Below are 114,931 nucleotides of genomic sequence, written 5' to 3'. Positions count from 1 at the left end.
AAATCTCGTGGCATTCGAATTCACTTTATATTTGGCTCAAATCTATTTTACCATGGGTGAAAAATGGTAACTAAAAAATGAAGAAGAAGAAGAAAAAAATATATTTTTTTTAAAAAAAACGCTCTTCATGTACTCAAAATGGGTGCAGCACCGCAATGTACCAAGTCAGCACAAAGTGTCAAAATGACACATCGGGGCCTTACTTGAGGTGTCTAAAATGAACAAAGTCTAGCTGAGTTGTCTAAGTGAAAGTTGGTGTCAACTTTAGGGGTCCACCGATGAATTCCGCCTAGAAGAATCTTTGATGTTTTTCTTTATGGGTATTGGTGTTGTCTTGTGTGTGTGTTGTGTACACATAGGTATATTATAGCGTGTCGAGTCGTTTGGTAGCTGGATAAAAAATAAGTTATTCATGTATTATTTTTTATATAATTTATACGATGTTTAGTGGATAGATAGAAAATAAGTTATTCATGTATGAAACTAATACAATGTTTGATTGACAATTTAGAAATATGCATAACTATACTAATATAAGGTACGAAGAAACTGATGTATTATTTTATACAGGATAGAAGGTGAAATAACTAATCATTGCATACATAATACATACATAAATAATATAGAGATTCACTCATAACTAATCACTACATTATTAATACATGTATAACTCTAACCAGCTACCAAACTATTCCTATGTATATATAGTTTATAATTAATCAAAGAGATCGTTTGGTAGCTAGTAAAGAGACGTCTTATTTTTATATTAGTTTCTATGTAAGTTTTACAATGTTTGGTAGCTAGTTAAGAAGTAAGTTATTCATATATAAAATTAAAAATAAGATATTTGATTTGTAATTTAGCAACTTGCATAATTAATACATATATTAAGTTATGTAGAAATTTGTGTATTATTTTATAAGAATAAAAAAATGAAATAACTTATACTCACATAACCTATACTTGCATAATCCTCCTTTTACTGATCCGTTGAAACTATAATTGCAAATAAAAACCAAATTTAATTATAAAAAAAATAGTGAAGAGCGATAATTTGATCAAGTTATTAAAAAGAAATGGAGATTGTCACGTAAAATGAAATATAAGGGCCAAATGATATTAAATATTCTAAAATGTTACAGATAAAAGTAGTGTACATAAATTGAGATTTACAGAATATATACGTTAAATTATTATTGCAATTTTCATTTTGAATCAAATCAAAAGTCACACTACTATATAATATAAGATTTCAAGTAACTGTACAAAACCAAAGCACATGTTGTGAGATTATGGCCTTGTGGGTGGGGAACAATTCTTCTTTTATATTTCACATCTTTTTTTCTTTCTGCTACAAAATGATTTGTTAGCAGAGTTGTCTCTTTAATTATTAATGCAGTCAACCAGCCAATAGAAATCTGCCACGTAGGAAATAAATCTATTATTTGCTGAGGAAATCAATGTTTTTCTTTTTCAGTCAGATATATACATTTCACTTTTTAAAAAAAATTGAAATAAAACAAATAAAAATAAGAATATTTAAAAATTAAAATAATGTCGTTTCACATATCCAGTGTAGTCACAAGTAGGATCTGAAAAGAGAATAGTGTGGACACATACTTTACTCCTATAAGATAAAAAATTTGTTTCCGATAGACCCTCAGCTCAAGTAAAAACAATACAAAGACAATTTGAAGAAAGAAACAATGAGAGTGAAGAAGGCAAAATCAAAATGCTAAAGAAAGCATAACAATGCATATTAAAAATAGAACAGTTACTGCCATAAAATAATACGATAATTGACGCAAGATATAGCAAGTACATAAATGCAAATTGTACAAAACTTCATCCAAGCAGAGGTCTCTACACCTTCAACCTTTCTTGAATGAGTTGTTGCAAAGTTTACACTCTTTTATCATACAAAAAACTTTCTGCAGGTTTTAAGTTTTTACATATATCTAATCACATTTTGCACTCAATCTTTTTCACAATGACCACATGTAAAAATGGTTCTGCATCCAACTTTACAGACTTTTGAGAGCTCTCAACTTCCGGAGGAGAATCATCAACTAATCAATTCTCTATTCGAGACGTTACATGCAACGTTGGAAGAACGTTTGCCCTACATATCCTCCAGACATTGCCCTTCTGACATTGGACTCGAACATCTTCGGGTTGTCACTCAACACAGCAGCCGCTTCATGATTGAGGGGATCCTCGTGATTGGGTTCCTGCAGAATCGGAAGTTCTAAACTACCAACTACTAAAGTAGTTTAGTACATCAAACTAGAGGAAGTTAAAGTACCGTGAACAGATGATATAAGCCATAGATTATTGTGTTGATGTTGAGCACAGGTTTCCAGTCTTCGCGAAGAATGTTGAGACATACATTGCCTTCCAAGTCGATGTTCGGGTGGTAAACCTGCAAAATCCGAGTTACCAGAGCTAATGATAAACAATTGGAGTCTAAATTCATTCTTCAAGAAATTAAAAGAGAGTTGAAAAGAAAAGGCTATACCCACCTTCGTCTTGCACTTGACCTTTGGAGCCTCGTGAGGATAGATAGGAGAAATATGGAAAGAGAAGACAAAAGTTCCACCCCTGAATACGAACAAATAATACAATGTATGTTACAGCACCGAGGAAAGCTAACTTGAAGTGCACCAAACTTCCATACAAATAAAAGAGCAGAAAGGCACATCCAAGTTGAAGTAAACTTTTTTCAGGAATTTACTCCATTAAAAGAGAGAGAATAGTTCAGCAATACTACTTACATATAATATCCTTCATCGGGCCGAATGGTGACTTCAAAGTTCATGAGGTCATCTTTTCCATTAGGGAATGCTATGCTACATGTTTTAGGTAGATTTAGTTCACTGATATCTACAGGGAACAAGATAAACGTTACGGCCATCACAATTTCATTGTGTGGAAAAAAATAGAAGCCAAAGAAATAGTCGCCGGAGAAAAAGAACCACCCGGAACAAAGAGATATAAATAGATTCCTTTTTTAGATTCTTTTTAGTAAGGGGAAACATTCTATGATGAATCCGAGAATGGGGCAATGAAGGAAGAAACTGATACAATCATTCATGAACTTTCGTCAAAAAGTTTACCAATCAAAAGAAGGGGAAAAAAAGAAGTTTCATTAGAACGTGCTTTGCATCAAGCAACAACAATCTTCTCTTTTCACTCTTCCTCTATATGTGAGAGTCACATGCAGTTAGCTGTCACATACAGAGGTTCAAGCAACATCAATCTTCAACAGCGGGTGGTCAATTTTAACACAACTATCGCCTCTATACAAGTAAAAGGAGTCAAAATAGAAATGATAATGAATGACATCAAATCTCCAAAGCAATATACGGGAGATTTGGGAAACACTTGAATGATGAAATATGAAATTGGGGGAAACTCCAACTTTCACTGCCTTTTGGCCTCCATTTACACCAACCCTCCTCCAACACTCCAACCTCCCACTTCTTACCTTCACTGTCACAAAGAACAACCTTAAGAGGGTTCCACTTCGACACACATGCTGGATGCTAGAAATACAAAGCAAGGACCTGTTAACTAGTAGCCGAAGGACGCACTATTCGTGAAATACTGAGATCAATGACACCCACCACCTCCAGTGAAGTACTACATTTTCTATTTTTTGGTTCTTTTTTTATCAGGAAGTACTACATTCTCTCTTAACTTACCATTTTTTCAGCCTACCACAGTGTTATCGAAAGCAAAGAGCACAAAAAATCTCTAATGTCTGTTGGGGCTTTAAGCACAAAGCGCAAATAAAGTGTGAACTTTAATGAAAAAAGGCACAATGGAGAAAAGGGACAAACATATATGTTTAATCCAGACTAACAATAATAAGCATGAACAACAAAAATATGGACAAAGAAATTGAAAAAAGATAAATAACGATATAGTAAAATATCAATTGTTTAGTATCGCCTCTTCAAGAGAGGCTCATGGAAAGAAAAAGTATGTCTTAGAGCCTTGATGACGACACTAAAGCACACGTTAATCGAGGTGAAGTGATCAACATATTTCACGCCTCAATTTAGGGCTTAAGCGCCTTTGGCAGCACTGGCCTACCGAGATTACCGAAGACCTTTCTCAGGATCATCTTACATTTGGAAGATTCTATATTCACTACACACTGCCACGTGTTTCCATGGTACCAAAGAGGAGAAAACTGGTTCATGTTATGAGCCACAACTTCTCATGTCTCAAATTATAACCAGAGTACACTATTTCATCTTAAACTTGACATGGAAGATCTATAAGGAAGGTAAACACACAACTGAAATGAAACCCTTGCTAATCAAATCTTAATTGACCAATTTGGCATGCAGAAAGAAATAAGAAAAATACCTTCATGAAACGAAATGGTTAAAGTACTTATTTGATTTAAAAGATTTCATGAAGAAAGGGGAAAAGGGAATACCTTTATGAAGACGCAGCTCTCCTGCACTTTGTTTCTTAACCTGTGGCTTTCCATTTGCGTTTTCAGCAAGCTCTCTCTGTTTCTCCTTTACTTTAAATAACTTAATCATGGTCCCTACAAAAGCAAAATGCATCACATTGAACCATAATAAGAATTACGAGATAAAATACATGAAAAATGAGTCTTCTCCATCTTTACATTTATAAGTACAAATAACAACACGTACGTACGTAAAAAAAAAAACTAAAAAAAAAACTGCAGTTGTCAACTAAGCCTCCACCCCAAAGTATTTGGGTTCGAAAATATAAATCTTCGGTATCATTACATGTTATTCAAGTCCATTTCATATTGAATAATAACGCAAATTAGAAGTTCTCTAGAACTAAAGGTACTTCAAAACTCGCATTTATTCTTATAGCGATAAACAAGTCTTTAATCAATATAAAAGGATTCCTCATATACACTAATATTACAGGTTTAAATGTAACAACAAATAAACTTAATCTCAGCAAGTTGGTATCACTTGAATGGATCTTTTACTTCTAACATATTGTGCTGTGCTTGCTAAATCTGAGATTTAAAGATTGTAAGTCTTCTGAATCAACTACCCTCCTGTGCTAATATGAATAAAGAATAGAAAAATCATTTCTTTTTATAACTAGCCAATGTTTCAGCGAAATATTCCAATAACTCTTCCAAGCTTTAAAGCAGAAAACTAAAACTAAAACTTTTGTGTTTTTTATTTCACTACCATTTAAGCTTTGGAATTTTGTATCCTTTCGTTGCGGGCGTTGGAAATCTTTCGAAAAATACTTAATCACGAAATCTGTAGAGAACTCTTGAAAGCTTGAGGCGTGTCAAAGACACTATTCTTAAGGATAGTTCACCCTGTGTATGTGTATCCCCAGGGTTCAACAAACTCTTCTAGTATAAAACTAGGAGCATAAAAACTAACAAAGATTTATTTAAAAGAAAACCCAGCATTCAAGAAATGGAGAAGAAGAGATTTTGTTTCTTAGTACTGTCTATTGATTGTCTCACTAACCAAAGTGGAAAGACAGAGAGAATATATAGGATTAAATAAGGAAGAGATGCCAACATCTGAGAACAAAATATAATGGACAATGGCTCACTTTTGGAAAGTGTAACCCTTTGAATATTGCAAATGCCATTGAAGTCAATTGAAGGCTATTCAAGGAATTTAATAGATGGAATACGAGAGAGGATTAACTAGAAATATAATCTCATAATAATAGTTATTCAATGGCAAAAAAGCAATTTGCATAACAGAAATTCAAGTTGTTTTTTATGGACAGAGGTGAATCTGGGATTTCTAGAACATGGATGCACCAATAAAAAAAAAAGAACGAAACTTGTATTAAGTATGAATTGATCCCTAGTCCTCTAGGTAAATAACTCAACATTCAACCAAGTGCACCATTTAGCCTTCCTATAGCCTATAGAAAATATTTACATAAAATACGTAGTTCTACAGAAAGACCACAGATTCACATGCCCCAGTTTTAGGCTATAAATTCGCCGCTGGTTATGGACATTAAGAGTATATCAATAATGAATATTCCCTTTAGAGATAACACTATTTTTTCCAACAGCGGGTACTATCGCTGAACCTATTCGCGGCCAGAACTAAAGATAATGATCTTAAAAGAGATATACGTAGACAACCCTGCACTCAACTCTAGCTTGGGACAATTTCCCAAGTCAAAAGTAAAATTCAACATCAATCAAGCTTGCCCTTTTCTGTTTTATCATATAGCAGCATTATTTTGGAAAGACGCAAGGAAATACTTGAGCTTTAACAAAACTAGAGCAATTGAACTAGGAAACAACAATTGTAGCTTCAAACACGTATTCCCTCTCAAAAATAACAAACTGGCTATGTTGCTCAGGCTCTCCAAAAATAGTGCCGCAATTGTAGATTCCCACGGGTGTGCCATTCTTTTGGAAAGACACAAGAAAATACTTGAGCTTTAACAAAACTAGAGCAAATAAACTAGGAAACAACAATTGTAGTTTCAAACACTTATTCAGGCTCAAAAAATAAGATCACAAACTGGCTATATTGCTCAGGCTCTCCAAAAATAATGCTGCAATTGTAGCTTCCCAGGGGTGTGCCATTACTTTGGAAAGACGCAAGAAAATACTTGACCTTTAACAAAACTAGAGCAATTAATGCCACACCAGTGGCACGATCATCCAAAAATACACTACTTTGAGAATCCGACACACCAACTTTGAAAAGTCCAAACAACGTATCAACCAAGAACCAACATCTAATAATGCCAAAAAAAAGAACTTTTTTTGAGAGGTTCTCTAAACTAGCACTTTTTCCACTACCCACAACTTAAAAAGTTAACAACAACAACAAATTAAGTCAATTTCAACTATAACCAAATAAGAGAGACCATCAACTAAGATCAAACACGCCACCAATAAACATAATATCTGGACAAAATTCTTGAAAAATCACAAATTTATCAAAAGGGGTTCAAATTAAAGAGAAACCAATATAATTTAATCGATTTCACGATCTGGGTAAGAACAAAACTGGAAAACAAAAATTAAGAACACATACAAGAACCTTATATCACTGAATCTGGAAAAAGAGAAATAAAACTACAAGCAAATAGCTCAAGAAAATACCAAGATTATGTGAACCTCCTACTGCTGCTGAGATGAGAAAAGATTGAAGAAGGATGATGGGGTCTCTCTATTTATGGAGAGAAATAGTAGAAGAGAATCTGAGAAAGAAAGGACACTGAAAGCAAAGCTTTTTTATTATTATTATTAACTTTAATAGGAAGGTATCTTCTATTGGATGCACACTCTATTGTCTCCCCCTCCCCCTCTTCTCTTGTGTTTTTTTTTTTTTTTTCACGTGGTGTTCAGTATCAGAACAAAGACATTTCATATTTAGAACTTGAATATGAGATTTTTTTTCTTTATAGGTTTGATCAAATTTAAATTTATGTTGAAAAATTTAAAATGTTTCTTAATAAAGATATTTCGTACTAAAAGTTCGAATACGAGGTCATTTCTTTTGAGGTATGGTTACATCTAAATATTTTTTAATAAAGATAATTTCATAGTCAGAACTCAAATATGAGTGATCATTTTTTTTAAAATTTAACTAAATTTGAATTCACATCGAATAATATAAAATATTTCTTAATAAAGATATTTCGTTCTCGGAGCTCGAATACGAAATTATATCTCTTGAGGTCTGATTATATTTGAATTCGTATTGAAAATCTAAAACATTTCCTAATAAATATATTATTTGATATTTAGGGTTCGAACATGAGATCTATCTCTTGCTTTCTTTCTTTTTCTCTCTGATTGTTTAAGTAATTATTTTATTACATATGTATTTGAAGTTAATAGGAGTATTACAAAATGATGGTGAAGAATTCATATAGTTTAAACATAAATCATGAGCAATTTAGAATCAAAATGATATTGATTGTTTTCATATATAGAATGGTGAGCAGAAATGATTAAGCTAAGTTAATCGAGTAAGTCGATATGAATCTTACTATAGTCAAAAATAATTGAATTGATTTGTGAGTAAATTTAAGTTAAAGTCTTTTATTTTATATTAATTTAATCATTTTTTCTTAGGTGACTAAAAGGCTATTTATATTAATGGTAACAAAGTTGTCGAGTGATGAAAAATACTTTTAAGTGTTAAAATTTAATTCACAAATAAATAGTCATTTATGTATTATTATTTAAATATAAGCTTTAAAACAAGAGATAAAAACTTTAATATTAATATAAAAGAAGGGGCATTTTCACACTCTTGAGTACAAAATGCCTAATATATTGGGTGATTTTTTTATTTTTTTTTGTAACTAACTTTTTATTAATCACCAAAAGAGGGCATTACAAATCTATAGCAATTTAACTCACATTGCTATTTTTGTATGAAACTCCAATGTAGCAGCTACAACTCTAATTCTAGAACATTAATTGTTGAAGCTTTGCTTGGATGCTTAATTTGGCTCTCTCTCTTGCAAGTTCTTCCCATTGCCTTCTCTTGGCTTCAAAAGTTCTCATGTTTCTTTCAATTCAGATCATATAAGTCACTTCTGCATACACCATTTTAAATATTTTGAGCATTTATAGATCTACCTTTGGAGGATGCTAGTGCCCATTCAATATGATTATCCAGTTTGTTGTTGGTCTCCATTGTCACTTCAGCCACATCATAATTCTTCCCCATAATCTTTGAGTGAAAGGGCAATGTACATACAAGTGATCCCTTGATTCTAACTGTTGTTGGCAAAGCTTACATTGTTGATCAACTACTAGTCCCCAAGCATGCAGTCTTATTCCAGTACTTTAGCTGGAATAAGGAACAGCTGGGACCAATATGATTGAATGCCAAACAGAACAGCTTGAATTAGTTGTAATCTCCCAGCATAGGAAAGCTTTCTAGCCGTCCATAAAGTGATTCTTGCAACTATTTTCTCTGCAAGAGGAATCCATTGAATCAGTGAGAGTTTTTTAGTGGCTAATGGGATACCCCCAGTACTTGAAAGGAAGTTGTCCAAGAGATAGTCCAGTTCCTCCAAAATAAATGGAACTTTTCCCCAGATTTGCTTGCAGACCAGAAGCTTGTGTGAAAGTTTCAAAGCATTCCATCAAGGCTGAAACAGATTGTAAATCCCCTCTAGCAAATCGTCTGCAAAACATAAGTTTGGCACATGTAGGATGATATGCAAACCTTGTGTTGTCTGTCAAAGTGCTAATGATTCTACTTAGATACTCCATGGCCACAACAAACAGATAAGGAGATATGGGATCTCCCTCTCTCTAAGTCCTTTAGCAGCACTAAAACGGGTGGTAGGTTCTCCATTTATCACAATGGAATAGCTTACAGTTTGAACACACTGCATTTATCCACTTGTGAATTTGGAGGGAAAACAAAGCTCATTCATCAAGTGATGTGAATCATTACAATATTAACCCCAGAAAAAAGAATCATTACAATATAAGATTATTTACATTTCAAATGACAAATTTTATTTTTAATCTTGACTTCCCTTTACATAATATTTTTAAAGTATTTTTTTAATGACTAAAATAGCCAAATTCAGATATTTCTAAGTGCAACTTTTAGGATATTTGGATGAATTTATATGTTGGTCGGTGCTTTTTTGACTTTTGTACGTATTGATAGATATTAAAATTGCTTATCAGTGAAGTTGTAGATTTACTATTTGTTTTTTTAAATGGGTTGATTTTTAATTTTTTTTTTCCTTAGTAATTCAACATACAATGTTTGAAAGCACGGAACATAGATTTTCAAGACCAATTTACTTTCATAAATATAATCACAAATGATGTTCGTTATTTTATTCTTTTGATAGAAATTTAAATTTCATGAATCATTTATGAAATTTGAAACTTCAAGAAACATTCAAAATCTGACACAATAGATTGGAGTTTTACTTGTCAAATCTTCAAACTCTTGCACATGCTAGAGTTGTTTCCTGTTTCAGCTAAAAGTATTTTGTCTAAATATTATTTTCACATTAAAAATTTCTACATTCCAATAACCTTTGAGTTAATATTTGGTCTGAGGACAATAACTGACTCAAATTTAACGGATTTTTAGGTCATGTTTTCATAGTATAGTTTGCAATCTCTTAGAGCATGTTTGGAAAGCCATAATGTAATTGAGATTTGATATAATTGGGTGTAATTATATTTTTTGGCGTATTTGGTAGACCAAATAATTATTTGGTAAGAGAAGAATTGGGTGTAATTAAAGGGGAGTAATTACACTCTTCAATTTCCAAGGGAGGGTAAAGAATTGATGTAATTACATGAAACTTTTTATAATTCTTCTTTTATTTATATTTTTTTATTTTAATTTATTCTTTAATTCTACTAATTTTTTTTAAAAAAATATTTTTATTATTCTAATATTTTTCAAGTATATGTTTTTTTTATATATTCCATTTTATTCTCATTCTCAACCTTTACTTTTTCATTCCATGCAATTTTTCATATTATTTATTTATTTATTATTCTATTTCTTTTTAAAAATATTTTTGTTAGTATTCTAATTTTTAAAATCATATTTATGTACGTTGTGTTAAAATTTGATAGAAGATCATTATGTGAAATTATTTTTTTTGAATTTAGAATTTATGTCATATTTTCAATTTCATTTGTTTTAGTACTATTGACTTGATATTTCACATTGCAAAACATTTATTTTTTAGTTAAACTTGATAGATTATTTTTTGGTCAAATGTTTTAATAATTTTATGACATTATATTAATAATATTAACATTTTTTTCAAACATACATTTCATGATGTTCATAAAAATCTTATACTTTTAGTTTATTTGATTAAATTATTTAAAATATACTAATTTAAAAAATATAAATAAATTGTTTTTTTAATAATATTAGTTAAGAACATATGTTTATTAATTAATATTTAATTTAATATCATCTATAAAGATCCTTATTTGTTTAATATAAATTTTAAATTTAGAAAATTAACTTTTATTTTTAAAATTTAATATAACCTTGTAGTTATACTTGTGCAATCAAATAGAACAATTCTAATTACACTGAAATTATACGGTGGCAAACAAATAGGTCATCGTAATTACTAAATTGTGTAATTACTAGGCTAGTAATTACACCAATTTCAATTACCAGGTGGCTTTCCAAACAGACCCTTAAGGGGTCGTTTGGTACAAAAATGAATAATGCAGGGATTAATAATGTAGGAACTAGTAATACAGAGATTAGTAATGCATGAATTATTTTTTATCGAGTGTTTGGTTCATTGCTTCCCACCTAATCTTGTGTTTGACTTAAAACTCTATGAAAAAAGTTTCTTTCCAATAATAACCTTACAATATTATGGAATTTTTTATTTAATGTAATTGGATCAAGGTAGATAATTGTCGGGCAATATTTTTTTTTTTTGCGGCCTTCTAAGTTCTAACTAGCTAAGAGAAGAATAATTTTGTCGCCATGTTTTCTATTTTCTCACTTGAATTATTTGAGGGTAAATAATTGTCATCTTAATAAATTGATCACCCATAAAACGTCAATTTTCAATTTAATAAAGATAGATCATCTACTTTTAAAATCAAAAAGACGATAAATAATAGGAAAATCGAATAAACCATCTACGCTTACACATAAAAATTGCAAGTTGTGGTTTTTAATATGAAGTTAATATCTTAAAAAGGTCACTCAACTTTGAGAATTTTTCTACCAAAGTCATTAAACTTTGTTCTGTATCAGTAAAATCACTCAATTAAGCCTTTATATCAACAAAATCACCCAACTAAATTAATTATCAAAACAAATTGACATGGCAAAATATATTTTTTATATTATGTAAATGAACCCACAAATAAATAAAATTTAAAAATTTGACATGACAATTTTTTTTTGTATATATATTATGTAAATATGAACTCACAAATAAATAAAATTTGTAAGCTATTCAAATAAATTTACTAGTACAAAACTACAAATATAAAACATAAAATCAAGAAAATAAATAAAATTAATAAAAGAATTTGAGGGGTATTTTTGTCTTTCTATATTTAATCTCATGGTATTAAATCATATGAACTAAACAACTTTTGGTTGTTTAAACAACTTCTGTTGTTTGAACTAAACAACTTAGGGTTGTTTAAACAACATCTCTTGGTTGCTTGAACAACTCCTGTTTATATAAACAACATATCATCTCTTCTCTTCTCTTTTCATCAATTTTTTTTTTATAATTTTCACAATCAAATCGAAGTGAAGGAAAAAATGAGAATGACAACATCCGAAGAAGAAGAAGATGAAAACACAAAAGGTTTGAAAAGAAAGGGAAAAACGGAGAAGAAAAAAGGTAAAGAAGTTAAGGAAGAAGAAGATGAAAGGAAAAAGGAAGAACAACGTTTAAAAAAATGGAGAAAAGAAAAGAGAAGAGAAGAGAGGAGGGAAATGGAGAACAGAAGTTTAAAAAAATGGAGTAAATGAATGGAATTTAGGGTTTTATTAAAAGTTTTTGATCTTTTAATTTTTACCCTAAACTTTTAAATATTCTAATTCAACCCCATCTTTTCATAATTAACCTCTAATTAAATATTTATAACAAAAGAAAAGGAAAAAGAAATAAAAATCTCTTATCCTTCATTCCACTCTCAAAGATCTCTTTTACCTCATTTTCCCATTTAACACTTATTCATCGATTAGTTATACATAGGCCCAAAATCCTACCAAACATAGTACTTACCAAATATAGTACTAAATAATATCATACATAATATACATGGATTATTTCTTCTAATACATCCTACCAAACAACCCTAAGTGTCATATTAAATCCATGTGTACGCTTCATTATCTTATAAGTCCATGTGTACGCGTCATTACCTTACATTTATGTCATAATCTTTTTTTTCATGGCTTAAATCTATAATTTTTTAACCACTAGCATCAATTTTTACGTTACACCAGGATTCCCCTCCTAGAGATCTGATTAGCTTCAAAGTTTTGCAATTGAGTCGTATCCAGTCAAGAATGGGAATGTAGTATTTTAAAATTGAAGGCAATCTATATGCAGATTTTGGGTTACTTCATACTGCACTAGCAAACAAATCACTCATCAACTTCTTCTTTTTGTTTTTTGTTTTTATGTATATGGCTTATAGGTTGATTTAGAGTCACTGACAGTGAGTTCAGCATAATTAGCTTCTTTTTTTACTCAATAGTCAAGATATGTTTTTACTTTTTAGCTACAAAAGATTAAATCTCAGTAGATCATAGCAGCAGAACCACTCAACCACTTACAAATTACAATACCTTATCACATATTTAAATAAATAGTCTGCAAGAGATTTTACTTGTCACTCGATGGAAATCTCTATCTACCATCTTAAAATTTCTAAGATGTCCCTTGAATGGGAACATAAATTTTTCTTAAGAATTAATAGACTATGGACAGTTGAGTCAAGAATTATTGTCACATCTGCATTGATTTCTTTAATAATCCCACTTGACTTGGTAGTCTTCTGATAGGATGACACATTCCTCTTAGCTTAAAATAAATTACTAAAGCAAATTAAGTCTGAATGAGACATAATATTTAACAATATTTAATAATGTTTCACGCGTTTATACTTGTACATAATACAGCAAAATATGTTCACAAAGACCAATTCCTCCATGTTCATATACTTAATCAAGAAAACAACAGCCATGAATTGGCTTCTGAATATTCTTTGCATACTAAACTTTCTAATTTCATGTACTAAAGCTCAACAAGAATACTCAGGTAATTCAGTATTGAATTGCAACAACGAATATGAAACGAATTACTCTTGCAATGGCAGAAATTCCACTTGTCAAGCATTTCTCATATTCAGGGCTAGGAATCCTTACAATTCAGTACCTGGAATTGCTGCTCTCCTGTCTTCAAACATATCTGAGATTGCACGTATCAACAATGTCACGAGGCTCACTGTTTTCGCACCAGAAAAGGAGGTTATAATTCCAGTGGACTGCTCTTGTTCAGGTTTGTATTATCAAGCCAAAACCATGTACTATATCCCAGCTCTTATTGCAACATACTTTATGATAGCAAATAATACTTATCAAGGATTATCAACCTGTAATGCACTAATACGTCGAAATAAATATGATGAGTTCAGCTTGAGACCTGGTCTTGAGTTGCAAGTTCCTCTCAGGTGTGCCTGTCCAACAGCAAAACAAGCTGCAAAAGGCTCAAAGTTTTTGATGACTTATTCGATTGATGTTGGCGATGACATTCTTAAAGTTAGCAAAAGATTTAATGTAAGTGTAAGGAACATAGTCGAAGCAAATGGATTCTTGGATGAAAAATCTACTGTATATCCTTTTACAACCATTCTAATTCCCCTGTCTTCTGAACCATCAAATTTAGATACCGGAAATGAGAATTATAGAAAACCAATTAGGTCCTTTTCACCCCCACCTGCAGCTAATGTTTCAAAGGGAAAATCAAAGAGAAATCTTTACATAGGTAGTGGAGTTGCAACAGGCTTTATTCTGTTACTGCTTGTGGTTTCTTGGGTCATCCTTCTTTCTTTCTTTAAGAAGGGGGCTAGAAAATTTCCACGGATGTCTTCAAGTCATGAAGACATCCTCGTGGAGATCGCGAACATTGATCATGTCCCTAAAGTTTTCAAGTTCAAAGATTTGAAGCATGCTACGAGTAACTTTGGCTCCAAGAACCGGATAAAAGGATCTGTATACTGGGGAGGGTTTAAAGGGGAAATCTTAGCAGTCAAAATGGCAATCACAGACGTATCTAAAGAAGTGAACATGCTGCATAAGATCAATCACTTCAATCTAATAAAGCTGTGTGGCTATTGTGAACATAAAGGCTGCTTCTTTCTTGTCTTTGAATACATGAAAAATGGCTCTCTCAGGGAATGGCTGACCAGAACCAAGTCTCGAGATGCCATAAGCTGGAAAAAAAGGATTCAGATTGCGTTGGATGTAGCTAATGGACTTCATTATCTTCACAGCTTTACCAAACCAGGCTACATCCACAAGAACGTCAACAGTAGAAACATTCTCCTCGACAGCAACATGCGAGCAAAGATTGCAAATTTCAGTCTTGCTAAAGAAATGGATACATCAGGCACAACTTGGGAGCTTGTGGGAACAACAGGATACATGGCACCTGAGTACGTTGAGAGAGGTTCAGTGACTTCAAATATGGACATTTATGCCTTTGGAGTTGTACTGTTGGAATTAGTCACCGGACAAGATGCTGTAATTGTAGAGGAAAGTGGAGAAATTCTGCTTTCTGCAGCAGTAGCTGCAATAATGGAAGGAGAAAATGCAGCAACTGAACTGAATGGATTCATCAAAGCACATATGAGGGAAGATGATGATTTGAAAATAGCATTTCCGGTAGCAAATTTAAGCTTAAGATGCCTGACTCGAGAACCATCAAATCGTCCAAGCATGGAAGAGATAGTATCATGTTTACTGAAGATTCAAGTTAATGTACATAAGGCAGAACAAACCAGTAAGAATTGAGAATATGGACATAGGAGGGGTTTAACTAACTCCAGCCTTGTTTATTTTGCATTTGTTCTAGAACCTAGTCTAAGGCCTCATTTGTGTTTATTTAGATTCATACGTCTAAATTCTGAATACACACCTTAATATTAAGTTCTATTGACTGTTGAATGAGCCCTCGGCCACTTGTGGTGCCTAATATTGAACAAGTGACGCTCATCTTGATTATGCAAAATCAAAAGCATCAACTTTTTATGATTGATGCCATGACGTTCGTCGATGCCTCGTTCAGAGTGTACATCAATATTTGCTTCCCCTCCAATACATTGTTCAAACATGTATCAAAAGTACATTAAATACGTGTAAGGCTAAACATTGATATAATGCAATCAGGGTAGTCAAAAGAAAACGGCAAAAACAGAAAACTAAAAAAGCTACCATCATATCCAGATTTTCAGTCTGTCCCCAGACAACAACTTAATTTCATCTAATACTTTCCCAAAATATACAGTCATAGAATTCTTCATAGCTAAAAACTAATCAACGACCTAAACAAAAGCTCAGAAGAAACAGGTTAACAATTGCTTTGTTTACACTATGGACAAACGTCCAAGCTATAATTATTAAACATGGTCTGTACCTTTATTAAACGACACAAATTCATTGTCGAAATGTTTAACGATGCATCATCTAGTGTTATATTTTTGGAATGATCTTTTTCTAATATTCATCAAGTGGTAAAAAATATCCTAAACAACAACAAATCACATGCAGATTTCTAAAGAAGTTAACATATACTATCCAAAACATCTTTCTATTTCTTTTTATGTTCTGGAATTAACGCATCAAAATCTTACACGGAGAAAAACATTGGCCCCAGCTCTGCCAACCAGTGAGGCTCCACAGCTGTCACACACTGCATGTACTCCTTTGTCGTCATGACCACCTCATGATAAACCACGTAATCGGGAGTGTAACCCAATCCATACAGAGCACTTGTGGGATGCAGGTTACAAGGCATTCTATTCCTGCAATTAACATATTCCCCAATCCCCTTCAGCATAGCTGCATTATAAAAGTATGTAGAACAAATTGTTTTCCGCACGACATCCCAATCAGGACCACTGTAGGTGAGTGAATTTTGAGTGTCTTGAGGATGTATGTAATGACCCGTTTAGTCATTTTGAGAATGAGTCATCTCTCTTCATAAAATACTCTCTTCGAAAGAAAAAAAAAATAAATTATAAATTTGGACTTTTCGGTGACTTCGGTTAATTAGTTGAGGGATAATTTTAGAGAATTAATTTAATTGATGGGCTAAATGATTAATTTAATTAAAATTCTATACCACTTAACCCATATAATAGAATGAGTAGTGAAATTTAGGACTGTTAATTCATAATCATCTTTTTAAAAAAAAAAAAGGGAAGAGACTTGCCCTAGAACGTGACTTCGTGCGGCGTCGGCAACGAAAGACAACATTCTGGTAAGTGAACCTCTTTTTCTTGATTCAAAATTTGTCATGCATACATTAAAACTTGATAGATACTCAAATCAACGATATATTAATGTGATTGGATATTGAAATTGAGGTGCAAGCTGTCACGTTCCTATGGTTTGAAGTTTTGAGGGGACAACATTTTTTGTTTTCCATAATTAACTAAAGCATTAAAAAAAAAAAGAAATGTGAGGTAATGATTAGTTAATTTGTATGGCAGGTTGGGATTGGAAAGAACTAAAGACAAAAAAATATATATATATTTATATATATTTGGGGTTCTTGGTTGCTGCTGCAACATGGGTGTAATTCTTTGGAATTATTGGATGACTAAATATTTGGCTACATTAGTGACTAATTAGGAGTAAAAATTATACGAATATTATTAATTGTTAATTGGAGGAATTAAGCCATAACCTTAGGCTTGAAATTTTAAAAAAAAATATAATATTTGATTTATTAATTGGCATCAAGATTTAGGAACTTGATTATAGACTTGTGTAAGTTTGGGGTCTAGGCTAGACATGGGTGTTGTTAGTTTTGAAATCTTATTGTGGTTAATTATTTGTTTAGATCATACTTATTTGGAAACCCAACGAAAAGGGAAGGCTCAGGTCTCGGAGTAATTGCGTGATTATTTAAGGCAAGTGAATTTCTAAACCTCAATTTAAGCTTATAGATGCTTGTATTTCCGTGTCATATATACTAGGGAGTAATGAAAATTGGACTGGGTTATTGACGGTATGATTGACCAAAAAAAAATGGAGATGAGGGTATAAAATGGTGATCTAATGACATGTATTGGTGGAATTGATATGTTGTGATTTTGGACACGTGAAATGACTATGTTGATGTGAGATATGAAAAATTATTGTGGTTGTCATGTTATTATCGTGAATTATATGAACATGAATTGATTGCACTGGTTCTGACATATTGTGTTGATACTGAAAATGACATGAAACAAAAGGGGTCGGGCCACACGCTCCGTGGCAGGTAATATGAACAAAGGGGTCGGGCCACACGCTCCGTGGCAGGTATTATGAAATAAAGGGGTTGGGCCACACGCTCCGTGGCAAGATATATATATTGAGGGGACGGGCCACACGTTCCGTGGCAGGTTACATGGACAGAAATGTCCCCCATGGGTTCCGGACTGTGATTCAGCGGATGTGTACCGATAGGACAGACATGCATCATTTCATTGCATTGCATTGCACCTTTCTGACATTTGTGAATTTGTGTTTACCCATATATTGCTCTGTGTATGTTGAACTTGACTTGGTATGATTCATTGATGAGAATTTGTGGACTGTATTACTGTTGTCATTGTACAAGTGTAGAGTTGGGCTGATTTTATGCAGGTTGTAGTTAAGGAGGTTCGGTTGGGAGGACAGGAGTACTTGTATCTATTAAGCTTTGCTTAGTTTTAGCTATCCACTTGCTGAGTACCGTGTTGTTTGGTACTCACCCCTTGCTTCCACACTTGTGTAGGTTGTGAGCCCGGACCGGCTTGATCTTCTAGCATTTTCTACTACATCCGAGGCTATCATTCCGAGTGTCGAGGTAGCTGTCACATCTATCTAGCGGACACCTCTTGCTCTTTTATTATGTTTTAGTCCTATTCTAGAGACAAAGACATTGTGACTGTATTTCTTTTCGTACTTCGATAATAAATTAGTGGCTTGTACACGTGACAACCAGTCTTGGGGGATTTTGAGATTATTTATTTATTTTTGACTAAGTTAAACCTTGCTTCATCTCAATTACTTCCGCATTTACTTTTCGTTGAGTTTAGGCTGACTTATCTCGGTGGGTTGAGATGAGTGCCATCACACCTGGATTCGGGTCGTGATAATGTACAGCAATTGGGATCTTATTTCCCTAGCCTTGCGCAAACCTTTGACTTGTAAAAAGTGATCGCTACACCAGTCTTCCCTGTATTCATTAGCCTTCCATTGCTGGTAAACATTAAGCAATGTAAGGTGATCGGATTCTGGCACAAAAAACTTTTCCCTAGCAGCATCACTTTCCTCTTCCCTATCCTTAGGTCGAAAGAAAACTGAAGGCACTGAAAGCATAGAAACAATTGTCAGAACCTCATTTAAGCATTCTAGTTGTTCCCCCATCAAGAGCAATTTGGCAAGGGGAGGATCCAATGGGAACTCCACCATTTTTCGTCCAAGGTCCGTTAAATCTCCAGCATTGTTCAGTGCACCTAGTACCCATAACTGATACATGGAGTTAAGTATATTATCTTGAGGAGGTGGATCCATAAAATCAAAATCCAACAAGTTCTGAATTTTGAGAGACTTGAGCAGCAAAACCACATGCCCAAGATTTGTCCGTTGAATCTCAGGCATGGGGCTTCGCAGCATTTCATTCTCATAAGCATTCTCTGTGTAAAGTCGGTAACAAGTCCCAGGGCCAGTTCTACCAGCTCGACCAGCACGTTGGTCTGCAGAAGCTCGACTAATGGGGAACACTTGCAAAGCATCCATACCCATACGTGGATTGTACACCTTCATTTTACCATAGCCTGTATCAATGACGTAGAAAATACCATCAATGGTCAAGGATGTCTCAGCAATATTAGTAGCAACAATGCATTTGCGAGCCCCATATTCAGCTTTCTGGAAAATTTTTGCTTGCAGATCAGAAGGCAGTTGAGAGTATATAGGAAGAATTAATAGCTTGGGAACTGATTGTTTTATTGATGAGGTAAGTTGTTCCATCCGCTCTGAAAGTGCATAACAGGTTGCTTCAATCTCATCCTGACCAGTCAAGAAGATGAGTATGTCACCAGGTGCACCAGCAATATGGATGGTCATGGCTTGCTTAACTGCAGCTTCGACATAGTCTTCACATGGGGTTTTACTATAAGATATTTGAACTCGAAAGGTCCTTCCAGGGATGTCAAATATTGGTACGCCCCCAAAGAAGTCTGAGAACTTCTGGCCATTCAGAGTGGCAGAAGTGACAATAAGCTTAAAATCACGCCGTCTAACCACAACTTTCTTGAGAATGCCAAAAAGGACATCAGTGTCAAGTGATCTCTCGTGGGCTTCATATTAAAATTATACTATATTTTTCAAGATCAGGATCTTTAAGTGTTTCCCTTAAGAGCACACCATCAGTCATATACTTGATAACAGTACTTGGCCCAGTGGCATCTTCAAAACGAATAGCATATCCAACTTTATCACCAAGCTCAGTTTCCATTTCCTCACTTACTCTTTTGGCAACACTCATCTCCGCCACACGTCTGGGTTGGGTGCAACCTATGATCCCATTAATTGTATAGCCATATTCATATAGGTACTGAGTTAGCTGTGTTGTTTTTCCAGAACCAGTTTCTCCAATAATAACCACCACCTGATTTTCGCAAACCACCTGCAATAAGTCATCTCGCACAGAGAATATGGGCAAATTCTGTCGTTGCTGTGAAATTGTTTTCGATTTTGTAAAATCACTTACAGCTAAGTGATGCGAGAATCTGGCTTCTTCCTTAAAATCAACCTCACCATCCTCACCCACTACAACAGTATCCGCATCAATTTCATCAACACTCTTCTCCACTCCAAGGATATCTCCGAGTTTCGAGCCAGCTAGTTCCCAAAATCTTTGACGGGACTTATCCATCTTTTGTTTTTCGTGTATTTCCCGAACAAGAGCTGACCCTTTTCGTGAAATTAGTGCCATATCAGACTTCGGATCCTTAATTGGCAATATCGGCTCAGTTTGCTCAGTGAAAATAACTCTCCCATCCAAAAATGGTGGCAGCTTTATATCATGAACATGAAGAATCACCTTCCTTTCCTGCTCCTCATCATCAAACTCCGTCTGCACCTTGGTACCTCTAACAGCTCCAGATCTCAAAAGCTGATGATCATCCCAGTTTTTGCCAACGAATGTGGAGGCAAATACTGAGTAACTATTTGTACAACCTATTTCAGAGATACAATTTCTTTTAGCACTAAAATTGTAATTTTTTGGATAGGTGGAAGATGAAGATCTTACCGATGCCCTAATTGGAGTTGGAGAAGGAGCCACAATGTCCCACGGAGAAGCAGCAGAATTAGATCCAGTTGTTTTTATTCCATCATATGAATATTGTTCGCCGCTGATTCTTTTTCTCCTTCTTACTTCCATGAAATTATCCCTGTTTTTGCTTCTTCTATAACTCTCCGCCATAGCAACTCCTGTTACACAGAATTACAAGGAAGATGGAATATTGGTGTGTAGTATTCAAAATTCAGATACAACTCCTCCATATTTATAATGGTTATACACATATTATGTATGATCATAATTTATTAATATATAAATGTGCTCTTTCAATTTCACTTTAACTTATATTTATATCGTCTGAGCAAACACATAGTATAATACACATAAAATGATTGTAGAACATGAATTGTCATTATCATGCAGAATGACACATATTATATAAATCTCTATTTATTTAATTTTATATAATTATAAATAATTATTTATATACACTTAAATTAGAAGATATATTAATTAATACCGATATATTTATATATTATATCTTTTATATATATATTATTATTGTTTGAGTTTATCATTCGATGTTCAATGTCACATTAAAATTATATTAAATTTAAATTTGCATCGAAAAGTCTCGCGCAAATCTCCACAACATATTATATCCTTAGTAAGGAATGATCAAATTTATCCACAGTATCTTCGTGTGCAAATACAATAAGCACATGCTCACATGTTTTGGTCAAATAGTATGGCCCACAGTATTCGCAATCCTTGGCCAGCAAGTAATTAAATTTCAACAACTTTCTACTCCTTCCAATTTTAGGAGTCCATTTTATGTTTATTGGATTAATTTTTGCGATAAATATAGTAGATGCTCATTCGATTATTTTTATTATTAAAAAAATTGTTATTTGATGTATATTTATATATATTCGATATATATTTATGTATATTTCACGTATAGAATATATCATAAGTATATTCAGTGTATAAATAATCTATATTATATAGTCAGTGTATACTTTATATGAATTTTACAAGTTATATTATATAGTTACTGTATATTTTTTATGATTTATGGCTTTTTTTATGTAAATAAAAGATGCCTTTTTTATATATTCACATTGGAATGTTGGAAAATACTTGTGTGAATCCTTTATTTGAAGTGATTTTATGAGGTTATTCTCGTGGGGTATTTGAATTTAATTAAAGTATTTACTCTAATTTTGTACTCTCTTTTGTACTCTTGTTGATATGGTGAAATTACTCCTATCCACCTATGGACTAGGTTACACCGATAAAACCACGTTAAATTTGTATCTTCTTTATTTGCTTTACTTTCATTATTATCAACTTACTATTGTCTTTGTTATTGTCATTATAACATTGTTTGGCCTGGCTAAATTCTGCACCATTCGAGTTCTCGATCCTAACATATCTCAATTTGTATTTATGTCATTCAATTTTGAGTGTGCACAAATTGACACTTAAACTTGTATAAAATTGAACAAGTAGACACACACATTCTATGTGCATAATTCACATAGGACGTCACGTGGCATAATACTTGTAGGATGCGTATATCTACTTGTTCAACTGTATATAAGAGGAGACAACTCACACCATAACTCGCTATCAATCCAAGAGATAGAGCAGCAGAACTTCCTAGTTGACATTGTACCAACAATTGGTGTAAATTTCCGAGACATATTCAGAATCTGAAATTTACAATTTTTTTACCGTGAACTCAAATAATAATAAAATATTTATATATATATATATATATATATATATATATGCTAGAGGGTTCGAACTACTAGTGCATGCATACGTGACATTCAAGTCAAGCCATTTACTTGAATGGTCGATTGAATTAATTAGGTAAAGTAGAATAAAAATTTTAAAAGACAAAAATATGACCCGAATGACCGATTGCCAGAGTTCAATACCCAACCATTCAACTTTTAAATTATTTAAAATGTAATTATAGATAGTTATATTAATATTAGTATATTAGTGATTTTATCTATTTTTAATTGTCACTTTTAATATATCAAGAAAGAGAAAACAATTCTTCATATTTGATCTTTAATATTAACTATTTATTCTCCAAACTATTTTTAAGTTTCTAAAACTAAACATCAATTAATATAGATATTATGATAAAATACTTATATTATTAATTATTTTTTCTTAAAAGATATGCGAAATTCAAACCAAATATGTAAAAATAAACGGACGGAGTAATTGTTATTGTTAACTTATAATAAATGTTAAACATGTTAAAACTACTCTCATAATATAATGCCCTTTTCCTTTTAATTTTTCATCCCGTGTTTGATATTCATGTTGAAACTAGACTAATTTGAATTCGTGCATGCATTACATATGGCCAGATATTATTTTTTCCAAGGCTCTAACTCGAAACATCACTAATTCGAATTCGCGCATTTCACGACTCATTTCTAAGAACGCGCTCCCAATCTAATTTTTTTTGGGAAAACTACATAAAATGGACCCTTTAAACAAATTATTTACCATCCCATACCCTGGCCCTAAATAATTCCTTTATGTACCCTTTCGCCCAAACTAATTACCCCTTGTAACCCCCTTTAGTCTAGGCCCAATTCGCGTTTATGATATCATCACAGTATACGTACATACATACATACATACATACATACATACATACATACATACATATATATATATATATATATATATATCCTATAATAGTATCATTCAGTATTTGTGCAATTTTCCTTAATGTTTGATTCCTTAATGATCCCATAACATATGCAACATATTGTTATGGTATCATTGAGGATTTTAAAAGTGTCTCATTAAGGATTTTCAATATCATGATAATATACGAATATATTGTGGTAATATAATTCATGTAATATCGAATGACTGAGGAAAAGCTTTATGATACCATCACTGTATATACATGCTATGATGGTATCATTCAACATTTGTGATGGTATCAAGTCAGTATATGATACATACTTGAAGGACTGCCCGTTGGTGAATAATACCATGCTAGTATATGAATATATTGTTATGATATCATTAATGAATGAGTAGTTTTAATATGTGAATGAATGAACAAAAGGAAACCTTAGTGCTACAACAACAATATATTCACATACTTCGATGGTATTATACATGATCTGAGGAGTGTTACTAATCATGTGAAATAATCATTAATGATACCATGCCAGTATATGATGGTATCATGGAGATGTCGCTGAAAGATTGAAGTAGATATCAATGATATCATGACAGTATATAGATATATTATGGTGATATCATTATAGACTGAAGCAATCTTAATGATACCATGTCAATATATAAATATCGTAATGGTATCATGGTCGCGAGTCACATGCTTTGGGGGATATGAATTGTAATAGAGTATTTGTTTGTAATTATTTTACTTGTATGGGATATGTGCTTAGTTTTCCCATTTTTTTCAAGACTCTAACTCGAAACTCGACTAACTCAAATTCACTCATTAAAATCTATTTTTAATGTCGCCTCTCTCAACGTAATTTTTATTGAGGCTCAAACTTGAAACATCATATCTAACCTATTTCTAATGGGGCTGCTTCCAACTAGGTCTGTTCAAATCCGAACCGAAATCGAAAATTCTAACTGGATTTTTTTATATTAATTTATCGATAATGGATTATTGATTTAGCAGTTTCGGTAACGGTTTAATCTTTTATTATTATTGGATTATCAATTCTTAACGATTTTAGATTTTTTTAGTGGGTTAATTGATAACCCGATAGTAAATTAAATCACTATATGTGTACCATTTGGTATATAAAGTTCTTGAGAGTTTCATACTTTTATTTTTTACTATGTCAAACTCTTAGTTTTTCTACAATGTGAAAATATTAGCTTTTGAGCAAGATGCAATATGTCAACTCATGTATATGATTTTGTCATTTTGTTACTAAGTAATTTTTAATGAAGAAAATTGTGCGTCAAATCTTAACGGTTAAATCAATAATCGAACCGATATCGATCAATAACTGATAAACCAATATCTTAATAATAATGCTTTAGCATATCTATAAATCAATAAATTTTAAAACTAAATCGAACCAATCGATACACAATCATACTTCCAACATAATTTTCTTCCGAGGCTCAAACTCGAAACATCATTAATTACTCCAAAAGGGTGTGACTATTGTTGACCATAATTTAGTACAGTGAACCTATATTTGGCAGAATTTCACTCCGATCAAAACGCTCCAAAAAATCTTCCTTCCACACGAAGGAAATCAAGAATCGACAAACAAACCTCGGGATCATCAAAACGTAAAATTTCTGATTTTCTGTAGGGTTTTAGTGTATGTGAAAAAAAAATTAATACTCTCAATGGAGGACTATATCTATGTGAGCAGCGATGGTGATGAATGGGAGAATCAACAGTACAATAATGACGATGAAGATGGTGAATTTGTTGATGGGTTTATGGAAATTGAACAAGAGAGAAATGGAATCTGCGAAAAGGGTTCTTCATGCAAGGTAATATGATTAAGTGAAGATTACCGGTTCAGACGTATTCAGTAGCTTTATGGTTTGAAACCCAATAATTTAAATGAGTTTTATCATAGTTTAAATCTTGAATTCGCTCCGTAATACTCTTTTCATGCAAAATGTTTAATTTTCTTCTTCTCGAAAGAAGGCGGTGCAAATTAAATGTCCCTTTTGAGTCTTGATTAGGTTTTCTTAGACTAAAATGGAAAGCTATTATTATATCATGTTTTATTTCCTTATCATTTTGTTATATAGTCTTGATTAATTTTTTCTTCTGGTTTTGGTTGTAGCTTCTTTCATACACACACAACATATGCTCTGTATCAGAAATGTTCAATTCTAGTACATCACAACTCTAGAATAACTGTTCAATAATGTTTCAGTTGAAAAATTTGTACTTGTAGTGTTTAACTTCTTATGCATTTCCAGTGATTTAAATATGGGAAAAGACACTGGATGGTGTAGTGGGTTATCTCTCTATCTGACCGTACTAGTAGTCGTCTTTGTTGCTCGGACTCTTCAAAATTGATGCTGCACCCATGTTCGATTGTCCAAAATGCACTACTTTTGAAGTGTCCAACACGCACCCCTCAACATTGTCGTAGTACTGTTCACGTAGTTTCTTGCCTCCAATTTCTGTTGTTTTATGCCATTTCTTGTATGTCGATTATTGCGTTTTTTTGTTGTAGTTACTTCCTAAGCATGCTTTGTTATGCTTTCACTTCTGTTATTTCTTTAGTGTGCTTTGTTATGCTTTCACTTCTGTTATTTCTTTTGGACTGTTTTTTTTTGTGCCGAGGGTCTATCGGAAACTACTTCTCTACCTCTAAGGTAAAGGTAAGGTCTGGCTACACTCTACCCTCCCTAGACCACACTTTGTGGGACTATACTGGGTATGTTGTTGTTGTACCCTGGATGGTATTCTCTTTTAACAAAAAAAGAGGAGTTTTAATGAGCTTAAACTCTATGATGTTATGTTGGAAATTCTGTAAATGAGACTAGCTTCTGTATAAGTCTTGTGAAGCAATGAATACTGTGTGCAAAGTGAGTGGATGAGGCACAGGACAGGATATATAATTACTTATCAGGGAAACATAGGAAGCAAAATCACCCTGAATTGTGAAGTTGTCTGATGTTTCTTTTTTTATGATTTATGAATTTCTTGAATTCTTCATGCCTACTATTGGGTTTTGCAGGTAATCAGGAAAGAGTCCCTTTTAGCTGCACAGGTGAGCAACTTATTCCCAAAATTTCGACTTTGCCATATGGATAAATGTTAATTAATGACTGACATGTGAAATATTGGTATTTAACTTGCAGAAAGAAGACTTGCAAAGAGTGATGGACTTGCTATCTCTGAAGGAACATCATGCACGAAGCTTGCTTATTCATTACCGATGGGAAGTTGAAAAGGTCTTTGCGGTTCTTGTTGAGAGAGGGAGAGAAAAGTTATATGCTGAAGCGGGTGTGACACTGGAAGGGAAAGATGAACATACTTCCACTCTGTCGACAACTGAAGTGACATGTCAAATTTGCTTCGAAGATGCCTCTGTTGAGAAGACTACTGTAATGGACTGCAACCATATATTTTGCAATGACTGTGAGCATCTCCCATCCCTTCCCCGAGCCTCTATCTCTGTATGACTACCAGTGTTTCTCTTATATCTTGACCCCATTAATCATTATACTAGTGACACGTCACTTTTGTCGCATGGTCTGGAGTTTGTTGTCCCAACATTTGAAGTTTCTGTTTGTATGCCTCACATAAGTAGGAAAGCTGTTAGGGTCCTTTTCGTAACTACATAACTTCGAAATGACTGATGATATCACTTCATCTTTAATGGCATCAATAACATTTAGAATCTGTTTCTGTAGCAAACCTATGGCTTTGTTGATTTTCTTTATTGTGATAGTGATTAGCGCATCTTGAAAAGTTGAAGAGCTAGATTCACTTATTGTATTTATTGTTGGTGCTTTCACTTTTCTGGTCACTCGAATAAACAATGGTGTAGACTAAAAGTTGCCAATAATTGTTTTATGTAGGTTGGACAACTCATTTCATTGTAAAAATAAATGAGGGTCAGAGTAAACGAGTAACTTGCATGGCCCAAAAGTGCAATGTGATCTGTGATGAAGGAAAGATTAGGGATCTCGTCACTGCAAAAGATCCTACTTTGGCAGAGAAATTTGATCGTTTTCTGTTAGAGTCATATATTGATGATAACAAGAGGGTTAAATGGTGCCCTAGTGTTCCTCATTGTGGAAATGCAATTCGTATTGAGGATGATGAATACTGCTGTGAGGTTGAATGTGCATGCGGTGTACAGTTCTGTTTTAATTGTTTATCAGAAGCACACTCACCTTGTTCATGTCTGATGTGGGAACTTTGGATGAGAAAGTGCAAGAACGATGGGAAGACGGTAATGTGGATAAGTGAAAATGCCAAACATTGCCCAAAATGTCATAATGCTGTGGAGAAGAATGGGGGATGCAACCTTGTAAGATGTAGATGTGGACAGCCGTTTTGGTGAGACTTTATTTATATCTGCAGTCTTATGTTCTTCCAATTTACTGTTTTACATGTTCTATTCATGAAATACCATTTTCATTTTGATATATTCATCTATTGAAGTCTTTCAACTGTTTATTCTGTTCCTTTTCTTTCCTTGGTCTCCCGGAAGCTTTTTTTTTGGGTGTGTGTGTGTGTGATAATTAGTCTGATGATTGCATGAATTGCATCTGATGCAGTCAAGGACTTCCGAGGAGTAGGAATTGATGACTTTTAAAGCAAGAAACTGTGGAAAAAAAAGAGGAGGGGGAAAGGAGAGGGAAATGCTAAGAGAGTTGATGAACAGATAAGACGGATAATCCGTCCAGATTCCAAGAAAGAAAATTTGACCAGAATTAGGAGGACAAAGAGAAGCAGCAATATTTGTGCTGTAGTATAAGTGGGTAAGGAAGAGGAAGTATAACTTCAATTGTGGAGAGCGGGAAGAGAGAGAGAGAGAAAAAAAAAGAGCATTTTTTCAAGGTATTAAAGTTGAGATCCTAAGGTTATCCATCCCTTGCTAGAGATGTAGCTTGATATCCTTTGAGTGTAGGGTAACAGTTAAAATACACCAAGAAAGACAACACGATCCTTTCTTGGACCAAATTCATCTCCCTCCCTAGTCCCTAGGTAATGAATCTTATTTGTGGGGAAAAAAAGGAGGAGGAAAACTCATGCATATTATATCATAAGTGGGTTACAAGTGTTCACTACTAAGATCACTGGTCCACTCTTAATGTGTTAGACAAGTGAATAGAGGAAGATAAACCTACAAGCTCAAAATATGGCATAGTAATTTCTCCCTTTTTCATATTTTTTTCGCTCATATTAGTTAATTCATTGAAGGAATGTTGGCCAAGCCAAATTATACCAGTACTTTCTCTTTCTCCATTGCTTTCATTTGTGTGTTCAAAATTTATTTTATACTTTGTAGTTGGTTGTGTGGTGGAGCTACTGGCTTAGAACACACATGGAGTAGCATTCGAGGTCACACTTGTGGCAGTTATAAGGAAGGGGAAAAGGAAAGGACTACGACTGCCAGAAATGATCTCTTGCGCTATACTCATTATTACGAGCGCTATATGGTTCATAGTGATTCATTGAAGGCTGAAGCAAATATGAAGCAAAAACTACATTTTGAAGTGTTGAAACTTGAAGCAGGGGAATTGCAATCAAAGGACTTCAGCTGGGCAGAAAATGGATTTAATAGACTCCTTCAATCAAGGCGAATTCTCTCCTGTTCCTATCCAGTTTCATTTTGCTTGTTTGGTCAGGCGCTGTTCAAGAACGAAATGACATCAAAAGAAAGGGAAATAAAGCAGAACCTTTTTGAGAATCTGCAGCAGCAACTTGAAATAAATGTTGAGAGACTTTCCATGTTCCTGGAAGAACCATTTGCCAACTACCCCGAAGATAAGCTTTTGGAGACTAGATTGAAGATCATCACACTCTCTGTACTAATAGACAACCTTTGCAAAAAGTTGTAAGTGTGCATCACATCTAATAAATTAGTTTTGCATTAGTTATATTTCCGTTAGGTTCTTCAAGTACATGGATATGCTAAAGAAGTCTTTTTACGCAGGATAGAAATTCTTGGAACTGAATTTAGTTAGGGGAACATTTTTATTCTATGATAAATGGCAGGGAATCATAGGGAACTCTCCAGAGTCATCAACCAAAATGCACTTTGGTTAGAATCACAAGAGAGGCAAAGACAGTGATCTTTACTTATATACTGTAGAAACAAACTGATCCGGATATTGCTACTATGTCTACCAAGTGAGGCTTCATTCCTGGATTTTTTTCTTTTTGCAGGTACGATTGCATTGACAACGAATTACTGCTTCCTCTACAGCGGGCGACTTATACCATAGCTCATTATAGTCCTGAGGGAGTGGCTAAAGCATCAGAACTTCCTCATTGATGTTCCACCAACACTTGATATGTGAGTACTCTCAATCAGAGGCAGGAAAACGATGCGCGTTGCTTTGCTAGAGCGTTCAAAGTACTACTGCATCCAATATTCTTTTGTTGACACTTGATATGAATTTAGTCTAGATTCTTAACTACATATAGTTCGAGTTGAAGACAATGTGTGCACATTGGTTTTCGTTTGTCCACATATACTAATAACTGACTGAAGAATGATGTGACAAAATGGTCCAAACTTGATAACACCATGCAGAGCATTGAACAATTTAGAAAATTTTAGCATTTGGATTTGGTTCACTTTTGTGAGGATTCATCCTTCAATATGCAGCATCTGTTAAGAAGAAGTGTAGTGTCCTGTCTATCTTGCTTCATTACTCTCTCTACAGTAACAAACTCTGCATAAAGTTGTGGTTAGGTAGTCATGCAGTAGAAACGACCTCTCTATCCTAAAATGGTAGGGTAAGGTCTGCGTATATCTTATCCTCTTCATATCTGGGATTACACTGGGTACGTTGTAGTGGAATGAGATTGGCTTAAATGAAGCAACATGGACCGTGTTGGGTAAATTTCACAAATGGTAACACAATTATAGTTTTTGGTGGACTTCTTTTTATATTTTCACTTTTTTTAAAAGAAAAAATGAAAACCATTGAACAAAAATGAACAAATGATTGAACAATAAGCTCTTGGCTTGTACTTTCTCCTTGATTTAGTTTGAGAAAACAAACGAATATCACAAATTAAAGCATCCAGGTTGCATTGAAGAATATAAATAACCATTAAGATTAACAAAGGAAAATTGAAATACTCTTTTAAATGAGAAACTATTGCACAATGAGTGAGTCTAACTAATAAAATGAGATATAATATAGTCAAATCTCTTTATAACGATGATATTTGTTTCAATATTAACTTTTTTTGGTTATGACAAAATGTTAAGTTGTATGGCAAAATGTTGTTATAAGAACATACAATATAACAATTATAATAAAATATTGTTATAGAAAATAGATGTTATAAAAGGTTATACGTTGTTAATAAATTGATCGGAAATAAATTTATCGAAAGCTATGTAAGTTTTTTTTTTAAAAATAAAATATCAATAATCTTGTTTCGTAAATCATTCGCTAACAAGTAAAAACTCAATTATAGCATTTGAGACAAAAAAAAGAAACAAAATATTATAGTTAGAGATTAAATAGATAAATAAATAAATACAAAAGCACATATACTGATTACACATGTTTTGTTCGATAAAATAATATGTCAGACAATTAGATCATGCCATATACATTAATTTAATCCAAATATTTGACATGCGTTCAATAATGTCAAATAACAAAAAAATTTAAAATAAAAAACAAGAAAATATTGGACAATTACCCCGAACAAAAAATGTACCCTATAAATTTTATTTTATTATATAACAAAATGATTTCTTATTAACTCATAAAATTAGAAATTAAAAACCAAATTGATTTTTATTTTTGAATTAGGTGGACTGGACCATAGCCATCTTGATCAAGTAATTCTTTTTTCTTCATATACTGTATTCTAAAATCTATGTTTAACGATATTTTTTACCTCGTTTAAATTTAACCTAATACGTTCTTTTCAATAATAAAATACTTATCACTTGCAACTATACATCATCTTGATAGGTTATAAATTTTTTAAAAAATATGAAATATTTTATAAAAAACAATATATTATCCATTACTCATTTTCTCAAATTTATTGATAATTCGATTAGTGAGTATTCATCAATTATAACATTTTAAAAAAGATAAAAAAAATATTTAAATAAATAATTAATTTAATTAACATTATACAAAAATCGTATAAAACATCATCAAAAACAAAAACAGTAACTAATTTTCTTCCATTTGATTAATTTTTGATAAACAAAGTTACTGGTTACTAGCATTAAAAAATAATAACCCGTTTAAATTTGAGTCAATTTGTTTTCCGATAATAGGAAAAGAAAAAGAAGAAGAAAAGTTTGGACTATTATTTACATTTGATTAGAAAAAAGGGAGGAAAAGACAGCCCCCTACAACTTTTCTAAGCTGTAAAACTGCTCTTACAAGTAAAACAGAGAAGGAGAAATAGGAAATCTGAAATACAAAGGACCTTCAAATTCAGAGAGAAGAGCGAGAAAAAAAATGGCGAAGTCGAGTGCGGATGATGAGGAGTTGAGAAGAGCTTGTGATGCGGCTTTAGAGAGCACTAAGCAGAAGATCGTCATGTCTATCAGAGTCGCTAAGAGCCGTGGGATCTGGGCGAAAACTGGAAAATTGGGTCGTAGTCATACTGCTAAACCCAGAGTTATCGCAATTTCCAGTAAGTAAACTATGTTATTTGTATAGATTTAGTTTACTTGCAGTTTTAATTAGACAGTTTATTTTAGTTATAATGAAATGTAAAGTAAAATTAGGTGATTCTGTTGTTTATAATTGTGTTACTGTGTCATCTGTTTTAATTTTGATGAAAATTGGAGTTTGTTGAGTTGCTTCAATGGCTGGAAATGAGTTTAATAAGACCTTAGCTAGTTCAGGTCTTTTAAGGATATCTGATAAAATTGGAATGATATAGAGAAGATTTGTAAGGTAGTGCTCGAGGTTGATATGTGCAGAGGCCTTAGCTAGCTTAGGGAAACTATAGATGTTCCTTTTTAGAGGAAGGAGAAGAGTAAGCAACTATTTGGCTTTTGGGTTTGAGGGTTTACCTTTTCAAAAAAAGAAAAAGGGAAAAAAGAGTGGATAATGCTAACTTCTAGTTTTATATGGACAGTTTATTTAGTAATAATGAAATGTGTCAGGATAGAATGGAATGGATAAGGAAACTTACTAGGCTGATTTATTAAAGTTAAGCTGGGTGATTCTGTTTCTACTTGTATTACTGAGTGATCTGTTTCAATTTGATGAAATATCTGATAAAATTGGAACAATACAGAGAAAGCTAATGTGCAAGGATGAGATATGCGAAGGCCTTAGAGTTTAGGGAAGCTGAACTTGTAGAGATGGTTAAGAGTTTAGAGGAAGGAGAAGAGTAATCATGAGGTTGTGGACTTTGAGTCACTAAGGAAACAAAGTCCGAAAAAACCCTTTTGACTCCTGTTAGGTGGTTTTGGGGGTAGTTCGGAGTTTGGTTTTCCATTAAAGAAGAAAAAGAAAAAGGAGAGGAATAACCATGAGGTTTGGTGTTTGAATTTCTAAGGGAGCAAAGTGGAATAGACTATTGAATTTCTAAGAGCTGATTCCTGATGCAACCCCGTCATGAATGGGAAGTGCTTCGAGTTCCTTCCACTATCCTCACGCTGGTCTTGGTTCTATCTTACATGTTCTTAATCGCCCTAGTGTAAGCCACCTATACACCTCTAGCCTCTAGCATCTCCATGTCATAAGCCTTCTTTAGGTCAATGAACACCATATGTAAGTCCCTCTTCCTCTCCTTATACTACTCCACCAGTCTCCTCACAAGGTAGATAACTTCTGTAATAGATTGCCTCGGCATGAATTCAAACTGATTCCTAGAAAAACTGGCCCGAACATCACCTTGTGACAAACAAGAGAAGGGTTGAGGGAGAAATGAGTCGTTAGTAAATTTATTATCACTAAATGGAACTATGCCATGGATTCTTTTACTATGGTCCAGAGTACTGGTTGGGTAGGTACCACATTGACCTAAAGAGGGGGGAAAACCTTATGCTATATTTGATGGGTACAGGAAGTGGATAAACCAGTAGAGTGGAATCCCAAAAAAGGAAAAAAAGAAGGAAGAATTGGCCATTGGGTACCCGAATATTTTCAGGAGTTGGACGAAAGGAGGAATCTATCTCTTTCACATTCTGCCCGGCCAGTCCAAACTATTTGAAGGAAATGATCAGTATTCAGCTAAGGGAATTAAGAGTGAAGTTATATTTATTTTTATTTACTCTTTCGGGTAAGAGGTTGTTGATGAAAGATGAGCTTATTTTGACTAACACCTTCAAATTTCTCAAGTAATGGTCAAATTTAGTGAGAAGCTCTTCCTTCATCCAAGATTTTTGAAGTTAAATATTGTCAGTGAAGTCCTCTAATGATTTTGCCATTTTAACAGATAATGTTTACCTCACAAAATGGAATGGGGTTGTATGTACTTTCAGTTTTTCCTTTTCTTTTTAAATTGTCGATCAGAGTTGGTCATTCTGGTAGTTCCCTCTATCATGATGTGTGGTTTGTGCAGCAAAAGCAAAAGGCCAACGAACTAAAGCTTTTCTTCATGTGTTAAAATATTCCACTGGAGGAGTTCTTGAGGTAAATACTTCTGATTTATTCTCTTTTACTAATTTTTTTGTCTTCTGTTCAGACACTAATCTTAGAACTTAAAACCAGATAATGTAGTGTAGTTGTCCACCCACGTGAATACGAACCTCAGACTTCATTATGGGTTATCAAACGGGCAAAAAATGAAGCTATGACTTCATTGTTATGAAAATGCCACAGAATTTAACATGACAGTTTCTTACTCAATTTTTATAATGTGCATGATGAAGCTATAATGATTTATAATACTGGTCAGAAGTATTTATGTTTACTAAATTGTCCTAGTTATAACCAATCTTATGAAAGGCAAAACTGAAGAATAACCAAGATGCTTGGAGGCAGCCAAGGTTGAACATTACCCCTGATGCTTTGCTTTCAGGCAATCAGTTCGTTGTTTTATCTTTGAAGTTACTACTAATTGGGGAAGGATAACTCCGTCTTGTTAAGAATAGTCACCCTAATTTGAAGCAAATGATTAGCTGAATTTTCCCTTCCATCTTGTTTTACTCCTGTTCCTCCACCCTTTTCTTAACCGTAAACATACATAATTATGTACAAGAAATTTGGATAAGTAGCTACTGAAACCTTGAGCAATTTGCTTGCTGAACATTGTTTGAGCACCTTACCCTGTGCTTTCACATTTTAAAACATTGGAAAGAACCAAATTGGATCTCCCAAAATCAACATATTAGACTAGTGAGTTTCATTTAAAGCAAATTGGGTCGAAATGTCATGTTTTCGCTAACAATTGTGTTGTACTCTCACATGCAGCCTGCAAAATTATACAAGCTTAAGCATCTGTCGAAGGTGGAGGTTGTAACTAATGATCCAAGTGGTTGTACATTTATGCTGGTAATATCATTGAAGAACTATATTTTCCTTACTCCTATAATAAAAGATATTTGGAACTTATTCTGAAGGATTTTTTCATATAGGGCTTTGATAATCTCAGAAGTCAAAGTGTCGCTCCCCCTCAGTGGACAATGCGTAATGTTGATGATAGGTTTGTTGCAAAAAAATATGTGCCATTCCTCTTTTTTCCTTTCCTTTAAACTGGAACCATTGAATTCATTAGATACCGATTCCTATCTATTTATCTGAATTTTATGCTAACATGATTTCTTTTCCTTTGCTGATGAACTTTTATCTTAATTGTTGTAGGAACCGCGTATTGCTTTGCATTCTAAACATATGTAAAGATGTTTTGGGTCGTCTCCCCAAGGTTGTTGGCATTGATGTGGTGGAGATGGCTCTTTGGGCAAAGGTGCATATAATAGTTCTTCAATTTGGTTTGAACCTCTTAACAGCACATCTGTAGGCCCCTTCTCTGTAAAAGTTAACTTGCTTCATTCTGTTTCTTATTCAAGATGAATTTTTCTGCCCATGAACTTGTTTGTCATTTCTGTTATCTTATAAAATTTGCAATTGTACTCTCTTGTTGTGAGGTCAGTGACCTATATTGGTAAAGCTGCCAGTAACATATATTGGTAAAGCTACTGACCTTGCTTCTCGTGTCGTGTATCAGATGTTGTGTGAATCTTTAAAGAAAGATCTCAAATATGCCTAACAAAGTTGAAATGGTTGATAAAGTTTAAATGCTTGCTAAATCATGTCACCTTGGCTGGTGTCGTGCCACTTGTGCGGTGCCCCCTAAAGTTCCTAACTTTTAAGTTTTTATCCATTAGTGTCATCTCCTGGTACTTTGATTTAGGACATTTAACAAAATTCCTAGCTATGTGTAAGTGAACAGATGCTTTCCTGTTGTCTTTTTAGATATGCACATTTACTTTCTATAAGCTGAAGATGGACACACTATCAGCAACACATGATGTTAAAGCAAACAGTCATCAGAATTAAATTGATCACCTACATTTCCTTTTTTCTTTAGTTAAATTTTCTTTGAAAAGGATATGGTCTATTTTCTGTGTGTGGATAAAACAATACTTTTATTAATATTGGAAATACTTCCAAATACAAGCTGTATGACAAATTCCTTTTAATTAATATGGGAATACTCTCACATATAAATATGTATAACAAAAAAGTAGAGAATCTACACAAAACTTTGGTTCTCTACCAAAGATACCAATCATCTATTATGAAAGGGAACCCATGGTCGCACCGAAAAAAAAGAGGCTATCCTCAAAAGCCTTCGAAGAGCATAACTTTTCAGAGAAAAAAAGGCCCTTCGAAGAGCAAATTATACACACTGACTGCTTACATCCACAGTGAACACATGCTTTCGTTAATTTGAAATACATATTCGTTCACAACTAGTTGCTTTTATATGTTTCTTTAATCCCCAGCACCCAACCCAATAGGAACTAAAATGAAACTTGGTGCTTGATGAGTTTAATGCAATTCTAATCTATATAAATCTATTTGTAGGAAAATACTCCAACATTTACCAAACAACATACTGATCTCCAAGATGGGCCGTTCAGTGCTGCTGTGGAAGAACGTGAGATGAAAGTAACTGTTGAAAGGGAACTTGTGTCTCAAGCAGAGGAAGAAGACATGGAGGCTCTTTTAGGCACGTATGTGGCCTCTTTTTCTCTCTTGTTTTGACATTTGATTATCTCATCTTTGGCTTGAAATGTAAGCTGCTTATGTCTGCATCGACAAGCCATCCCTTGGCACAATTGTGAGAGCAATTGTATAATAATGGCTAGTATGTCTCCTACAGTAATGATTAGGTGCTTTAGGAGGGTTAACAACGGTAAGAATGACATTCATGTGGACTCGGGTATAAGCAGTGTTTTAGAGAGCTAAAAGCATAAAAAGAACGTTTCTGAGGCTTAAATAATAATCGAGAAGCTAAGGGTGTGCCTCTTCAATTGAAGCGTGCAACTTAATGAAAATAAAAATTTCTTCGCTCAAAAGAAAAAAGAAAAAACTTGAACCAAATCCAGATATTACCTAAAAATATATTACATATAACATGAGAACTTCAACGGACATTATTAATATCCATTAGATTATGACGACTATGTTAATCCCTACTAGAATTCAACATTACATCCTTTGTTCCAATTTATGTGTCTTATTTCCTTTTTAGTATGCCTAGAAAAGCACGCCACTTCCTATATTTAGTAATTCCTTAAATCAAACATTTTTTCCTTCCTTCAAAATATCCCACACGGCATGTTTAGGACGACAAGATTCAAAGAGCATTTTGGTACATTATACACATCTTCAGTTTAAGAGCAGAAGATTTAAAAGTCTTCTTTATTGAACCTCTTTGTCCAGTCAAACTACGACACACAAAATAAAATAGAGGGAGTAAAAAATAATTTTAAACAAACCTTCATAAAGATATCTTCAATTGCAAAGTTGATTTTCAGTTTTCGATAAATCAACCAAAAAAAAGAATTAATCTTTTACCACCTTATAATTTCTCATTTGATTGCCGTTGCAACTGTACTGATAATTAGTTTCAATCAAGTTAATTTACCGAACAATTAGCTTAAATCAAGAGTTGGATAAGAAAAAGAAGCAGAAATTACCAAGAAGTAAAAAGATCCTTGACAACAAGAGAGAACAACGCACATGTGAAAAAGAAAAAGTCAGTGCGAGGAACAAAAAGAAAAAGAAAGAAGCAATTCAAGAAAAAATGGAGAGATAGAAGTAACAAAAGAAGAGTCACTATAAACATTGTTGCACAGTCGAAGCTTTTCCCAACTACAAAATCTTTCATATTATCATAAATTGCAAAAAAAAAAAAGTAGTGGGAAGGGTTGCTACAAACTGGAGACGCAAAAGAAGTCAAAGAGAACATTAATGTCTCCCTAGAGGAACCTTGTTATTCTTCTCTTTTTTCCATCATTCAAAGATCAAGTTCAATAATTAGTAGCTTTATCCTTGGATTACTTTGTTCCTCATAATCCAAACTCTAAAGTGTGCTTTTTTAAAGTCGAGCCTGTTATCTATTTGCATAACTTCGTTGCAAACACAACATTTTGTACTCGAAGATTATGATGACTGATAAGACATGTTTGATCAAGTAGATGGACTTGTGACCTAGTGGTCAATGAAGTGGATCAAGAATCATGAGGTCTCACGTTCAAATCCTAACAGAGACTAAAAACACTGGGGGATTTCTTCCTATCTGTCCTATCCTCCATGGACAGAATTATCTAGTACGTATGTTGGTGGGAGGTAACAAGTACCCAGTGGAATAGTCAAAGTGTGCATTAGTTGCACAGACACCACCATCATAAAGGATTTTGCAACTTCAGGTGTCACTGGAAGGAGAAAGGGTCCAATATCATGGCACAAAAAGGCTGTGGGTTGTTAAGATGGTTGAAGGGCAAACTACTCTATGCTATAATCCAAAAGGTTTACTGCAAACTGCAAATTAAATTCTTTCATGTGAGCAAGTTGTTGATCCAAAGCCCTCCCAATACCTTTGTGCTGTCCATGCTGTAGGGAATGAAGATTTATCCATAATTAAATGTATAAGAGGTTTTTCTTCATCGTTATGCTTGGGTAGGGTGTTTCCAATCTTAATTAGTCATTGAAAACTTGGGTTGGTTATTTGTGTCGGAGAACACCAAGCAGTTGGTAGCAGCAGTGATAGGCCTTTGCTTTTTTCCCCTCGTTAGCTGTTCTCTGGTTCGAGGTTTACTCGTTAGTTTAGTTGTAGCTGTTCTTCGTTTTCAAGTCCCTGATTTATCTGGGTAATATTTTGGTTCCTTGTCCTGATTTTGTTTTTCCAACTTCCTACAGTTATGTAATGGGTATTGGTGAAGCTGAGGCATTCTCAGAGCGGTTAAAGCGAGAGGTTCAAGCTCTGGAAGCTGCAAATGTGCATGCCATTTTGGAGAACGAGCCATTAATTGATGAGGTGACTAGTCAATATTTTGGTAAAAAGTTCCTATTATTTTGATACCTGTGTCTGTGGAGCTTTTGGTTTCATTTTCTTCCATGAGCTGCTGCTGATGTTGTTTTTGTAACAACCAATAGACTTCTACATGAATATGCTATGCAGCTCTTGCATTGTCAAACCTTTTTTCTGCCAAGTGTAGTTAACAGCAAACTTTGCCTGTCCCCTTATTTTCAGCTTTTCTTCCAAATCCTCCAATTATCTATATGTATGTTCTTAGATATACACACAACACTTAATTTGTTGCCTTCTTAGATGAGGGGAGAATTCCATGTTTTCCATGAAGGAGCAATATGTTTCTGCCTCTGAAATAATTGTCCTGCAGGTCTTGCAGGGGCTTGAAGCAGCCACCAGCTGTGTTGAAGATATGGATGAATGGTTGGGCATCTTCAACTTAAAGCTAAGACACATGAGAGAAGACATTGAATCAGTAGGAATCTCGCATTTCACCTATGTAGTTTATTATATAGTATTATCAGCAAGGAGATAAATTTTGCCTTTCTTAGTCTACTGATTTTGTATATGTATTTCTGTTATAATATAACTTGTGAATCTCTTGAATGTGAAAATTAGTTTTGTGTCATAGTCCTTGGTGCATCTATCTGATATGTAGTTTTGTAGTTTTTGTATTCAACGCAATGACCAATGTATAAACTTGGATAATATCATTTCCTTCCCAAATTTGGTTATCTAGAAGTCTGATCTTTCTGTATATATGCTTCCAGGGAAAAGGGACCATAGTTCTATGTTTGTGTTAGAATAGGAATAGGTGTACACAATCCTACTTAGTATTGAATAGAAATAGGAATAGATTATAGTATTCTACTTAGAATAGGAATAGAAATATGAATAGTTTATAGTATTCTTCTTGAAAAAGGATTGTTTTATAGTGTCTATAAATAGGGTCTTTGTGTAATATTGTTCTTACACAATTTAAAAATATTTTTCTCCTATATTTCTCACATGGTATCAGAGCCTCTACGATCTTGGTAGAGAATTAAAGAGCTTCCGTTGCCGGCGGGTGGCTATTACTCATATATGCCGCCCGTTTGGCCAATGAATATGTTAGCAAAAGTCTGGGTCACCGTATATCTTTTCGGTGACTATTTCCTCATAACTAATTTGCGCAGCACCGTGCATCTTTCCGGTGACTACTTTTTCATATTTAATTTGCGTAGTACCGTGCATTTTTTCGGACTACTTTCTCATATCTATTTGTGTAGCACCGTGCATCATTCCGGTGACTACTTTCTCATATCCGATTTGTGTAGCACCGTGCTATCTTTTCGGTGACTACTTTTTCATATTCTATTTGCGTAGGACCATGCCATCTTTCTGGTGACTACTTTCTTATTTGTGTTGGGTCGTGCCATCATTCCGACTCTACCCAGATAATTTTTATTTTCCAGTATGGTCGTGCCATCATTCCGACCCTACTCATATCATTCTCTTTCTCAGTAGGGTCATGCCATTCCGACCCTACCCATCTAATTTCTGTTTTCCAGTAGGGTCGTGCCATCATTCCGACCCCACTCATATCATTCTCTTTCTTAGTAGGGTCATGCCATCATTCTGACCCTACTCATATAGTTTTATTTCTTAGATTGTGACGATTTTTAGCCATCAAATCTAATAATCTAGGGCATGAGCATGTTTCAGCCAGTTTTACGGTAACTTTCTTGTTTAAGATCTACTCATCTCTTGATTTCGAGACGTTTCATATATTTTATACCAGATTTCGAGCATTTTTAAGCAGCTATTGCATTGTTTCTGAGAGATTTGAGTTTTCCTGCAGTGTTTTCTTTCTATTTCAGATTTACTTTCGCCAAAAAAAGGAAGAAGAAGGCATCCTCAGACATTTGGACTAGATTACAGTGATATTTTCTCTCTCGTGGCTAAAATCGCATATGTTAGCCTTTTTCTATCTATAGTTGTCGTTCTCCATTGGCCTTTTATTCAGTTGGACATTAAGAATGTTTTTCTCCACGGTGATCTCTAGAAAAAAGTCTATATGGAGCAATCACCTGATTTTGTTGCTCATGGGGAGTCTGGTAGCCTTTGTATGTTGATTGTGTAAGTCACTCTATGGTCTGAAACAGTCTTCTCAAGTCAATTTATGGTCTGAAACAGTCTTCTCAATCTTCTCAAGCTTGGTTTGGGAAGTTCAACATTGCAATTCAGGAATTTATCACTCTGTGTTTTATCGATATATCACATCAAATTCAGTGTTTCATGAGAGGAGTAAACACATTGAGATTGATTGTCACTTTGTCAGGAGATATTGTTACAAAGTTTGTGAAGTCAAGTGATCAATTTGCAGATATCTTCATCAAGTCCCTCATTGGTCCTCGTATTAATTATATTTGTAACAAGCTAGGTACATATGATTTGTATGCACCAGCTTGAGGGGGAGTGTTAGAATAGGAATAGGTGTACACAATCCTACTTAGAATTGGAATAGATTATAGTATCCTACTTAGAATAGGAATAGAAATATGAATAGCTTATAGTATTCTTCTTGGAAAATGATTGTTTTATAGTGTCTATAAATAGGGTCTTTGTGTAATATTGTTCTTACTCAATTCAGAAATATTTTTCTCCTATATTTCTCACAGTTTGCATGGTTCTAGTTGCTGTAAGACTGGGTTTTCTACATTACATATACATATCCAAAGCTGGGTCCGGACACCAGACTCATATATATATACACACACACACATATTCAGATATTTAATTGCATTAGAATGTTGACAGCCTATTATTTGAATGGATCTCCTTTGCTAGTGCACTGCTGATCCTTTATCTATGCAGATAGAGAGCCGCAACAACAAGCTAGAAATGCAGTCAGTTAACAACAAAGCATTGATTGAGGAACTTGATAAGCTTCTTGAGAGATTGCGTATACCCTCTGAGGTCTCTCTCTCTCTCTCTCTCTCTCTCTCTGTCTATCTGTCTCCGACCTTGTTAATGGACGCTAATAAACTAATGTTTTTACTCGATCATTCTTGTTTTGTAGTATGCAGCATCTTTAACAGGTGGTTCATTTGATGAGACAAGAATGCTTCAAAACATTGAGGCATGCGAGTGGTTAACTAATGCTTTACGTGGTCTTGAAGCTCCTAATTTGGATCCTAGCTATGCAAACATGAGAGCTGTATGTCCACTTGCTCATTTCTTTCTTTCTGATTCTTTTGGTTATTTCTTCATCAGTGTTGTGCTTCATCATATGGGGTCGAAAAGGTTAATATATATAGACAAGCATACATATTAAAGCATAGCACAATTTTTGGCCTGATCAGGTCTTGGATAACTGTTGTTTCTCAGGTGATTGGGGAAATATAAAATGGTTGAATTATTGCAAATATATGGTATTTGTTGTATCATGTGACGTGAATGGCCTTGATGAACCTTGGGTTTGTAAACTGGATAGGGAACTCGTCCTTTCTCTTTTTCAATCAACTGGCTAATTCTTATTGATAAACTTCTTGTGATTTAATGGGGCTTATGATCTATTACTGTATATGGATGAGAAGTATGGAAATTGTATTGTTACATCTTATGTGCTTGTCTGCCAGTGTAATTGAAACCTAAGTAGTCCTGCCTTTCAGATAAACTATTTCACATTGGCAGTGAATGTTTCTCTAATTTGTGTGTGAAAGTGTGAACTCACTTTTACTTGCGGAAATGTTCTTGAATCTCTTGTAGGTAAAGGAGAAACGAGCAGAGCTTGACAAGTTAAAAACAACATTTGTTCGAAGAGCATCTGAATTCTTGAGAAACTATTTTACCAGTTTGGTGGATTTTATGATAAGTGATAAGAGTTATTTTTCTCAGGTATTCTTCTGCTGTCACTTTTACTTTTTACTCAATTGTCATCTTTTTTTTGTAAGTAGTTACTATTGACAGCTGATAACATGAATTAAACAGCGTGGACAATTGAAGAGGCCTGATCATGCTGATCTGAGATACAAGTGCAGGACATATGCTCGTCTTTTGCAGCATCTGCAGGTCAGACTGATTCAATTTCTTGGTTAACTTACTATTGTTTATTTCAATAGTTTCTGATGTCTTTTTCGCTATCCTGTATTTACAGAGTCTTGACAAGAATTGCTTGGGCTCCTTAAGAAAAGCTTATTGTACATCCCTTAATTTGCTTTTGCGCCGGGAGGTCAGAAAGTTATTGTTATTAATCCAATTGTCTTTTCATGTCTTTCGATAACTACTTTTACTTCCTTCTTCTTTCTGAGTAGGTTGCTTAGATCTCCTTATATGTTCACTACAGCATTGGTGCACTTCTAAACTATTTGAATATCCGTTATCTTCATCTCAAACCTTCAGTGTCCTTTGCATCAAAGAGTTGCCAAGTTAACCTGCTTTTGAACAAGTTTAATCTACTTGTAATCTATGATCATAGCTAGACAGTTCCCGGGCTAAATTGTAAATGAGGTTCAGACTTCTCTAAAAATGAGACCGAAGTGCATGCTGTTCACAATAAGCAATAACAAGCTGTATAAAAAATGAAGTGGCAGCAGTAGAAAACCAGATGAGAAGAAAATGAGAAAGATGGGAAGTGCCTGGAGGGGAATCCAAATTAACACTAGTCACTCAAAGACATTGATTTATAATTTGACTCAGAACTTTTAGTATACATACAAACTGGATGAGTAAGGAAAAATGAATTAGGACTTTGGGAGATCAATTTTGGAGAAAAAGAATTATTTCACGTCCAAGTAACTTGGAACCCTGTCTAGAGGACTTCGACCAAGTGGACTTTCAGCACTATGGAATTAATGGCAATTGGACTGCAATCCTCTTGAAAAGGTCCTGAAATTATCTGAAGCTAGCTAATTTCTGGGCTACTTAGACCTATGAACGCACTTAAAAAGATAAATCTATTAACAGCTGCCTTCTCACTCAAAAGAGTCATAGCACAAAAAAGCTACCAAGGACATTGCTTGGTGGACCAAACAATGTTCTTGCATGTTCTGGGGTCATAATCTTCACAATTGGCAAGCTGGCCCAGAAACCACCATCATTAAAAAATTCTTCACATTGGGCAGCCAGAACTGAGAGTGTGCATTCTGCTAACAGTTTCCTTCTTTTGCTGCCAGTGAGAAGAAATCAAGAGGTGAAACAGGCTTAATTGTCTAAGAGTGACCCAACATGTAAAGATTTGAAAAACATATTTGCATTATGCATTGATGGCTGTCTATTTTTTTTATTTTTTTTCAATTTGTGTGTTAACTCTAGATGCCTTGATACCCGTCTCATAGAAATTTCAGTTAACCTATAAGAAAAAGCTGAATCTGTTGGTTTTTATCTGCATCGATGTACCCCCTAAATATTTTTTGGAGTTCTGATGAAATATTCCTATTTATTGGCCATGCCTTGTGATTCTCCTTAGACCAAACTTCAGAGTTGAAAATGGATAAAGTTTTGGGATCATAATAGATCCTTGATAAAGGACATTTCAAGTTGAAAGTAATGATTCCTTAAGTATGCCATACTTTGCAGGCTCGTGAGTTTGCAAATGAGCTTCGTGCCAGTACAAAGGCGTCGAGAAATCCAACTGTATGGCTTGAAGGTTCAATGGGTTCGAATCAAAATGTGAATAGTGCAGACACTTCAACAGTTTCAGATGCATATGCTAAAATGCTGACAATATTTATCCCTCTACTTGTGGATGAGGTGCTCCTCTACTTTCTTCGCTCTCTGGGATATATTTATATATATAATTGGTTAATGTTGTTTTCACTCCCAATATAAGTTTTTTGTTTCTTTTTCCTAAATGCAGAGTTCATTCTTTGCTCACTTCATGTGCTTTGAAGTTCCTGCACTCGTTCCACCAGGAGGTCTTGCTAATGGCAATAAAAGTGCTCATGATGAGGATGATGCATACTATGATGATTTGGGCATTATGGATATTGATGAGAATGACAAGAAAGCTGGTAATGCTTTGTCCTTTTTCCTTCTCTTGCCTAGCCTGAGTTATGGTCAATTAAGGACTACTTTTTATTATCTTGCAGGTAAAAACACTGGTGAGCTAGAGGCACTGAACGAATCGCTTCATGATTTACTTGATGGAATACAAGTAATGCCACATTTCATTCTTACAATAGCCTTGTTATTTGATTATAATCACAATAGTCTGTTTACTTGAAGTGAAAATATGGCCCTGCGGGGATTCAGCTAACTTGAGTTAGTATCAGGTTGAGATGGTGAATAAAAATTACGGATCTTAGTTGTAGGTGTGTTTTCTAATTTGGTGATTCTTCTACTGTAAGCTATGTGTTATCTACCCGATCAATGTTCACACCTTCATGCTTGGTTGTTTATCCGGTACAATGTTTACTTTTCAACAATTGCCTGCTATAACCGTACTCATCCTGATAGAGTTCAAACTTTTACTCAGAAAGAACAAGAAAATTGGTTTTGCATTGTTCAGCAGACGGCTTATTTCTTTTCTGTAATAAAAATGCCTATTATCCTCTGCTGTTATGTACAAATTGGCGAACCTTTATGATGGTTGATGCGCCACCATCTCTAGTTGTGTTCTGTAGAACCAGCCCTTGATAAACCAAGTTATTGCATTCTGGACATATTTTATTTTTCCTTGTCATGAGGAGCTAGTGCTGAATGTTTGCCAGCAAGTTTTACCTAGTCTTCATGGTGCTTATAGCTTAGTTTCTCTATTAGTATTTTTTCTCTTTTGTGGATCAATTTTCTTTGTAGTTTCGAAGTATTTTTGTCTCAATATTCTGGTTGTTGATGGGCGTAATTGTTAGTTGGATGGTTACAGATTCTGTTCGAAACACCTGACAAAACTCTCTTCTTTTCACGTGTTTTAGGAAGACTTCTATGCGGTGGTGGATTGGGCATACAAGATTGATCCTTTGCGCTGCATATCAATGCATGGAATAACAGAACGTTATATTTCAGGTCAGAAGGCTGATGCTGCAGGATTTGTGCGCATCTTGCTTGATGACTTGGAATCTAGAATTTCAGTGCAGTTCAGTCGGGTGAGTTCTTGTCATAATATATGCTTTTGGAACTCATAAGTGATGATGTTTACTTTCTTTTCTGTTTGCTTCAATTGCAGTTTGTTGATGAAGCGTGTCATCAAATTGAAAGAAATGAGCGAAATGTTCGACAGTTGGGAGTCTTGTCATATATACCAAGGTGGACTGAGTTATATATGTCCTTACTTTTGTATACTTGCCTTAGCTTTGGGCTCAAATATGTAGTTAAATGGTTCAACTTGGGGGCATCTGAATAGTGCTTGACATATCTAGGGTGTAAAGTTATTGGTTAAGCATGTAAATTTGGTGTCAGAAGAATGTGTTTTAACTAGTGGCATTGCAGTTAAAGCTTTTGTCTTTTTATCTTACCCTCCTAGTTTATGTGGTCTGATATTCTGATTAGTAGCGCATTTAGACATGCTAGAATATAGGCTCTTATATTATATTTTCTTTACTGAAGGATTGGCCTTTATTAACACTGACAACAGTATGGGTTTGTTTCTTTGGGAACAATTTTTCCCCAGTTTGAAGGAAAAAGAGAGTGATTTCACATTTTGCATACTATAATTGTTACTACCAAGAAAATTCATACTTTGCTTGAAGAAATCAATCCCTCCAACTTTTTAGCTTACAGTTTGCTCAGCTATTTTTATTTCTATTATTTACCCAATAATTTTCTTTTCAAGTAAAGTTAGACAGTGTCAATTTTATATTGGATATTCCAGCTTGATTTCGTCGACTTAATCACTTAGTGTATCTGAGAGTAGGGCTTTTTTCCTTCCACTTGTGCACTTTCACACTCTTTTCATCTCTGTATTACCTCTTTTATGATTAATTATCTTGCTTTTTACCTTTTGCTGTGAGCTTCCTCTAACAACTTTTCGATTGAAGTTATTAATAACTGTTGGGCTGTGTGGTGCTTGTTGTAATTAAAATATGATTTGCTACTTATTTTCCTTTCAGACTACCGCCAATTGATCTTTTTGTCTTGAATTATCAACCATTTCATTTGATATTGTAGATTTGCCATGCTTGCAACCCGTATGGAGCAGTATATCCAAGGACAATCAAGGGATTTGGTTGACCAGGCGTATGCAAAGTTTGTGAGTGCTTTCATCTCTGACTTGTTTCTTAATAAGCGAGTGTGAAGAGCTATTAATATGTGAGATTACGACTGCTGAAGATTTTTAAATGGCTTAATATGTAGTTGATTGCTTTTGTTTTCCATTTTTTTGGTGTTAGTATAGCAGTTGATAATTCTATAATTTACCTTTTTAAAATTCTATTATAGAAAAATCACATATTGCTAAAGTGGGAATTAAGGGAAAAAAGCAAAATAGAAATTAGGAAATATGTATATTGTTCTTTTCTCCTCTCTGTGATGATTTTAATTTTTACACTTTGTTGTCGTCAGATAATACTTTTTCCCTTACGTATTGTTGTGGCATGGCTGTTTTGGAAATTGTTTGGCAGGTCACTACAATGTTCCTTACTTTGGATAAAATTGCTAAAGCAGACCCAAAATATGAGGACATTATGCTTTTAGAAAACTATGCAGCATTTCAGAATAGGTATTGTTCTAATGTTGCTTTCAGAACTCTATTCCATATTCTATTCCGTCAAATCAGTTAGTGTGCTGATGGGAAGCAGTTGTGCAGTCTTTATGACCTGGCTAATATGGTGCCGACATTAGCGAAATTCTATCATGAAGCTAGTGAATCTTATGAACAAGCTTGCACACGCCATATCAACGTGATTATATTCTATGTAAGCTTCCCTATTTCTTGCTTCTTGATTTTGTAATGTTTTCTTTGCTACTTTTATTGTTACTAGTAACTTCTTTAGGTTCAAGTCTTTCTGATGATATACCTTAAACCTATACTTTCCGACAGCAATTTGAGCGACTTTTTCAGTTCGTTCGAAGAATTGAGGATTTGATGTACACAATCCCGCCTGAAGAGGTTAGATTACTTTCTCTTTTTGTTACAGCATTTATCGTCTTCCCTCCTCTTAAGGGTATCTTAATTTTTCTTGCATGAGGACAATATTGCTTGTTAATTAGTTTCCTTCTTTGTTATTAAGTTGATACGAATTTGAGCCAGTACATGATATTAAATTACTAATACGGGAATAAAATTGTATTCTTTCTTCGGCAGATGGAACTTTAGGTTTGCATTGCTGACATTGTTAAAGTTTAAGCTGACACTGAGCTAAAATTTGGTTCCCGTATTTGTAGCTGGGTTATTCCCTTTCCTCCTTTTGAAGTAACAAAGAACTGTTTTGTTCCATATTTGCACTTGCGTGATGTTTATATTGACTTTAAATGCAAATGCTTCTTATTTGACTGCGTCAATAGATCATCTGTTGCTAATGATCTATGCTTTTATATATTTTAGATTCCATTCCAACTTGGGCTGTCAAAGATGGATCTTCGGAAGGTGGTAAAATCTAGTTTATCTGGGGTAAGTCTGTCAATGTCCTCAATTGATGTTCTATCTTTTCTAACCTAAAAAATGTCACTTATATGCCTTACATTTCGGGGTCTTTGATATATGTTCAAACTTTGGTTCTATAGGTGGATAAGTCCATCAGTGCAATGTATAAGAGATTGCAGAAGAACTTAACCTCAGAGGAGTTGCTGCCTTCATTATGGGATAAATGCAAGGTATATCTATCAAAATTGGGTATTGAAATTAATCACTTGAAAATCTCGATGAGAAATAAATTATACGGTGCCTTGTGTGACTCACGCCACAAAACTGGTGAGACAATCCAGGGGAATCCTCTGGCCATTGGCTTGTCCGAGTTCTCTTATTAAAGAACTTAATCCTCGCTTTATGACGAGATGGACAGTGAACTGGAGAAGTGATAAAAATAGTGCCATTTTTAAAGCTGGAGTTACACTAGTGATTATATAAACATAAATCATAATTAATGGACCTGTGGTACAATGGAGACATATTTAAGTCCTTTTTCAATTGCATTGTCCTGTAACATTGAAATCTTGCGTCCAATTTTTGAGTTACTTTTAAAGTTTACTTTGTGCCTAGGCTTTTGTTGATCTCTATCTTCCTTTGGTTCATTTTTCGTATAGCAAATTTATCTACAACATTCGTATTCTTGCAGAAGGAGTTCTTGGACAAGTACGAAAGTTTTGCTCAGCTTGTAGCCAAGATATACCCCAGTGAGAATGTCCCATCTGTCTCAGAAATGCGCGATCTTTTGGCATCCATGTAAAGAAGCTTTTTGTGAGTTCGATTCTAGTTTTAGTTGTTAGGAAAAGAAGGTTGTAGAGTTTGTATTTTGTTGTCTATTTGTATTCTGTAGAGCATTTGCGTGTATCGCCCTTGCCGGTTTTGTTCTGTAATGTTTTCTTTTAAGCTACTGTGTGGGTTATCTGAGTTTTTTTATTCTAAGTTTAACTACTGTGGAGGAAGAAATGTTTTATCGTACTCTGTATCAATTAATCCATTAGTTATTATTGAAGAAGTGTTTTCACTAGTGATGCCTTGAAGTCCACTCCCCTTTACTAGTGTCTCTTGCACTGCATGGCATCAATCAATGGTGAGGCCCACATTTATACTTTTGCTATAACATTACACTGTATGTATAATTTGGTTATGCATACATATTGATTGTTAAATTTAGAACTGCGAATATGTTGGATTAGTTTGGTTTTGAAGGTTATCGGTTAATAGACATATTAAATTGTTAAAGAACCGTTAAGATATTGATTATTGGTTAATCGGTATTGATTGTTATTGAGTTAACTGTTAAAATTATACATGAAAAGTTTTCCTTATCCAAAATCACTTGCAAACAATGTGATAATTGAATCTAATAGGGTATTTCAATAATTATCAAGTAATTTGCGCCTAAAAATTTAGTTTCATTAAATTGAATATGATAATACTTGTTTAGAATAAGTATTAACAATATTATGAAGATCAATTGCAAGAAGAAAATAATGAGCATAATGTTTGATCCAAAAGGAACCAATTGATTTAGTATTATTTGCACTACTTGAGTAATAAAACATAATGAACCTACAAGAGTTATCCTCAACTATTATCGAGTTATAGGTTAATCTGCTAAGAAAAAATTATCATAATTCGATAAAAAATAAAATCAAAATCATTGTCAAACTATTAAATCAATAATTCAATATTGATATATCAATAGCATTTTTTTGATTCGGATTATCGGGTTCAATTCGATTTTAAACAGCTCTAGTTAAATTCTTAAAATGGGAAAGTTACATAGATATGTTATATTAAGAATATATTTACCATTTATAGCAATAACATTTTTTTCACTACACTTATAATACAATTCTAATAGATATTACAGAGAACAATTTATAAAATACATATAATACAAGTTTTATTTATGGATAATACATTTACCACATTTTTAATACACTTATAATACATTATATGGATTTTGTTTTACCAAACAAACATACTATATTTTAAAACACTTATAATATATTTATATTGTATGCATAATTTACTTTTAACATACGAAAAAGGGCCGCCTACAATACCCCTCAACTATGCGAATTGGTACAAAAATACCTTTCATCTACATATCGGACCTAAAATGCCCCTCACGTTAACCTTTAGGCTCTGTTTTACCATTATCTCTAACAGTCTAAATATTAAAGATAATTAGCAATTTTATTAATGACATGTCACTATCCTATTGGATAACCTAATATTTAATTAAATCAATTTTTTAAAACCCCAAAATCCATACCCACCCGCTCCACCCAAAAGCCCCACCCGTAAATGGTGAACGTGTGGGACTTTTGGGTGGAGCGGGTGGGTATGGATTTTGGGGTTTTAAAAAATTGATTTAATTAAATATTAGGTTATCCAATAGGATAGTGACATGTCATTAATAAAATTGCTAATTATCTTTAATATTTAGACTGTTAGAGATAATGGTAAAACAGAGCCTAAAGGTTAACGTGAGGGGCATTTTAGGTCCGATAGGTAGATGAAGAATAATTTTGTACCAATTCACATAGTTGAGGAGTATTTTAGGTCCTTTTCCGTTTAATATATAATACTATATATTGCTAGAGATGATAATAAATAAAAAAATATCGCTAAAAATAATAATAATTTGTTAAAAAGTATTCCGTAAACTCCAGTTATAACTTTGTATATTTTGGGGTTTTTCGAATTCCTAAAAGTGTTCTCTAGAATAGAAATTTTTTGAATTCAAGTCTTAGAGCCACTCATTATTTTTGTTATCATTTTTATTTATATGTTTTGTCATAGTCTTTCCAACGACTTATATTTTTCAAGGAGAATAGGGGGCGTGAATGACAAACTATATATAGGTTATGTAGATTGACAAGTCATCGTTCATTCTTATCGACAAAGATTGTAATGGAGTATAACATACAAATACGTTTTTATCCTTGAGATTTTGAATTCGAATTTGAGTATGGAATCGCCTTTGATATGAAATATTTTATCCTTCAAAGTCAGACTTCTCAATGTGAATCTGGATTAATGGGGCCTCAAAAAAGATATCTAACATCGGTATCACCAATATTGTGGTGGGTTGGTAAGTACTTCCATCTTGAATCAGATATCTCGGATTCGAGTCTTGGGTATCGAGTCGTAGAAAGTGCTTTAATTATCCTTCAAAGTAAGATTCTTCTATGCAAATTTAGATTAATTGAGCATCAAAAAGGATACAAAACACCGGTGATTGCGGGGGAGTGATAAGTAATCTTTATCCTTAATTAGATATCTCAAATTCAAGTCTTAGGTATCGAGTCATCTTTGATAAGAAGTGTTTTATCCTTCAAAATAAAGATATTCCGGCACGAATTCAAATTAATCAGGCCTCCAAAAAGATATTGAACACCAATATATTTAATTGTCGTGTGGAGTGGTAGCTACTCCTTCATCCTTAATCAGATATTTCAGATTTGAGTCTTGAATATCAAGTCGACTTTGATAGGGAGTGTTTTATCCTTCAACGTAAGATTTTTCTCCACAAATTCAAATTAATCGAACCTCAAAATAAATACCGAATATCGAATGGACAAGAGAGAAAAAAAAGTCATAGTTCACGGATAGAAATGCAATGATTGGATTAATTTTTTCTTACTTTTTGCAGCTTGTTATGCTTTATTGCCTCTTGTGTTTCACCTTAAAAAGGTAATCGTATGATTCTCCAACTCCTCACCTGGCAGCTCATGAATGGTATGGAGGTTCCATTGCAACTCATTTCATCCTTAAAAAATAAAAAATTATTCACACACAATTATAGTTTTTCGTCGCAGTTTACATGAAGGTGTTTGATAGTGCACACGAAGTTTTAAAATGAAAAAAATATATATTAAAATTTGTGGTCTAAATAAAGTCTTTGAATATTTGTATGACTATAAATTATTTCGTTAAAGATTAAATAAAGAGTTTAAAGTTAAGTTGTTATAAAATAATAGAGTGATATCATTCTTTTTGGGTATGAATCGACTGACTAAAAAAGAAAAGAATGCCACATAAATTGAGATAAATGAAGTTAAACAAATGATATAACAAGTTTAATACTATAAATTTCAAACAATTTATAATGGTACAAATATCATGAAATATTTAAGAACACTGCATATTTCAAAAGACTTCATTTGTTAATAAGATTTTGCGCCAAATTAAAATTATGAGATAAATAAAATAAAACAAAGAGAATATTAATTTATTATGAACAACGCTTAATAGAGGAGAGAGTACAAATTAATTAACTATGATTGACGTTTTAAAAATTTTTGTGCAACGAATGTAAACGTTCAATTTATTTTATTCATGCAATTCAAGTCGAACGTGATATTTGTGTATGTGTTATATTATCTTACACAATTTCTACTCTTCTGAAACCTATTGATGTGAACACTCTTCCAAAGATATATAAGTGCAATATTTTCAAGCGAGCCTCTCAGATCTCCGATAAATTTACATGATATTGTAAAGGAAAGATATGAGGTTTTAATCCACTTTAAAAGAGTCCTCAAGGTAATGTCATAAGAGACCTTCAAAATGAGTTTTCTAAAAGTTAATTCTTTTTTTCATAGTTAATATTTCTTGCTTTAATTGCCCAATGTAACAAGCTCTTACAAAAACTTATAGGATTGGCCAACTGGTAAAGTTGCTGCCATGTGACCAGGAGGTCACGGGTTCAAGCCTTGGAAACAGCCTCTGGCAGAAATGCAAGGTAAGGCTGCGTACAATAGACCCTTGTGGTCAGGCCCTTCCCCGGACCCTGCGCATAGCAGGAGCCTTAGTGCACCGGGCTGCCCTTTTTTTATATATAGAGGCGGAGCAAAAGCAAAATAAGGAGGGATCTAGTTTTGATGGATAGAGTTATCTGGTATCTATTGTTGGTGGGAGGAGACATGTACTCCGTGAAACTAATCGAGGTGCATAAAAGATGGCTGGGATTCAATCACATACTCTCTACCGAAATATCATACTCCTTTTCTAGAAATAGGGTAAAATTAAAGAGGTTTTTCTAAAAAAACTATATATGAAGACTTGAATTCCTTGATATAAAGAAAGATTCTAATGTATGTAAGTATTATGAAGGTGGTTCGATAATTAACTTACTTCATAACTCATAAGTTCAAATTCTAACTAGTTGTTGAGGCTAGCTCGTTCGATGAGCTTTATGCACTTTAGTATTTATTTTTGAATTACATTATATGAGTATCGCTACCTATATATTTATGTGTGTCAAGATCTTATAAACCCTTCATATCCATTCCCATATTATTATAAATTCATAATAATATCCTCTTCAATTCCCCTCCTTTCATATTCCCTACAAAACTTCTCATCCATTCTCTCCAAATTCCTTAATTTTCCTTTCCATCATTTTCTCTTCTTTTCTTCTCATATTTTAAACGTCAAAAAAAATTCTCTTCTTTTTTCTTTTATGGTGGAAAAACAACTAGAATGTCAAATACAACAAACCAAATAAATCCATAATCCACCATAATTTAATTCCCTCTATACAAAATAAAAATTAAAAAAATCCCTTTGATTTAATTAAACATGTCCTCTACGATGAATGACGATGATTTTAATCGAAAAAACAAATTTTCTGGTTATGATCGTCTTAGTTATGAATATTCTCCTATGAATATGTCACCATGGAACCAAAGTTGTAATTTAAATGCTACAAATTTGTGTGATAATGACGATGACGACGATGACGATGTTTCGAAAAATAACCACAAAATTTGTCTAATTGGTTCACTTGTTCGTGAAGAAGGACATATTTATTCTTTGGCTACAAAAAATGATCTTCTTTATACAGGTTCTGATAGCAAAAATATACGTGTGTGGAAGGATATGAAGGAATTTTCAGCTTTTAAATCAAATAGTGGTCTTGTTAAAGCCATTATTATTTCTGGAGACAAGATTTTCACCGGTCATCAAGATGGAAAAGTTCGTGTTTGGAAGGTACTGTTGAATTCTGTGACCATCTCGTCTAATTTGTTAGATAGAACACACATTATTTTTTTTACGCCAATTTCCGATGGGAAATGTGAGATATCTATTGAAATTCGAGTTTTTTTTTTATAAAAAAAATAGTGATACTATTATTTGTTTAATCATGTTATATTTCAACATGTTTCTTCATGTGTTGGTTTGATTTTTTAAGGGCAAGCATGTGGAAATTTATTTTGATAATGGTTGGCGGTGAGAATTGTACCAAGACCACTTGTCTTGTGTGCAACGATGGAGATGCATGTAATGAATTTGGGGTTCAATTGAAACCCTCTCTTAGAAAAATTATACCGCATGAATAGGGTAAAAATAATTAATGTTTTCTTTGCGTATATGTCCTAATTTATGTGTTATATTGTTTGACTCTGTATAAAATTTAAGGAAGAAAAGTAGATTTTGAATTTTTTGTCTATAATAAAACTTAGACATTTGTATAGCTATAAATGTCTCATTAAAAGTGAAATGAAAATAAAAAATGATATTGTTTCTAAATATTAAAAGGTGACATTCTTTCTATGATAAATTAAAAAAAAATATGTCACATAAATTGGGACGGAGGAAATATATAAATTTTTGAATGTCCTTGTTATGAGAGAATTTTAAGGGTTATTCGCCTTTTGAATAGAAGAAAGTGGGAGAGCAGAGGTTACCCTTGTTCCTACATGACCTGATCAATTCAATCAGTCACTCACTATCTATTTCATTTTTAAATCTTTGATAACACGAAAAAAACCTTCTCCGAAAAGAATCACACGTGAAAATTTCCCTACATGTGACTCGTCTATGCTTTTTGAGGCGCTGCTTGTGACTCAGCATGGAAGAAGGGAGTGAAACTTCCTAAAGTTTCTATTGCATATTTGAATTTACTCTGGTAGTCTTGCATTTTTTGGATTTCCTCCCTCACAAACTCATATGACTATCTCATCTGAAAATTTGAACTATTACGAGTTACAAGAGCATACTTTTATTTACGTAATTGTATTATACATCTCAATAGGTACAACCTAACAATCCTAGTAGTTTCAAGCCTGCTGGAACTCTACCAACATTCTTTGACATTTTCAAGGCTTCAATTAGGCCAAGCAATTATTTCATGTCAGCAAAACACAACAAAGCTTCTATTTGGATTAAACATTGGGATGCAATTTCTTGTTTAAGCATGGACCATAACCATGGCCTATTATACTCTGCTTCATGGGACAGAACATTCAAAGTATGGAGAGCTGACAGTTCAAAATGTCTTGAATCTGTTAAAGCACACGACGATGCTGTTAATTCAGTAGTAGCTAGTGCTGATGGTGTCGTGTACACGGGTTCAGCTGATGGTACTGTCAAAATATGGCAAAGGGAATTTACACCAAAAACAATAAGACATGTTTTGGTTCAAACACTTTTGAATCAAGAATGTGCTGTTACTGCTTTAGCAGTTAACAAGTCTGGTTCTGTTGTGTATTGTGGATCATCAGATGGTGTTGTGAATTTTTGGGAAAAAGATAAGAAAATTTGGACACATGGGGGTGTACTAAAAGGTCATAAATTGGCTGTGTTATGTCTTGAATCAGCAGGGAATCTTGTTTTTAGTGGATCAGCTGACAAGAACATTTGTGTTTGGAGGAAAGAAGGTTGTGTTTATATATGTTTGTCTATGTTGACAGGACATAATGGACCAGTGAAATGTTTGGCTGTTGAAGAGGATAAAGAATCAACAAGAAGTGATAAAAAATGGGTGCTTTATAGTGGGAGTCTTGATAAATCTGTGAAAGTTTGGAGTGTTTCAGAAATGGCACCAATTATGAAGAATGGGGATGTTCAATAGGGGTTCTATTTGTTAAAAAAAAAGTGTTTGATGTGTGTTCTGTTTTTACACTCCTTTGGAAACAGAGAAGAATTTGTTGGGGGGTTATTATTGTAATTGTAAGATATGTACAATTAAATGGTGTGTAAATTTGTTGGCCATTGATTTCTTATGTTATATAATTTTTTGGTATATAATGGATGATTAAAGCAATTGTTTTTCTTTTTCATATGTTGAACAAGGGGTAGTACAAGAATATTCATTTGTTCCATGGACTATGCCTTTTAGCTTGATTTTAGGGTCTGACTCAGTCTCCATGGACGAACCTTGTGAAGGAACCCTTGGGTTTTCGAGGGATTGGATTCTGAGCAATGTTTGTGTTCCTGAAAAAATATAACTAGTTTTGGGTTCGATTCAAGAAAGAAGAGTTGTAGTGGTTTGACGTCTAGCATAGAAATACTTTTAGTAATGAATCGTCTAAATGATATAGAATAAAGAGGAATAGATAAAGAAATTGTATATATTATCCAAGAGTCATAGGTTGCAACAATCTTGATAATAGACATTTCCAATATCTTATTTATATGAAATAAAGGCACAAACTTGTATTTTTATTCAATAGAAAGAAGGGATTAATCGACCCAACTTGAACAAGAAAATTTAGGCAGGTACAACCGACTTGAATTGGTTGATTCTACGATAACAAACGCATCAACAACCATAAAGGTTGGCACTGAGGCGCGGAGCAATGAGAACATCCAATGGTGTCGCTTTAGGTATAGTTAACCCCGGGCTCTCGGTCAAATCAATTGGTTGATCATCCATAGGCTTAGAAAACTCAAAAGCATGAAGAATACGCGCCAATGTCAAATGAAGAACTTGTAGAGCCAGAGACGCACCAGGACAAGATCGTCTACCAGAACCAAATGGAATGAGCTCGAAATCTTTGCCTTTCACATCAACATTACTCATCAAAAATCTATCTGGTATAAAAGAATCAGGATCTTCCCAAACTCTTGAATCCCTTTGTATTTTCCATACATTTACTATTAATCTAGTACCAGGGGTAATTTTATAGCCACCAACTTCACAATTATCCATTGCTTCTCTTGGTCCTAATAGTGGACCAGCAGGGTATAATCGTAATGTTTCTTTAATAATAGCTTGAACATAAACTAAATTTTGTATGTCTGATTCATCAACTTGTCTATTTTTTCCAACATGAAGATCAATTTCTTCTTGTGCCTTTTTTAAAATTTTAGGATTGTTTAGGAGTAATGAAATGGCCCATGTTAGTGTCCCTGCTGTTGTGTCACTCCCTCCAAGAATAAGTGCCTACACCACAAAGAATATATAAATACACGTGCAGATCTAGGATATTGGGTTGTGAATTTTTGAAAAACTAAGTAATTTTTGTATAAATTCTGTATTATATTGAGAAATCTATTAAATATTTGAAAACAATTTATTGGGAACAATAATAACAAAGTAAGGTCTTGTTCCAGCGACAAACATGGAACTGGCGTAAACCTTTGTTGCTGAGGGTGTAATTCCCTATATATAATAAGATAAATACATTTTACACAACAAATTGTTTAAAAGGTAACTATTCATTTACAATGTCACACGAGTAAAATGATATCCATGTTTAAAAAAGGAAAAAGGTCAAAATTGCTCCTTAACTATTGAAAATAGGACAATTATACCCTTACGTTTTGATTTTGGTCCAAAGAACTCCTCAAGTTGGCAACTTGCAAATTGTTCTTGCAACATTACTTAACTGCAATAACTAATATAGCACTACAACAACTATTATACTTATAGCGATTGTTCAAAAAATTGTTCTAAGTTAGAATTATATACAACATATACTCGATAAATATATTGTGTATAATTAAAATTAGACTTTTTCGAACTCGAGAACGTACCAGGCAAGTGGACTTGATACTTGTATCAGCATCATATGGAAAATTAGAGAGTCTCCCTTCTTCTTGAAGTGACAACATGACATCGATAAAATCCTGTGCCGCGGGATCAGTAATACTCTTATCTCCAATACTTGTATATTTTCTTTTTTCACGATGTTCCTTTAGCCATCCTTCAAGTATAAAATCAAGTTCTTTAGCTGTTTCTTTCATGGCCTTTTCATGTCCATTTATATCAAACCAACTCAAAATTGGAAATGCATCTGATGGCACAAAAATTCCAATCAAACGGAAAAATTGATTTATTGCTTTTTGGCATCTCCTAGCTTCATCATCATTATCACAAGCTGCTCCAACGCCAAAATAACGTTTTCCAGCTACCATTCTGACGATAACGTTTAGTGTTAAGTCCTCGAACCACCTTTTGAGCTCAACAAGCATTGGCCTGAAAGTTTAGAGGTGTTAAAGTTAGCTCATGATATAATAAGTGTAATAGCCCATCCAATCAGTTCAAACGTGAACGGATTGGATTGGGAGTAAAATCATTTAATGTGTGAGTCATGTAAAAGGAAGGACAGTTCTTTGTCAAAAATAGAAAGAAAAGTTTCTCTATATATAAATACTAAAGAAACAAATTGAATTTAACGATAGATAAAATTTAAGATAATGTGCACGTACCTTTAACTTTGATTCATAAAAAAACTAAAGTATGCATGTTATATCATACGATCTATTTACCGACTTTGACTCATTTTAACTTATTCAAATTCGACCCATCCAATCTATTTGACACCAACTTTACCTGCCAGAATTGTTATCAACCCACAATTTGTACAACTCTTGGATCCCAATATCCACTTCAGACACTTGAACATGCTTGAGAGTATCAAGTCTCCGATTTGATAAAAGTTCAAACATCGCAATTTTTCTCATCTCACGCCAAAAAGGACTATAAGGTGCAAACCCAAAAACCGCATAACCATAGCCCATATGCTTTGCAGCCACAGTTGTGGGCCGGCTGGCTAAGGCTTTGTCATTCAAAGTAAAGCATTCTTTTGCCATTTCCCAATTGCTAACCACAAAGGCTCGGCGAGTTCCGAGCCTTAGATTAAATGCTGGCCCATAATTGTCGGCCAGAGCGCCGAGCGTTCGATATAAAAGCTGCTCGGCGCCACCTAGTAAATGGAGATGGCCGATTATGGGCCAAGAACCGACTGGCTCAGGAGCTTGTTTAGAAGCGGAATAATTTTTATTTTTGAAAATAAAATATAAGAAAATGAGTAGTACTCCGGTGAGTGGTAAGTAAGAAGAGGTATCCATGTTTTGTAAATAAAAGAAATTAAAGGGTGTTAAGTTAATTTTTAAGGAAAATTTTGAATCAATTTATAGGTTTGTTTCAATAACTTTTTTTGAGTCATAGAGCATGAAACTTTCTCTAAAACTTGGTGGCATGGTGCATGTTAGTCCTCTTCGTTGACCAAATGGAAAATATTTGTTTATGACTTTCTATAGAATTATGTGCTTTTATATATATATATATATATATGCACACTTGGTATTCATGGGAGGACGTATTCCTTCGGGTACGGGTTCATCAAAATTCATAAATTATGATATGAAGTATAAATTTATATATAAAGTTTATTAAAAGTTTAATAAATATTAAATATACACTAAATATTGAATCCACCTCGATTAATATTAGGTATAGAAAGTACTTTGTGTTGGACCAGCGTTAGACTAGTTTATGTATAAAGTTTATTAAAAGTTTAATAAATATTAAATATAAATTAAATATTGAATCCACCTCGATTAATATTAGGTATAGAAACTGTTTTTTAGTGCAAACTTAAAAATCTTTGTGTTTGATCAGTGTTGGACTAGTTTCTAGCTAGGAATTGCTATGTATAAAGTGGTCTTACCTCTTACCTATTGTATATCTGTAACACCCCAAAAATTTCTACGCCAAGACTCGTAGCATTTTTCATGTACGTATGGGATCGTACTCTACGACTTTGAAGTGCATTCATGAGTTAGGATCAATTCCTAAGTAATTTAAGGGTATTAGATGTGATTTAGGGTCATAAGGGATCCCTAAAATCAAGTCAAGTCCAAAGAATTCGTCTTGGCTAATTTTCCGAATGAGTTCGTATAAGGGTCAACTTCAAACGATCATATCTCCTAGAATATAGTGAATTGGGTGGACCTAACCTATCAAATTAAAGGTATTTGAGTCTTCTTTCCAACGCCACCAAGATTGCAATTTTTGGAGTTCGGAGTCAAAAGTTATGACCATTTTACCACAAACTATCTCTGCAGAATTTCAGGCAAACTAGCCTCAGTAGTTTGGGTGCTGGCGCGTCGTGCCAGCTATAGCGCCAGCAGTTTTTTTGCCTATTTTCCAGATTTTTTGATGAAGGGCAACTTGGGCATTTTCTCTAAATGTATATACACGAACTTGGGCATGTTTGAGAGTCATTTTTCAGCCTTTCACCTCTCTAAAGAACCCTAAACTTCATCCTCTTCTCTCTCAAATAATCCCCTCCAATTTTTCTATCAAACTCAAGGATTCAAGGCTCCTCATTGAAGACCAAGACTTCTCCAAATCTTCTTCAAGTTCCTCCCTAAGGTATGTGGGTTTTCATCCATGGGTTCTTCCACCCATGGAGCCCAAAAGTTTTCTCAATCTAGTATTTCCATTTTAAATGATGAAATCTTATGTTATTTTACATAATGGTTCCAAATGCATAGATTATGGTATATTTAAATTTATTTACTCCTATTGGTATATATATGTGTATTGACTCTTAATTTCAAGTGATGAGAAATTTTAGGAATTTTCATACTACAATTCCAAATGTATAGATTCATGAATATTTGAAGTTTATTACCTATATTGACTTATGTTGATTCTTATTTACATGAATTAGATGATTTATTAAGGTACTTATATGAAGGCTTGAAAGTAGTTTTAAAGTGCATATGGTGGGTTATTTTTAAGATGTTTGATTTGATGCAATCATAGCACTCTCATGCATACATGTATTTTTTAAAATGTATTTGAAAGTTATATGAAATGAACCCACCTAGTCTTCTTATGTTGAAATGAAGTTGGATTGAAAGTTTGACTCTAAATGAAAGTTTATGAAGCAAATGCCTATATTTAAGGGAGTCTTGTGAAATGATTGAATGATTGATTGATAAAAAAGGCTTCTTAGCCAAATTAAGGTTTCAATGTGAAAGGACAATTCTCACATTGAATCAAATGAAATGTCTTTATGAAATGCTTGATTGATAAAAGGGCTTCTTAGCCAAATTAAGGTTTCAATGTGAAAGGACAATTATCACATTGAATCAAATGAAATGTTTAAGGTTATGATATGGCATGTTTTACCTCCCTATAAGCCGTCAATGCTTTTGAACATTTTCCCAAAATGGAAGGTCCGATTAGCATGGTACCCGGAATGCCATCACTGATTGTAGACCTAATTTTCTTATAAAACAAGGTTCATTAGTAGAACGGTAAATAGGACATGGTAGTCATGATGATATTATAAACCAAAAGTTTTAATGAGCTATTCCACCGATGATGATTTGATGTCTAAAGTCATACAATGCTTATGTTATTATGATATATAAATGTTATTCCGTGGGATTTGACCTACCACCGAATGTAGCATGTAGATGGGGACTCGACCTAAGGGGTCCTTAAGTAAAGTCTCATGTTGCATTAACTATGTGCCATCATAGGAGCCCTTGTCGGCTAGGCCTTTGTAGCCACCAAATGTTAAATAATTAAATGTAATCTGAATGGAGTTCTACCTGGCAAGTAGTCTCTCCGTGCCAACGTAGGAGCTTATGTTGGATTCCATGTAATAGCTCGCATGGTCTTAAATGTCGGTTATGGTCATTTCCCCATAAAAATAAATATTTTAAGGTTTCCTATGATGATGTCTAACACATTCATTCACTTATGCATATTGATTTCTCATGTCCCTTTTATGTTCTTCATTTCATAGCATACTCACATACTTAGTACATTCAAAGTACTAACGCATACTTTTGCCTACATGATATCACCATGTAGGAACCGACGTCGCTCCTCAATCTACTCCACATGGCTAACTCGTATTAGTTTGAAGATTTGCTTGTGGTGAGTTCCCATGTTTCGGGAACAACATCCTTTTTATTCTAAGCTTATGTTATGTAGAATAGTAAGACTTTTATTAAGGCATTTCTTGACACTTAAATTGAGGGTGAGCTAGGGACATGTCTTAGCCCCCTCCAAGTCTATTAGTAGAGGTATGTTTGGACACAAATGGAAAAATGTTTTTTTTATTTCCGCTTATTATTGTTTACCATTACCAATGAAATGCTTAATGAATGCTAAGAAGCTTGGATGAGGTACCTCCGGGTGTCTCATTCGCCGTGTCACGTCTAGGCCCTAGGCTTGGGTCGTGACAATATCGTATTGTTACAATGTTTATTTTGATTGTTATTTACTTTTTATTGTATTATAGCGTTAAATACGTTGTTAGGTAACAATGACGAAAAATGTCATTTTATATAATAACCAATTTGATGCGCTCGCGCAGTTATCTTATTTTTTTCCCCTAATCTAATATCGCGCTTAATTATTGCGTAATAATTCAATTTTATCCTTTATCTTACCTTTTTTCTTCTTATTTTATAAATTTTCTACCGCGTACCCTACTCTCTTTTTTTGGTTGTAATAGTGTTAGCTTATTCTCAGATTATTGGTACGTGACATTATGAAACAACAAAAATTAATATAATTTATCTAAATGTCATACTCATTAAGACAATACAGTACAATCAATATATTCCCTCCATTCCTTTTTACTTGTTAAATTTTGATTTGACACACATATTAAGAAAACAATGATTGGTATAGCGAGTTTACTATTTTACCCCTATTAATTGATATAGTTTTAAACATATTTACTTACTACATTTTTCAAATACATTAATTCAATGTTAATAAATTGAGAGTAGAATAAGAAGAAAAAAATTATCTTTTCTTGATTTGTCAAAATTGATAAGTGAAAAAAAAAATCAAATTAAAAAATATTTGACAAGTAAATAAAAACGGAGGGAGCAATATACATTATGAAACGAAATATAATAATTGTCCAACCAATCTATTAGTACATAAAAACGACGATCCTAGAAATAGCCCTTACTTGCCTTTAGTATCACCCAATGACCACAGACTAGGGGTGTACATGGACCGGGTTGGTTCAGATTTTTTACAAACCAAACCAAACCATTTGTGTCGGGTTATTAAATCTATAAACCAAACCAAACCAATAAAAGTCGGGTTTTTCGATATCAATTTTTCTCGGGTTTTTCGGATTTTATCGGGTTTTTCGGGTTTCTCGGGTTTTTTGGGTTTTTTCGGATTTTTTCGGGTTTTTCATAGTATCTAATAAAAAGCACAGAGCAGTGCTTCTTAAAAAGAGTTCTAGTACAAAATATCAACATATAAGATGGAGGCACAACACTGTTTGAAGTTTTAACTTTATAAGATAAGTTTTTTTTGTATATTATTTAGATGGTCTACTCAAGTCCAAATCTAAATGTAAGAAAGAAAACAAAAATTATGAAAAAATTTTAAAAAATATTTATAAATTACATTTTAATAAATATTTTTATGTATAACATAATTTAAAAGTAGTATATCTACAATCGGGTCGGTTTGGGTTCGGTTTGACTTTTTTTAATTAAAACCAAACCAACCCTATAATGGTCGGTTTTTTTTTTCAAACACCAAACCAAGTCAAACCAAACCACTAGTCGGGTTTTTTTTCCGGTTTGGTTCGGTTTGTCGGTTTGGTGCGGTTTATCGGTTTGTCCTGTACAGCCCTACCACAGACCATGGCAGTGCGATCAAACGTTCAAAACAATCCACCTCCAAGGTCATTCGAAAAGTCGCTATTTGCAATACATTATGAAATGATATGTAACATCAATCCAAACAAACTATTACCTAGTACATAAAAGCGACGATGCTAGAAATAACCATGCTTGCCTTTGGCACCACTTAATGAAATCAAAAGTTCAAAACAACCCACCTCCAACGTCTTCAAAAAGTGGTTACCCCCTACCTCAAAATCTAAATTTAAAAGCCCACCTAACCAGTTCAGAGCCCATATAAAAACAACAAGTAGCCCAATAAAGTGGATCAAAGAGCCCAAGTTTAAGCCGAAATCCACCTGAAGACAAAAAAAAAACACACAAAAAAAGTAGAAGCAGCTTTGGTTTTTGAGATCTCCTCTACTGATCTAAAGAAGAAGAAGATGACGGTTTTCCATTTCTTCAACTGTGCAATCCTTACATTCGGACCTCATGCTGTCTATTACTCAGCAACCCCTTTGTACGTTTTTTGCTCAAAACTTAGTTTTTTTTTTCAAGAATCGTTTCCATCTTTTTATATGCAATTTTGGTGTTTTTTTTGTTTGTTTTCAATTTCCATGTTTTTTGATTGAATAATTTTTATCTGGGGTCTCATATTTAGTGTTAGAAGGCAATTTAATGACCTGTATTAGCTCTTATATGATTTACTGGCTTCTGGGTATGCACTGAATTTAGTATTTTTTTTAGTTCTAGGAGTCAATTTTTTCAAGAATCGTTTTGATCTCCTTATATGAAATTTGGTTTTGTTTTCAATTCCCATGTTTTTGATTGAGTAAAATTTTTTTGGGGTCTCATGTTTAGTGTTAATAGTCAATTTAATGACCTGTATTAACTCTTATATGATTTATTGACAGATGAGTATGCACTGAATTTAGTATTCCATCCGTTTCGATTTGTTTTTCTGGTTATGGTGTGATACGAAATTTAAGAAAGTAAAACAAACTTTTGAATCTTGTGGTTTTAAAGTACTAAGATATGCAGAATGTATCAACATGTGCTTTAATCTTGTGGCCTTGAATATTTCACGTGAAAAGATAGAATTAAAGAGTTGTCAAAAAAAGGAAAAAGACATTCTTTTAAAGCAAGACAAATAAATTGGAGTAATTTTTTTTATCTCTAGGAGTTAAAGTTAAACAGTTAGAAGTGTTTGATTGGTAGTATTAGTCAAATTATTTAAAAGATGTTATCTTTATAGGTTATGATTAAACATTGTTATTGGTTATGGCTTAAAGTTCATTTTTTTTCTTTAATCATGAGCTGATGTTATTGATTCTCAAGTGTTTTATCATGATACTGAAGTTTTAAGTGTATTTTTTATCGGAGGCGGATGCGGGGCTTTGGGTGGTGGTTCCCGGGAACCCAGTAATTTTTATGTAGATTCAGTGTTTTTATTGAAAAATCTATTAAATATATAAGAAATTTGTGTTGGAAACCCAATAACAAATTTGCCTCTTGGTCCAATGGTAGAAATGGAACCCACTTAAGCTTTGCTGTCCTCCTTATTGAGGGTTCGAATCCCTTTGGGCATTTATTAAAATTTTAGATGTCAGGAACCCATAAACTTTAAATCCTAGATCTGCCTTTTTTTTAATCATGTTTAAGTAGCTAAAGTTTGTGCAAAAAATGATGCATTTATTTGTTGAGTGCATAATCTAGTTAAGGTTTTTTGATATGATTTTGTCGGTTAGGAATGATTTTTTTTTGAAAGGTAAGTAGCAGTGATAACAAATCTAGCACTAAGAAAGTGCGGTGACTATATCAAAAAAGAGTAAACCCTGGCTATCTACACAAATGATTCTTTGAATTGTAACAGGGTATCTGCATCTTCAACTAAATCCATTTTACACCAAAAAGAGACCAAAAGAATACAGCTAAACTTGATTTTCCCGATTGAGTTGCTCTGTCCATCGAAACATCTTCTATTTCTCTCCTTCCAAATGCTCCACCATATTGCAGCAGTTGTAGAATTCCAGGCTCAACTCAAATATTTAGGCAATCCTTTTCTATTCCAGCACAGGAGAGTCTGTTATGAACGATATCGTAGTGGATCAGCTTTGTCTGATTAATGTTTAGTCAAGCATATATATATATGTACATCTATGTTGCTCGAACTCTTTAGAAATGTCAACGGGTTCGTGTGGGATTCTCCAAAAGTCGTAAAGCGGCAACATTTTTGGAGAATCCAAGCAAACATAGATCTACCAATATTCTTATAGTGCTAAGCGTGTTTAATCTTCTTTCCTATTTAATCTTGTTTAGACTTAAATATCTGAAACTGATGCTTGATATATTATGTTTCCTCATTGTTTTCATGTTCTGCATTCAAAAGTTAGTCAAATTGGATTATTGTTATGTATGATATAATTCTCCGTCCTCCATGAGTGAGTTGTTATAGTATGTTCCTTTTTCTCTTTAATCTACGATTTTAGAATCAAGTCAACATTTTTATCACCTTATCATTTGTGACACGTTCCATGACATGGAAGGGAGGCCTCTATAAACCAATACTGTAATTTTTAACAGAAGTTTTCCGTTTTTGTAAAGGAAATTTGAACGGAAGTTGAAACTATCGCCTTTTTATGCAGGTCTGAGTATGACACACTGTGGACTTCAATAAAGGCTGCTGTTGTTTACCTTGTTACCGCACTAGTTAAGGTAAATAATTACTGCTCGATTATGCCATGAGTCCATGACCATGGATTCATACTATTTTTACTTAATGGAATTAGCTCTTCCCAACAAGAATATGAAGAAAAAGAAGCTGAGAGATGAATTAAGTTTTACTCTGTGTACCAATTTAACCAGAAAAAATGTCAAAGAATATGAATTTAATTTCCTGGACGTTACTTTTGTTGTTTTATTCCTTTTTGTATCCCATCGAGCTCATTTAGATTCTTTTCCTTTTCAGCTAGTTTGTCTAGCAACATTTCTTAATGTATCTGAAAGCGAAAGCGACAATTTTGATCCATATCAGGTATTTCATTATCCCTCTTTTAATATGTTTCTTATCATGATGAACATCACAACCACTGTCATCTTATTTTTGGCATTTTAGCTATTGTCTTGCTGTCAAGGACGATTTTTTTCCCGAAATTGGTAGTGTTTGTCAAGGATCAATTTTTATATTTGATGTTTCATCTATAGTAGCTGTAGCTTCAATAAATTAGGATTGCTGGCCTAGCATGGTGAAAGTTTCCTGTCAGAATGAGAGCCTGCAGCTTATAAACGTCTGCTCTCGTCTAAACGCAATTTATTTATTTTTTGAAACTGCTCTCGTCTAAACACAATTGAATTTAATTGTCTATAGACGACACATATTTCAGGGCTTGTTGAAGTGTAGGTCTTGCTGGATATGGACTGAGCTTGAAGTACTTTTGAGTCTTCTTTTTCTTAAACCATCCCTTTTCCCAACCATTTGATTTTATCCATCTAGGCTCTACCAGTCTCTCCTTTTTTTGATTCCTTCGAAGACTAAATCTATGTCTGTCGAGCAATCGCTTGAAAACCCCTCAGAGTTGGATGACATAAGAAATTGGAACTTGGTGAGAAACACTCAACTGGAACCCACAAACCTACCCCTTCCAATTCTCCTTTCGTTGTTTCAACATGATAGGAGGAATGCCTCTTTTGGTTTGTTTGCCTAGGAATTGAATCAGTGCTGATCACAATGATAAACCAAAACTAACAGGAACTCAAAGCATTAAAGCTGATTCAGTTGAAACTAATGAGATGTCACGATCCAAAATGGGCCATGAGTGGCACCCTCACTTAACCTCCTAGGTGGGAGAACCAACGATACAAACCCAACTTATAAAATATGCCAATAACGCGGAAGTTCAATTTATGAGAGTAAGAAATAACAAAACCACTAAAGTCTATTAGATAAGTTTTCCCAAAACCTGAAAGTCATCACTTCAAGGACATCTAATTCTAAAATACTAAGTCTGAAAATATCAAACGCCAGAATAAATAAATAACTTAATGTGTCCGAAAACTAAGGACATCATGCCATGCCCGAGAGAATCCAACACGAGCTAGAATGAATAGCTCACCCTGATACCTGATGTGTTGGACACTGGCTAGAACTGAGGTCGAGTCGAAGTCGATGGAACACTCACTGCACTCCACAAAATAAAACAAAGAAAAATATAAGTAGGGGTCAGTACAGGACAACATGTACTGCGTAGGTATCATCGGCCGACTCAAAATAGAAATCAATATGCATAAAATAATAGCGAAAAGTCAACCATAGCACTTAACATGTGGCAACCAACAAGATCAAGATCAAGTAACAACACAAAAAAAATAACCATTACATAACCAGTTAACAATATCAAAAGTATACATGAGGGTTCAGGCCTCCACATTACGCTCTTTTGGGAAATGAGTTATTTGAGATTGGGTAACATTAAGTCATTTTAATATGTTTTCCTTTAATATTACCGTGCCGGAACGTGGCACCCGATCCAATAATATCGTATCGGCTTGTGACATCCGATCCAAATATATCGTGTCAGAACGTGACACCCGATCCAATAATATAATTAGTTTATCATTCTTTCTTATCACTTTTCACTTTATTCAAGGCATCACTTTTGATAGGGCAAGTTTAAGATTATTGATTTCACGGTTTTGGGATTGCAGACCAATCACAACATCATATCAATCATCCAAACCACAATAATCAAATGCATAGTAAACTTCACACATTACTCAATGACTATCAATTGCTATTAAGAGTCTATCTATGATATAGAATAAACCATAACCTACCTCAACCGAAGAACTGAAGTCAAGCAAGCTAATTCTCCAATGCTTTTGCTTTCCTCAATGCCTCAAAATGTTTTCAATCTATCAAGTATAAAATATTCGTAAGCAACCCAATCTTTAGACACCAATATTACTATAACCAATTTTCTAAATCTCAAACTTAGGATTAAACCTCAATTTATCCAAATAACATAAATCTAATGATATTCATGTAATACAATACACCTAATATTTAATTACCTAGAATTATGCCAAAATTTGCAGTATAATGTGATAAACAATGCGAAATTTCTCTTAACTAAACTATACGCCCAATACCTTAGCTTCAAAGAGGCATTCTAGACCCTCAACTTTCTGCAATCATATTCATATATGATAATAGATATAATATCCAATAACTAATTCCTAAGGGTCGTTGTCATCATTAACTTCTAAATGCACTATAGATAATAATAATAGGATGTCTTATATTCTATATACATAATTAGCTATATAAAATAATGTAATAGTAGTGGCAAATTTTCATTTGTTTACCTGCAGAAAGTGCAATGTTTGCTTCGACCGTTAGTCCGCCAGGGTTTGTCTCCTTTTTCTTTTCTTAATTAATTATGTACTAAAAAGTCACAAACCCTACTAACTTATTTTAATAAATAAAGTGGTATAGGGTATTAAATAAATTATCAATTTAACCTACCAACTAAATAAATTATCTAAAGTTTTACCCCTCAACTAAATAACCATAGTTACCGAATAGTCCAAATACCCATTAAAAATTTACGGAATGAGTCTTTTATAAAATAAAAAATTCTAGTTTTCAAAACGACCTAATGGGTCGTTACATGAGAGGACAATGTTACATTGTACCATGTTACAAAAACTCGGCTCAATGATGAATCAAATGGTCAATGTATGTTCTCTTATGTGATCCATACACTAATAGCTTTTCAATGGAGGTTGATCTTTGGTGTCATTTCTTGATGTCTAGCAAAAAAAGTTCAAACATTTTTTCAATTTAATATGGTTTTGTGTTAGTATTTTATTCAGAGAAAATTTGCTAATAGCTGATCATAAACTGCTCCTTCCCTTTTTGTAGGAATTGTTGAAGGCTTTATTTGGGTTTATCGAAGTTGCAGGCCTATATATTGCATTGACACAGTTAACACACAGAAATATTTCACAGAATCATAAGTTTCAAGCTGTTGGACTAGGTGAGTATGATTTATTTCTTCCTGAAATAACATGACTTAGTTAAATTTTGATTACTGGGTGAGTAAACCTATTTAGCATGACAAGTCAGCCGGAAATCCAGCAATTGAGAATTAGGAATTGTTTCAAAATGCTGGCCTACACGATTTGGCGAATACCTGTTTTAATTGGTTTACTGGATTGTTCAGAAGGTAAAGAGTATTTATAAAATGGAAGGCAGATAATGGGGTATCATTCGCTGAATTAACACCTTATCTACGCTAACTTCTTCTGCAATGGTTTGCGTGCTTGAAGCTTTTAGCTACATGAGAAGATAGTATGTTGTTAAGTCATGGTTGGTGTGACGACCTGAATCATGAACTATACTTTTGTTTCAACTTCCAAGACATGAGTTGTTTAACCTGAGACCATGGGAAAATGAGTATCTTGTCTGGTACCGTTGTTAGGATTAGCAATGCCCACCGAACAGCTTCCCTACATGTTCTGCAAGTGAGACTGAAAACCATGTCATGATTGTTTAGCAAAGTTGTGGATTGTGAATCTGAACTGAGTTGCTAGCAAAAATATCCAACTTAATAGAAATTGGATTAGTGTCTTTCTCATTGACACCATTTCTTCTTGTGAAAGTTTGTTAAAGCACAAACTTGAATAGGTAAAGTCATATTGCGTCATTTCAAATAATTCTAAAGATGCAGGCACAAGTGGTCAAAGGAGTCGTATGATTGAGAATGAGAGTTCCAATGACAGTATTGCATCTTAAGAAGGGGACACATGGCAATAGTATTTTCTCGTTTGTTGGACATAATTCTTAGTTCCATCATGTTGATCTTATTGTGACCCTTTAGAATTTTCTTTTGGTGAAGTTAAACCAAGGAGTAGCAATTGAAACAAATGTATGTATCAAAAAGGAAAAGAAAGAATATTTGCCTTTAAAACTGCTACAACTTTCTTTATTCTAATGCCATTGTTTTTGTGTTCACAGGGTGGGCTTTTGCTGATTCTGTTCTGCATAGACTGGTACCTCTTTGGGTGGGTGCTAGAGGATTGGAGTTCACATGGGACTACATCTTGCAAGGCCTAGAAGCAAATGCGAATTTGGTAGAATTTTATTCTTAATGGTCAATTTATTAGCCTTTGCAGTGTAGCACCTCCTTCCCCCAAAATACCCGACCCTGTAAATCCCATCTCCACACCCAAAAGAATAAGCAAAAAGAAAAGAAGGAAGAGGGAAGAGAGAACATCACCTTCGTTATTTAGTATAATTTATCACTACGCAGCATGGAGTTGAGATGAAGTCTATCACGTCTTTCCTATCATTTATTCTTTTTGACTTAAACATTTGGTCTTATTTCTTTCTTCAGGTTTTCAGTATATCACTAGCAGCATTGGGTTCTCTTATGTGGCTTCGGAAAAACAAACCCAAGACTTTGATACCTATCATATATGCATGTGCTGGGATTGTGGCAACAATGCCATCCATAACCAGGTTTGTTTTTCTTACTATAGTAAATTAATCCAGAATGAATGCAAATATCAATTAGCTGCTTCATGGAGTGGAAAGGGTAGAGGGGTGGGTCCATTATCCCCGAGTTTGAAATGAGCAATGCTGCAGTCGGTCCTAAGGGGTGACCCAGAATGATCTCTCTAAAAATTTAAAAAATAAATATAAGTAGCTGTTTCACATGAATGAAGCAGTAAAACTTTTGGATTGTAATAGTAAATACTTCTACTGCCTGGAGAAAATTCTTTGGAACTTGAATTTTTTGTGTACAATGATAGTGGATATGGCTGGAAACTAAGTTGCTCGGATTTTTCACTTTTGGTGCCACACCCATGTCGACACGTTGTAGGTGTGGGATCCATACCGGATCTGGTTAACCGATTTTGGGTACTTCAACCAAAATCGATGGAGAAATTTGGGACTGATAAAAACTAAAGCTAAAGTGAAATTGAAGAAAATGGAATACCTTGTATATAAAAATTTCTATGTCGGCCCTTTTCCTTTTATCTCCGTCTGGGATTCTCCTCTTGATCAATATTTTCTCCTTAGAAAACCTTGTAAGATTTCCATATAATGTCTCTTAATTTAGACATGTTTTTATAACTCTGATTTTAGAATTTTTTTTAGCCGAATCCCCACACCCGTATCTGAACCTGGATCCGTAACCCCGAATCTTAGAGTTTGGATCATGAAGGATCCGACCTCTAGATCTGCACTCATATCAGACACTCACATCCGAATCAGAGCAACTTAGGCTGTATATAAGGGGATAACAATTATCAAAATGCATTATGCATACATCAAGTAAAAAGAATGTCCATTTTGATCTACATTAGTTCTCTGTCTTTTATAACACAAACCAACTCTAGTTTGGGAAATTTCTTGTTGTCTTTTTGAACCGTATAAACTTTTTAATATTCTCCTGTATCTAGTAAGTGCTCCAGCAGCATATTTTTCAATTTTTTACATCATATACTAAATTGCCTCACTCTCTTTCGTCCCATTTAATTGAAATCTCCTGTTTAACAGTCCAAATGGACCACCATCACATTTAGTTGCCCACACTTTGGATAGTCCTTCACCCTATGTGGCCCTTTGCACATAAATTGTAAAATTATGGCAATTTTAAAGTCTAGAACATCAGGAAGTGCCCAGGAAGTTTGTGGATAAACTTTTTTTGTGCTTGAGAAATTAAAAAAATAAACTAAATGACATAAAGCTCCCAGGGTTTGGCAAAGGTTGAGGGACTTGTATCTTAGGTCACAAGTTTGAGCCATGCACCAAAGCAAACTGATGAAGGGTAGAAGGGCTGACCCATCATCCCCGAGTTTCAAAGGTTGCGGTTGGCCCAAAAGGTTCGCTCCAGACGGGTTTCTCAGTCACTAAAAAAAACTAAATAACATAAAATGGGTTGGACACGGGGTCAGTTTGCATTGCTAATGAGCAATAATTTGTCCAGTATTAATTTGACATGAATTTGTAAGCTGAGAACCTGATCTGGAAGCAATAGCTTCTCTTGCCAAGAAAATAATTGCTTGTGTTTTAATTGTCTTTTTCATTACTGATTCAGAAAAAAAAGACTTGCTAAGCTACTGCTGTGGTGTTTGCAGTTATCTGAGGCGAGGCTTGGGTTGGCACCTTCCAAAAGTGGTTGGCTTTGAGCTATTCAGCTCATTGCTGATTGCTTTTATCAGTTGGCAGTTGTTTGTTGCATGCCAGAGACCGTCTAACTGAGTTGATTATTCATTGGCTTTTCCTCATGGAAGTTGGCGTACGTTCTTCAGGGATGAGTATGTTCTACCCAGTAACTTTCTTTGTCAAGAAATTTTGAGGGTATTTGGACTAAAAGCTTTTCATTGAATAACTTTATGTCCTACTTTACCATTCACTCTGCAAGTCAGGCTTCATAACCTTGGAATATCTTACGACCAAATTCGACGTGGAGGGAATTCATTGGTTAGCAATTTTGACATGTACCGGTTTATGAAAGATTAGAATATATTGAATCATTTGACATTTACATGTCTGAATATTTAGTACATTTCTGAGTTCCACCAATGATCCGTGAGTGTTCCTGCACAAAAAGTGCTTTGTATGGATAGAGTTGTTGATTCATTTTTTCGCAATGTGTAGTTTTTTGTGGCATGGATAGCTACAGCCTACGTGCGTTTGATTGACACAAATTCCATGGGATTATGTTTCACAGGTGTTTTAGAAAGGCAGAATTGGGTTTCAAATCCCTCTATGTCTATCAAATTTCAAAAGTTAATGATATTACGGGTAATTTAAATTTTCATGGGCCTTACGCCTCACCAAGACCTATGTAAAACGCCTCTGCCTTTTAAAGCACTGATGTTCCATACGAACATATAAGAGTAAATATGTGGAAAGCATAGGATGTACTGATTGCTAATTATCGTCAATGCATCTATAAAAATGTATATAAAATTAATAAATTTATTTATTAAATAGCAGCCCAAGAAAAAATCATGTTAAGCTAAAGTAAATCTCCTTACTTCTTTGTAAAATGATACATTCATTTTTTTTTTTGTTGTTTATATTTTGAGAAATGTAAACCAATGACTTAGAGCAATTTAAGGTTTACCTTTGTTTCTTCTATTATTCTGTGGTGAAATTCATTGCATGATTCATCACCATTGGCCTAATTACCCATTTCAAACTCTGGATTGACATAATTTGACCTCATCCTGCAACTATATCTCCCACAAAAAAAGGGGAAAAAATCAATCTTCATTTCTCATATGATGAACATTTTTTATCTCAAGTAATTCTTATTGTGTTTAACCAATAGTTCTTTTGTATATCATCTTCCATAGGGGCAGCCTTGGGGGTTGGTTCTTCTGAGGCAGCTTGTTAGTCGGAAATTCCCCTTCGAAAATGCAGGTGTATCGATGTTTTTTCAGTCTCTTGCTGATCTCTTCTGTTCTGTTTTCTTTATCTTGTGCACTCAATGACCATGAGGCATCATTGCTTGCACGACGACAACTTTCAACACTTGCTGAAAATGGTAATTTACCCGGGATAACTATGAATTCGAGGTGAATGTAGAGTACACATTTCCTAATTCTAGTATTGCGTTAAAGGCATGGAAAGAATCTGTATATTCTGACCCTTCTGAATTCACTAGCAATTGGAAAGGTCCGGATGTTTGTAACTATGAAGGCGTGTTCTGTTCGCCTGCCTTAGATGATCCTAATGTCACTGTTGTTGCTGGGATTGATCTGAATCATGCATATATAGCAGGTTATTTTCCTGTAGAATTAGGATTATTGACAGATGTAGCTTTGTTTCACCTAAATTCCAATAGATTTTGTGGAATTATTCCAGAGAGTTTTTCAAAGCTTACATTGATGCATGAGTTTGATGTTAGTAATAATCGTCTTGTTGGCCCTTTCCCTAGGTTTGTTTTAAACATGTCTAGCCTCAAGTAGTTGGATTTAAGGTTTAACAACTTTGAGGGAGAGTTGTTTGACAAAGATGTTGATTCTTTGTTCTGGAATGACAATTGATTCGTGTCTAACATCCCTGAGACTCTTGGAAATTCTTTGGCTTCTGTCATTGTGTTTGCTAATAACAAGTTCCATGGTTGTATTCCCAATAGCACCACCCGTCCTCCACCTCTAGTACATTCTCCACCACCACCCATCCACTCCCCCCCACCGCCTTTCGAACATGTTGTCCTTCCATCAAATATTGTTTCAATTTACGCATCACCACCTCCACCAATCTTCCAAGGATATTAATTAATTAAACAATGAATTAGGCTTTGTCTCGTTTCCACCTTTTTAGTACATGCACAATTACATCATATCTTATAATATATGGTGATCTTTTTCTCTCTTCTTTGATTTGAAACGATATAATCTTGGAAGATTTTGTATATGAAATTGTTGCAAGTGTTTGCTTTATACAATTTTAACTTTGTCTTGTTTCAAAAGCAAAACTCCAAACAAACTCACATGTTTGCTCAACAACTTAAAATTTAAAAATATCACACAACAAATTGAGATAAAGAAAGTAACTTGTTAAACATACAGATGTTTCTAGATATGATAAAAATATAATCAATTTCAAAGCGTCAACAAAAGGTTAGGAAACGTGGCTGCAAAAAATACTACAGAAAAGGCAGCTATATGACTATTCAAACTTTTGGAACATGCCTGCTTGTATGCCAAGGGTATTTTCAATATTTTTCATGTATGTTCTTTTAAACAATTTGTATGTTGCTGCTTAACGCATGTTCTAGAATATTTATACTTTTAGTTTAAAGCTTATGGGCGTCATTTAAAATGTTTAGTACTTTCTTCGGAGTATTATTAGCACAACTTTTTAGAAATATTTATGTCATTCTGCTTTTATTAATATTTATTAGTACTCTATTCGTATCAATTTAATTATTTTATTATTTAAAAATTATATAAAAGTAAAAAATATTATAAATCATAATAATTAATAACTTAAAATATTTTTAAATCATATAAAAAATTCAATTGACTTTGCATTTCATCTGTGCCATATAGATTGTGATCAAGGGAGTAATATATATTATTTAACAACGACGTAAAAAAATAATAGATTATACTTTAAAATATTTTTAAATTATTTTAGAAAAATAACTAACTCTCTGAATTGCATCAGTATCATATAAATTGAGAAATAAATAGTAACATATATTGGGAGGTAGGTGTTTGTCAACATGCCTGCTTCCTAGATAGGGATAATTTAGTCATTTTTTGTTGTTTTTTGTTTCAATTTTTTTGTATTATTTTCTTTTTTTAGTATGTTATATATTTAAAAACTACATAAAAAAATATTATAAATTACAATAATTAATAACTTAAAATATTTAAAAAATATATAAAAGGCTCGATTAACTTTCGAAATTCTATCGATGCTACATAAATTTTGGAACAAAGGAAGTAGCATATATTATTTGAAATGACTAAACAGTACTATAAATCATAATAATTAACAACTTAAAAATTTAAATGACATAAATTATTCGGTTGTCTCTCAAAATTTATCAAGGTCATATAAATTGAGATAGAAAAAAATAACATATTTTATTTGAAAATAACGTGTAATTTGTATCGCATAAATTAGGACAAAATGAATAACATCAGCACGCGCTCCAATGTCTAGTCTATTTATAAAGTGTTGAAAGTTTATTATTTAATTTACATAATATTAATTATATTTAAAATAATAAAGTTATAATTAAAGAGTATAAATTTAAAATCTAAATGACACATTTGGTATCACAGATAAAAAAATAATAATTTTGAGATTTATTTCTAAAAAACAAAAAATCAATTGATTTAAATACAATGAGTGATTCATGAGATTTTTTTCTTGATTCGTTGAATTATGCATGATTCTTGGGATTTTTTTAAAAATTATTGCGTTTATCATTAAGTAAATTGAGAGTCTTATTTATATAAATATTTAATAGTAACACGAAGTATACAAATCGTAACCTGAATAGCTATTCAAGCTGTAGCCACGTACGTTATGTAAGTAACAAACATTACCTATAGTTTGAAATCTTTGCTATTTTTGAAAGTTTCTAATCTTAATTAAACAATGAATTAAGCTTTGTCTTGTTTTCACCTTTTTAGTACATAATAATATTTAGTACGTGCAAAATTACATCATCGTATCTTTTTTTGTCAGATTGTAACGATCCATTAGGTCATTTTGAGTATGAGAGATTTTTATTTAATAAAAGATCTTTTCCATAAATTATAAATGGGAATTGTAAATTACTCGCTTAACTACGGTTATTTAATTAGCGGATAAATTTTAAAATTTTAATTTTAAAAAGTGATTAATGGGCCAAGTCCATAATTTATTTAATACCTTATGTCACTTGGCCCATCTATTAGAATTAGTTAGTGAGGTTTAATAAAAAAAAAATTGACATTGCACAAATTACTGCGGAATCTTCATCCAAATTACAAGTAGAACGACGTCTATGCCGACAAGAAAAACAAAATTTTTCCAGGTAAAAGATACTCCAATTTATGTGGTGATTTCTAATATGTATAAACTATTATTTTATGTTGGTGGGGGGAGTAGAGATTTTTAAATTTGCTGCAATATTAGCCTTACAAATTGAAGGGGCACGTATCGTTTCTGTTTGTATTGTTTTTACAAAACTTAGTGGTTAATTAGGGCTAATGATTGGTCCAATCATTTGAAGGAGTTTTATATTATGGAATAGACATACAATTGACATTCTGCATAAAATAAATTAATTCGCCAGTAAATATTTATTGTTGTGTTTAAGTACTGATTTGCGTAAATTAATTTTGATTTTGAAATCTTCCTATAATAAATATAACTATCATATTATGATTCAAGTTATGATACTATCATTATATATATATATATATATATATATATATATAAAATTAAATATTAGGGTATTGTGTTGTATGAATACCATTAGAATTATATTAATTGTAGAAGTTAAGACTTAACCCTACGCTTGAGATTTAAGAAATTGATTATAGAAATTGGTAAGTTTTGGATCTACGGACTCGTTTGCTTACGACTATTGTATACTTGATAGATTGAAAACGTGAGGCATTGAAGAAAGAAAAAGCTTTGGTGGATTAGCTTGCTTTACTTCAGTTTTTCGATTGAGGTAGGTTATGGTTTATTCTATATCATATATAGACTCTTAATAGTGATTGATATTCATTGAGTAATGTGTGAAGTTTACTACACATTTAATTGTTGTGGTTTGGATGGTTGATATGCTGTTGTGATTGATCTGAAATCCCGAGGCCATGAAATCCATAATCTTGAACTTGCCCTATCAAAAATGGTGTAATCATGAAGAATGATAAATTAATTATATTTGGATCGGGTGTCACGTGCCGACAGGGTATATTTGGATCGGGTGTCACGTTCCAACACTATATATTTGGATCGGAAATCACATTTCGACACAGTATTATTAAAGAAAAACAAATTAAAATGACTTAATGCTACCCAATCTTCAATAACTCATTTTCCAAAAGAGTGTGATGTGGAGGCTTGAGTCCTCATGTGTGATCTTAATATTGTTGATTGGTTATGAAATTGTTCATTATGTTGTCACTTGATCTTGATCTTGATCTTGTTGGTTGCTACCTGTTAAGTGCTACGGTTGATTTTCCGCTATTACTTATTGCATATTGATTTCTATTTTGAGTCGGACGATGATACCTACTCAATACATGTTGTCCTGTACTGCCCCCTACTTGTATCTTTTCTTATTTTATTTTATGGAGTGCAGCGAGTGTTTCACCAACTTTGACTCGACCTCATCTCTAGTCAGTCTCCAGTTCATCGGATTGCAGGTTGAGTTATCCATCTAGCTAGCTGTCACGCCCCGAGAGGGTACCCTAGACGTGGACGGCATTCGAAAGTCATTTTTGGCCTTCAAGCGAACCACTTGGTTCAGTCACACTTTCATTCAGTCACATTCTATCAGTGGAAGACTCAATCATAAGGATACTATTCATAATTTAGGGCCAAAGGCCAAACATATAACCAATCAACTACTAGCGAGAATAAAACTAGTCAAAATGAACAATTTAACATTTTCACATTCTAGTCTATGAAGCCTCTATCAACAATTCAAAGGGTGCCAATGACAAGTCCATGGCTACCAAAATTTAAAATAAGAGAAACAAATTAAAGCTATAAAAATAATCTCGGTATCCTCCGGAAATAGGGAGGACTCACCGACTAGCTGAAAGTGAATAGATCTTCAACAGTGCGCCGGTTAATGATCTCTAGTACTTGTCTCTGCATCATGAAATGATGCAGGCCAAATGGCGTCAGTACATAGAATGTACGAGTATATAAAATGACCGAATGAAACAAACATCAAGGAAGAATCAAATCAACTCGGAATCTCAACTCAGGAGAAAGAACAACTCAATCAAGTGTCCTAAGTCTAAACAAGAATATGGTTTAGACGGGGCCAGTCACATACAATTCAACCTAAACCGACTCAGAGTACTATCAAGACCTATATGGGAGTTTCTCTTATCCGACAACCATCACTTGTGAGCCAGTGATAGTACAACAAGCCGACATTGTTGCCACATCCGTTCATACTTTGCCAGGGTATGAACGAATCAACCAATCATGGATCTAATCCAACCAAGTCCTATCATATCAGGACAATAATTTTTGGGGAAGCATCCAACTTTAATGGTTCAATCCCCTTCTACATTTGGCGACGTAGTTATTAGATTCGAGTTATTACTTACTCTTACCCAATTCGGTGCTCGATACTCCTTCCAAGACTCAATGCTCATAAAACTCCATCCAATCAACTCAATCAAATCATATCGACAAGTCTCATTTGGGACCTTATCAAATCATCAATTCTATCACAATCAAACCTCTCCCAATCATACTATCCAATCAATCTCAATCATATCTTTCAAGAGTAGTTTAAATATGCATTTATAACAACATACAAACCTATCCACTCGTTCCTCTATTCATTTAACAAATCTTTTTGGGACTCATCAAGACTTCAAGGTTCTAACTCAACAATTTAAGATAAACAACATATTTACGGAAATTAACAAAACTTGTTTAACAACTTATATCAACATGTAGCACATCACTTTCTTGACTCAACAACATCAACATAATAAACATTTAGTTAATAGATGAAAAAGACCCATTTGGACATAAATCTATCAATAAACTCCATTCTTAAGAACATTCAATCTCAAAAGAAGATATAGGGCATATGGGTGGACTCAACCCATGCTTTGAGTAGCCTTACATACCTTGGTGAAGACTTTGAAGGAACCTTAATGTTAGGTCTTCAATGGAAGGCTTGAATCCTTGAAATTCTTGAAGGAAATCCTTGTTAGAGATGGATTGAGAGAGAAGAGGGTGGATTTTAGGGCTTTTAGAGAGAGGCAAAAGATTGAAAATATGGTCAAAATCGTCCAAGGCTATAGTATATATAATTGGGGGGAAAGTCCAATTTGCCCTTCCTCAAAAATCTGGAAAAATGGACTAAAACTCTCCTGGCACTATAGTGGCACGCCGCACCACTGCAGCGCCAAGTCAATTTTAGGCTTAAAAACCCTGCAACCTAATAGTGGCGCATCGCGCCAAGGACCAAACTACTGAGGCTGTTTTCTGGCGCTATAGTGGCGCGTCGTGCCCTTGCAGCGCCAAGCCTAAATTTTCTGGATTTTGGAAAATGGGCTTAAAAACCCTGCACACCTAATAGTGGTGCGTCGCGCCAAGGACCAAACTACTGAGGCTTGTTCCTGGCGCTATAGTGGCGCATCGCGCCACTGCGGCACCAAGCCCAGGTTTTCCGCAGTTATAGCCCAGGCCTGAAATTTCTGCAGTACTAGTCCATCGTAATATAGTCATAACTTTTGACTCCAAACTCAAACAATTGCAATTTTGGTGGGTTGGAAAGAAGACTCAAAGACCTTTAATTTGATAGGTCATGGGCCACCCAGTTCGTTATATTCAAAAAGATATGGTCATTGGAAGTCGACCATTATACGGACTCATTCGAAAACTTAGCTAATACCAATTATTTGGACTTAGCTTGGTTTTAGGGATCCCTTATGACCCTAAATCATATCCAACACTCTCTAATTTCTTAGGAATTGATCCTAGCTCATGCATGCACCTTACAATCGTCTAATACGATCCTATACATACACGAAGAACGGTCCGAATCTTAGTGAAAAATTTTGGGGTGTTACACTGGCGATGCAATCTCTTGTCATAGCATGGTGTCCTTAGTTTTTGGACACGCTATGTTATTTATTTATTTGGTGTTTGATAATTTGAGACTTAGTTTTAGAATTTAGATGTCCTTCATGTGATGACTTTCAAGTTTTGGCAAAAATATATTGTTTGAGCTTCCGCGTTATTGTCATATTTATTAGTTGGGGTTTGTATCGTTGGTTCTCCCACCTAAGAGGTTAAGTGTGGGTACCGATTTTCCACATTTTAATTTCCCTCCCTCATTTCGTCTACTCCTACCTCCAACTTTTATTAAAAAATCATAATAAACTTTTTTAATATAATCATTTAGTTTGAGGAGATATATTTTGACCAATAATTACATAGAGAATCTTCGTGAATCATTTTTCACGGGATGATTTTTTTTTTAGCTATTGTCCAATTAAAAAAATTGCAAAAGGTGAAAATGTCAGACATTTTAGTAAAGGAATCTATTTAGGTCAGCATTATTTGGTCATATTGATTTATGATAGTCAGATAAAAGATTTTCAACCATTATTTGTATTAAATATTTTTTAAAATTTATAATGCAATTTGTGAAATAAATTGTGAAGCATTTTTTATTTTTATTTTTTGCAAAAAATATTGTTAGATGAAGACACGAAGGATTCCTAGAAATTCAGATGGTAAATTTTGAGATTGTAAAGTGTAGAAAATAGGATTTTGTGCTGCTATTTATGTAAAAATATGTATATTACATGTTTAAATTTCAAATACAGATATTTTGTAAAATAAAAATTAAAATGATGAATGTAATTTTTTTCAGCGGGCAAATAATATTCTCACAAATAAAACTAACACGGTTTTATTACGGTTGGAAGGCCCCAAATTGACGGTGATAGTTTCTTAATAACTATCCAAAATTTGTAATGAACAAATATTGTTGAACGGAGGAAGTAACAAAAATATTAATCAATTTCAAAGTGTCAACAAAAAGTACTACATTATTGATTTGTATCGACGAGGTGCACTTGCTTCTATTTTAAGCAATTATTTCGTCCAAATTGACTGTTATTAAAAATAATAATTTGTGGTTTCAAGATCTTGAAAATTGTGGAGTTACAGCTTGCAGAAAAAATTACAAAGGAGAATATACCTACTCTCTCCATTTTAAAATAAGTAATAGTTTACCAACCCTGTGATTTGATTGGATCGGACAGATAATTATACTTAATAATTTGACTAATTAGATATCGACTTTTGAATATACTAATTCGTTAATCAACTAATAAGATATTGATCTGGCAGTGTATTGGCTCAATCATTTCATGCTTTCTTTTTTCATTTTCACTCACCAATATATTGATCTTTCATCAAACAAAATAATTTTTCTACCCCTACTTAAGCTGATAATTCTATAATTGTAAACCATAATAAGAATTATATGAAAGTCTATATTTTGAGGATGCATGCATTTATTTAACAAATATACTTATGGTAAAAATGTAACTACGATAATTCTTAACGGATTAACGTTTACCCAATAAAAAAATTGGGCAACCCCGCATCGATACAATAATAATTATAATTTTTTAATCTGTTCACCAATCGTTAATTCGATAATTCAATTCCATTAAGCCAATAAACTAATTTTGTGATTGATTTATCAGTTACGGTTTGATTTTAAATAGCCCTACTCCCTTTTGTTTCAATTTATTTGTCATAGTTTTCTTTTCAAATTTGTTTAAAAAATATCTCTTTCAATTTTGGTAACTCTTTAATTTTATTTTTTCACATGATATATTTAAGTTCACAAGATTAAAAGGCATTTTCGTACATTTGGTATATCATTGATTTAAGATCACAAAATTCAAAAGTCTTCCTTTTTAAAATTTCGTATCAAGTGAAAACATAACAAATAAATTAAAACGGAGAGAGTATAATTTTTTAGGTGTAATTTTAACTATTTTAATAAATCTTTTTAGTGTGATCTAGTGCTTTTTTTTTTTAATTAGTGTGATCTAGTGCAATTTTTATGTTATATATTTAAGTTTTGATAGAACCTTTTTTATATATATTTATGAAAAGTTTTTTCTCAATATTTCCATCAAATTTAATAGATAAAATTTGGTAAACATTTGACGAAGAATAAAATTATTATTTTTGACAATCTTAAATAACAAAATCTTTCCTACATAAGAAATCATTTTTGTCATTTTCTCTTAACAAAATCTGTCCTGCATAAGGAATCATTTTTGTCTTTTTCTCTTAATTAGTACTTGAGCAACTTAATATGTGATTTCAAGATCTTGAAAATGTACAAAGTTGCAATAAATAAATAAATGGCAATATATGGTGAGATGTCAATTGACATAAGTAACGGGGAAACTAATGTAAGAGGTAAAATGGTAATTTTGTCGAAAATACTTTTACTTAGAGACTAGAGAGGAAAATAATAAAATTTTGAGTAAAAATGGAGAGTGATAATATGGGTTGCATAGTTCTCACAACATTGATGGTTGGTGTTTTGGCCATTTATGGGTTGCTAAAGAAGGCAAATCAATGGTTTTTTATGAGGAATTTAGATTTAAAACAATGCACTAATCTCCCTCCTGGTAACCTTGGTTGGCCTTTCATTGGAAATATGATGCATTTTGTCAAATGTTCCAAATATGGTGATCCTAATTCATTCATCTCTTCCTTTGCCAAGAGGTCTAGTATTTTGCTTCCTAATTTCATATTACCGTTAGTTTTTTTTTTCTTCAAATTTGAAGCTTTTGGTTAATATAACAGTGTTTTCAAAGGTGTTTTTGAGGCAAGTTTCGGGGTGGGAGCAAATAAAAGACGTAGATTTATTGAGTGTACGTCCTAAAATTTGAGGCATAAGTTGTGTGCGTAGAAGCGTAAGTCCCGAATGTAAAAGCGTACGCTATATATAATGTTAAATTTGATTTTATTGTTTAAAAAGTATTTTTGTTGTAAATCTATATTTTTTATTATTGGTGAAATGATATTTATATTTTATGTTATTATATTTTTATATTATAGTGATTTTTTCTAAAATACATAAATTAAATAAAGAAATCTTCGTAGAAAATGAAATTGACATAATTAATTTTGTTAGATGGTTATGACGAAATTGATATATTTTCTAAAATATATAAATAAAGAAAGCAACTCTCATTGAAAACGACACTATCATAATAGTTTTGTTAGATGATTATGCTTGAAATTATTAAGATAAATATTTTATAGCACTATGTTCTTGAGTTACCTATATCCATTTTGTCATTGCTTATTACACATTTTATCCGTCTCGTTATTTGAAATATATAAACAATAATCAGTACAAATATTAGTTCATGAGGGTGGAAAGGACTAGTAAATGTGAATATCGATGATGATTTTATTTTAAATAATATTTTGATTATTATCATTTTTGTGTTGTTACCTTTGTCAAATGATAATTATAATAAATTTTTCTATATTATTGGTTATTTATTTGCAAAATTATTTTTTAAAAAAATTATGTTTACTTATTTTTTTAGTAATAAATTTAAAAATACATGAGACTTACGTCCCATAGATCCATGAAACTTATTCCATGTGTTCCTTGGCTTACGCTTCGCTACATTCCCTCGTCTTTTGAAACATTAATTACTAGTTCTTTAGTGAACATTATATTACTCTCTCCATTTTATATTAAGTGAATTTGTGAGGTAATGCACACATATTAAGAAAAATATTCAAGGACATAATTTGAATCATACTTTCCACTATTGCCCTTTTTAAAATCATAAATATAATTTTGCAAGTAGTGTGATTTATCTCCTAGAAAATATAAAACTTCAATAAATGAAAGGGCAAATATGAAAAAAAGTTTCAAACATCTATCTTGAACTTTGAACAATTCAATTATTTTGAACAATGAAAAATCTCTCAAAAGTTCACTTAATGTGGAATGGAGGAAGTATAATTTTAACAATCTTGTTTGAAGATATAACACTTTTGGTCTAGGTGATCGATAAATTCTATTTTTAGTCTTTGTGATATATGATTCAATATTTTTAAATTTTAATTAATTAAAAATATTTTTTATCCCTATTTTTGACTCTTTGTTTTATATATAGGTATGTTATTTTTATTCTAATTTTACTTTACTATTATGATATAGGTATGGTGATGAAGGTATGTACAAATCACACTTGTTTGGATATCCAAGCATTGTTGTCACAACAGCAGAAACATGCAAGAAAGTGTTGATGGATGAGGAACATTTCATGTTGACTTTCCTAAAATCAGTGACAGATTTAATAGCAAAGAAAATATATATTGGACTTTCAATTGAACAACTAAAAATTCTAAGAAAGATAACAGTTGGTTCAATTGCTAGTCATGAGGCATTGTCACATTATGTTGACACTATAAAGGATGTTGCTATTACTACATTGGATAAATTGTCTACCAACAATACTAATAGTGAACCAATTGAGTTGTTGGCTGAGATGAGGAAATATTCATTACAAGTCATTATGTCTATAATTTTGGGTGATGATGAAATTGATCAGAATTGGTTTGATATGTTACAAAAAGAGTTTTCTGTTCTTTGTGATGTAGTTTTTGTTCTGCCTATCAATCTCCCTGGATTTGCTTTCCACAAGGAAGCAAAGGTCAGAATTTTCCTCTAGCTCGAAATCTATGTTACTTGGATTCTCTAAAAATAATGTCACGTTAGTGTTTGATTCTCAGGAAAAAAAAATATAGTCCTAGTTTTAGAGGATCTAACGCATACGTGACAATATTTTTATAGTGTCTGAGCAACATATATAGTTCAAGATATTCCAATGTTTTTCTTGGAGTTAATTGCCTAGATGGCCACTCAATTTTTGGATAATTGACCATCAAAGTCAAAAAAAAATTATTGGATGATTTACAAAAATGATTTTAAAAATGAGTGGTATTGAACTTTTGACCCCGCTTTACTCATGGACACAGCTTCATGTTTTGTCCTATGACAACTATTTTGACTTCTGACCTTGAAATTTTACCCATGGGGCAAGCCGGAGTCAAAAGTTCAAAACTACCTATTTTCAAGGTCATTAGATATAATTTTTAATTTTTAATTTTTCAAAAATCATTTAACTTTACCTAATTAGCATCAATGATCATCTTCACCGAATTTCATATTTTTCGGTGAGATTTGATAATGTGATAAATGTAATTTTAAAAAAAAAAGCAATAAAGAATCTGAACTAATTCAGAACCCAACCCTGAATAGAGCCAATACCTAACTTGATCGACTCATTACTCTAAAAAACATGTTGGCACACCAGTATCGAATTCTTTTAAAATACACTATTTTTAGCGCGATGCTTGTAATGTTTCAATTTTCTTTTGTGGTTGTAGGCTAGGGACAAGTTATGTGTGATATTTGAAAAAGTGGTAAATGAAAGAAGATTGAAGAATGAAAGTGGCAAGTCAAAAATAGCAAAGAGAAATATCTTGGATCAATTGTTGGCAAGTGAAGATGAATAAAGGGCAGCCCGGTGCACTAAAGCTCCCGCTATGCGCGGGGTTCGGGGAAGGGCCTGACCACAAGTGAAGATGAATAGGGAAGAAAATTCAGTGATGAGAAGATAGTTTGCTTCATAATTCTGTATGCCTTTGGTGGCTTGATTTCTACTGCTGTCACTGCAACATGGGCACTTATCTACCTCCAACAACATTCACACTTCTTGCAGAAGGCTAAGGTAAAAATAATGAGCATTTTTTGTTGTGTGTTTTTGACATAATATATAAATATACATTTATTAATTGGTAAATAAATACTTTAATTTTGAGTGCACATTTAGACATTTTAACTTCGTCTCAACTGACAACTAAATATTCTAACTCATCTCCACTCTGTCTCGTGTACATCCGAGTTGGACTATTCAACAGACACAGTGGAGACGAATTGAAGTGTATAAATGTGTCTCTGTTTATGTATTAATTTTTTAAAAACTCTTATATTGGTTAGAATGTTAAAGGTTATCTTTGAATGGCATTGGTCAGACGTGCTATGGATGAGTTGGGTTGAATTTAAACAGATTAAAATGCCAAAAAAATAATCAATGATTGTTTATTTTTATGACAATTGTTTAGTAGATGCTCTTTTTTTAAAAAAAAAAAATTGTTACATAAGCTTTTAGACCATGATCTAAACGAAAAATCCTATTAGAAAAATCTATATCTCAATCTAAAATTTTGTAAACGACAAAAGATAGTTTGATGTTTTGTCAATTTCATCAAGGGCTATATATATTTGCATAACTTTTTAAAATAGGGACAATATTTAAATGATGGCCTAAAAGAGGACAATTGTGTAACTCAATTATCAAAATGGACTGAATTAGTAAATAAATAAGTCATTAATACATCCAAAAATTATTCGAACTGAAATAAATTGAGTCAAGATAGACTAAACAATATGTCATAGCCCAATATGTGCAACTCTTACAAAGTTTTGATTTGTTTGTTTTCTTAGAATTTACATTTAACTACCTTTTTTTTCTAACTGTATAACATATCAAATAAAAATAATTTTTTCAAAAACAATAATATTTTGGTAAAGTTTTCATGAGTCAACTTTGGCACAAATTTAGCCAAATCAACCTTACTATTAAATGGCTATATCGAAGAGTTAAAATGAATTGAGTTAATAATAACCTGATCAAATTTAAATAATTCAAATAAATTATATTTTTATGAACTAATTTTATCTCTCGTGTCCAGGATGAACAAGAAGATATCGTTAAGCGAAGACCATCGTCTGTAAAAGGGCTAAGCAGTAATGAGATTAGAGAAATGAAACACAGTAAAACCTCGATAAAGTAATAATCTCGCTAAATGAATATTTTTCTTCGGTTTTGATTTGGGCCAGTCAGTTATATTAAAGTAATATTCTCGCTAAATGCATTAGATAATAATTAAAAATAAAGTATTAAAGGCCCAAAAAAATATAAAGTAATAATTACTAGAATATATCAAGAATTTATATATATTTAATCAGTCAATAATACTAGACCAATAACTATTTCTTTTTAAAATATGATTCTACAGTTGATTGTTTTTTCTTTCCACCAAAATCAAAATTAATCTCATTCCTAACTTTTTGAAGAGCGAAATAATTTCTGAAATATTTTGTTCGTGTTATACCAAATAGTTTAACAATGTAGTCATTACTTGAAATGTCTCATTTGACGATACATGTGTTACAATGCTACTATCATCTTGTTCAGGATCATTCTCATCATCATTATTCATTACAGAATGAATAATCTCTTCCTCTATAGGTGATTCCATAACTGTATCAATCTCGTTAGGTAGTTCAAAAGATGTTCAACATCCATATGCTAAATTAGAGATGACATCATTTAATTCTTGGATACCTTCATCTAATTCACTAACCACCTTCATCTAATTCACCAACTTGTCGTTCGAAAATATTTTTTTCTTCCGACCGGATCTTGCAATGCCGAAAATAATTTGCAATTGTTATTTCTTTCACATCAAAATTTCAAGCCAAGTTAGTAAAATTAATAGCATTCAAAATATTAATTTTTCACTATTTAGTGCTTCAACCTCAAGGCCTTGTAGGATTTGAAATAAAGACGACGACGATAATGAGATTTGAATGCTCAAATAATACCAGCATCACATGGTTGGATCTTAGACGTTGTGTTAGGAGGTAAGAAAAACAACTCTACATTTCTTAGGCCTTCAACTATCTTTGGATGAGTTGGGCAATTGTCTACTATTAACAAAATCTTCCTGCCATTCATTCTCTTATCAAACCAACCAACATATTCTTGGAAAAGCAAGCCAGTCATCCAAGCTTTCTTGTTGGATCTATACATGTAAATAAGATTGTTCATGTTCACATTTTTAAAGCAACTAGGATTTGCAAACTTACCAATAATCCACAATGATACTTTGTCAGATCCATCACCATTGCAACAGAGAGTAAAAGTAATTCTCTCTTTGTCTTTTTAGCAACCTTCAAGCTGCTTGGTAGCAAGTGAATGGTCAGCTTCCAATCGGTAAAATAGTCCAGTTTCATCCATATTATAAATATCCTTCAATTCAAACTGATCTAGTTTTGATCGTATGCTAGGCAATTCGTTTTCAATGTTCTCCATGATAACTGAACCACATTCACCAAAACGTCTGTAAAACTTGATTCCGTATCTTGACTTGAAATGTTCTAACCAATCAGAAGAGAAGCTGAATTCTGGATTAGTTTCACCACACATTTTCAGGAAAAGATCTTTTGCTTTTCCTTGGATAATTTCCCCTGACATGTTCACTTTCTCTTGCATTTGAAGAAACCACTCATAAAAAACTTTGTCTAAATTAGGATATTTTGCCAGTTTATGCCTCTTAGCATCACTATTTTTTATCTCATTTGACAAATACTCTGCTGACCTTTTGAGAGTGTGCGATATTATTGATTGTCTAATAATCAAATCAAACTTTTGTTTCACCCATGCTTCCAAATCTTTTTGGCTAATAGTTGGATTCTCTTTCTTATGCTCACATATTGCGTTTCTTATTTATTGGTTAAATATGATTTTTGTACGTCTTTCAAATGATGAGAAGACATTATACTTGGATTATGATTTTTAAACATCTAGCTTTTTCCTTTTATAGTTAGTATACAATCTCTTCATATTCTATATACATGAATACAATTAGAAACATTAAACTTTACTAAATTCGTTTAACTTTCCTAGATTTAAATAATAAATATGCAAAAACTACACTTTTTAGTTTCCTAGATTTAAACTTTCGAAATTTTTAATTCAAATATTTTTTTTCTTTCTTATGGCACATACTGTAAAATATTCTCTAAAATAATAAATATTTATTTATTGATATATGCATGTATCAATAAACTAATAATCTCGATAAATGAATATTTTTTCCGGTCCCAAACATATGCATTTATAGAGGTTTTACTGTACTTGTCCAAGGTAAGCAAAATTATTTATTTTTAAAAAAACTTTTTCCATGGTAAGTTAAATATAAAATTGTTTGTTCTCTTTTAGATTATTATTATTATTATTGACAAATTCTAATTAATGAAACTTCACTAATTGTGACTGTTAATTAGGTGATTGATGAAACACTAGGGCTTGTTAATCCATCATCACCACTTCATAGAGAAGCTATAGCAACTATTAACATGATTGGTTAGTAGTTTATGTACCTCTTTTAATTAATTAATTTCTTGTTTTTAATTAGTACATAATAATTTCTAATTTAATTAATTTACATGATAATTGTTTTTTACTAATGTTGTAGTGTCACGACCCAAATTCGGGTGTGATGGCACTCATCTCAACCCACCGAGACAAGTCAGCCTAAAACTCAATGGAAATTAAATGTGGAAGTAATTGAGATAAGAATCAAAATTTAACTTAAGCGAAAATACGTAAAAGAAACTCAACATCCCCTAAGATTGGTTGTCACGTGTACAAGCCACTAATTTATTATCGAAGTACGAAAAGAAATACAGTCACAATGTCTTTGTCTCTAGAATAGGACTAAAACATAAGAAACGAGCAAGAGGTGTCCGCTAGATAGATGTAACAGCTACCTCGACACTCGGAATGATAATATCCTCAGAAGCGGTAGTAAACTGTAGGAGATCAAGCAGACCTGTGCTCACAACCTACACAAGTGTGGAAGCAAGGGGTGAGTACCAAACAACACGGTACTCAGCAAGTGGATAACTAAAACTAAGCCAAACTTAATAGATACAAGTACTCCTTTCTTCCAACCGAACCTCCTTAACTACAACCTGCATAAAACCAGCCCAACTCTACACTTGTACAATAACAGCAACAATATAGTCCACGAATACTCATCAATAATCTCATCAGTGAATCATATCAAGTCAAGTCAACATATACATAGCAATGTAGGGGTAAACACAAATTCACAAATAATCAGAAAGGTGCAATGCAATGCAATGAAATGATGCATGTCTGTCCTATCGGTACACATCCGCTGAATCACAGTCCGGAACCCATGGGGGACATTTCTGTCCATGTAACCTACCACAGAGCGTGTGGCCCATCCCCTCAATATATATATCTTGCCACGGAGCGTGTGGCCCGACCCCTTTATTTCATAATACCTGCCACGGAGTGTGTGGCCCGACCCCTTTGTTCATATTACCTGCCACGGAGCGTGTGGCCCGACCCCTTTTGTTTCATATCATTTTCAGTATCAACACAATATGTCAGAACCAGTGCAATCAATTCATGTTCATATAATTCACGATAATAACATGACAACCACAATAATTTTTCATATCTCACATCAACATAGTCATTTCACATGTCCAAAATCACAACATATCAATTCCACCAATACATGTTATTAGATCACCATTTTATACCCTCATCTCCATTTTTTTAAGGTCAATCATACAGTCAATAACCCAGTCCAATTTTCATTACTCCCTAGTATATATGACACGGAAATACAAGCATCTATAAGCTTAAACTGAGGTTTAGAAATTCACTTGCCTTAATTAATCAAGAAATCACTCCGAGACTTGGGTCTTCCCTTTTCGTTAAACTTCCAAATCAATGTAATCTAGTCAAATAGATAATTACAATAAGGTTTCAAAACTAACAACACCTATATTACTATATGTCTAGCCTAGTACCAAAAACTCATCCAAATCTATACTTCATTCCCTAAATCTCAAGCCTAGGGTTAAGTCCTAGTTCCTCCAATAACATAAATTTAATGGTATTCATATAGTACAATACACCTACTATTTAATTACTTATCTCAACATATTAAAACTTGAATTATAATGTGATAATTAGAAGAACAAAAATTTAAAACTGAAACTACTACTATGAACTAATGTACAAAACCTTTAGCACGAAAATTAATACCATTGCAGGCATGCGCTACAATCAGTATTGTTTCCTTGATTAATGACCATAAACAATGTTATCACATATGACAATCATTCTTATCCAAATTCCTATTAACTTTTAAAGACACTTGAAAGAATAAACAAGGCACACGACTCCCACAACCTAACTTCCAATCACCCTCTCGTTGGTATTGATAAATCATAGGAATAAATTATGTAAAGGAGAACCTGTTGTCGAGAGAGCTCTGCTACGGCGCCGTGAGTATGAAAATAATATTGTAACCTCCGTTTACCACAAATTAACTTTCATAAATATGGGATAAATGGTATAATATATTAACTAAATTAATAATTTAGTCCATCAATTAGATTAGTTACCTAAAGTTACCCCTCAACTAATTAACCAAAGTTACCTAAAGGTCCAAAATTTTCAACTTAAATATACGAAAATGGTCTTTTATGAAAAAGAAAGGGCTAGTTTGTTTTTTTTTTGAAATTACCTAACGGGTCGTTACATGTAGGGTATACTATACCTAAAGGATGGAGGGTACTAACGTGGACAAGGCATGTACACATGGATTCTACCAACTATCCAAACCTGAGGATTTCAACCCCTCAAGATGGATGTGAGTACATATTCCGAGCCTGCTCTCCATTTCCATCGTTGATGCAATAGAAATTGCGGTATTCGTATTGAAATCCTGATTAATTTAAATATTTGTATCATATAAAATTTATGAAAATCATATTGTGTCGGGTTTTTTCTCATTCCCAGGTCTTGTGGTTAGAAATTCACAAATAATCACTTTTTTACCGTAGTAATTTTTTTAAAAACATATGTTGTCATGGAGTTTCAAATTCCACATATGAAACTTCAAGACATTGTCATGCAGAGTTACGTTTATGGGTTCTGAACGTTTATTGAATCCATAGTTGTCATAGTTACCGAGTTCATATAAAACTAAATATTTATACATATTTAATTAATTTCTTAATACAAATACCGGATCGTCTAAACAAAAGTTCATGGGTTCGTTCAAACTCATAACTGATACTATCCTTCCGACCCCTTTATGTCATGGAATTTCAAATGTGAATTTGAACTTTCCGTGCTTATTTTTCAATGACAAGAGCAAAACATGGTCAATAGACGCTATTTTTACGATTTTTAGAATAGAGAAATCATATTTATCTCATCACAATCATTGTTGTTGGTATATAACTATTTCATGAGTAATTATTAAACTCTTGATGGGTAATAATTGCATGAAAATTGCAGAATCATGTACCCAAGACTAGGGTATTTTCTCCCTTTGGAATTGGACGTAGGATGTTCCCTGGAGCAGACTTGGCCAAGCTTGAAATTACTGTTCTGCTCCATTATTTTCTTCTCAACTATGGGTAAATTTTCCATATTTAATCACATTTACATTAGAATATTGATCAATATAAATTAAGTCTATTAATAAATTTTATTTAGACACATTTTAATTGAGCATATGAATACATTAAGTTCTCTTATTAGACACTTTCGATTAACTTTTTGGAGAATATTTTTTCCAGATGTTCTCAAATATTTGTTAGATAGTTAAGTTAATCACATAACATATAGTAGCTTATGTAATTATATACTTCAGTTTCGATTGGAACAAACATGGAGTAGTACTGCTTATTGAGCCTGATATGTATAATAAAGAAAGTAACTTATGAAGTCGTTAACTTTTCTCTGCTTAAGAACACACACAACATTTTTTTCTTTCTAAAACTTGACTTGGAAATGTTAAATAAAAATATGTTATCATCTGTTAGATGTTCAATCAAAACAGACCATCCAATATTAGAACACTTTATCAGTCTCAATTGGAACAAGTCCGATCAATTTGTTGTTTGCAGGATTGAGAGGATTAATCCAGAGAGCAAAGCACAATATTTTCCAACAACAAAGCATGCTGACAATTGCCTAGCAAGAATTAAGAAGCTTCCCAGCATGAAATAAAGTGAAGGGCAAGAAAAATCATCTATAATATGATCATGTTTGACTCAATTTTAACATGTAAATTTAAGTTAGGCTTGAACTTATTAAATGTGTATGATTTTTGACTTCTTGACCTGTGATGAATCGTGTGTGTTTACGTGTGGAAGTTGATATCTAAACTTGAATGATGTAAAATTTTCAAATAATAATAATAATAAAAAATTTAACTACATTACTTTTTTTATGTCTTGTAGAACAATTCCCAAACAACCTGAATTCATGAAGAGTATAGCAAGAAATATAATTGAAGGTACTATTAGGATAAATGGAATTCTTTTTATTTAAGGTCTCAAGTTTGAATTCTAAAAATAAAGAAAATTCTTATGATCAATTCATACGGAATGATTTGTTTTATTTTAAAATATTCTATTTGCATAAGTCACTCCTCTTCAACTTCAATATCTTATGACCACGAAGCTCAAACAAATTTCCTAGCTATTTCATGATCATTTTCAAGAATTTATATTTTATTCTTTCATGTATAATTATTTATTCATATCTTTATTTTAATAATATTAATATTATTTTACTAAGTCGTGTGCCACATGATTGGACTGAGAAACTAGTTAATTAAATTGTTTAAGCTAACCAGCTCCAACTTGTTCTCTTAACCAAAAAATATATATATATATATATCTCACATCATTAGACAAATTCTTCAAAAAATTAGAAAAATCCGTACAATATGGTTGGACTATTCAATTATTATTATTTTTTAGAAAAAAAAAATGACTTAAGTACACGCATTGAAGCACGATTAAATTGGAATATGTAGAAGTGACAAAAAGACAATCTATACTCAGACGAAATCAAATTCAAAATTTTTAATTAAAAATAAAAAAAAAATATTTACCACTCCACCATGCCCTGTGACTCTTGTGACTGGCTGACCTCACTGGCATGGCGTCGTTTTATAGTACGTGTGATTTTTGTTTTTCTATTTTCACACGGTGTTCAGTTCTTGTCAATTGTCAACCTTGACATAGTAAAGGATGGAAAATTTTGTCTCTTTTTTTTAAGGATGTTCACACATGTATACTGACAAATTGACTTTACACCAGAAAGAAACAAAATAAGGTATCGTGTTTCTGACTTCCAATTTCACATAGAAAGTAAAAAGTGTACTTAGATATTCAAACATTTGACAATAAAAAGGAAAAAAAAAGGAATAAAACCAACTACCCTTAATCCCCATCATCCTTTCTTGAAGAGTTTCCATGTCCTAAAGGCTAAAATCCCACAACCCCATAAGCAATTCTTGAAATTTTTTTGCTCAATTTTTGTCACTATGACATGTTTTTTTAGTACTAATAGACCCATCATCTATTTTTGAGGTGTTTCAATACCCTAAATAGTTAAATCCCACAACCCCACAAGCAATTCTTGAAAAAAAAAATCTCATTTTTTGTCACCATGACATGTTTTTTTAGTACTCATAGAAGCATAGTGTTTTAATTTCTTCAACCCCATCGTCCATTCTTGAGGAGTTTCAATCCCACAACCCCACAAGCAATTCTTGGGGAAAAAAACCTCATTTTTTGTCACCATGACATGTTTTTTTTAGTACTCATAGAAGCATAGTGTTTTAATTTCTTCAACCCCATCGTCCATTCTTGAGGAGTTTCAATCCCACAACCCCACAAGCAATTCTTGAATTTTTTTTGCTCAATTTTTGTCACCATGACATGTTTTTAGTACTAATAGAAGCTTACTACCCTTTAGCCCCCATCATATTCTTGAGGAATTTCAATAGCCTAAATCCAATTTTTAGATTATTATTTTTTTTCTCACAAATTTTTGGTCCCCATGACATGTTTTTAGTAATAGAATCATATTATATTGTTCTAATTTTTGTTTGATCCTTAAGTACATATATATTGATCCTCGTTCTGAATCCACCGACTCTAAATCCTGAATTCACGTATCAATAATTGACATGCCATTTATAAGGAAAGCATTGTCATTGTTGTCAAGTTCCTCTGCCTCTACTTCACCTTCTCATGAGTCTCATAAAACTTATGGAGGTGGAGGAGGAAGGCGGCTTACACGCCTACGTAAATTGAGACATGTTGGTGATGATGAGATTGATTTGCAGCAGCCAAATAATTTTGGCTCTCAATCTATGCCAGTTTCTCCTAATTCCTATAAGAATTCAGGATCATCAGGTTCACAATCAGCTCGGTGTCAGCAGCGTTGTCACTGGTCTAAATCCGCTGAGCCTCAGCCTTTGCCATTACCTGAGATCAATTCTGTGCCAAAACAAAGTAGTAGTGATACTAATTGTCAAACCAGAGTACTCCAATGGGATGCTTCAAATGCTGCTGTTATAAGGTCTGTTGTTTTGATTTCATGATCACTATTTTGATCATTAATTATCTGGCTGCATCCTAACTTAGATGATAAACACTATATAATGAAACATATTTATAAGTTGTTACGTGTTTGGATAGAAGTGTTGAAACTGATAGTGAATAGTTGATGTGTTTTGATGAATGACTTTGTTGCTAAAATGACTAAAACTACTTACAAATAATATGAAATAAAAAGTATCTATACAATGATAAAGACAAACAACATAAATAGAATGGAGTGGGAGTTAGTTGTTCTGTCTTGAAGAGGGTATTTCAGAGATTACAAAAGATACTTGAGATAAAATAATAAAATTTTTAGGCAAATCAAAAGTGATTATAAGTTGGAGGTGACCAACTAATGATTTTCGACTGGTTTTCGTTAGTAAGTACTTGACTTGCAAGTGTGTTTGGTGCTTACCAAGCATATATAAGCCAAAAAGTACTCATTAGCTGATGTGATCAACTTATATGCCTACACAAACACCTCTAAATGTTGTATGTACATTTCATTCTACTCGAACCCATTTTTTTTGTTTTTTGTTTCTAGTACTTTTAATTAATGTATGGTAACAAAACTGAGATGTTTCCGATGTTTAGAGGACTATCATATTTTAACAAGTTTGCACCAACATCAATTCATCATAATCATCATCCTCTTTTATCTGGACTTAAAATTAGCTATGTGAAACTCGTGTTGGTAGAGTTCAAAAGCTTCTTTTTCCTTTTCACTTTATCCTTGCTATATCCAGAAGACGTGTTGTAGGTAATTGGTTGGTTTGAATCTGTTCATCCACCAAATTTTCATATTTTTGGAGGTAATTCACAACTTAAAGATTTATCACAATGAAGGTTGTTGATGCTAATATGACATTGAAAACAGTAGTTATGATGGGAAGTAAATGGTCTACCTGATTCAAAGGCATTGGTTTGGTGTTTTCTGTCTAATCGATTAATAGAATTCTTGATCCCTTGTGCCTGACCTCTCTTGGAAGAACAATTTATCAGAAATGATAAATACCCACTCCTCGTGGAAATGCAAAAACAAAAGGTATATGTCATGGGGGCTGCTGATTCTGTGTTTAGATAGAAACGCTTTACTTGGAGATGATATTTTTGTCAAACAATCCAATTAGCAATATGTCAAAGTTCAAATATATGGCGTGTTGCAGGGATCCTTCTCATCAAGCTCCAGTGAGGATGACAAATCCTGTGCATAGATCATCTACTCCAACCTATCGCCGTCGGCGTTTTAGTCAGGATCAGAATTCTGAAGGTGTTGAAGAGAATTTCAGGCTTAATGTCCCAGCTAGAAGTGCTCCAGGCAGTGGTTTTACAAGTCCAAATCTTAGCCCGAAACGATATAGGACAGTAGACCTTTTCCATCCTACATTTCATCAGGCATCATCACCTCCAGGCGCTTCTTCGGATAGATGGGCAGGTTATTCTGCCCAACTTTTGACTGCAAGGGTTACACAAAGTGCTGATCATTCTCCCCTTAGTAGCCCAACTCGACGAAATCCAGTAAACAGAACTTGGAATCACCAAAATGTTGCTGTGCATTCACATCACAAATCACTCCCGGAAAGTCCCGTGCATTGGCCTGAAGGCAATAATGTGCACCCTCTACCCCTTCCACCCGGAGTTTCACAACAGCCACAGTTACCTGCCACCCATAATAATACGGATAAACCAGATATACCATATGTAAAAGGTCAATGGCAAAAGGGGAAACTTTTAGGCCGTGGTACCTATGGAAGTGTATATGAAGCTACTAACCGGTATGTATTAAAGTTGGCATTTTTGGTAGTTCCTACTTTAGCTGTCGATGTAACACTTTCTTTTCTCCTCTTATAGTGAAACTGGTGCTTTGTGTGCAATGAAAGAAGTTGATCTCAATCCAGATCATCCTACATCTGCCGAATGTATAAAGCAGCTAGAACAGGTTAGTCCCAATGTCCAGCTTATAGGATACAATCTTAAAATTAGTCCTTACAGTGTAAATTACGAGATACATGGCGAGAAATATATCTAGTTAATATACATTGAAATTTTGTATGTAAACAACAAATGCTATTAAGTGTTTTTCATCAGTTAATGCTATATGATAGACTATATGGAAATATATTTAGTTAATATACTTTTTTAAAATTTTCTTTTGTCTTTAGGAAATAAGAGTTCTCCGACAGCTGAAGCACCAAAATATTGTTCAATATTATGGCAGTGAAATAGTAAGAAGATCTTCTTTCGTACCATCTTATACCAACTATTTGATCATCTCTTTTCGAACATTTTAATGGATAAAGTGCTATTGGCTGTTTAGATGGAAGATAGTTTTTGCATATATCTGGAATATGTTCATCCAGGATCAATTAATAAGTTCGTCCGAGATCATGGGGGAGCTATGACAGAGTCAATAGTTCGAAATTTTACAAGACATGTTGTGTCAGGGCTGGCTTACTTGCATAGCACTAAGACAATACACAGGTAAAATTGCCTGTTATAAGGAAGGTGATAGCATTAGTTGATATATACTGAAACATTTAAAGGCTACTAAACTCTATAAATCGACGATTCTGTTTCTCTCAATTTTTGTTTGTCTTTAGGATATGATTGAGGAAGTTCATTAAATTATATTGCTGACTGAAAATATTTTATCTGGTTTGCTGATACGACTCTAACTCTTATGGTTGGGATGGTTTCGCTGAATAGGGACATTAAGGGGGCAAATTTGCTTGTTGATGCCTCGGGAATTGTCAAGCTTGCAGATTTTGGATTAGCAAAACATGTATGCTCGGAAATTTCTAAAGCTTAATAGAATATGCTAATCTCTTTCGTTACTTTTTTTGTAGTGTTTTTGAGTTCTCTTGCGTTTTACTCCATGTAGTATGAAATGAGTTATATGTTTCAGCTATTAAGGTTGCCAGTTTTGAATGCTTTCCCTCTCTCCAGCATTAATCATTTTGGATGAGGCATAATTGCTACTAGGAAATGAAAAAAAAAGAAGCAAAAACCTTTTTCTACTCCAAAGTAATACAAGCATTGAAATAGAGTAATCTTAGCATGTCTCGATATCCATGATCACGAAGTGCTTTACCTCCTTCCTTTCCCTTATGACAGAAGTGAACTGTAAAAGAGGGGGAAACTAAGATGTGTGACTGAATACGTTACTTGATGCAATTGTTCAATTCTGTTGTCCTCGGCCAATTTCATTTCTCATGTAGAATGAAGTTTAAACTTGATACAGCATTACTTTTTCTCATCTAGCATTACCACAGTAACTAACATGATTCTGCTTCCCTTTTTTCAGCTATCGGTCCATGCAACTGATCTATCTCTGAAAGGGAGTCCACACTGGATGGCTCCAGAGGTATTCTGAAGCTACTTTCTAATACTGGCTAGCTATTTTCTTTTGTGTGTTCTTAAGGTTTACTTCTTTTTCGTCTCGTGCAGGTAATGCAGGCTATGTTACGGAAAGATGCCAATCCAGAGCTTGCCTGTGCTATTGATATATGGAGTCTAGGTTGTACTGTAATTGAAATGTTTACTGGACAGCCCCCTTGGAGTGGATTAGATGGGGTAAGCCGTGTTAATAAACTTTGAGCCCATTATGTTGCTTCGTACTAGCATCAAAGCCTAATAAGCTATGTTACTCGGACTCTCCAAAAATGTTAATGCACTATTTTTGGAGGATACGTCACGCACCCCGTGCTGTTTTTGAAGAGTCCGACCAACATAGCTTTGAAGGCACAAGCAAGACAAAATCTTGGCCAATTTTTTGGTTAGTCCAATTGTGTTGTGTAAACAATCGCGTCTTTCATCTTTTTAGGTGAAAGCTATGTTCAGTGCACTAAACAAATCACCACCTGTACCAGAAACGTTGTCTTCGGAAGGAAAGGATTTCCTCCGGTGCTGCTTTCAGAGGAAACCTGCAGATAGGCCAACAGCTTTGATGCTACTTGAACATCCTTTCTTAAGTAATACTAATTTGCGTGAACATAGTGCTACTATTTCAGGTTACTCCGAAGTCTTTTCGCGGATGAAATTACACGTGAGTACTACGAGCTGATTAATGCTTAACATAATGCTATAGATTTCTCTTATGTTTCTCTGTTCTGTTAACTTAAATTTTGATACTCGAGTTGTTTCAACTTTCAACTCATTACCTTTTTTACGACATTTTGCAGAGTCCAAATGACCTGACAAACCATAACTTGGAATTGAATCTACTTTCACCAGGAATATCGTCTAGGCACACAAAATCTCCATGTAACGGGTACTAGTGATTTTTCGAGCCCTATTCCTTTTCTTTCGTAAATGTTTGGTTTATGTCAAGAATACTCCATGTTCAATAAAATCATCGATCGTTCCAATTAATTGGTTTTGAGTTAGCCATTGACCACTATGCTTATTCTTATGCAACAAAGGGGACTTTGTGTTTCTGTTTCAGTGAAACAAGCCACCAACCCCATTCTGTAACGTGCGATTATGGAGCAGCTTCTCACCACTCTCCCCGTTCTACACTCGAAATACTTCCTTGTATTTCTTCCCCGGAGCTGAATCCTAGTACATTTGCAGCAGCCAATTCCTCAAATAGTAATTTTTTTACTTGGAACTGAAAACAGAAGTGCTTATGTTTTCAACAGCAGGAAAATATAAGTGAACGTTTGTACATATAACTTGTGTATAAGAGATAAAGCAAGGGAAAAACATACATGAGCTTTTTGTAACGGTCAGCCCGCTAGTGATATTGTCCTCTCTGGACCTAGATCCGCATGGCTTTAAACGCATCACTAGTGTGTAGGTCTGCTTACTTATATACCCAACATCTCTCCTGTATTTTTGTCGATGTGGGGCTTCTTATCTTAAATTGGGGTGTCACTTTTATACATATTACATTAGTTAGAGACAAAAGGGCACATATTAGTTGCAGTATTATGAAATGGATCCTGTGTATATTGACTATACCGTTTGTAAAATTGATGTTTTTTGAGCTATTAAAGGCTTTTATAGACTGGAAATAAAATCATGATGAAATTTACTGTTAGTATTGCAACTTAGTACAGATCTTTATTTGTTCCATGCTTAGTAGAGTCTTGTTTCATTTTTTTATTTGATTTTGATCTGAATAAGTTTTTGAATGATGTGGAACCAAAAGATACACTTGACTTGATGTGATATTGTCCACTTTTAGTCAAGCTGCACGATTTTCTCTAGAAGGTCTCACGTCATGTTGAGTAGCTTTGAATTATTTTAACCCAACAAACTGATATCAAAACCAATAGTGATATTGTCCACTTTAAGTCAAGCCACATAATTTTCTCCAAAAGGCCTCACGCTATGTTAAGAGTAGCTTTGGGTTGTTTCTAGCCCAATAACTGATATCAAAATCAATAGTTCAGTGATATGAGTATGGAGATGACATAGTGATGGCGCCAACCTGACTTAGTGCCTTTATGCATTTACGAGCCGATTTAAATATATCTACTCATAGCTTTGAAGACGCATACACAAAGAGAAAAAAACTAATAGGATTTGGTGGTCATAAATTTGTAAAAGTTCAAAATTTTCTTGCAAGTGATGAAGCCTTCAACCTTTTGTTTTGTTGCTTGTGAGAGTAACTAATATTATAAGCACCTTGGCCGGTATTAAATTAATAATCAATAAAGATGTTTGCGATTGTTCAAATTTACAAGATTAATTCATTGGTAATTTTGGGCAAGTAATGCATGCAGAGGAAAATAATTAAGAACAAAAAAAAAAGACAAACAAAATAAAACAAAACATAAAAACAAAACCAAAAACAAAAATTCAGGCGGTTAGGGATGACAATGGCTAATTAATTGTTTCTAGTTGATATTTCAACAATTATTTTTTAATGGCAAATTAACTCTAATTAATATTTGTCTAGTTTAAATTTTTTTTAAAAGAAAAGTTGAAATTAAAGTCAAAGTTTAATATAAAAAATTTATATCTTTGATTTTTACTAATTACAAAGATTTAATTTTCTTCAGATTCTTATTTGATATCTTAAACTCACATAAACTTGCAACCCACCCCGCATTAATTTTGATAATTATTACTTCAATCCACCCCGCATAACTCTAACCCCCCCTCCCCCGCCCGCCCCATTGCCATCCCTACAGGCGGTTGCTCATGTTTGTGGAACTGAGTCCTTGTAATAGTGGCGGAGGCAAGATTTTTATAAACGATATTTGTCATCTTATATATATATAAAAAAAAAAATGGTATCCACTATCCAGTAACTACTCTAGAAACAAAATGAAGGGAAAAAATAATTTTTATCTTTCCCTTTATGCCTCGATTAATTTGGACTGTATTGGATAAGTACCGATAGACATTTACATAACTCAACTTTAAAAACTAGTAAGTGAAAAGTGCCCAAGATCATTAACGAAATAATCGAATCACCGATTAAAAACAAATATGGGAAATTCTGACATCCTCGTACACCCCAACTAATTGGAGTGTAGACAACATAATTAATATGGTGGACGGCCCAACAGCGGATAAATCAACAAATTGAAATAGGGCATGTCTCTGATAGCACTATAGGAAAGAAATCGATATTAAGTACTCTAACTTTAACTCCAAAAACTTAGTCATGAAGTGAGGAACCAATTACTATACCCAAGTCCATATAATTAAAAAAAAAATCACCAATCAAGAACTACAATAAGAAATTCGGACACGAAAAGTAAAATATTCCCTATATGGTTACCATATAAGATTTTTCCTTTTCTTGAATCAAACTCGAAACTTCTAATCAGTGAAGTCTTACGAAGAAAATACTCAATTCTTGACCAGATGCACCATCAGGATTAATCATATAAAATGCTTCTGAATCTTTTGATCCAACCACCCTATCAAATCTTGCCCTCATATAAGTTATTTCCCCATCAACACTTTGATTATTGTTATCATGTTGTAATAGTGGACAAGGAAGAACTCCAACACCCATTGAAACACCTCTTAATAATTGCATAACATGAGCTTCATCATCACTCATATTTTTATTAGTCCTCCTTATTGAATAACCAAATTTCCTTCCATTACAATAAACACCCCATACAAATTCCTCAAGAACTTTCTTTTTATGTGTCTTCGTTTCACTCTCTAATGCCAATCTTACGATATCTGATGCCATTTCTTTATGAAAAACCCCGGTAACCATCGGTAGCTCGATAACGAAAATCGGAGGTCTATGAGGATCTTCTTGAATAGCTAGACTAACTCTACCTTTTTTGTAACCAAATAATGTAATTGTTGTGGCTTTATCAGTTAACATTGGTTTATTTCTTGGACGACCACCTAATAAAGCAACCATTTTGCAACCGGTTGTTAACATAGGAAGGAGTTTGAACATTTTAAGAATGCCACCACTAGTACTACTAGAAGATTTTCTTGATTTTTTGGTGTTTGTGTTAGTAGCATTAGTAGTGGTCGTCGTTTTCGTTGTTGTTGTACAATTGTGATGATGATTTGTGGTACGTTGGAGGAGTGATAATAAAGGAGGGGTTTCAATTTGGTTGAATGGGCTGCTAGAGTATATAGAAGATGGTTTAGGGTTTTGGTTCTTGAATCTAAAGGCCATTTTTTTGTTGAATGAGGGGAAAATGAGAGCTAGAGAGATCAATAATCTTGATGTATTTTGTTATTTATAAAGGAATTAATATGTGGTCCCTAAGATAGAATGGCATTTGCCTAAGAATGACACACACAAATCGAAAAATGGTATGATACTTTTTATAAAGAAATATGTGAGGTTTGGAGAAGAGGATAAAAGAGAAGTTAGGAAAAGGCTTATTGTTGGTTAGGTTGCAATTGGGGTTTGTTTTTTTTTGAAAGTGAGGAATGAATGACATGACTCCAAGTTGGTTATGGCCACATTTTTTTTTCAAAGATTGAGATGTACATAAATAATAATTAAGATATTGGTTTTTTATTAAGTGAACACTATATAATTAAGATTATTTATTTCTATCTCAGCTTTTGAGTATGTATAATTTATTTTATTTAAAGATTAATATTTTTTTTAAAAAAAACCTACTATATATAGCCACGAAATATTGTAGAAATATTAATTTATTCGATATTGTAAATGATGGTCGGCAACATTGATGGTTGTAAGGTGATGGATATTTATATTGTGATTGATGGATGTGATGAGTTGGAAATGGTGATTATAGAGTGATGTCGACGAGTTGAGAGTTGTACTATAATAGTTGGCAATCAATGAAGGTAATTGTTCATAGTAATTGTAAGATGAAAGTTGGTGATAGTGTGGCTAGAATGGTGATTGATGATATTAATTGTTTGACGGTGATAGTATTGCAATGAAGGTTGATGATGAAGGGTGCTTGATGGTGATAGTTGGTAATTGAGGTAGTGATTGATAGTAATGAATGTGTCCTAATGGTTTATAGTAATAATTGTACAATAATAATAAACAGATTTCACGAAGAAAGATTACCTTCGTATGATTATTGCATAAACATTTTAATGGTTTTAAGGCTCTATGCCACTACACAATTTAAAACAATCAAAGGAAATAAGTAATTATAAAATATTAATTTAATAATAAATAGAAATATGAATGTGTAAAATTTATAACTCTATTAAATGAAAATAAACAGAACCTAAGTCGAAACAAATAATATAAATAATGATTAAAAGAAAGGAAAAAAGGAAGCTCTTGAAACTTTACGGGACATGCATGTTCTTTTGATTTTCTTATTACATATTCGATTTGGGAATAATATCTTATTGTCTTTATTTATCTTGTGCATAGTTTAATATTATTTAATTTTGTGATCGAACATATACAGACAAGTGAGGGTTGCTCAGTTGGTTAAGCAGCTCCACCCACGATCGGTAGGTCCTGGGTTCGAGTCACACTGGAGGAGAAGTGTGGAAACACTATAAATCCTCCAAAATAGGGGGGAAGAAAAAAAAAACATATACACGATATTAATAAATAAAAGAAATTCTTGTTGACATTATATATAGCAATATCAATAATAACATATTTAGTATAGTCTTATTAGTAGAGTCTAGAGAAAATGTAGTGTATGCAAATTTTTTTACAATAAATTATTTGAAAGAGATACAAGAGTTGAAAAAAAATATGTTATGAAAATATTGAAAGGGAGGAAACATTTTAGTATAGTCCTCATCTTAATCAAATTTCAATATTTCGTTTTACAAAAAGAGTAAAGTACACATACAAATAGTAAGAACTTATTTATTCATTATTTGTTTTAAAAAATTAGATTTGTAGGAGTATTATATTTTTATAGAAATAAAGTTATATAAAGATTTGCCGACACATAAAAGTTGTCATCATGCTGCTTAAATACTAGGATTTTATTTGAAAATTGAAAACTTAACACAAAGAAATGGACTAATTGTCCACCAAGGAAAAATACGACACTTTGAACCCCCTTTCAACAAAATTTGACCTTAAGTTAGTGTAATTTGTTGCGAAGGAGATTCAAATGAATTTCTTTAGTTTTAATTAGCTTGATCTGTTATGGTAGTATCAATAATAAGGATGGCTGGAGTCTACATCGTTTGTGAGATGAAAATATGAATTCTTTATATAGTCTTGGACAAGATTTTTTCTTCGTGAGTTAATTTTTAGAGTTGAGTTCATTTCTTAATTAACAAGGACAAAAAAAAAATCGGATGAACTTTGCAAACCTATTACTTTTGTCTTGAACACACACTCTCTCTCTATATAGAGAGAGAGAAATATAGACGACACACATACATATTATGATAGTGTTAGAATTATTCTAAACATCATGATTCTAAATTTTGCATTCGAACCATAATTATTACATGAAACTCACGTATAGGGAGATTTGAACTTTTGAAAACAATAAATAAATTAAAACGTTCCGTAGCTTTAAACTAGCTAAATGTTTTTTTTCCCTTTGTTTCTCATTATTTATTTAAATTCGTAAACGCTTTGATTCCTTATAAAAAAATTTATATTTAGAGCTCGAATTCAAATTTTTAATTATGATTAAGAAATGAAAAAGTCCTATTTATTCCCTCCTAACCCTCTTTGATATAAGCCAAATATTTGATGTGACCAAGTTCATTGAGGAATAAAATTAAAATATTGCTAATTAAAAAGAAGTTGGAAAGTGATAAGATAAGGATATACATATATATTATATGGTCGGACCACCAATTAATTAATTTCTTGGGTTCAAGAAAAAAAGATGGAAAAAAGTGTGTTCATTTTTTCTTCTAAGTGTGGTATTTTGCATGTGCCTCTCTGATAACCACATGGAGTATCAACATCATTTCCCTTTATGCTTCTTTTTCTTTCTTTTTATCACTATTGATTCAACTCATCTATCCCCAAAACTTTGCTTGCTATACTCCCTCTTGTCAATTTGATACTCACTTTAATATATATTGTGATATTTTTATATTTGTAAAGTGACCATCCTTTTCAATCACTCCCTCAAATATATGTATCTCAATAGTAATTGCAACTTACAAGTGTGGTATACTTGTGATAATTAATGGGTTTTTTATTTTTGCATATCCTAAAACTAATAAAAGGATAGCTCGATACACAAAACATCACGTGCTAATAGGATTTGAAGACAACGTAACTTTATACGATTAGCATAAATGATTGCTTAATTCCACAGGTCGATTATGTGATCTATAGGTAAAGATTGAATGAAAATATGTAACATTTTCCTACAACTCTTATAATCAGTTTGCTATCATCATATTAATATATGTGGCCCTTTTACATATAGTTGGTCCATTACATGTTATAGACACATCATATCAAAATTGACACCATTAAAAATTGATTCTCTTATTGGTAACTCAACCAAAAGTGTGTGTATATATATATTGACAATGTGGCCACAAATTCTGTAGTTTAATGGATCGCAATATAATTATGGACAAACGCTGGCCTACTTCCTTATCGTATATCACATGGAGCTATTGAAAAGAAAAAAAGTTGGTGGCCATGTCGATTAAACTTGCGCCATGAAATCAAATGACCTTTGACGTTGATCGATTTAGGATTTAAAGTTTATTAGTTCGGAATTTCAATTTGTTGAGTAATTGGATTCTAAATTAATAATTGAAAAACTATTTAATTAGACAAACATTTCTACCATATTTATTAATTCTTCTTATAGTTTGAAATAATTACATATTGTCTCACTAATTAATAATTTCATACCAGATTTCAAGTCAGATACACCTACATATATGTATTTTTGCTATCAGATAAACCAAAAAGGGAGAGAGGCAAGCAAAAGAAGGAGAGAGGCGAGCGAGATAGTCTATATATCTCAGATACATGTGAATACATGTATCCCAGATACAAGGAGAGAGGTGAGCGAGAGTGGAGAGTGGAGAGTAACGAGCGAGATAGGAGAGAGGCAAAAGAGGGAATTGGATACATGTGAATCCACTTGGATACAATATTATAGTGTATCTACAACAGATTACACCTAATTTTGATTCTATATATTCAAGATATACATGTATTTGAAGTCAAAATTCTGGTAAGTTTTGTAATAATGAAAAGTGAAGGAAAGGGAGGTAATTAGGTTCTTAATTAGTAAAATTTCTATAAGTTATCCTTAATAATTTACATGTATTAAATGAATTTCTTTAAGTCACATAATTTGACAAAAAATCTAGTAAATACTATCGAATTCGCTTTCAACAATATAAATGACCAAATTTTAGGTGTGAAGAGATATTATCTAGACATTGGTTAGGCGCACACATGATTTTGAGTAAATATGTATTTCCACTACAAATAATGTGGCTTTGAAGCACACAGCATGAAATCGGGTTGGACGGAGTTAAAGTTTATTTATAGATTTGACAGAATTCAGTACTTTTAGATCAAATCTTATATATATTTATACGCAATAGGAAAAGAGCCACGCTGAGGATTCTTTGTGACTTTCATATTTGGGCATTTAAAAAGTAATCAACAAATGGCACCAAATTGATAAAGCAAATAGCAAAAGAAAAAGGAAAAAAAATAACAAGAACGATCCACCAAATTTTTCATTGTAAAACTGACTACTCATATAATTGTTGTAATAATGGGGTCAATTCTTTATGAAAATGATGTTACATATAACTGATCTTTACTTTAATTTGATTGACATGAGATTTGAGCACTTAGTTCCAAAGGAACTCCAACTAATTACTTTGTATCTTTTAGAATGATTAGTGAGCCCCCTCTCTCCCTCTGTTGTATTTGTTTGAATAAAGAAGAAAAATGTCAAAATTATGGACACTTGGTTGGTGGAAATCAAGAAAGAAGCTAATTATTTTTATATATTTTGTCAAATATGGTGGCATAAATGTCTTCATAAGCATCAATCACGCTTCTAAATTGCCTATAAATAGGCATTTTCAGTTCTCCACCATTACACAATATCACCAAAAATTCAATTCATTGTATATTAGAGGAGATGTTTAGAGATAATTCTCTTGAAGATCTCTGGAATAGTATTTTAGGATTTGGGGTCTGTGGGGAAAATATTGTGTATTATATGGTTGTAATAATTTTTCATATAGTGAATATTTTTTTGGGCGGTTCGTGGTTTTTCTCCAATTGTGGAGTTTCCACGTTAAATTTTTGTGTTGTTATACTCTTTAAATTTCTTCGTTATCTTCTGGTTGAAGGCGGCCCAAAAGAGACGGGAATTAGTCGCTACTTTTTTTCCCAACAAGTGGTATCAGCGCCTTAGGTGTGAAATAATTCTTTTGAATTTTTAGTATGCTCTGTGGTTGCAGCTTTGTGTAATCTTCCACATCAAAAAAAATCTAAATTAGAATTATTGTTTTCAAGCAGAAATTTCGTTCTGGTGAAATAGCAAGTGGAGTCGGATTCCGGTAGAGTTTGTTATTCTAGTGGAATTGCTTTAGGGTACTTATATATTTGGTAATAGTGAGAATAAGTAGAATCTAAAGAGGTTCTGGCTAAAAAAAGACTTGGTGCTTAAGTGTATCCGTTGTGATCCACCTCTCTTTCCTGGAACTAATTTTGTAGGTACTTTTCATTGCTATTGTCCATTTATTAGTACTAATAAGCAAGATGGGACAAAAATTGAGATTGAGAAATTTGATGGAGAATTAATTTTGGCTTGTGCCAAGTGCAAGTCAAGAATGTGTTATTACAATCTGTATTATATAAGGCGTTGAAAGGGAGATCAACTAGCAGAAAAGATGACAAGAGTTCAGAAAAATCTAAAAGTAGTGGAGACTGAAAAAAAATTAAATTTGTGATAAAGAATGGGAAGAGCTAGACATGAAAGCGGCAAGTTAAATTCACTTGTGTTTAGCTAAAAATGTTCTTGTTAATATGATTGGATTGTCTATAACAAAGGAGTTGTGGGAGAAACTTGAAGAATTGTACCAAATCAAAAGTATTTCAAATAAGCTATATTTGAAGGAACAATTTCATAAATTGCAAATGGATGAAGATACAACTATTTCTGATCATCTGAGTGTCTTGAATGAAATTGTTTCTGAATTGGAATCTATTGGAGTGAAAATTGATGATGAAGACAAGGCACTTCGATTTATCTGATCTCTTCAATCTTCCTATAGGCACATGCAATCCATTTTAATGTATGGAAAAGAAATTGTGATTTTCTCGAAAGCGGCGAGCGAATTTATTTCTGAGGATAAAAGATCGAAGAATGGAGATGAAAAATCTCAAGAAAATTTAGCTTTCGTTGTTAAAGGAAAATGGAAGCAAAATAAAAGCTTTAGGAAGAAGGTCGTTTGCTTGGATTGTGTGGTCAACCGAGACATGTTAAGAGTAAATATCCAAATAATGGGGCTAGTTCGGCTGGAAGCTCTAAAGAAAATGTTATCAATGTTGTCTTCCTAGAAGAGGGGGATGATATTCTTTTGTAAGAAAGATGAAAATTTTCATGGCATAAATGCCACCTTTAGAATTGCCATGGAAGATGATGTTTAATTGGTAGCTGGTCCACAAGTTTACAAATGGGTATTAGTTGATAGGTGATGCAGGATGTGTAGTGGAAAGGATGTCGATGGCTAATGAACTCTCGAGAAATCAACAAGAGAATTGCATCATAAGTTATTAGCAAGTTTTTTGACATGAGCCAAAATTGAAATTCTTAAAATTGTGAAGTGATTTGAAGTGAAAATTCTTGGATTGGTTTTCAATCTGGGTGGATGTACTCTTTATGGTGGAGGTATGATAATTCTTGATATTAGAATTATGATTGTCGGTAGAAGACAATGTGAAGGCTACAGCTGCGCATGATTTGCCGAATTTAGAATCAGGTGAAGAACTGATTCTGTTATGTGTAATTGGACAACTGCAAAAGCCAACGAGTTATATTTTTTTTCTTTTTCGAAGGTGGAGATTTGTTGTGTTTGTTTGAATAAAGAAGAAAAATGTCAAAATTGTGGGCACTTGGTTGGTGGAAATCAAGAAAGAAGCTAATTATTTTCACACATTTTGTCAAATATGGTGGCATAAATGCCTTCATAAGTACCAATCATGCCTCTAAATTGCCTATAAATAGGCATCTCCACCATGAACATAATATCACCAAATATTCAATTCCTTGTATATTAGAAGAGGGGTTTAGAGATAATTCTCTTGAAAATCTTTGAAATAGTATTTTAGAAATTGGGGTGTGTGGAAAAAATAGTGTATTATATGGTTGTAACAATTTTTCATATAGTGAATATTTTTTGCGGTGGTCCGTGGTTTTTCTCCAATTGGGGAGTTTTCACGTTAAATTTTTGTGTTGTTATTCTCTTTAAATTTCTCCGTTATTTTTTGATTGAAGGCGGTTTGAAAGGGATGAGAATTAGTCGGTGTTTTTTTTCCCAACCCCCCTCCCTACCCCATTTTTTTTTTTAAAATCATAGTATTCAAACTAGTTAACTTGCACATATCTCGACTAATTTCACAAAATATACTTTCCACAAAAAATATATATACATCTATATAATATGTTTAAAGGTAAAAATATGAATAAAGCAATTCATATGATTAATTAATCAATAATAATTCATATAATACTTGTAAAGTTGTGATGCATTTATCGGGTCGATGCAAAAATGCATTTCTCGTCGAGTTTACTATGGTGTTAGAAAAATTACAAAAAAGATATTTCTTTGTCTACTTCAATTATTTAGTACTTTCTTTATTTCAAATTATGTGATTTTTTTTGTTTTTTGAAATTTAAATTATGTGAATTTGGATTTGTATTTTAAAGTATATTTTTTTATTATATTAAAATGAGAAAAATTGCAACTTATAGTATTTTTTATATATTTAAATTAAAATTAAAATTTTAAAATATTCAATTTAGCTTCCAAAGTTAATTAAATATTCTCGATTATTAATAGACGCAATTTTATTTTCTTTTTTAACATTTCGTAAGTGAAAAAAATAGCATGGGATTAGGACAACAATTTAGTTTTTTCATATTTCTAGTTAAACAAATCTAGACGAATATAAAGTGATACTTGCTAATTGTGTTAGTTGCTAACGCGATTGGTATAGTCAAACCTTTTTATAGCGATGCTATTAATTTAAATATTTTTTTTGATTGTTACAACGAGATGCTATTATAGAAAATATATAATATAATATGAAAGTTGATTTCTAAAAAGAATTATGCTATTATTATAAAATATTGTTGTAGAGAAATCTGATTATAATCATTTTTGAAAAATAATTGTTGGTTGCCACTTGCCTATTCAAATTTGTATTTGGGCTGAAATTAGCAGGCATGTTGGAAGCAAAATATTTGGGCTTCTTATTTTGACAGCCCAACATAAGTGTCAATTTAGAGCAAACCCAATTAGCCACTTCCTACGTCTAATCGGATAAGGAAAATCGACTTGTTTGAAAGAAAATTAACTTAAATAGTCGTTCATCTAAAACAAAATTGAGATATATGTGTGTATAAAATTAATTTATAACATATGTATATATTAGCTAGTGATTGTAAATAGTTTTGGTCAAACGATCAAATGTGTAACTTTTCCTGTTTTAAACATGAAAAATTCATGATAATTCACTTACGAAGGACAATCATTTAAATTTTGACCCATTTTAAAAAAGTTGCGCAAATATATACATTTATCGGAATTTCATCTCCTAGTCTTTTTGTTGCTGCTTCTCCATTGTTTTTATATGTGCGATAGAAAATTGAAGACTCGTTATTTATTTATGATTAAGTTGGTTGAAAAAAACTTGAAGAACACCATCGTTGTATTTTATTAAACTTGTTGGTAGAAGAAAATAAAGTTAGTCTATTGATTTTCAAACGTTTGAATTGAATTTACCAATTTAAAATTATTTTAACGGTATCATTAATTAGACTGTATATTAAATTTGGAGTGGAGTTTGATTTGGATCAATAAGCAAAAACGTATTGTCAAAATTTCTACGCCAATAAATTGTGATCGTCATGATTTTGGCCACAACTCCGGACGAAATGCTAAATTTTTACCCAAAATGTTATATGTGTGTGTGGCAGAGGGGGAGGGGGGCACCTGGTGATCGCCATAACATGTTGTGTTGATGAATTTTTACACCTTATCTTATATTAATCACCAGGATTTAACAACAAATTCTGACGGATTATCACAATTTATTTTTAAGCAAGTCATTTAGCGAGTCGCTCATATAATTACTTTTATCCTAAAATAACATTATCTTGAAATAATTTTTAAAGTTAAAATGTCAGTTTACATGATACGATGAGAGTAATTTAATAATACTAATAAAGTGTATACCTTTTTCTATCATGTTTTCCAATGTTGTTGTCCTAACCTACATCTATGAACACCTTATTATATTACAATATATAATGTAACAATTCATTAATTCTTATAAATTGTTTACCTTTTGTCATCCTCTTTTTTCCTTAGTAAATGTAATATTGTACTTTAGTAAAGGGGTTTGGGGACAAAAGAGGAGCATGCATAATAGTGGATAAAATGGGGACTTTATATTATCCTTTTAATATTGTTGACTTTGACACTAAAAGTATTTAATTAGTGAATATACAATGATTATAATTGATGTAATCAAAGACAAAAGACACAAAAGTGACATCTCATTACTTTATTATTACAAAAACAAAGAGAGTTCAATGTAACTTTACTTAGCTATGATTACAATGTTATAACCTCCACTTCACTAGATTCTCCAGGAGAATTTGAATATCTCATTTAAGATGTGATGAATAGTTGTTCAATAGCTCTTCCTAATTAATTATAGATTCTTTTTGTTAAAATAAAATAATAGGGTTAAAAAAGTGTTTCCTCATTAAAGAATATATTTTACTTAAAGAAGGGAAGACTTGTGAAAAATTATATAATCTCTGTTATATGAGTATTGTTTTTATCAATTTTATAAATAGAAAACATGTTATAAAACAATACAAATAAAAATACATGACATTAAGAGATGTAGCCAATAAAGCTGGGGGAGAAAGAGATTTTATTTTTTCGGAAATTGATATACGTACAAATTAATTTAACTTTCTATCTAATCTATGAAGAGAAAAAGTTGTTACGAGACTTTTGAGAAAGCGCCTACAAGATTTTTTAGAAATTGCTTATAAATTGTCTACTTGATTACTGACCTCAAGAAGTTATTGCCGGACTTTTCAGAAAATTATTATTTGCAAATTGCCTATTTAATTGCAAGTTTCTATAGAAAATTATAAAAGCTCTTAATTAATGAACATCCATAATAAAATGTAGTTAACAATACATGTGTAGTACCAATATGAACTTAAGTTTAATAGTTACTCCTTTTATTTCAACTTTTATATCCCCGTTCCATTTTAGTTGTCATGATTT

At 33.1% G+C, this 114,931-nt stretch overlaps 11 protein-coding genes and 2 pseudogenes across 12 annotated transcripts; 8 read left to right on the top strand and 5 right to left on the bottom strand.

The window, feature by feature from the left end:
* Positions 1 to 1,753: 1,753 nt before the first annotated feature.
* Positions 1,754 to 7,296, bottom strand: LOC129881047 (NEDD8-conjugating enzyme Ubc12-like). The gene is made up of 6 exons (XM_055955371.1): positions 7,115 to 7,296; positions 4,451 to 4,564; positions 2,775 to 2,883; positions 2,523 to 2,601; positions 2,306 to 2,422; positions 1,754 to 2,231 (listed from the first exon to the last, which is right to left on the bottom strand). The coding sequence occupies exons 2-6, from the start codon at positions 4,557 to 4,559 to the stop codon at positions 2,094 to 2,096; spliced, it is 552 nt and encodes a 183-aa protein (XP_055811346.1). The 5' UTR covers positions 4,560 to 4,564; positions 7,115 to 7,296; the 3' UTR covers positions 1,754 to 2,093.
* Positions 7,297 to 13,596: 6,300 nt separating this feature from the next.
* Positions 13,597 to 15,798, top strand: LOC129881039 (protein LYK5-like). Its single transcript, XM_055955360.1, has one exon. The coding sequence runs from the start codon at positions 13,653 to 13,655 to the stop codon at positions 15,537 to 15,539; it is 1,887 nt and encodes a 628-aa protein (XP_055811335.1). The 5' UTR covers positions 13,597 to 13,652; the 3' UTR covers positions 15,540 to 15,798.
* Positions 15,799 to 16,374: 576 nt separating this feature from the next.
* On the bottom strand, positions 16,375 to 21,330 carry LOC129895109 (pre-mRNA-splicing factor ATP-dependent RNA helicase DEAH7-like; annotated as a pseudogene).
* Positions 21,331 to 25,257: 3,927 nt separating this feature from the next.
* Positions 25,258 to 30,364, top strand: LOC129881030 (probable E3 ubiquitin-protein ligase ARI2). The gene is made up of 6 exons (XM_055955347.1): positions 25,258 to 25,575; positions 26,784 to 26,816; positions 26,908 to 27,187; positions 27,631 to 28,114; positions 29,070 to 29,618; positions 29,951 to 30,364. Exons 1-6 carry the CDS (start codon positions 25,426 to 25,428, stop codon positions 30,057 to 30,059), a joined length of 1,605 nt encoding a protein of 534 aa, XP_055811322.1. The 5' UTR covers positions 25,258 to 25,425; the 3' UTR covers positions 30,060 to 30,364.
* A 1,733-nt stretch (positions 30,365 to 32,097) lies between these two features.
* Positions 32,098 to 49,767, top strand: LOC129881021 (exocyst complex component SEC3A). Its single transcript, XM_055955335.1, has 25 exons — positions 32,098 to 32,410; positions 34,295 to 34,365; positions 35,146 to 35,226; positions 35,310 to 35,377; positions 35,536 to 35,638; positions 36,763 to 36,911; positions 39,103 to 39,220; positions 39,585 to 39,689; positions 42,071 to 42,172; positions 42,276 to 42,413; positions 42,965 to 43,093; positions 43,187 to 43,267; positions 43,353 to 43,427; positions 44,774 to 44,947; positions 45,054 to 45,207; positions 45,286 to 45,350; positions 46,108 to 46,278; positions 46,359 to 46,438; positions 47,300 to 47,381; positions 47,752 to 47,849; positions 47,937 to 48,045; positions 48,171 to 48,239; positions 48,675 to 48,740; positions 48,854 to 48,943; positions 49,405 to 49,767. The coding sequence occupies exons 1-25, from the start codon at positions 32,233 to 32,235 to the stop codon at positions 49,513 to 49,515; spliced, it is 2,667 nt and encodes an 888-aa protein (XP_055811310.1). The 5' UTR covers positions 32,098 to 32,232; the 3' UTR covers positions 49,516 to 49,767.
* A 4,583-nt stretch (positions 49,768 to 54,350) lies between these two features.
* LOC129890032 (protein JINGUBANG-like) lies at positions 54,351 to 56,673 on the top strand. Its single transcript, XM_055965524.1, has 2 exons — positions 54,351 to 54,761; positions 55,807 to 56,673. The coding sequence occupies exons 1-2, from the start codon at positions 54,351 to 54,353 to the stop codon at positions 56,623 to 56,625; spliced, it is 1,230 nt and encodes a 409-aa protein (XP_055821499.1). The 3' UTR covers positions 56,626 to 56,673.
* Positions 56,674 to 57,272: 599 nt separating this feature from the next.
* Positions 57,273 to 59,849, bottom strand: LOC129895103 (xanthotoxin 5-hydroxylase CYP82C4-like). The gene is made up of 3 exons (XM_055970750.1): positions 59,332 to 59,849; positions 58,533 to 58,974; positions 57,273 to 57,939 (listed from the first exon to the last, which is right to left on the bottom strand). Exons 1-3 carry the CDS (start codon positions 59,847 to 59,849, stop codon positions 57,316 to 57,318), a joined length of 1,584 nt encoding a protein of 527 aa, XP_055826725.1. The 3' UTR covers positions 57,273 to 57,315.
* A 4,885-nt stretch (positions 59,850 to 64,734) lies between these two features.
* Positions 64,735 to 74,092, top strand: LOC129881013 (uncharacterized). The gene is made up of 7 exons (XM_055955324.1): positions 64,735 to 64,926; positions 67,052 to 67,121; positions 67,375 to 67,440; positions 70,330 to 70,444; positions 71,425 to 71,540; positions 71,804 to 71,928; positions 73,554 to 74,092. Exons 1-7 carry the CDS (start codon positions 64,850 to 64,852, stop codon positions 73,675 to 73,677), a joined length of 693 nt encoding a protein of 230 aa, XP_055811299.1. The 5' UTR covers positions 64,735 to 64,849; the 3' UTR covers positions 73,678 to 74,092.
* Positions 74,093 to 74,841: 749 nt separating this feature from the next.
* On the top strand, positions 74,842 to 75,395 carry LOC129895092 (pollen-specific leucine-rich repeat extensin-like protein 1). Its single transcript, XM_055970739.1, has 2 exons — positions 74,842 to 74,971; positions 75,013 to 75,395. The coding sequence occupies exons 1-2, from the start codon at positions 74,842 to 74,844 to the stop codon at positions 75,393 to 75,395; spliced, it is 513 nt and encodes a 170-aa protein (XP_055826714.1).
* An 8,777-nt stretch (positions 75,396 to 84,172) lies between these two features.
* Positions 84,173 to 87,234, top strand: LOC129895083 (ent-kaurenoic acid oxidase 1-like). The gene is made up of 3 exons (XM_055970729.1): positions 84,173 to 84,444; positions 85,874 to 86,369; positions 87,106 to 87,234. Exons 1-3 carry the CDS (start codon positions 84,173 to 84,175, stop codon positions 87,232 to 87,234), a joined length of 897 nt encoding a protein of 298 aa, XP_055826704.1.
* Positions 87,235 to 89,143: 1,909 nt separating this feature from the next.
* On the bottom strand, positions 89,144 to 94,055 carry LOC129895075 (CENP-B homolog protein 2-like; annotated as a pseudogene).
* A 1,737-nt stretch (positions 94,056 to 95,792) lies between these two features.
* LOC129881001 (mitogen-activated protein kinase kinase kinase 5-like) lies at positions 95,793 to 102,071 on the top strand. 2 transcript variants are annotated; one of them, XM_055955310.1, is made up of 11 exons: positions 95,793 to 97,007; positions 98,197 to 98,805; positions 98,882 to 98,969; positions 99,193 to 99,255; positions 99,348 to 99,511; positions 99,737 to 99,812; positions 100,335 to 100,394; positions 100,478 to 100,603; positions 100,854 to 101,075; positions 101,212 to 101,300; positions 101,452 to 101,646. In XM_055955310.1, exons 1-11 carry the CDS (start codon positions 96,613 to 96,615, stop codon positions 101,501 to 101,503), a joined length of 1,944 nt encoding a protein of 647 aa, XP_055811285.1. In that variant the 5' UTR covers positions 95,793 to 96,612; the 3' UTR covers positions 101,504 to 101,646. The 2 variants fall into 2 exon arrangements, with proteins under 2 accessions (XP_055811285.1, XP_055811276.1); XM_055955301.1 differs by having other exon boundaries at positions 95,798 to 97,007; positions 101,475 to 102,071.
* Positions 102,072 to 103,432: 1,361 nt separating this feature from the next.
* Positions 103,433 to 104,742, bottom strand: LOC129890023 (protein MIZU-KUSSEI 1). The gene has a single exon (XM_055965513.1). The coding sequence runs from the start codon at positions 104,637 to 104,639 to the stop codon at positions 103,812 to 103,814; it is 828 nt and encodes a 275-aa protein (XP_055821488.1). The 5' UTR covers positions 104,640 to 104,742; the 3' UTR covers positions 103,433 to 103,811.
* Between the last annotated feature and the right edge of the window lie 10,189 nt (positions 104,743 to 114,931).

The sequence above is a fragment of the Solanum dulcamara genome, chromosome 1 (genome assembly GCF_947179165.1).
Source record: "Solanum dulcamara chromosome 1, daSolDulc1.2, whole genome shotgun sequence".
Lineage (NCBI taxonomy): Eukaryota > Viridiplantae > Streptophyta > Magnoliopsida > Solanales > Solanaceae > Solanum > Solanum dulcamara.
Note: the sequence above shows the minus strand (reverse complement) of the source record. Positions and strands in the feature narration are given on the sequence as shown.

Bases quoted from the DNA above. Each gene is read 5' to 3' on its own strand.
- LOC129881047 (XM_055955371.1), bottom strand. From the start codon at position 4,559: ATGATTAAGTTATTTAAAGTAAAGGAGAAACAGAGAGAGCTTGCTGAA. The intron at 2,602-2,774 runs GTAAGTAGTATT...GTTCGTATTCAG, and splicing joins CCCGATGAAGGATATTATAT to GGGTGGAACTTTTGTCTTCT. The intron at 2,232-2,305 runs GTACTTTAACTT...CCGATTCTGCAG, and splicing joins GCTTATATCATCTGTTCACG to GAACCCAATCACGAGGATCC.
- LOC129895103 (XM_055970750.1), bottom strand. From the start codon at position 59,849: ATGGATACCTCTTCTTACTTACCACTCACCGGAGTACTACTCATTTTC. The intron at 58,975-59,331 runs GTAAAGTTGGTG...CTAAACTTTCAG, and splicing joins GTTGATAACAATTCTGGCAG to GCCAATGCTTGTTGAGCTCA. The intron at 57,940-58,532 runs GTACGTTCTCGA...TTTGTGGTGTAG, and splicing joins GTATCAAGTCCACTTGCCTG to GCACTTATTCTTGGAGGGAG.
- LOC129881030 (XM_055955347.1), top strand. From the start codon at position 25,426: ATGGAGGACTATATCTATGTGAGCAGCGATGGTGATGAATGGGAGAAT. The intron at 25,576-26,783 runs GTAATATGATTA...TGGGTTTTGCAG, and splicing joins AAAAGGGTTCTTCATGCAAG to GTAATCAGGAAAGAGTCCCT. The intron at 26,817-26,907 runs GTGAGCAACTTA...TTTAACTTGCAG, and splicing joins AGTCCCTTTTAGCTGCACAG to AAAGAAGACTTGCAAAGAGT.
- LOC129881013 (XM_055955324.1), top strand. From the start codon at position 64,850: ATGACGGTTTTCCATTTCTTCAACTGTGCAATCCTTACATTCGGACCT. The intron at 70,445-71,424 runs GTGAGTATGATT...TTGTGTTCACAG, and splicing joins GTTTCAAGCTGTTGGACTAG to GGTGGGCTTTTGCTGATTCT. The intron at 71,541-71,803 runs GTAGAATTTTAT...TTCTTTCTTCAG, and splicing joins TAGAAGCAAATGCGAATTTG to GTTTTCAGTATATCACTAGC.
- LOC129895092 (XM_055970739.1), top strand. From the start codon at position 74,842: ATGCAGGTGTATCGATGTTTTTTCAGTCTCTTGCTGATCTCTTCTGTT. The intron at 74,972-75,012 runs GTAATTTACCCG...AGGTGAATGTAG, and splicing joins TTCAACACTTGCTGAAAATG to AGTACACATTTCCTAATTCT.
- LOC129881001 (XM_055955301.1), top strand. From the start codon at position 96,613: ATGCCATTTATAAGGAAAGCATTGTCATTGTTGTCAAGTTCCTCTGCC. The intron at 98,970-99,192 runs GTTAGTCCCAAT...TTTTGTCTTTAG, and splicing joins GTATAAAGCAGCTAGAACAG to GAAATAAGAGTTCTCCGACA. The intron at 101,301-101,474 runs GTACTAGTGATT...TTTCTGTTTCAG, and splicing joins ACAAAATCTCCATGTAACGG to TGAAACAAGCCACCAACCCC.
- LOC129890032 (XM_055965524.1), top strand. From the start codon at position 54,351: ATGTCCTCTACGATGAATGACGATGATTTTAATCGAAAAAACAAATTT. The intron at 54,762-55,806 runs GTACTGTTGAAT...ACATCTCAATAG, and splicing joins GAAAAGTTCGTGTTTGGAAG to GTACAACCTAACAATCCTAG.
- LOC129890023 (XM_055965513.1), bottom strand. From the start codon at position 104,639: ATGGCCTTTAGATTCAAGAACCAAAACCCTAAACCATCTTCTATATAC.
- LOC129881039 (XM_055955360.1), top strand. From the start codon at position 13,653: ATGTTCACAAAGACCAATTCCTCCATGTTCATATACTTAATCAAGAAA.
- LOC129881021 (XM_055955335.1), top strand. From the start codon at position 32,233: ATGGCGAAGTCGAGTGCGGATGATGAGGAGTTGAGAAGAGCTTGTGAT. The intron at 35,227-35,309 runs GTAATATCATTG...TTTTTCATATAG, and splicing joins GTGGTTGTACATTTATGCTG to GGCTTTGATAATCTCAGAAG. The intron at 45,208-45,285 runs GTAATGCTTTGT...ATTATCTTGCAG, and splicing joins TGAGAATGACAAGAAAGCTG to GTAAAAACACTGGTGAGCTA.
- LOC129895083 (XM_055970729.1), top strand. From the start codon at position 84,173: ATGGAGAGTGATAATATGGGTTGCATAGTTCTCACAACATTGATGGTT. The intron at 84,445-85,873 runs GTTAGTTTTTTT...ATTATGATATAG, and splicing joins CTTCCTAATTTCATATTACC to GTATGGTGATGAAGGTATGT. The intron at 86,370-87,105 runs GTCAGAATTTTC...TTGTGGTTGTAG, and splicing joins CTTTCCACAAGGAAGCAAAG to GCTAGGGACAAGTTATGTGT.